At 38.9% G+C, this 144,179-nt stretch overlaps 5 protein-coding genes and 2 long non-coding RNA genes across 12 annotated transcripts in view; 3 read left to right on the top strand and 4 right to left on the bottom strand.

Annotated features, from left to right (window-relative positions):
- The window catches only part of LOC140928740 (TBC1 domain family member 9-like), a 23,617-nt gene extending 13,734 nt beyond the window's left edge, over positions 1-9,883 (top strand). The window contains exons 17-26 of the mRNA XM_073378522.1: positions 294-388; positions 1,226-1,372; positions 2,584-2,695; positions 3,403-3,463; positions 4,072-4,242; positions 5,197-5,313; positions 5,932-6,033; positions 6,779-6,949; positions 7,359-7,718; positions 8,630-9,883. Coding sequence (XP_073234623.1) covers positions 294-388; positions 1,226-1,372; positions 2,584-2,695; positions 3,403-3,463; positions 4,072-4,242; positions 5,197-5,313; positions 5,932-6,033; positions 6,779-6,949; positions 7,359-7,718; positions 8,630-9,565 — 2,272 coding nt within the window. The 3' untranslated portion in view covers positions 9,566-9,883. The remainder of the gene's footprint in view (positions 1-293; positions 389-1,225; positions 1,373-2,583; positions 2,696-3,402; positions 3,464-4,071; positions 4,243-5,196; positions 5,314-5,931; positions 6,034-6,778; positions 6,950-7,358; positions 7,719-8,629) is intronic.
- An 8,600-nt stretch (positions 9,884-18,483) lies between these two features.
- LOC140928739 (uncharacterized) lies at positions 18,484-22,497 on the bottom strand. The gene is made up of 4 exons (XM_073378521.1): positions 21,831-22,497; positions 20,251-20,462; positions 19,798-19,922; positions 18,484-18,793 (listed from the first exon to the last, which is right to left on the bottom strand). The coding sequence occupies exons 1-4, from the start codon at positions 22,474-22,476 to the stop codon at positions 18,589-18,591; spliced, it is 1,188 nt and encodes a 395-aa protein (XP_073234622.1). The 5' UTR covers positions 22,477-22,497; the 3' UTR covers positions 18,484-18,588.
- A 217-nt stretch (positions 22,498-22,714) lies between these two features.
- LOC140927070 (zinc finger CCHC domain-containing protein 7-like) lies at positions 22,715-34,330 on the top strand. Of its 2 annotated transcripts, XM_073376733.1 has the most exons (16): positions 22,716-22,868; positions 23,061-23,153; positions 23,257-23,351; positions 24,484-24,669; positions 24,905-24,963; positions 25,194-25,239; positions 26,468-26,499; positions 27,014-27,136; positions 27,750-27,851; positions 28,807-28,878; positions 29,556-29,591; positions 30,119-30,214; positions 30,378-30,639; positions 31,809-31,927; positions 32,460-32,546; positions 33,397-34,330. In XM_073376733.1, the coding sequence occupies exons 2-16, from the start codon at positions 23,074-23,076 to the stop codon at positions 33,673-33,675; spliced, it is 1,674 nt and encodes a 557-aa protein (XP_073232834.1). In that variant the 5' UTR covers positions 22,716-22,868; positions 23,061-23,073; the 3' UTR covers positions 33,676-34,330. The 2 variants fall into 2 exon arrangements, with proteins under 2 accessions (XP_073232835.1, XP_073232834.1); XM_073376734.1 differs by lacking the exon at positions 27,014-27,136 and having other exon boundaries at positions 22,715-22,868.
- An 845-nt stretch (positions 34,331-35,175) lies between these two features.
- Positions 35,176-57,825, bottom strand: LOC140928738 (TPR repeat-containing protein DDB_G0287407-like). Of its 2 annotated transcripts, XM_073378519.1 has the most exons (25): positions 57,670-57,825; positions 57,004-57,391; positions 55,148-55,216; positions 53,295-53,401; positions 52,750-52,883; positions 52,367-52,500; positions 51,944-52,072; positions 50,376-50,468; positions 49,328-49,384; positions 48,837-48,979; positions 47,284-47,383; positions 46,249-46,353; positions 45,281-45,454; positions 44,394-44,581; positions 43,896-44,107; positions 42,669-42,933; positions 41,645-41,750; positions 41,153-41,281; positions 40,918-41,033; positions 40,612-40,744; positions 39,868-39,984; positions 38,850-38,984; positions 37,837-37,926; positions 37,145-37,303; positions 35,176-36,585 (listed from the first exon to the last, which is right to left on the bottom strand). In XM_073378519.1, exons 2-25 carry the CDS (start codon positions 57,385-57,387, stop codon positions 36,475-36,477), a joined length of 3,390 nt encoding a protein of 1,129 aa, XP_073234620.1. In that variant the 5' UTR covers positions 57,388-57,391; positions 57,670-57,825; the 3' UTR covers positions 35,176-36,474. The 2 variants fall into 2 exon arrangements, with proteins under 2 accessions (XP_073234620.1, XP_073234621.1); XM_073378520.1 differs by lacking the exon at positions 57,004-57,391.
- Positions 57,826-62,086: 4,261 nt separating this feature from the next.
- LOC140928737 (glyoxylate reductase/hydroxypyruvate reductase-like) lies at positions 62,087-73,462 on the bottom strand. Of its 2 annotated transcripts, XM_073378518.1 has the most exons (14): positions 73,440-73,462; positions 73,186-73,299; positions 71,887-72,017; positions 70,973-71,045; positions 70,374-70,419; positions 69,360-69,430; positions 68,992-69,080; positions 68,192-68,272; positions 67,432-67,464; positions 66,889-66,960; positions 66,111-66,174; positions 65,737-65,794; positions 64,383-64,455; positions 62,087-63,423 (listed from the first exon to the last, which is right to left on the bottom strand). In XM_073378518.1, the coding sequence occupies exons 2-14, from the start codon at positions 73,266-73,268 to the stop codon at positions 63,302-63,304; spliced, it is 996 nt and encodes a 331-aa protein (XP_073234619.1). In that variant the 5' UTR covers positions 73,269-73,299; positions 73,440-73,462; the 3' UTR covers positions 62,087-63,301. The 2 variants fall into 2 exon arrangements, with proteins under 2 accessions (XP_073234619.1, XP_073234618.1); XM_073378517.1 differs by lacking the exon at positions 73,440-73,462 and having other exon boundaries at positions 73,186-73,428.
- Positions 73,463-76,751: 3,289 nt separating this feature from the next.
- On the top strand, positions 76,752-131,203 carry LOC140928736 (uncharacterized). 3 transcript variants are annotated; one of them, XR_012164663.1, is made up of 6 exons: positions 76,752-76,853; positions 96,330-96,390; positions 102,149-102,210; positions 112,696-112,806; positions 116,563-116,648; positions 131,059-131,203. It is a non-coding gene; the product is annotated as an uncharacterized lncRNA (long non-coding RNA). The 3 variants fall into 3 exon arrangements; XR_012164665.1 differs by lacking the exon at positions 76,752-76,853 and adding an exon at positions 81,588-81,691; XR_012164664.1 differs by lacking the exon at positions 76,752-76,853 and adding an exon at positions 86,630-86,815.
- Positions 106,495-108,663, bottom strand: LOC140927069 (uncharacterized). Its single transcript, XR_012164518.1, has 2 exons — positions 107,863-108,663; positions 106,495-107,826 (listed from the first exon to the last, which is right to left on the bottom strand). It is a non-coding gene; the product is annotated as an uncharacterized lncRNA (long non-coding RNA).
- Positions 131,204-144,179: the final 12,976 nt, after the last annotated feature.

The following is a 144,179-nucleotide window of genomic DNA, read 5'->3' as shown; positions in this document are numbered from 1 at the left end:
TTAGGAGAAAATTGCTGTTGGTCACTATTGGGACTTAAAATAGAATCAATCGCACTTCTACGTGCGACCACGTCTGCTACTTGAACTGCCTATCCAACCTACATGTACCAAATTTAGTTTCCCAGTCCGAGCAGGAAAGTTGGTAGCTCCTGATAGGACCATCTAGTCGTGACGTGTTGGTTGGTCGCTTTTGGGATGCTGGGCTTTAGTAGTATCACTTCTATTAAACCTTCCAAAAAATGCTGTGAATATAATGTTGCTCTCCACTCTTGAAGTTTTGTTTGTCTTTTCAGATCGCTTCCTGAACACCCTGCTTTCCAATCTGAAGTGGGAATTGCTGCCTTGAGAAGAGTTTTAACAGCTTACGCTTGGAGAAACCCCAGCATAGGTTGGTACATCATTGAAAGAACACGACTTATTATGTAACACAGGACTCAATCCTGCAGGACTAACTAGTTATTAGGAAGTTTAAGCAACCACAGCGGTAACAGCGGCGAGAACGACTCTTGAATATGTGCGATTCCCACTTTAATTAGATGATTACAACTCGCTTAATTTGTCAAATGTTAGCGAATGATTGTACCGGAATTGAATTCTTAGAGACCGTAACCTCCCCCGCAGACATTCTTAGGGGTGCGTCACGCGTTCCTCCTCCCACGAAGGAACGCGTGACGCACGCCTAAGAATGTCTGCGGGGAAGGCTATATGGACCGCGCCTAAGGCAAGAAAGACAAAAAGCAAGTGGCGGTCATGCATTTACCTTCTCCATACTAACGTCGTTTTGTGAAGTTTCACATCGCAATCGTTTAGTGACGGCAACAGAAGGAAGAGTGTGAAAAGTGTAATGCAATGCAGAGTTGTTGTTTTGCTTATTCAACCATTGCTTTTTTACCGCTCGTGTTACATAATTGTTGATTTATTTTGGTATAATGATGTTGTAACAACATAGAATGCTCCAAGACAGGCCAACAACTGAATATTTGAATAAAATTATCGTATATTTACACTTTGTAAACGATCCCAGATTGACCAGCTTGTTTAGGGTGAGGGGTGTTGTTTAGTTGCGGCAAGTTTTTTTTTTGTTTATGGTTATTACTGGACCATTTCCCTTGATTTTCCTTGCAATTAATTTCATTGGTTTTGCTCACAGTGGAAGAATTACCTTCAGTTACCAAAAAGTTTTTTTTTTTCAATTTGAAATAAAAGATCCCTTCTCATCTTTTAGGGTATTGTCAAGCTATGAACATTGTGGCGTCAGTGCTGCTATTGTACTGCACAGAAGAGGAAGCCTTCTGGTTGTTAGTAGCTGTTTGTGAACGTCTCTTACCAGACTACTATAACACTAGAGTAGTAGGAGCTCTTGTAGATCAAGGTGAGGCGGGCGATACTACAGTGAGCAGGCTTTGATGTGTTCTCGTTTCAGTGGCGAAAGTAATTTTGTAACTGCCTCGGTTTTCTGATTGACTGAAAATTCTCGCGCCACTTTCTCAAATAGTCTGAAGTAAAAACAGTTCATAAAGTTACAGTTGAACCTTCACGAAGCGGTCACCCTCGGAGTATCGGCATGTGGCCGCTTGATGAAGGTTAGCCTCTCAATAGAGGCTCATTATAAATTAGCATAATCTTTAGCAGAAACATACGCATTACTGATCCCCAAGATACACAATCGGTCGTCACCTTCTATCTCGGAATGTATTTTCCTTTATCATTTTCTTGGAATAAAGGAAAACTAACTTTGTCAAGCGCTTGATGGCCGCTTAATAGAGGTGACAATGGCCGTCGCTACTTGATGGAGGTGGCCGTCTAATTTAGGTTTAATTTCCCATTCTTTTCTACAGTTACTTTGGGACTTCGATTACTAGCCGCCTAATAGTGGCCACTTAATGGAGTTCTAACTGTATTACCTCCTCGCGTGCTTTTTGCCGCGCTGATTGCCTCTTTGTGAAAATCTCGGGCCACTTTCTCAACCAATCAGACGTGAAAACAGTCACAACCTATAGCATGCTATTTCCCGCGTTTGCACTTGCTGGGTGTCTCTACCTTCAGTTCTGATTGATTCTTTGTGTCAGCAGTCATCGGACAATGGCCGACTAAAATTAGCCCATGTCCGACGAAATCTTAACTGTAATCAGACGTAATGTCCAGACAAATACTATCGTTTTGTGCGGTGAATGAAGTCTACGTTGAGCACATGTTAATTTTCGAATCAACGAGATAATATTATTGCAGAAAATATATCGCAATAATCAGTCTATCTGCGAATCCCACATCTGCTGTGCACAATGTTCTTTGAAGACATGTAATTCGTCCTTGGTTGAGTCCAACCTTGTTCTTTGTTTTTTGTCCTTCCAAAATGATCACTTAGCCGAACATACGTCCTTTCAATAAAGACAAATAATTCAGTTTCCATTCTATGTACACTGTAAACTATAAAGGAGAGCTTAAACGGTATTTTGATGGTCTAGTATTTACATGTATATGTGTTATAGTAGACTTGGGACAAGGGAGAATTTTCCCCAGAAGAAGTACCATTCGCCTATTTTCATGATGCGATCTTTGATGAATTTCCTTTTCTATATCCAGGTGTATTTGAAGACCTCACTAGGGATCACTTGCCGGAGTTGTACGATCATCTGATGGAACTTGGAATTCTAAACATGATATCACTCTCCTGGTTTCTGACTCTTTTTCTCAGGTACTGTCACAAAAATTTTGTAGGGAACAACAACTACCACGAGAACAACTCGCATGATAGCTGCCAGTTTCCATGGATCTTAAAGTACGAGGAACGATTCGCTGCGAAAACGAGAGGCGAGACCGCGTGAGAAAAGAGAAGAGGAAGAGAGGAACCGCCTTTGCTGCGCCTTATTTCTTTTTGAATTTGTCGCTCGTATTTTTCCGCGAATGAAGTTTCCTTTACCGAGCTCGAACGAAACCGCCAGCTTCGCAGGCTACCTGCATGACCAAAGCACCTTTAAGTCTTGCTACTGCGCTCCCCTCCCCTCCCCCTTATATTGTACACCGCGACCTGGTGGGGGTGAGAATGTGTACACAGAGCTGCTTGTCGGAGGTCCCTATAAGTTCTTAGGTTCGGAAGCTGCTTTGTATGCGCGATGTTTGCGTTGTAATGAATTTCATAGTCACGAAAGCAGCAACTTTGGAGAAAAGCCTGCTTTTTCTTCCTTTTCCTTTTGATTTTATGAAAAGCAGCTCCGGATTCAAAACGTTGTTCAAAAAACAAGACACGTTTCTAACCAGCTTTGATAGTGAGATTTAGGATGATTACAACAGATACCACCAACAGTTTACGTGATGATAATGCCTGCAATTTATTTCAACCCTTGTGATGTCTTTGTAGACATCCTGATGATAACTGTCGTCTTTGATTGTTGTTCATTGTAGCGTCATGCCATTCTCAAGTGCTGTTAGCATCATGGACTGCTTCTTCTATGATGGTGCAAAGGTAACTAACGAGATAATTTCCTCCAATTTCACTTGCTCGGACGGTGGCAAACAAAACATTCATGTACGAGGGATAATTATGTTGTATTTAATTTTTTACTCTCAGTTAATTTTGAACTGCAACATATACGCATAAGTTCCCTGTTTGGTACTTGTCCATTTCGTTGCAGAACGTTTTCTAACTCTGGTCGTCACAGGTATTTGTCCATTTTGCTAGTAGTAAAAAGATAGGAACGTTTGTATTTCACCTCTAAGGCCTGGTTTACACTAGCTTGTCAGCAAGCTCTGCAATTATGGTGAGTGAAGCGAACCGTGAGAGATCGGGTGAGCGTTGTAAGGGTGGAGGAAATCTTTTGCCTTTCTTTCCCCGCCCCTCGAACTCGCGGCCTTGCGTGCAGCTCTTGCGTGACGTCTCGCTACTCCGCAAATGAAAAGCTTGCTCGCAGGCTAGGTTAACACATATGACTCAAGCATCAGCAGGTGCAACATAAGCGAGCCGAACAACTTGTCAATAACGAGACGCGTATGTTGTTCTTGCTTATGATTTCGTCCATATGTGAATAAGGCCAAAGATGCAGAATTGAATCCTAAATCGACAGCATTTTCCAGGTTCTGTTTCAGATTGCATTGGCCACACTTGATGCCAACAGAAACAAACTTTTAGCAGTTCAAGATGATGGTGAAGCAATGACCGTATTAGGAAACTACCTGGAGCACGTGACAAACAGAGACGCCAACGTGCCGCCCTCCAATCAAGGAGCCTCCAACAGAAATACTGGGGTAAGGATCACTGTTTGTCCAAACTTTTTTGTGTGTGCGTAGGTTTTGTTTTGACACGGTCCTATAATAGTTTAAAATATATCGACACTCATAAAAAAAAATATATCACATTTATCAGTCTCAAGACACGCAAAGAACCATAAATGTCGAAAATATTTGCTATTATGAAGGTAGCTTTCGTTTCCTGCTATGGCTTTCACTGGCGATTTGCAGTTTTTAAGAAGGTGTAGTCTGGGGCCATGCTCCTTGGTCATGGTGGGGAAAAAGGAAAAACAGTCCGCTAGGTATAGGAAGCTTACTCCCGCTCTTCCCATCTCTTCGCGATATTTAGCCCCCTTCCCCCAAACGGAGAGCCCGTTCAAAGGCTAAAATAACTGCAGAAGTCGGCGTGGCAACAGAAAGCACTTTGGAGAGATTGCCGGTCTTAAGCCCCGTGCAAACGGGCGCAACATTGTTGGATGTTACATGTTGCGTCCGTTTGCACTCCCTGTTGCATGTTGTTGGATGTTGTTGCGTGTTGTTGCGCAAAGTTTGAAACCGGTCATTTCTTTTGTTCCGTGATGACAGCAACAATGGCGCAACAATGTTGGAAGTTGTTGCGTCCGTTTGCACGCAGCCTTAAAAAGCTTGCATTCAGTTCGTTTGCAACCTTCTTCTGTTTGTATCTCCGTGTGTGCAGCCTGTTAACAGACGTTTTTCTTTTTTTCCGACGATCCCCGCGGTTTATATTTTCATACACGCGCTCGACTATCTCTAAAGAGAAAACAGAGGGTCTGTATATAGGTTACCGTAAGTGTGGATAGTAGAGTTTGCCACAACACTGAGGAGACGTCATGTACGTGAAACAAATAGTCCTTAATCCTACCTTAGCCTTCCTTTGTCAATGACGAATGTTCCTCGTGCTTTTTTCTCCGAGAATTCAGTAACATTTGCATCATTTTTTGTCGTCTCTAGCATCACACTACTGTGGATGTAGCCAACCTTATCTTAGAATCGTATCAGAAATTTGGCTTTATCGCGGCCGACACCATTGACTCCATGAGAAATGCACAAAGACTGAAAGTTGTACAGGTAAGCACATTTTTACCTCCCACGCGGACGTTCCTAGGGCTTTGTCACGCGTTCCTGCCCCACGAACGTGCGTTACAATGAGCGAAAGTAAGCGCACGCAATAACAAGCCCACGTTCGGTATACTAAAATTCTAACATGACTCCGAGGCTTTCTGGTCATTTTTTTATTTCTGGTTTACTTTTTTTGCGCTCGTCTCTCCTTGGCATTGCGAGACGATGGAGTCGTGAAAAATTTGTAATTTTGACCCTAAAGCCTCGGAGTCACGTGAGAATTTTCGTATATCGAATGTGGGCTATTGGAATGACGCCATTGCATTGTTACTATTTAGAATTAAGCTATGATGACATCGCTGGACATACTTGGTGAGTGAAATCATCCTGGTAAACATAAAACCAGCTTGAGATCCGAAATAGAGTCAGGGTACCCAAGGAAAATATGTCGACTCGACAGCCCCTGACTGACCAGACGCACGGTAACATGGAATCTACTTGTTAATCGGTCACAACGCTAAAATCTAATAATGGAGTTCTAACGTTTTTTTTTTAATTTAAAAGGAGAGAATACTCTAAGCATTTCGTACAAGGTATTGTAGTATATGTTCATTAAATTTTTCCTAGGGATTAGAGGACAGTATGAGGAGAAATGCCGCAAGGTCGATCGGTGTGGAAGCATGTCTTTTCCAGCAGAAAGAACTGGAACAGTTATACGCTGTTTTTAAGGTAATTAACTCACCTCATTGCTGTCATAGCGGTGAATTATTTAATCTTAAGAAATTATGTCGCTCCGAGCACTGGGGAATAATGCATGGTTACTAAGAACCGAGAAGAAAACTGCATGAGGTGAGTTAACTTTCGCAAAGGCTTCTGGGATCATTTTCTGGGGACGCGCCAGTCAGCTGTTGGCCAGTTTTTTCCCTGTCCCCAGTAACAGTCCCGAAAGTCTTGCAACCTGTTAGAGGACGAAATAAAATGTCAGGGATAACAGAGAGGAGAAGTGTGACGTCACGTTACCATGGTAGCAAAATTTTTTAGTTACAACAACAGGGGGCTTAAGCAACGACGACGGCGACGGCAACGAGAACTGGAAAAAAGCAATAAAGTCAGATAACAACACCTTTGCACGTGCACCACGCTTTTTTTGTATATTTCTTAGCCTTCGTTGCACGACTACAACGTGAAACTTCCTAATTTCATGCGCCCGCTTTATAAAGTAGGTTAACACAACACAATTTTTTTTTTCTTTTTCTTAACTTAAAAACGGTCCTTTCGGATTTAACCCCAGAAAATGTACCCAACAGTTGACAAATTAAGTGAAACTGAACTAGATCGATGAAGTCTGAAAAAGTGCGGATTTCCTTTTAAAGTGACGTTTTCCGGTTTGTTGTCGTCGAGAAATTTTGCTACCATGGCAACGTGACGTATCGACTTCTCTCTATTTATCACGCATTTCCTTTCTGTTTTTAAGGCAGGACATCTTCTGACTCGAAACCATGGCGAGGCCAAGGACACTCCTCCCCAGTTTCCTCTCATACAGAACCAGTGTATTGACTTGGAAAGATTTAAACCTTTATTTGAATGTCTCACTAACTGGGGGACTGGTGGAATCGGACCTATACTGGCCAAAAGAGCTTTCAAGGTCGGTAAAAACTGATATATTTCTTATGGGACGTTATCTACCCTGTAAAGAGTAGTTCTGCACAGACCATTCTAAGATGAAAGGAAATCTCGTTTTCAAAACAATATTTCTCGACATATATATATAATGCTTTCCTATAAAATCCCCGGACTGAAGGTTACTCTTGTTTACCAAGTCATTATCGACATCATAAGCACGTACATCCCGCCGTGGTAACATTTATAAACTCTCCGCTAGACAGATAGACCTTCACGGCGAAACCTTCGCGTGGCTGGGATAACCACGTAAAATGACGATCCCGTTATCCAGGAGGCGACATAAAAATATTGTCCTAATTTAATACTTTAAGGCTAAATACATTGACAATCAAATACAGTGCTTTTTCTATTTTCAACATTGGGAATGACAGGTTATAGACGAAGATGAGGATGGCTTGATAACTTTCCGAGAGTTTGCCCAGGGTCTCGGCATCATCTGCAATGGCGAAACACATGATCGTCTGCTATTCATGTACCGCATGCATGTCCCACCGGCCATCTGTGACGATACTACGGACAATAGTGATGCTGAGTCAATCGACAGCTGTGTAGAACTCAAAGAAAGCGGAAGTTCAGAAGACCTGTCACGTGACCAGCCTCCTCAATCTCAATGTGTTGCCGAAGAAAGACCAATTAGTGTTTTAGCGACGAGGGCAAGCGAAGAAAGGAACAGGCACAACAGTGAAAGTAATGAAGACAAGAAAGTCACGGAAATTCCTCCCATGAGTCAGGTATAAAGTTCAATCTAGCTGCTAGTAATGCGGGCCATTTTGCCTTGCCATAATTAAAGTGACTGAGCAGTATCGGGAAAAAAAAAACAAAAGAAAATCAAGTTGGATTTATTGAGTGTCGCTATGATTCCGCAACAAGCAGATGGGAATAAAAATTTGTAGAGACCTTAAGATCGAGGTTTCTTGCTAGTTCCTGCAAACCGCGAACGTCAAGAAGTCACGTAACTACGGCCTTGCTGTCAGGTTTTCAGTTTGAGGTTCACGTTTGTACGGCTAGACCACCAAGGTTTTTGCTCCCGAAAACATCACAATCCCACGTTTGAGATGACGTACTGCCTTTTTAAAAACTCTTGTTCATCGAAACGTAATTTTGAAGACGATTTCTCAGCTAAAATAGAATTCAACAAATGAATGAAAACAAACATGGTAGCCGCGAGCTACCATCCGCGAATCTTAAGTCCCAAATATGGGCAGACGCCTAACGTGAAACCGCTTACCACAAACCGTGGTTTGCCGTTTGTAAGATTTGTTAGTAAGATTGCAAAACCTCGATCTTCAGGTATCTAATGTCGTCGGTTACCGGTCGGTATGTACTCGTAAGTCTCGGGCCGTTCTCTCTTCACGCTTCATCGCCCTCGTATCCATAACGTCACCGAATTACTACGTTGACACTGTCCCCAGAAGCTTAGGCATCGCCATGCGTGAGTGGACCGTAACGCCAAGGTATTGATTTTCTGATTTTACTTGATTAATTAATTATCTATTGATTTCAAAGAATTGCTTAGTAGATAATGAGGTTAAGACAGTGAAAACCCCCTCCCTCATCGGTATTTGTAAGTGCTCATTCAGCTTAGTTATAAAGGAGACGTTTTCTTAACTGACTATTAAACTCAATTTCCCTTGTCTTTTAGGAGAACTTTATCATGTTGTGGAAGACGTTGTATTCGCTGTTTCGTGAACTTCCTAACGAGCAGGAAATGTACCAGTCGATTGCTTCCGTGGGAAACATGCTGCTAAAACTGGGAGAATTTGGAGGAGAGTTGGAAACCAGCGGAGAAAAAACCGCTGATCAGAAAACAGAAAGTGTAGCTATGGATCGGTTTATGGACCCACTACATGTAGCCGAACTCGAATCTTCTACATCCAATTCGGTTAACCTAGTGGTTGAACCTAATGAAGTGACAGTCACCTCTGAACTGGGCTGTCCGCAATTAGTAAAGGAGGCATTAATGGACGCTGCAAGGAGTAGTGAATCCTCTCTCAGTAGTCCTGTAAGAAGCTCAAATGGAGAAGATTTTGTTCTCGTGGGGAGTGATGACGGGTTTAGTACACCTGAACAGGTCCCCTCTAATGAGGAAAGCACACTGGATACATTAGGTGAAGTCTATAATAAACTGACACTTGGGAATACTGTTTCTTCTCCTGGTAGCGTTTCTAAAGCCACTGACGCTGCTGATATTAGATCTACTCATTCAACAGACTTAAATTCTTCTTCACTCGTTGAAAAACGGGGACATCAAAGCAAAGGAAATTTGACCACCCAATCACACAACAAACGTTCATCAGGTACTTTTGGCATGGAGCAATCGGTTGAAGGACCTTCATCCGGGACATTAGGCGTTGACCAATCAATTGACGAACCCTTGGAATCAAGTGAAAGACCTGCCTCAGGCATGTTGGATCTTGATTGGTCCATTTGCTTTGAGCAGTTTTTGGCTTCTATGTTGACTGAGCCGTACCTTGTTCACTATTTTGAAGAAACTGTCGATGTCGTTCAGCGACTTAAGAAAATGAAAACAGAAGGATGGGAAGCTTTCGAAATGCGTCCAAGACAAGTTTACATTTAGCGGAGTAGATAAACTGTGTGCTACAAAGGGAAGAGGGTTGAACCTCGGGTCGTAGCCTTTTCTCTTTCGTGAAGAATTGCGTCCAAGGCAAGTTTACATTTAGCGGAGTAGATATACTGTATGAACGGATGGAAAGGATGAAAGGATGGGGGTTGAAACTCGGGGCGTAGTTTTCCCCCCCTACGTGTAAAACTTTCTTAAGTACCCCTCATCCCGTGTTGGGCTCAGTAAAAGATACATCAACATTCTTTGGTATAATTGGTATTACCAACAGCACAACCATTACATCAAAAAACGGGAAATACTTTGTATCATTAACAGATATTTATGAGGAATAGGGAAAACAGGGGGAGCCGAAATGTGTCGTGAATGGGGGAAATATCTGCTGTAGTAATTCCTTGTCTAACAATTTACAAGAAACTTATCTTCTTCGTACATGGATGAAACGGACATGCAACTGGTTTGATGTCTGACCCGAAAACCTTAATCGAGGCAAATTAGTCAGTCTTGAGTAAGAATAGGGTAGGATTATCAAGGTTCATTCTTTACCTTTGGAAAAGAATATCTTTAAGTTTGAACTCAAAGAACTCGCTACGAACGATGAATAGCTTTAGTCTGTTCCCCACAATCTCTATTCGGCGAATGCGCGCTTGGCGGTGTCACGTGATGGAATCTTTGCTTGTAACGGGACCTTTGAATTTAGTTTTATTATTTGAAAAAGAATAGAGTAAAATTTATTGTTATATGTGTACACCTAATTGCAATAACATTGTCATAGAAAAATCCTCAAAAAATGTAAAAGGGGAAATAGGAATTTTAATCATGCCTATCTGTAAACCACTGTAGGGTGAATCATACGCGTACAGCCGTTGCACTTATAGTTTGTTTTTACGCCTGAAAGAAAAAACCGCCCGTGCTGCAAATGAACGCAGCCCGTAGTGGGTTATTGGTAAGCCTTATTATCCCTAGCCTGAAATTCATCCGATTGCTTCGAGTCGTTTTCTCCTCTCAAAAAGTAATAACGACTCGAAGTAATCGGATGAAATTCAGGTTACTGAGGGAGTAATAACGACTCGAAGTAATCGGATGAAATTCAGGCTATATTATCCCCATTTAGCTTTTTTCTTTTTTTCCCATTTCCTTTTAGCATGTTTCTAACACAACGTTATTGCCATTAAGTGTATAAAAATATTTAGAGCTCTTTAAATTGATGACCACCAAAATAATGTTGAGGTAAATTGTACGAACTAGTTAGTAATAACCAATTGGGCTTCAACATTTACAAGTGATAAATCAGACTTAATTATTTTTCCAGAAGGATTGAACTGAGAACTAAATTATTTATCTGTACGTTAATAAAATAAAATTTTGGGGGAGGAAATTCAGTTTGCATTTCTCTCCACAGGAAAACAAAAATAGGACCTGAATGGGTGACAGTGATTGACATCTGTACGAAGTCTTCGTAAAAGTTCAAAAAACAAATAATGATGATGATGATGACCACTAAGGCACTGATTTTAGAAACGTCAGTCACTGTCATCAACAATCTTAGACCGCGTCCACACTGGTGCGTTATCGTTTGAAAACTCATACATTTCGCTGCATCTTCCGTCCACACTAATCCGCTGAGCGTTTTCATCGAAAACGGATCGATTTGAAAACGCTCTTGAGATTGGATCAAAACGAAAACGCATTACATATCGTATTAGAATGGACGCTCAAAAAACGCATCAAAATGAAAACAAGGACCGAAAAATCGCAAGCGCGTTTGTTTGTAGCGTGCACAACGTGCAGTTCTATCGTTTTCAAACGTTAAGTCTGGACAGTCGAAAACGCATCAAAACGGTAGGGTGGACGCGAATCGATCGATGCGATAAAGGGAAACGGATACTTTTGAAAACGCGATGGACAGGACCTTATTCAGGGCTAAACCAACAATACTCCAACTTTTTCACCTGCGCGGTCGGCGGTTTTGTTGTGTATGCAGGGTAGTGTTTTAATTCATTTGTGGTTCGGAAAGGGAGAGATTCAGCCGCGTGAAAGCTGAACTGTGGTCAAACGAAGAAACGATGGGAGAGGGGGTGAGGGTTTTTTTTCTCTATCTCTCTCTCTTCCTCCCCCCGCCCCCACCCCACCTTTTTTCTCGTTTAAATTTTGTGCGCGGGTATCTCTCAAATACACACAGAAAAACCGCCAGCTACGCAGACTATTTACTTTTCTAATTGTTCTTACGACTATCGGAAGTACGATCTTCTGTAGAAGAAAACAATTAACAGAAAATTTTTATGGTGTTCTTTATTATTTTTGTTCTTCTACAATTAATAACTTTTATTACATGAACGTTTGAAGAAAATGAAGAATAAAATTATTCAATAATATGGAAATATTTTAAGCAAATTAAGACCGAACGAGGATTAAACAACTGAGCGATTTCTTAGTAGGGTTTCGTTATACAGTTCCTCAACAGTTAAAACAAAAAAAACTTCAAATGACGGATTAATAAGCCTGTTTTTAAGGAAACATTTTCCTCTGAAGATTTGTCAATAATAGCTCATGAAACTGTTTTGTTGACAATGGATATCTTAACGAACCAAGTAAAAGCTCTCTGCATCTTGTGATTAATGCACGAAAAATATAGCGTCGATCAACGTCTGGAAACAAAAAGAGTTTTAGTTAATACTGGTTCGTACATTGTATATAATGTTAATTCACCACTTTAGAAACGAGGAGGGAACTGGAGTCGAAACGCGTCCCGAAATTGTTTCTGGGATTGTTACCGGCGACGAGTCAGTCAGTCAGCTATAGGCCAATTTTTTCCCTTCTTTAGTAACGGTCTCAGAAGTCTTTCATACATACATGAACAATTACATACACTGTTTACAGGTAGCCACTGCGACCTCTGATCCCAGTATTAAGATTTCTCCTTACAGATAACCCACCCACCCCCGGAAGGGTTGACCACACAACTGGGGTCTACGTCCCCTACTATTTCGAACAGTGGCGTGGGTCAGTCTTTTACGTCTCCTACTCTTGTACGTCCCCTACAAGAATAGACAAGTGAAAGTGTTGTGAGACGGGAACTATGATTTTTCGTCCTATCCGAGAAGACTAGAAAGTCTTACCGTTTGCAGATGTCAATACAAAAGCAGCACTTTCTGCTCAGTTATTTCAAGACTATGTGTTGGTCTGGCCGAGGGTGGAACCCGCGACCTCCCGCTCAGCAGACCGGCGCTCTCCCAACCGAGCTAACCAGGTGGCAGTTGACTTTTGCGGAAGTTAACTCGGCCTTGTTTCTGTCTCGTTTTTAACGTGGTGAATGTAGATTTTGACAAGTTGATTAGAGCCAAATTTTCTCAAAAACATTTAAGCAGCTCCGTTTCCGGGGTCAATTCTCTCCCCGTTTCTCCCGCTCCAGTTGGGAAAAGGGGTGAGGAGGGAACCTGAGAACTAGTTGCATTGACCATTAGACATTCCAGTAGCCCTTTCACACTAACCTCGTACCCAGGCGCTTCTTGGAATTTTCGACGGTAGTCGCGGCGCAAGGATCATGGGAAAACTTCAAAAACGCAAAGGCACAAGAGTTGCGCTAAAGTCCGGTCTGCGTAAAAAGCAGCTTTCACACTGTCCGCAAATGGTAAAACAAACTCCATTTTGGTTTGTACTGTATCCTACAAAGTGCTCCCCTTCTGCTATACAGTTCTAAAGTTGCACCTCTTTCTCAACAACAGTCAACTCTTCACAATAGTTACCTTGGGAACAGATGTAAGTGGCCGTCGTAGGGTCGTAATGGGTAGTAAGGCAACCTCGTTCTCAGGCCGGTTCTCTTTCTAGAGGCATGAGAACGAAGCCTGGGAACGAGTTGTAACGGTGACCTATTTTTCAGGCGAAAGATATAACCTTTTTGAAAAATTCTCCATATAGTTTATTGATGGTACTATCAAAATGTATCAATGAAACAGAAACTAGTTTCTACGAACTTTTCTGGCCGTTTCTTTTGCGGAGACCTGGCCGTTACAAAACGGAGGGTTCGACTCTACCTAAAAGTAAGTCGAAACCAAAGACGACACTGATCAACTGCATGGCCCAACATTGGCCCATCGGAGATCAGAGCCGCTGCTACTATACTATGGTGTAATATAGATATAAAAGAGCTCAGGCTATTTTATGTATAATACTCGATTTAAGCTCATTACAACCCACACGAACTCAAATAAACATGCTAAACGTCCTCCTACCTGAAACACTTGTAAACAGCAAACAAAGTTAACGCTGCCACCCCACATCCAATAGCGATCTTAGAATAGTCCAAGACAAAGCGAGAGGTTGCTTTTCTGTCCATATAAACAGGCACAGTCTCAGCTTGCAGCCGTCCCAGGAAACAACGCGGAATTGGTAACTTCTGAACGTATCTTCGTCCTTGACAAATTCTGTCTAATGTTTGCCATTCCTCTTCTGAGATATCGTATGCGTCCTTCTCAATTTCTTGTCCTTGTGTCAATGAGGCACTCGATTCAGTCGTAAACCCTCCTGCCATACCATAATAAGCTTTGATAGTCTTCTTCGAGCCTTCGTCCACATCATTGGGATAAAGAAATCTTTCTTCTTTAAACTCCTTGTCCATACTGTCTTCTTGAAAATTTAATGACCTCGATGCAGCTGCCTCTATCTTTTGAGCAACTGACCCTTCATTGCCGATAAATTCTTCTCTTACCAAGCAAGACTCAGCTGACATTGATCTCATTACTTCCCTCATGTCCTTGGGACCTTCCTTTGACTCAGAAGCATTCACAACTGAAGAGTTTCTTTCATCCCCTCTCCTATCCTTCAAAGAGTCTCCAGTAACCGACACTTTTTCGTCTTCTACATTTTCGCTGTATTCGGGAGCGTCCGAGCCTTCCACCTTTGTCAAGCCATCTTTTTCAAGATCTTGGTGATCCTGTGCTGAAGAATTTTGATCTTTTCCGTTGTTCACCCTTGAGAAAATGACTGTCAAAGCTCTTCTAATAACGTTTGCAGGCTCGTAGTTGCTGTCACTGTCGTCGTCATTTCCGTTCGATTTAGTTTCATCCCGATATTTCATACCTTCTTCTGCGATAAACGCGACACAATTTTCATGAACATTTTCTTGATATCTCTCTTCTCTGTGGACTTCATCTCCAAAACACGTGGCGATCACAGTCCTTTCCGTACTCTGCAAACGGTTTCGTGCATCATATGGACCAACAGCTGAAAATAAAGATGTTCATTCACTAGGATCCCAAAAACTACAAGGCAGCGTTCACACTTAGTGCCCGAGCACGGTGCCGAAGTACGGTTCTCACTGAGCATTAATGTGAACACACCCTTTTTTCGATCAAGTACCCACGCTAGAATTTGGGCACGGTGCCGGTGACCGAGTACAAGGTCTTGACTTTAATTCAGTCTAGAAAATTTATTTCGAGAAGGCTATATTAAAGATGCATGGATTGCGTAAGTTGAAACATATGTTCGGTAAGATCATCTTTTTTCCCTCTCGCGCAAGGAGTGGACATCCCAATTTCCATGACCTTCTGTTTTAACTTTACTTACTTAATAAACTAGTTATAATGTAAATTCAGTATAAAATGATTGCTAACATCTGCGGAGCTGCGCCAAAGTTAAGTCTTGTATAATTCCCGAATTTCGCGCTGAGACCGGAAAAACTACATTATTTAATAAATGAGCTCGAGCAAGCACAGAAAAATCGTTGTCTTCATTGCTTACCTTGGCCTCTCAAGATGAACTGTTGTAGGGCTTGCAATTCTTCTGTTCCTCCTTCCAGAATCTGTTCAACTGTGTAAACAGTTGCGCGGCGGTTAATCGGAAACAATCTTAGCATCCGTAAATCAACACGCACTGAAACAGAATTAGAGACGTTAATACGTAACAATAGTTTAATGTAACGATACTGAGTTATATGTCCGTGGCTCACTGTCCTATGTGGTTTAGAGGGCGCTGGTTAGCCTGCTAGCACGTGCAAAGTTGTTGTTTTTCTTTTGTATCAAACCTAATTCTTTTTTGACGTTCTCATTGCCGTCGCCGTCGTCGGATCTTAAGGTCCCTAATTTACTCAGCTGCAATTCTTTCCTTCTAAAGGTGATAGGTCTTGAGATCGATAGCAATTTGCAACTTTACGTTCAAATGAACCGACTTGAAAATTGAAAACAACTTACATTGGTCATGGAGAATGAACCAAATCAGCATTTCAAGCGTGCCAGTATTCACAGTAGTCAATCGAACAAACGTTGATTCAGCCTTTATGGTGGGGGTGACAGAATATCCATCTCTAACTTTCAATTCTATAAGAAATTAAAAAGTACAAGAAACCACTTATGGAACGAAAACGTGAAGACCGAAGACAAAAAATTACACCCAAATATGTCTACAGTAGTTTGTAAGGACTTCAATTATACTATTGAAATAAAACAAGTGATAACATAAAGCGTCAGAAAGTTATTCATTTCATTGCTACTTACCATGAAAATTCCTGCCAGTATAGATGTGGGCTCCATATCTTCCACTACTTATGTAAATAAGTTTTCTTCTCCAATTCAGAAATGCAATCATCGTGTACAACAGGCACAACGTAACACACACGAGGGTTGCTGTAATGTAATAAACTTGGACATCTCCACTTAAGTGGAAAAATCCTGAAAAATGAAATAAAATCTTTTCTTAGAAGAAAGTGTTAAGAAAAAAATAATGCGAGAATACAGACTGATTCTTGGTGGGTGCGTGCGCAAGGTAACATGCGCATCCATTTTCGGCAACTGGATGTGCGTTTATAAGCTTTTTGGCTACTTGTGCTACTTTTGCGCGCGCTTTGCTATTTTGTGCTACTTTTGAACGGATATAAGCGTTTTTGCTCTTGTGTTACTTCTGCACGCACACAGGCTTTTTTTCGCTATTTGTGCTACTTTTGCGCACATAAAACCGTTTTGCTCTTCGTGCTACTTTTGCGCGCACATAAGCGTTTTTACAGTTGAGCTACTTTGCGCACATATAAGTGTTTTTGCTATTGTGCTACTTCTGCGCGCATCTAAGCGTTTTTGATATTTTGTGTTTAATATTTCTTTCTGCTCAACGAAGTCACGTCGCTGCAAAAAGTAAAATGTATGAAAGTTCAATTTGTTTGATTTTGATAGTAAGGTAAGAGGTCTGCAACCTCGTTCCCAGAAAAAGGTATCTAAGTGAATGCACCGCGCAGTCTTTACACAGGCAGCATTAAAAAGTAATCAATTGAAGCGTACCTTTAAAACAGTTGTAATAAATTCTGATCCCAAGTAAACAATTTCTCTCGCATAACAGCGGAAAGAGAACCACGAAAACAAAATAAGAAATCGCCGTTTTCATCTTGTCAAGTCATCATTGGAATTAACAAAATTCGCTTTGCTCATATTCTGATCCTGATTTCTGATCTGATTATCTACATCATAAAGATCACTGTTTGCGCGCGCTTTTCTCTAATTGGATAGATTGTATCTCTCTGTTGACCAATCAGAGTGTAGCAAGAGAGACTACCGCGCGCGTGCCCTTGGGTTGGTCACCAAAGTAATACTACTGAATGGTATGAGATGAAATACGTGTTTTCTATTACCCTAATTTGTATTATTCCCTTACGAAATGCGCGCTTAACATACGGGCACCACGAAGCAAACTTGCCCTCGTTATAACCCAGCCGATCGATCGAAAGTAATAGGAGTTTCTTTGCCCGCATAAGATTACCCGCCTTGTGCCGGTAGAAAATAAAAATGAAAATATCCTTTACAAGGCAGGAGATAGACAGGTGAAAGGATCACATTTCGTAACACTTGCTTGAGGGGATTTGTTTTGACAAGAAAAGATTTCATCTCCTGGAAAATATTGTAAACTAAGGAAACCAAGAAGAAAGCTCAATCATCATCCAGCCATCACGATCCTTACTTTCGATCAGTAAGGTTTACATATTCCAGAGTTAGCGTCAAAGACTTTCATCACCGGGAAGTGCGCGCATTATCTCGCTTTTGGCTAAACATAATGAATAACCGCTCTTCCACGGGCGCGCAGAGAAAGTGACATGCTCACAATACGCTAGGCTTGGTTTGCGAAAAATCTCTTAGAATGTTAAACAGCTTTCTTTAGAGCCCGCCGATTCAAAACTGAGAATAGCTCTTTCCAAAGCCAAGACACAACTGAGGTTTCGACTTTCCTTGAACAAGGCATTTATGCAAGGTTATTAAAGTTGGTAAAGTGAAATTGTTTTTTTTTGCTGTTTAACGTTTGTTTTGGCAAGTCTGTAAGGTGGATTGGTAAGCGCAATTTTGCTGCTACTCTGCAGACTCCTGTCGCCACTTTAGAGACAAGAAAAAACTGGATGCGTTAAGTTTCGCAGAGACTTCTGGGACTGTTTCTGGAGACGCGGGAAAAAATGGCCAATAGCTGATCGGCGCTTCCCCAGCAACGATCCCGGAAACAATTGCATGAGGCATTTCGGCTCCAGTTCTCTTCTCGCTTCTAAAGTGGTGAAAGGGCATAACATGTTCCACTGAGGTATCAGGGGCGGATCCAGGATTTTTTTAGGAGGGGGTGCACTCGTCTCTTGCTCTACTTCAACACCAATAAACCGCATAGTTTTTTGTTTTTTTTGCAGAATACCAGGTGTATTAGAAAACCGCAGGTCATCTCAGGGGGGGTGCGCGCCCCCTGCACCCTCCCCCTAGATCCGCCCCTGGGTATGACTGCAGCTATGCGAAACATTCATATGTCACTTTCTGAATCAGAAGAATTTTCTTTGTTGAATGCTTTATCACGCTTTTTTTAACTTAAAATATTTCCTTTAGCAAAACTATAAGAAGAAAAAAACACGACATCACTCACTACAAATATCTTTTATTTTAACCTTTTGATTTACTTTTTTAAAGAAGATTCGTTTTACCCTTGCACTACGAGGTATCTCGCTCTGTCCTTGACTATGTTAATGACATGCAAAAACCAAAACAAAATTTTTCCATTGTATCTTTTGGTTTTTAATTCTTCTGCTCTTTGTCTCTCTCTTTTAATTTCAGTCTCAAATCTGACACAGTTTTCTTTTTAAATTCTGTCATCCGTTGCTGTTCTTCTTTCGCTTTCTTTTTACTGATTTCGTTTTCAATGGCAAAAATCCACTTGCTCTGTTCTTTGGTGACATATCTGTGTTTTAGCAAAGACAAAAACACTCCACCACTTGTGCGCCTGTAAAGTGAAAACCCAAAACAGTCAAAACACTTAATATTTTACAGTAACTACTACTATATGCTTGTATGAATGACTTTGAACTCAAAATGGTGGGTATATGGAGTAGACTTCTTTTATTATTTTGCTTGTAAATGGTCTTAATAAGCTTATGATTACGCAGCTCATCTTAACTTTTCCTTAGTGGCCTGTGCCATGTAAACCTCCACCATTGGCATCTCATTATGTAAATCTTTTCTACCAATATGACAATTTAAAGTGTGACTTAGAGCTTACTTTAACCCTATGAAAGATAATCTGTCAGTTTTCTGTTAATGATTTGTAGTTTGTTACATCTGGTTATCAATGAATATGTTTGGTCATGTTAATAAATAAATAAAATAAAAGGTCTTTATTGTTTTTTTAAGCAAAAATACATGCTAAAAACCAAGAACACTTACAAGTACGTTAAAAACAGCAGAAAGAATAACAAGGCTTAAAAAATTCCATGTAGAAGTATTGAATTTAACATTCAAGATCCACATTAAATTAAATAGCTACTCTATATTTGAAAAATAGCCTATTAAAAAAACTATTTTTAAAATGCTGGGTATTAACCCTAGGGAGTTGACTGCTAGAAACTCAGAGGTGCACTGAACTTTCTTTTGTTTTGGGGACGGAAGGGTACAGAGGGTGGCCAGGCATACTGGAGATCTTCTTGAACAGTGAGCGATCTACCTCTTTTAATATGTTGTATATGTCAATTTGGTACAAAATATATTTGCATTTAAAGCAGCGCTAGGCCTGCCTTCAGCTCACATATAACATATTCAATTTACTGCATTGTAAAACATTTGTCATATTAACCTTACCAGAGTACACTTAATGTAAAAAGGAAAAACAAACAAACAAACAAATAAAACAAAATAGTTTTTTGTTTTGTATGTTTGTTTTTCCTTTTTTACATTAAGTGTGCTCTGTAAAATGAAAATAACAATTAATAAATTACAAAACAAAACCCTTACCTCCTATCTCCATCCTTTGTCCATATACCTCCATGTCTCTCCACCTCCTGTGTGTCCCTGAAGAGCTTTATTGCCTTTTCACAGCCAATACATGTCACAACTCGTTGGATAAGCATCACCTTACTCTAAAGGGTAAAAATAATGGTATTCAGTGATTGCCTTGGATCAGTTTACCATGGTGATAAAGTATTCTTCTTATTTCTTTAAGGATTTTTCTATGACAATGTTATTACAATTAGGTGTAAATAAATAAAATAGCAGCACCATCAACAAATAAATGGAGGAGAGATGACATAAACTGACAGCACACTAAATGTAAACAAGGTCAGTAATAGTTACAACATCATAAATTATATTGTTATCATATCATTACGAGTTGAAGTACTGGCCACTTGGCCACACTGATGCCCTAAAATGATAAAATATTTTAATAAATTATTTGAGAATTCTTACTTCATTTAACTTGTAAGCTATTTCCCTGGCAACAACTTCTTCAGCATCATCTGATGTGACCCTCAGAGTCTGGAGCACCTTTTGATTTCCTGATTCAACATTCTGATGGTTGGATCTGCTATTTTTTGGCTGCTGTCCATCTTTATGGTGTCTCCGTATTTCCCTTTTACGTTTTCTCCTCCCAGCCCTAGTTTTCTTGACTACCTCTTTATCTGCAAGAAAACGTAATAAAAGACACACAGATACTTGCACCCTCCACAAGGAAACAAAAAATAGAAACAAAAATATTATGAAGACTATTGAAGAAAATTATGGAAACAATAAATTATCGATTTTTGCCACAGTTTCCAAATAATCTCTTGCAATATTTTTTAACTGCTACTAACAAAATGATCAAGATAATAATGATAATAGTACTTGAAATGATGCATGTTCTAATAATCAGAAAACAAAATACATGTATAATATTTTTATTGCAATATACATGTAATACATAAATTTAGCCAAAGCTAAAAGCGAAGCTCACATTTATGCATTTTAAATTTCCTGTAGACAATGGACTTTAAACTAGTGACAAAACCACAAATCCATACTTAACTTTATGGGAAAACCATATGACTGAAAAACATAAAAAGGGGAAAAAAGCGCCAAGCGTAAACTGTTTTCACAAATGTGGTCTTTAATCAGACTCAAACTTCCACCAGGTTACGAGGTCTGTGTTTTTGAGGACTGCGATTTTGAGGTCTACTGTCTGCAGTCTGCATTTTCAAGGTCTGTGTTTTCTAGACATCCATGATCTGAAGGCAATTCTGCTATTCTCTTAAAGATATGTGCAGAGGAGACAAAAAGGTACTAGACTGCGAGCAGTCTCTTATTTTTCTTTGCAAAGTTACTGCACGTGAAACCTAAGCATGTGAGTGGCAAAGCCGCGAGCCACAAGGTACAAGGGCATAAGCCTGAGAAGAAAAAATAAGAGACTGTTGACTCTTTTGTTTTGTCTGGGGACAACGAAGCTGTCAAGGTAATTTAATAAATTAATAAATTAAATCCAAGTAACTTGAAACGATTTATAAATAGAACATAAACTGAAAAAATTACACTTTCTTTAAATCCGGTCAGATTACCTTGAATTCATTCCCTTGAGGAAATTTTCAGCAGTTTCCTTCCCTAAGATATCCTTAAAAATTTTATTACTGAGATTACTGCTTGGTTCGCTATTGTTTGTACTTGGATGTGATGCATGACTATTTTTACTGCTTACAATCTCACCACAGACCAGTCAATTATCTGTCAACAGCTGTGCAATTGACCAATCGGTTACTCCGTTTCTGGGCTGACGTAGGGTTTGTTTACTACATAAGAGTCAGCAGTCTGTCTTTTCTCATCTCGTCTCAATCCCTTATTGTAATAATAACGTCGTGGTTTTCAACCGCGCTGGATCAAATAAGAACTAGACGGATTTTAAGAGAAAAGGCGGATTGCAAGCAGTCTAAAAAGGTACCAGTCCTCTTCGCAACACAGGTTGTAAAGAAGCTCATGTATGTAGCAGACACATTTTTTCTGCCATTTTAAAAATTTACCTGACGTCTTGATATTATCTCCCTCACCAGTTCCCTGATGACTTTGTTCTTCCAACCTTGCTCGCTTTTTTCTTTTCCATGACTGGTCATCCATAGAGCTATCAGACTCCATAGAAAGAACTGCACTGTCTGCTTCATAATCCCGCTTAAGTGTTTCATCCACACTATCCTTCACTAAATTTTCCTTTTTGTCAAAATTTCTGAAAACAGAATTTGGTGACAGAAAAGTGCAATCATCTGTTTTTGCTAAGCCTTTATGTTCAGATAACGTTGTCGTCATCTCGGACCCCGTTAAAGAATTTTGGTCTTTGTCAGCTTTCTCATCGAGGTCCATTTTCTCTTCGCCTTCACCATCGCTTGAGCTTAATACTTCGCCTTCTTCGTTATCGACTAAAGTCCTTGCACTGTCGATTATTTCGTTGTCAAAACTCTGGCTTGGCCCGTTCTCATCTCCAAGAGTGCATGAATTTTGCCTGACATTTTCTTCTCTTTTTTCAACTACAATTACTTTTTCTGTGTTCTGTTCACAACCGTTCTCTTTTACATTACTTAATTCTTCATCAAACTCGTTGAAAGTAACATCCAAGTCCAATTCGGCCTCAAAACGTTCCAGGCTGTCCGCCATGATCTTGACATCTAGCACCATTACTTCATGTATCGCAAAATATAGTGTATCCGCAAATAACCAAACACCGCGGGCTCATCAAAATTCTAAACGCGTCATTACTCCATGTAATTCTCACAAGAATAAATTTCCTTCTCTTTGGACGTGAAAACGTTAACGATTTTTTTATCATTATTATAAATGTCATCTCTTATATTGTGAAGCAGGAAGGAACCTAGATTAAGTACACTTTCTTACTATTTTCTACCAAAAAGAACAAGAAAAATTGAGAGACAACAATTCGCTTCATCTTATATGACCAGGTTGCTGGAACTTTACGCCTTTCACTTTTTCGCTTCGTTCTGTGTTTGTGCAAGTCGTTTCCGTCTTGGGATTATTTGACTTGAAGATTGTACTTCCGTTCCTTTTTTAAGGTAAATTAACATGAGGTGTTTTATTCAATAAAAGTTTATTGTTTTTTCATGTAGAAAAATAGCAGAATGAATTTTTTTGTATGAATGCCGGAAGTAGCTTCCATGTGGGTTAGCTCTCTTTTTTATTGTGAAAGGTTTGAACCCAGGAGTCATTTCAAAAGTTGGTTGAGTTTCAACTTTGATTTTCGGCAGGTTGATCTTAGTTATGAGCAGTGATGAAGACTTTGACGATGCAGCGTACAGGGAATACGAAGATCAACTTTATCATGATGAATCTTCATCTGTGTAAGTGTTAATTAAATAAATCCTTTACTTTAAGGGTGTATGCTCTACATAAAGCCTGTATATATGTACCTGTATCAATGCTGCTTTTGTTTAACCTATATAGAACTGATGATGATGTAGACAGCGAAGTAGAAGAAGCTCTTTACAGCCAAGTGCACTATGCCTCGTCTTTATTAGTATCAGAAAATTCAACACCAGGTATCAATGCCTTGCATTAAATGTTACCTTCAAGAATGACATCATCTTATAATTATAATAATAATAATAGTAATAACCAAAGGTTAGGGAGTGTGGGCGAGGTCAATTAAAGGTCAAAACACTCTGGTTTTTTGTCAGTTTCAAGTAATAGAAGTTAAAAAATGCACTATGTTCGTCCCATATTGATTCTTAGCTCCCCTGGTTTCCCACAATTATCTTCCCAGACTTTGCCGATGTTACTAGAAGTATGAACTATTCTTTTGATTAAAATAGCAGTGGTACAGGGTCTAGAGGCTAATGCGTAGTCATGACCACAACCAAATAAATTCCTGCCAATGTATACCCACCAAACATTTGGTGAAATATGGTCATCTTGACAGTGACTGATGAGTCAAAAACTTGTATATGTAATAGCATGATCAGTAGGGATATTTAGCATAAATACCACGAGTGATATTTCAAAATTGATGTACGTAATTTCACGAGCTGTTAGGTGAGTGAAATTTGAGACAATTTTGAAATATCACAAGTGGTATTTACGCCAAATATTCAGCCTTGTTCCAGAACTTTTGTGTAACTGCTCTTGCGTACTTGAATACGCAAAAATACAGACTGTTTTGCAGTCTCATCCACTAGACTGAAGCTAAATTAAAGCTATTTCGTAAAATTCTCTTAATATTATGTTGCCAAACCCACCTTCTTATTTGGCTTACTGTGTGCTTTACTGTTAGAAAAGTTAGAAAATTTGCCTAAATGGCCTCATGGAATTTTATAAAACTAGGATCCTTCCAATTTTGTAAGCCTTGATAGTCAATGAGGAATTTAAAGAGAGCTGTCTTGTAATCATTGTAAAAAAATTGGATCCTTATACGTTTTGATCACTATACGTTTCGTGGAAACTGCCCACCTACCCCTCCCCTAAGCCAACATTAACACTTACTATCACATAGGGCAAAATGTTGACTTAGGGGAGGGGTAGGTGGCCAGTTTCCCAGACACCTATAATGATCTAAAAATTAATAATACCAATGCATTGTCAACTGAATACTCAGTAATATTAATATTCCGGATAATGAACCTGTAAAATATGTAAATGTAGCAAATTGTACTTAAATCTTGTTCAACATTTTAGGTGGTGAAAGAAAAGCTCAGAGAGAAAACAGTGATGGTTTGCATACCAAAAGGCAGCAGAGATTTCATATGAACTCCTCTGTTATTGTAATTTCCAGTGATGACAATGAAAATGATAAGGTCAAAGGCCATGACAGTGATGGTGATTCTGTGGAAGAACTTTGTTCTACATCCATCAAATATCCAGGTATTGATTTAAGATTATGCTACTTTATTTGTATGAAATCTAAAGAAATGATGTACTAGACTGTTTTTAAAATACGCTGATATGAAATTCTCTGCCTGCGGAAATTCCCAGATCAAATGTCATTAAGGAAACATCTCTTAAAAATGGCCCTGATAGTTATTTCTCTTGAATGTAATATAGTAAAATATTATATAATATGTATGTAATTTTAATCTTTTGTTTTCTGCCTATTCAGAGGTGATTGAAATTTTTTCGGATGAAAGCACGTCAACTCCAGTTGGGAAAAACCGTGAGGTACATGTTCATGTAATTTAATAAATTAAAATGGTTGGCAGTCTCTGTAGAAATATCAGTATTTAAATTACTGGGTCTGTGAGCCTGTTAATAATCATTAGTAATATTATTGGAAAAATAATAATATTAAAATGTTATTATTTCTGAACTGTCTTATTTACACTTATTAAGAGAATAACATGTTTACCCACAGTGCATACTGTACACTAATAGTGACTGATTTTTTTTAGATGCAACTAAAGGAAAATGGGGAAGAGTCAGGGAAATTAATGACTGGTAGTATTATCCTTCCATTTGAGTTTTTTCTTTAATATCATAACCTTTGGTGCCTTACATTTTACTTGTAATTTCTCCAAATAAGCTGGAAGAAGGTTTAACTAGTAGCATTCTTAGCACTTAAAACTCCCTAACCTGCCATGAGGGACCATATTGACTTAGTGGAAGGGTTACAGTCAACTCCTGTATGCCCTAATATACACATACAAAATCTCCAGACTTATCTTTAGACATTTCCATAAAGAATAAGTTTAGAGAATTTGATAAAAGATCAAAGCATCTTCCCTTTGGTGATCATTTTATTTATTCTCATTATTGTTTCTCTATTGTCTTTCCTCTATTATGGGAGAAAATTGATGTTGGTCACCTGTAGGACTTGAATAGCTTTTAGGGACACCCCTGGAACTACAAGTTAGAGTCCTTAATAATAGTGGAAGTTTATTTCATTTACAATGCACATTTGTACTTTACATGTATTATGTTTTCTTGGGATTCAACTGCTGTCACTTTTTTTGGGGAGTCTGTGTTAGTGAGCTGTGTGCAAGGCGAAATTTGGCTTTATGAGTGATTAGGCACTGAGTGGCTTACTCCTGTTCCACTATCAAATTCTTTCTTTCATTAATTTTACAAGCATACAGTTAAACCTTTGGTACAGTATGGCTCATTACAGTCAGGGGCTGGACAGTCTGCTAGCCCCCAGGAGCCATGCAACTCATGCAAACCATTATGGGAAAAAATAAGTTTTATGAAATTGCAGATACATGAAACAATTTTTCCTGCTTAGTTCCCTATGGGTATGTGAGATTTTGCTGCAGGAATATTTGCAGAATTACACATCTTGGTTGACTTTCATTAATTACAGTTAAATGCTCATTTCAGTGCTTTTTGATTTTTTTGTAATATATTTTTTTGTATGGCTGGCATGGATCGCTGGCTCACACTGTGTCCTAACTTATTACAGTTCAATGCATTTTAATATGGGCGAGTTACATGTAACGTTCAAGTCTCACTGTTTATGTCATTGGATCGGATTTGTTGTTGTCTTTTTGGCTTTTTCTGAGTGGTTTTTCCCCAGACACAGTCAACCTCGTTCCCAGGTGGAGAGAACCCTGGGAATGAGGTTGAGACACAGTTTACTCTGGTTTTTCCCTATCAATCCTACAGTATACTCAGCAAACAGTTGGCAAATCATATAAAACAGGCTTTCATTTTCCTTCTACTTTTATAGAAAACTGGGATTTGGATGAAAGAGACCTTGAGGTATGATTCTTGAGTTAACCTAAGTACATATAAACAGGAAACTACATGTAATGTGTCCAGTTGCAAAGGTTTCATGTTGTTTTATTAATATACTTGTGGTAATTATAACAATTTCAATTTATTGAAGATTAGAGAGTTCAAGAAATGCCTTTTGAACCACGATAAATTGCTGGCATGTTCATATTTTTTTCCAGAAATTCTTACTTAATTTTTACTTCTAGTGGTTCATCAATATTGAAGTTTTATTGTAGATGATGTTTTATTAAAACTTAATGGATAAATAGTTATTTAGGTTTCTGGGAAACTACCCACCTACCCCTCCCCTAAGATAACATTTTGCTCCAAGTGAGAAGTAAGTGATAATGTTGGCTTAGGAGAGGGGTAGGTGGGCAGTTTCCCTGAAACCTAAATTGATCCAACTTAATATTGTTTTGATCTGAAGCCTACGAGTATGTGTACTGAATAGGGATTATATTAATTTTATTATTGTAAACAATAATACTTGCTTCTTAAGGACTCCACTAAAAGAAAACGCCCAAGGTACTACACTCCTGACAAAGGAAACCCATATACACATTTAAGATGTTACAACTGCAATGAGAAAGGTCATCTTGTGCAATTCTGCCCTCAGCCGAAGGTAACTTTATACTAGCTGCTGCAGTGCAAAAAAATACTCAACAGTCAAACTAACTTTTTGGCTTGAATATATTTGATATTTTTATATTTTAGGTCCTAAAACTGTCAGCTATACCTTAAATATTTAAATAGAGCTTTCCCTTTCCTGTATTTTACTGTAAGTATCTGAGGGAGTAAATTTTCATGAGGGGAGAGATGCTTTTTTACAATAACTAAGCAGTTCCACCTGCGCTGATTGGTCAAGAGCAACCTTGTTTCCAGGCTTCTCTCCCACAGGTAGGAGAGAGAACCTGGGAACGAGGTAGAGCAAGAACTATGGTAGACAACAAAATGGAAATGACGTGATTGTGGCACAATTTGTTTTTCCTTTTCTTGCGTGTGCAATTTTCCGAGAAACTTTATAATGTTATAATGTTATCAAGGTTATTGACTCATTTTTTGTATTGTTATGAATACAGCACAGCTCGTAAAAACACTCAGCGATACTACACACCAAAACATCTCTTAATAGATATATTGATGCAGGTCTCAAAGTGTGCATTATTCTTCATTTCACTCTCAGCTGCCTCTAATAACAATGTTGATAATTATTTGATTTTTTTTTAAATTTTTAGAAAATCAGCGTATGTTTCTTGTGTGGAGATTCTGGCCATATAAAGAGGAACTGCCCGAATGAATTGTGTTTTAATTGCAAAGAGCCTGGTCACATATCCAAGGTACTGTATGTTCATTTAGGTTTTTTTTCTTTTTGTAAATCTTAAGCATATCACTTGGTTAATGCTAGAACACTGAGTTTTGTTGTCCCAGGATTAAATAATTGACACATTACATCATCATAAATTACTATGACTTAATATGATGTTATTTATTCTAAATATAAGGACAAAGTTGACACCTTTGCATGAACCAAAGCTGACAACAGCACGTGTGGCGTGGCCGAATGTTTAGAGCACTGGAATTGCAGCACTGTCGTTGTTTGTGTTGTTTTTTAAATTGTTTTTATTGATTTGGAGACAAGTTTTACAATCTTTTTAACAGGGATAATTTCTGTCGTCGTTGTTGCCTAAGCTTCCTGTGCCTCGCTTCACCTGTTTGTTTTTCTTGCTCTTTCCGCCTAGTATTCTTAGGGGGTCACTTAACAATTAGATTAAATGGTCCCTGTATTCATTCCTAATTCGTTATTAAATAAAACTTTCTAAAAATTATAAAGGTCTGGAACGTTTCTGGTTGAGAGAACTTCGACTGTATGGAGAAACCCTGTTTGAAGTAAATGATACTTATACCATCAATGCAGTCTACCATGGTTACCTTTGACTTCCAATTCTCAAATTGTACCAGTCAAATCGAACCTTACTTTTAATTTCAAAAATTAGCCGGTAAATCTTGACGTTTTGGAAAGCGGTTAAAAATCTACATTCTTCTTAAAAGACCTGTTGTGTTGAAAACTTATAACTGGAATAATTCAGACAATTAAAAGAACGACTGAAGTCAGCATGTAAAAGTTGTGTACATTGAATCGAATTCGTGAAAATTCAGTTAAATGGCCACCAAAATGCCTTGCGATTGTGAAGCGAACAATAGAAACCCAGATTTGCCTAACGTTTCTTTGAAGTCAACCTTCAACTTAGTGCTATCTGGAATACCTGTTAACTCGAGCTTTATATTTCACAGCAATGTAAAGAGCCCAGAGTTCGGCGATTTGATCGTTGTAAAAGATGTCACATACTAGGTCATTTTGAAAGAGTAAGTGTAGTTCATATTTGATTTATTTATGATGTTCCGAAATTTCCACCGTACTTTTTGTCCTTACCCCCTTTAAGCCTCAATAGTGACCCACATCCAATTTCTGCCAACAATAACACTGCCCGATCAAACTGACAGGTCATGAGAATTAATGAAATGATCACCCAAGATAAAATGTTGTGATGTTAGAACAAATTCTCTCAAGCAGTACCATAAGGGATTTATGAAGAACAGTGTAGAGAAGATGCATTTTGATGCTGCAGAAATTTCGTTCATGTAGTGCCCAAGTAGAGAAGGCTCGAGAAAGAATTGAAAATAGCCTGCGTATAGCTGGCGGGATTCGTCACGTGAGGCTTTCGTCGCCAAAACCTCACTCGCGAGAGGACGGATTTCCACCAGCTACGCAGGCCAAATTAAAAATCTGCTCTCTTTACTGGGGAATAACTACCATTCAGCAGAATTATCGCAACAATCAGCGCGTGGTAACGCCGAACGAAATGATCGGCGTTTATTGCCGTTTTTAGCCACTGAACGACCCGCCGCCGTTTTCGTCTGGTTTGTCCCTAGTACTAGGATCTTCTTTGTGAGGGCAGTTTACATGGTGCTAGGATCTTCCTCACTCTTTGTAAAGAGTCCCTTAATCGCACGATTTTGTTGAAATATGTTTCTGCTTGTAGGATTGTCCAGATCGCTGGAGACAGTACCATCTCACGGTAAGCAATACTTCCTTTTCTGACTGGAGACATGATAATTCGCCTTCAGAATTTAGCGAGGTGGAATAATCACGGTGAAGTTTCAAAGAACGCAAAATCTTGTACCACAGGCTGGCAGATACGCTTGCCTAGTCCCTAGGCCTCATTATTCCACGCTGCCTATGGGTTTCAGGTCACGTGGTCCCCACGTCACCGAAATGCATTGACCGAAAAGGCCTGGGAAGACGCCGTAAAACAGACGAAGGGATAAGTCTGCGGCCGTTAGCGCCCGTTACAGATCATATTTCGCTACCGTCGAGGTCTTGGTATCTTACATTGCAAACTCCCAACTGCCGAGCCGAGCTAGCGTTGCTTTTTAAAAACTGACTCGTAGCCCCTAATTAACTTTTAATTGTGTCTGGTAGATGTAACATTGGGCAAAAAACGTTATCGTGAAACTAAATTTATCAAAGCGACTTTGACAATCAGTCTGTATGAATTAGATGTTGTATTTCTACTGATGATTAACATGCTGAATTTTTTTGTAGACTCAAGTTGGTCCCATTATTCGCCCTGACAGACCTCTATCGCCTATTCTACCAGTGTACTGTTATAACTGCGGTCGGCAAGGTCATTATGGATATGTGAGTATACTGGAACAAGCTATGCGGTTTTTCTTCCGAACCATCATTCACCATCTTCCGAACTATCATTGTGCAGTTAGCACATAACGACATTCCACCCCTGGCAGTATGCAGGATGTTCCTCACGTGAACTTAGTTAACTTACTTCCTTTCTATCCCTCAGCAATGTTCAGAAGAAAATTCACTGAGAAAAGGACAGCTGCCTTTACCGTTTGTTGTGTGCTACGATGGTTGCCCTGTGTCCACATCTCACAGAGAAGACAGCTACACCCAACGTGAAAAAAGGCCAAGAAATTTTCTTGAGTTTGATTCGGAACGGTCCTTTAATTATTCCAGAGAAGATCATGGCACGGCGGAGTGTATTTATGAACCTCCATCGGGAAAATATCTAAAGCTGAATGATGATGGCGATTATGTAAGGAGAGGTGAGCCTTATTTAAGTAAAACTGACCCCCGTCCGCTTAGTTCAGTTGTAAGAGTTTTGGTCTGATGAACGGAAGGTAGTTGCAACCCTACAGACCATCAAGAAGCTTAAGATCTGCCTCTAAGAGGCTCCTGACAATACCCTCAGCAAAGTTGAAAAGAAATATGGCTGTAGATCATTCTCATTCGCAGCACCTACAATTTGAAACTCGTATGAACCCATACGTAATCATGATGACATTTCAAAATTTAAAACTTCAATAAAGACTTTCTTATTCAAAGAACATTTTAATTAAAGTTCTGTCAGAATAATGTATATAGTGTAAATATTGCGATAAGAATTTTAATTTTTAAATAAGAATTTTTAACCTGTATTTGTGCAAAATTTTCGGTTTGAAATATTCAGTTGTAAAGCGCCATGAGCCCACGGATATGGCGCTATAGAAATCCTTATTATTATTATTATTATTATTATTATTATTATTATTATTATTAGTCTCCGGGTTCAGACCCCGGTTAAAGCACAAGCAAGGGTCTTTAAAAAACTAGCGAGAGCATGCGTGCTTTGATTTAAGAAAGAAATATGGGGCGCGTGAAAAGTGACGGGAGAGAGAAGAACACACGCGCGAAGAGAGAAGTATTTATACAAGTCTGCCGTCCGGAAGCTGGACATTTGTGCTGGCAAGTGATAATTTTTGATAGGGGGCACGATATTTGGAGGTTTCTCGGATAAGTGCTACTTCTCTTCCTTCGTGTGCCCTCCTCCCTCGCACTCAGCGCCGCCCTTCTTATTTGCGCCCCAATTTCCTCGTGCGCCTACAATGTAGCTTACGTACGTACAATCTGCCGAGCTGATAGACAGCGAGTAGGTCAGGGATGTTCCTAGAGCGGGGAGAGGGAAAATAAAAAATAGGAACAAAACCTAACTTGAACCCTAGCCCTATCAGTAACTTCGTTTCTGATTCTCCGCTTTGTTCTTATTTTTTCATTTTTCTGTTCCCAGTGCCTGTTCCCCACTTTCAGCCGCTCCCCGTTCCCCATTCCCCGTTCCTCGTTCCAAATGTTAGCAACGTGCAGTAGGTCAGCCAATCAGAAAGCGGGATTTGCAAAAGAAAGTTAGTAGAATTTCACTAAATTATACGATGCAAATTGCCCTTTTTAATTTCTTTAGATGATGAGAGATATCACAGCCGTGAATCTAACGCTATGCACACAGATCTTAAATTACTAAAGAGGAAAAATAGAAACAAAAGAAGGCGTAAAAAGAAAGAAGCAAAAGGAAGTAATGAGGTATTTGTCTTTGTCTTGTTTTTAAAACCCCTTCTCCTTTTCATTGTGATATCTAACATTTTAGTCAGTCATAACAATTTTCTCTAGTGGAGTAAGAAAGAACTGAAATTTTGCTCAGTTATACTGGTTAGCGGCAAACGATCTATCACAACGGCGTGTCAGGTTTTCAGACATTCTATGCCCTAAGTTGTGACTTACTGTAAATAGCAAACCGATAGCTGATTTCAGTTGAACCGTCCCAAAATGGTCACTTTGGGCACAGAGGAAAGTGCCCGCTGTTGAGAAGTTCAAACTAGAGTCATACACTTGCCTAGTCCCTAGGCCTCATTGTACCCCGCGGACTTTGCGTTTCGGGTCACGTGGTCCGCTCGTCTCGGATACGTCACCGAAAGGCATTGACCGAGAAGGCCTGGGAAGACGCTCTACAGAGACTAGGCAAGGCCGTTTGGGAGATAGCTAGATTGCTACGCGCTTCGGGAAAGGTAGCCGTTCATAAAGATTCGACTGTAATTAAATGTATGTTTTTTTACAGCGTACGGTCGAGTTAATAGATCGTAGTTTTTCGGATGATGGTTTAATTGAGGAGCCAAATTATACCAAAAAAGAGAAATTTACAAAGGTAAGTGAGATAGAAGCCAAATTTTAATGATACAACTCGGGCTGTTCCGTCTTGCTCTCGCACTTGTCTTTTATTATCAGTGATAAAAAAAACCCCTTACGTAGTCATGAGTGAGCACGAGCACGGCTCCGTGCAAGTTAGTGGCCTTGAAAATCCAGTGTCCTTTACTGACAAGCAGCATGTGCCAAGCTAATAGCTGAGTAGTCGCTCTAGTCGTCTCCATTATTTGTAGGCGGTCGTTGATCGGTAGCATGAGACTAGAACAGCATCTCGGCGAGGAGGAGAAAAAAAAATTGACTGGGCTGATACAGAGAATGATGCACCCTTGGCTGACAGACGCTACTTGTGAGATTAACCCACGATTAACCCAGCCTACGTAGCTGGCGGGATTGTCTCGAAGTGAGATGTACTTTGTAGCCTTAACGTCTTTTTAAAGCTATGCTTGACAGTTATTATGCCGCCGAGGACAATTCATAGCAGGCTTCTCTAGAAAAATTCGACGCGAGAGAGTGGCGCGTGCGAGGATCGAAGTCAAGGTGGAGAAAGCTTAGCCTGCGAAAACATCCGTTTCTCCTCGCTCTTCGCGCGAAACGTTCCCATCGGCGAAGAGCGAGGAGAAACGGATGTTTCCGCAGGCTAAAGAAAGCTTTATCTGCTCTGTTTGAAGTTGAACAAGACAACTCACGCGTGTGGTTTTCCCTGTCACGCGTCATTTTCTTCCTCGCCCCTATTTTAGTCAAGCGGCTACTATGCACGTGCTACATGCATTATGGTTACCGCCCTCTGTTGTTAACATTGGTTGTATTGCTTTTTAATAATCTCTTTAACCATTTGTTTTATATTTGCGCAGAGAAAGCGGTGGCATCTTGAGGAAACGTCTCAAGAGAGAACATACAGTAATATGCCCAACGCGCCTAAAAAATCTAAACACGACAAAAGAAGATATACAAACGCTCATCACAAGAACAACTTCCGTTCATTTGAAGACAGAGACTTCGACACCAGAAAGACTTCATACCACCCTAGAAAAGGTGGCAAGGATGTTATTTCAAACAGAGGATTTCGTTTCAATGATCAATTTCATAGAAAGAAATCAAGCCCACACTTTATAAAGCCATACACATTTTAAATTACGGCAAGAATTGTCAGATTTCTTAGGGCCTGTTTATTGGAGGCGAGCGAGCCCGGATAGCCTGGCAGGCCCGTTTTACCATGCTGGCTCGGCTCACGCCTTGTTTCCTTATAGAGCGGTTTTCACTTGAGTGTCGAAAAGTAATTGGTCTTGCACTTTCTACACGATGCGATTGGCTTAAAAAATTCGCGCCACCTTTTTATCCAATCAGAAGTAAAACCAAAGCCAATTGTGACGCGCTCGCATGCATTTTCCCGCGCTTTGCGTCAGCCACATGTAATTACTTCGAGTTTTGATTGGTTCAATGTATTGTCTGTGTCCTATGTGATTGGCCAGAGTAATTACTTTGGTTTTGGTTTTACGACACTCAAACGAAAACCACTCTAACATTGTCGTTGTGTTTATATGAGAAAGTGGGCTTGCCAAGATTTCGCTCCGAGCAACCAAGATCTCTGCAAGCAGGCCAGCCCGCCTTCTCATATAAACACAACCACAATTTTATGAGAAACTGACAATGCGTGAGTCGAGCGGGCCTGCCCGGCTACTCGGTTTGGCTCAACTCGTATAAGAAGGCCCTTGATATATCCGCAGTACCAGCTTCAGTGTGTTGATGCCCGAGTAAACAATCCTTAGTAAATTGATTATTCTTTTATGAAGTGTAATTGCCATTCTATCCTTACGAATCCTTCAATAAAATGCACATCTCCATTATGTTTAGTTCTCATACCCACCTGGTTTGAAACAGGAAAGTAAAATAACCAGAGGCCTTCCTATGAGAGTTCGGGTAACTGTTCGGGCCCCAAGCGAAAACGTTACCGGTGATCAGGTCGAATGGAGGCGACCTCTTACATTCTCTTACTAGAAGTCGGTCCCAAAAAAATAATAAATTTCCGAAGCACAGGCTGATTGAACGTGTCAGTACATTATAATAAAGCAATCTCCTCTTCCCAATTGCTAATGACTGGAAAATGGGGGTAATAGCGGAGCTATCGCGCGCGCAGCGGAGTACCATGGTTAACACAATTTGGTTGTCTTTGCATCCAAGAAATTTTGGTTCTGAGAAAATTGTCCGTACGCGTTCGTCCGTCCGTTGTTTAAGTAAACTATAGATATTAACCTGACGACAGCTTCGCTTTTAGCCCTGGCTGAATCTATATATTGGCTACAGGGTAATCCATAACGCCTCATTGAACCTCTGCGGAGGAGAGATTCCGGATAGCTGTTTTAAGGTATTTGGATTCGCAGAGGTTTTTTTTTTTATTTTTATTATTGGGTTCAAAAGCTCCGGACACGCGGCCAAATCGGGACATTTTAATTTCGCATTCACCCATCTTCGTGTAAAGGCAAAACGAATCCTGTATCCAAAATGTTCCGGATTGTTCGTCACAAATCCGGAAAAATCCTCTAGCGTAAATACAAGTGAAATTGTTGGTCTTCACCTCCATGTAATGAAGGGCGATACTGCTATCAGTACTGAGTATTACCACTTCGACAGCACATGGTGAAATAATTGTTTTATTCACCTTCCTGGAATACTTATGTGCTAAGGACGTGAGGAAATAATACCTAATCCCCCATACACCTTCTTTAAAGGTTATGCATTAAGTAGTCTAAGACAAGACTTAGTAGTTCAACAGAACAAATAAACATGAGAGAAGCAAGGCCGTCCTAAAATGACTGCTATTCGAGTTATCATAACCGATTTTCCAAAGTGAATGGAAAGCCTTATCAAAATCCACAAATAACTGCGCGCCTTAGCGAGATTTCCAACTTTATAGAGCGTTCAAGAAAAGGTAGACTTGCTACAAGTCGACCGCACGAATTTCTTAGCGGAGGAGCGAGCTTTTTAGGCCGCGAGGCGGCCAAGCGAGCGATGAAGTCAGGGAAAGTTAACTGATGATGTATTAGCCTGCATAGCAGGTGTCGATGGGAGGGAAGGGGAGGAAAAGAAGAGGATTTCCCTTTTCCTGTATTTCCCTCCCCCCCACCCCTTTTTGCGCCTGTCACCTAGGCTAATGATGTCCATCGTGCTGGAATGTTCATTTAAAAGAAAGTTTTACTATAAACAAAGAGAGGTAAAACGAGCTCAGTAGAGAGTCTAAACATTTTGAAAACGCACGAGAAACAACGGTCGATGAAAATAAGAATTCTCATCAAATGTGATAGAAATGTTACAATGCTGCAGTAGCGCACCGCTTCACAAACAGGATATAGTGTTAATTTTTCCACTCAAAGGAGAATAAAACTTATAAAACTAGAACTGAAGCCGTTTACAGTGAAACTGAGATTTCTGCATTGACCCAAAATATTTTGTTTGTGTTATTTGCGTGTCGGAACATTTGGGAGGCTGGGAAAGTTTTGGTTTCCATCATAGTAATGATTGCTTTATAGTTGCCTTAGAAACTATCAACCAATGACAAATGACCCTCGCGGACAGTTCGAACCCAGCCCGCCAGAACATCTGAGTGGCAAATCGTATTGGATACGTCTTTGAAAGAAGCTAGACGTTGCACTCTTATTATTTCTGGATTTCAGAAGCTTTCAAAAGGGAATGAACGTTTGATCTTACAAACCTATTTTGTACAATCCACTTGGATACACTTCATGATTCGTAAGTGAGCTATTAACCTATGACCGCTAAGGGCTTTAAAACTGCGTGGCCCAAAAAAAGACACGTATGTAACGTAAAACATTTTTTTCTTAAATGTTGTAGTTAACGATGATCTCTATCCCAACAAGTGCGTGCATTAGAGTAAAATGGTTGTACGCTCGCATCACTCGCCGCGGGTTGAAGGCTCAAGCCGTACCAGCGGCCTGTCGTTCTCTCTGTTCGCGGATGCGCACGTACATAGGTTCATTCAAAGTGTCGCGGGCACGTCCTGTTTTGGGATGCGAAGGGCCAAGTACCTGAAGAAAGAAAGACAATAAGGTCCCGGTCACTGATTAAGCACAGAGCAGTTAGAACGGTAGAAGTGGGTATACTCTAACACGACTTGGCCTGAACACTGAGATATAACGACTGGCTTCCACTGTGAAAAGAACCGTATGACTTTTTAATGTCTCCAGTCTAATCTTTCATTTCGTTTTCTTCTTCCTTCTCTTTTATTCATTTTTAGTTTAGTTTTGTTTGTGTTGGTTGTTACCTTCTTGACTATTCGCAACTGAATTGTATCAGCATAACTTTAAACAAGAGAAATAGCATGGCCCTTGTCAGAGACCGTCTTTTGTTTGTTTGGTTGTTTTTCCCCAACATTTAAACTGGAAAGAACAACTTCATAAATTATAACATGTTCAAGAAAGAATACACTTCTCATCACTCCTTAACTCTGGGGCCGTTTCGCGAGACGTCCCACCGGCGAGAAGCAATGAAGGCGGTTGTATTAGCAAGCTAGAATACACCACATCAATCATGTTTACCTTTCCTATCTCTTGAAGCTATTTTAAAGTCTAGGCAAACAGCACCCACCTCTTGACAAGTCTCGTGCCACTTCACGAAGTAATCATAAGCTTTCTGGTAATCCCTGTTGTCTTCATAAAGGATTCCAATATTGAGGTATAGCCTTAACATCAACATGTGCTTCTCACCGTAAGTTTTTAAACACAGCTCAAATGATCTGTTTAACATCTGCGCAAACCAAGGTAAGAACAATGAATAAACAACAGCTGTAGTTCAACTATGAGCTTGGCAATGAATATATAACGTCCATAACAGGATATAAAATGCAAATGAAACTACGTGTCCAGCATCCCGACACTTCGGCCCCGTCCAAAAAAATCGGGACATTTTTGAAACCAAGTATTTTGTTCCCTGGCTTCGTCTGCACAGGGCCCTAAACTACTTTACAGAGCACTTTGAAAGATGTGGTTTCGGTGGGCGAATTCACGAATCCGCGTCTTCCGGTTTCGGGGAGCTGATTTACATATCCGCACCTTTTTGAAACCACTCTCCAAACAAGTGATTTAAGCGCCGTCCAAACGAATACGGAGAAAAAGAAATTCGGTTTCAAAAATCTGCGCATTTGTGTGGAAGGGGTTAAATTGACTGTTTTTAAGTGTCTCCCTTTCTCAGGAGAATCATTTATATTTTAGCATTTTGATAAGTCAAACTCACACTTTGGAATGGTTTTCCAAAAAACAGATCACTAAAAAAGCACATACCTCTTCTTTTTCTTTGAAGTACTTTCTCGCACGTGGGTTTATAAACGATTTGGTCATAATCGCTTCTGCCATATGTCCCATGTCACCGTGCTAGACGACAAACAAAATCATTTTTTATTAAGTCTGCAAACTCAGAGAATCAGAAAACATAAAGGAACAATTGAACCTGGGAATACCGTTCTGACAAACGAATCTGGGACTCAAACCCAAGACCGTCGGGTTGCGAGTTCGAGAGTCACAAGGCCGAGCTAGAAAAATCCGGATTATTTTAGATTCTTATAAAGTTTGGAAATTTTAAGATGAATTTAGCAACTTTTAGAGCCAAACAAATGTGTACAATGCGTAAAAAAGCATTTAGAGATCGGAATTTGGATAAACAATGTTATTGTTGGAGCTGTTAAATTAAGGTATTAAGCTATATTAGAAACCCCTTATGAGTTTCTGGCTATATACAGTATAAATGAGTGATCAGAGGTATTAAGCCTCATGGCTTCATGAACAGTGGTTTTACTATTCAATTATCTTTCCCACAATGTTTTTGGCCGTACGTTACCGAAAAAAAGACGCTAGTCACTCTGGACATACGTTATCCACAATAATTGTTAAGGAGACAGCCTGTTTTAACTTACAATGTTCTTCAAACTTTGATATTTTGGTCAAAAGATTGGGGTTTTTCGATAAAATTTTGAGATTTTGAGAATTTTTTTGGAGATAATCCGGATAGATTTTTGGCCGCAAGGCGACTTTTCCAGAGTCGGTCACGATGCTAGCCTCCCGCAGTACTTAGACGATCGTTTGGTCGTCACGCAATTCTCTCCAAAGAGAGTCAAAACAACATCTTTGTTACCAGGTTACCAGGGGTCAATTAAATAAAACTTTTACATGTGTAATTGATAAGTGACGTTGTTGTTTTCAGACTCCAAAACAATGGCTACACCTGTAAATTACACTTGTTAAAGTTTTATTAAATTGACCCTAGGCTGCAAAGGCTGTGACGTTTCTGCAAAATTTACCCTCATAAAGATGTCGATTGCTTCATCTATGTACTTAAAACAGTCTCTCCGTGTTTGTTCAGCGCCTTCCTGCTCTAAATCCGCCACAATGCTGAGATGATGTGCGATGAGTATGTCAATCATTGCTGTTTTATGCTGCAAGAAATAGTTCAAAAAAAAGGCAACGTTCAAATGGAATAAAACCGTTTTGCGATAATATTATTGTCAACTAAACTGACAATTTTAGCCCGAGAAACCAGCCGTCATTTTGTAACACAATCACTGGTTTCCCCGCGAAATGGCACCTGAGGAACGAGCGCAGAAATTCCATACTAGAGAGATGAAGATTCACGTTTACACCAAAAGTGGCGTGAAACTACTTATTTTTTAGTACAAGTAATTAACAGTTAACAACAATTAAGGGAAAACTTGGTCACGTGGTACAAATTCACCCTTGCCGTTTGACGCTAACGTGAATCTTAATCTCTCTACTGATGACGTGTTACTACCTCGATCTCGGTAGTGCTTCTGATGGCTTTGCCCCAAGGGAAATTTGATTCAACCAATCAGAAGCACAAACCAGATCTGGGTGGTGAGACGTCATCAGTATGGAATTTCTGCACTCTTTTCTCTGACGTCATTTCGCGGGGAGTTTGGCAGAAACTTTTTTCACACAAAATTATTGTCACGGTTGTCACACAAGATTTGCCGTCTTCTTTCCTGTACAAGAGCCTGCTACGGTACTGCTTTTAACCCTTTCCTAAACTTTGAGTCTGTGGACAAATATCTGTGGGGTGACAATTCAAATGAAGCTTCTTTGACAGTACTTTCACATGGTGCTACTTGTTTTTCAGCATTTTACAAACTGAAATTTTGAATTTTAGCTTCTTTTAACAGTGAAAGGGTTGATATTAACGATATGGTTTGTAATGAAGGTGGTTCTAACTTTCGAGACGGGGATGAAATGCTTAAGTAAGAGATCAGTCTTCACAAGTAGTTCTAACATTATTTTGTAAGTCTGAATCATTTTTCAACGTACCTCGTGTTCTTCTCCACTTAGCTGTTTACGATAACTCAGCGACTTTTTACAAAATTCCACGATTTCCCTGTCTTGCTCCAGCTGATCCATTGTAACGAAATTGTAATTCTTTACAACCTACAGTCAACAGGCTCGCATCAGTATCCATGCGCTACGCTACGCGAGTCAGAGAAAACATTACGAAGGCTAGTGCTTTAAGACCTTAAGGAAACTATAGTTATATTTCTTGCACCAAACGGTCGGACCTAATTTTTTTTAGCTATTACGAAAGGAGAATTAAGTCTTAAAGTTGTATCTTTGGCCTGGAATAAGGCCGTGCATCCATAGCTTCTTTGAAGCGGACGAAAAACGGCTCGGTATAGTCTATACTTAGTGGGCGAAAACATGTGTAATTTTAGCACCTTATGTAACAGACAATTATATTCTGGTCGGTATATTTCAGCTCAGTTTGTTGTCCGTTTTATAACATGTCTTAAATCATTTTCCATAACTACTGTGATCTTAGGTATCTGCTTTTGAAAAAAAATTTCCCGGTCTGAATACCGGAAAAGCAATTCTCATCCAAAACCCCGTGTACCGGGACACTGTTGATCGTCACACATTGGCCTTGTCACCGCTTAGTCCCCGCAGGGCCCGGAATGAGGGGAAGGGAAGGGGAGCTTGAGATTTACACTGACTGGTGCAGAAACCTTTTTCCCTAGAGAGGAAAAAGAGGAAAAATAAGCTTAAGGTTAGTGCCATTACCTCGCTCTTAGTTTTGGACATAAGTTGATAAATGTCGGCTAGTTTATCGGTTCTAGCGCCCAGACTTTCCTCTTCTAATTTGAGAAGGTCGTTCAACATCTCATGCGCATCATTGTACTGTCCAGCCTGAATTCTGAAAAGACACAGGGACACCAGACATTTATACTTGGGGATTTAGCGCCAAAATAACAAATGACATCCATCATTTCGATTGTTAGCCATGCCAAAAAACAAAGGAAAACAAAATTTCGATTAAGGGTAACCAAGACAAATACAAGTGTCAATATTTTTATAAACAAAACTTACAGAAACATGACTACCATCTCAGTTCTCTTGGCAACTTCCTCAAGTGGTGCTTCTGAGTCGCGCAATACTTGTAACGCCTCCTTATAAAGAGCAGAAGCGGTAGCATATCCACCAGCCTGTCACACAACACAAATAAATTCGTCACGTAATGCACGACCTGGAAACATCCACTGTTAAAACGCAAAAGAAAGGTGAAGGATAAAATGTGAAAGTTTTGAGGTAATCCCTCGTTTACCTTTTGCCATGATCTGAGTAGATCAATACTGAAGTCTTCGGAAAATAACCGTTCAAATACTTCCCATTCCAGCAAGCATCGTGTTAATCTGTTGTTATCCAACAGCTGTTCAAGATGATATGGCAGTTCCTAATAAGAGCGAAACGTGCGAACACAGAAAATCAACCTCAAAATTGCAAGGGTTCGGTTGAGTCAAGCACAGGTACCCCAAGCTCACAAGTGACCATCGTTGTAGCGTAACAGAACTAAGGGTTTGTTTGGGCATATAAGCGATCGTTATTTTTGAGTCAAAATAGCAGTACAGATACTCAGTTTTATTTTGTTGAGATCGCTAAGTCTCAACAAACGATTCAGAAGCAAGCAATGAGCAAAGGATATCTTCCACACAATTTAAAAGGTCCTGAAAATTGCTTTTTGTTGGTTTGTTTCTTTGTTTGTATACGTCGAACAAGTGAATCTATTCGGAAACAAGTGCCAGATCTTACTACCTACCTCCGACTTTCGATCGTAATCTTCGCTTCCTTCAAAGAACTCAGCATGTTGTCCATGCCAGAATGTATACTGATGTTTCACGTAACCTTCAGACCCCGTGAAATACCTTTGGAAAGTAAGAATGACGCATTTGACCTAAGGGTCGACTGCAACAACGAGAGTAAGAATAGACTGCGTTTGAGGCATGATTTAAGCCAAATATAGGCTGTGGTAGACAGACTAATCGTACAGTACTTGTGTAGCCCGTATTTACTGGCAACAAAAGCTACCAACTTCAGCTCACGCCGGGCAAGCCTCAAAGGAAACTACATCGACATATTTATAAATTTAAGCACAAGACGATACTCTTGTTCTTATACTTATATCGCTTGTGTAATTAGATGAGGGAGGAACTTTAAACAACAATTGCGAGTGACCTTATGATTCATTAACTGTTCAGCCTCATGAAATGTAATCCTGATCTTGATTGTTCTCGGATTCATGAACACCACTAAAGTTTTAAAGACACCAACTGAGTATTGCTCGGCTTAACAATCAGAAGCGCTTCGGACACGCAATTCGCCACTTCATAGACGCGAGAAGTAAACTGGAGCCGAAAGGCGTCCCGCAATTGTTTCTGGGATTGTTACTAGGTATGATTCGGTTAGCTATTGGCCAATCATTTCCTTGTCCTTTGAAACAATCCCAGAAGTCTTTGCAAAAGTTAACTCTCGTTGCGAAAGTAGCCGATAAAGGCGACTGTCCCAGGTTCTTTTCCAGCCCTTGACCGCCATCTAGATGAGATAATTTTTCCCCTGTTATTCCGGGTTCAAATTCTAGGCCGTGATTGTAAATTGCCTCCTCCTGGCTGCCTCCTGTTATGTTCTATTTGAAAACTTTGTTTCTAATTACCTAATTGGAGTGCCTGTCAACTGGCTGGAAAAGCTAAGTTTTTAAAAATAAAATTTCACTTTTTATAGTATCCTGGATGGCTTCTATATGGTATCAGGAAAACTCAGGGATGAGTAAAAACTAGAAAACTTACTTTCTTCTAACAGCTTTACTGATAGATCTGTGGTAGAAGTCAAGGCGACCTTCGCCCAAGTCTCCACACGGTCGCAGGAGTGGCTTCAGTGCGCGATAAACCAAGGCCCATTTGGCTGCTGGGACAAATTTTTTTTCTTTTCTTTTCTTTTTAGTTCCGCCTACAGTCTTCTTCCGTTCTTCTTCGTCGTCATCGCCGTCTTTCTGTACATACGTTTCATCCACTTGTTTTGAAAGCTTGTCTGCTACTGTCAACTTGTCTGGAGCTGGAATAATAAAAATGGCATAATGATCAAAAGCCTACAAAAAAGACATTTCTATACCCTAACCGTACTTTGCATCTACAAAGAGTGACCGGATCACGAGACACCATGAAATGAGTGACGTTCGACAGGCCGTTACGTGGCCATGTTTTGGCGCTAAAAGTAAGATATTGGTTACATATTTCGAGTGAGAATGAAGCTCTACCATAGTTAAAATGAATCATCTTACTCTTCGAGTCAAAATAACGCTGAAAAATTTGTCCGTATACACTGTATCTATACCGAACAAACTTGTAGTTATTCGAAAGCTAATTTACAGAGCTTTACATTTGAGGGCGAGGACGACTGCGAGTACAGGATTTTACTTAAAAGATTTTTCGCGTATTGCCGAGAAAATGTTCAACCCGGAAAGCTTCATTGTACTATTTTTCACCTAAAAAAGTAGTGCGGTTATTTTTATTGGAGAGGGTTTAAAAAATGATTAAACTTCTAAAATTTGATATTTTGCTCCCGCCACGACATTCTCGCTAAAACTCGTACTAGAATGACGTGTGACGGTGGTTCACGCGTGAGCAATACTCAGTATTGAGAAAATCTCGTAGTTGTATTCGTCCTCGTCTCAGAATCTAAAGTTCTCTAATACTTATTTACAATAAAATATGTGGAAACTAGAATCCTGGGCTTTGGAATCCTTGAATTCCGAATTCAGCTCAAAAAATCCAGAATCCCAATAACCATTGGAATCCGGAATCCGAGGTCCACTGACACGGAATACAGCATCTGGAATCCGGAATCCAAGCGTCGAATCCAGAATCCAAGACTGTCTTGGATTATTTTACACGGGGCGAATTTACCACCACATTAGGTCATGTTTTTCTGTTGCGTTAGCACTTTTAGGGAGAAAAGGAGTTAAAAGTCTGAAAATCAACTACAAACGAAAACTTCTGGAGAAGTCGCAAGGTTACCTGCTTCTGTAGTCTCAGCCTTTGTTACTGTTATCTGATCAGATTCACCCTCAACGTAGGGGGGAGGGGTAAGCATGGATTCTTCAGCCAGCATTTGAAGAAGTTCTGTTTCTAACAAACCATGACGTGACGTCTCCAGTAAACATACAGTCGCTACTACAATCTGTCCACCATTCTCCTCTTCAAACCGGGTCAGCACTTGTTCTTCCAAACTAAAACATTAACAAAAAACTTTGGAATTTGCTCCTATTCTTTGACTACTGCGCTTTCTGATATATTCGGTGAGGAAGCTTTCTATTGGGATCACTCGCGCGAGGAGAGAGGAAACCGAGAATACTTTCAAAAAATTTTTTCTTTAGACGAAGTCCAGGTTTTAGCAGTGTGTGAATCGAAACACACTGCTAAATCTACCAATCATACAGCTTCCATTTTTAAGTCTAGTAGTACAGAAGTACCTACTGATTTCACAGCAAAAATCAAGAAAGAAACCCGAATTACCTAATTAGATCGTCAGAAAGGCTTGCAATCTTCTCGTCCATTTTATTGAACACTCCGTAAACTCGAAGCTCCTCACAAGCCAGTGTTAGCCAAAGAGGGTTTGCAGATCCTTCCTTCTCTAATAACATAGACATCTGTCTCTCATCCAGCCGCTTGTTGTATTGCCGCAGAATGTTCTCGACAATAAGCTGAGAAAAGGGAAAAAAGAAACGCTAATTATTACGAATGACCTCCAATGACGAGGTTTTTCATTGTAAGAACTTCTTCGTGTGTACATACATAGTTCTACAGTGTTAAAGTACGATAAATCTCTTTGGCGCGCCCTATTAAGGGCCAGCATTTCCCAATTCGATGCAAAGGAGACCTCAAAGGAAGATTTCACTGCTCCACACACGATCCTCTTTTACCAACACTTCATTCATTTTATTTTTCTGTTCCTGAATTCGAAACACATAACACAGCCAAATTTGATTCCTTATTTTGGTCACCTTACTGTCACAAATAGAGTCCCGCTCCCTTTGGCAGTACTGTCATGGTGTGCAATCCAGTTTTCAGTATTCTACAAAATGAAGCTACAATCAAGGACACTCAACTTGGGTCACGCTGCTCTAGTACCTGCCTTTCTCCCTTCCAATGTTGTTTTGTAATGGTTTTTCGGTGGAATTGTCCAAGTTCGAGCACAACATGCATTGAAAGAAGGAGGGAAAAGGACTTCGAGCATAGTTTGTCGACGTTATTCCTTCAATTGACCCAAGTTCTAATGTCACGAATTGTAGGAAAGTTGTTGACTTTGCCTTCTTTTGGGAATATAAGAATCATTGAACGAACAGTCACTACTACAAAGAACTCTAACTTAGGAACGGTGAAGACCTGTATTTATTCATTACCTTTCTAGAATGATAATCCAGTTGACCACAGGTGATTTCATGGGGTCCAGATTTATAAGATCTGAGAAGTCGGTGACATTCAGTGTCGTTTATCATGGACAGCACAACCTTGACATTAGGAGAGAGATTCTCAGGAAGCCAACGGGTTAAATACTGGATTTTGTCATCGTCCATCTAAAAATGCAAATAATTGTGTTGGAAACAACAATGTTAAGAATCTTTAAGCAACTAGCAGGATCGTAAGAGCAAATAAGGAGCGCTTGTTTTAACTCGTCACGCCTATGATTTCCTAGCTATGATTTCCTCAACCATGCAATGCAACTTAAAAGATTCTACACCCTTTGACTACCTGATTGAATAATGGAGTCTTGTGAGACGGTTCTAAGATGTTCTACCCTTCTTTCCCGTCATTTTTTTAGCAGTCTTGGCATCTCTTTTTGATACAGAAAATACGTTTTATTTCAATCTTTTGTGTTTTTGGTGAGGGCCGCGCCCAGATAGGAACCCATATCCGCTACACCTCGCCGGATTGGTTGACTCAGTACGGGTGTGCAGCTTAATCTTGTAGTTTTAATTGGATTGTTTAATACCATAGAGGTACTAGAAAAAGGTTATTTTACGCGCTGGTATGTTAAGCCTCAAAGGAAACGATTGCGCTTTTCGTTCCATCTACTCTCTCCGACAGACCAAAAAAAAAAGGGAATACTCGCGGGTAAAAAAAACATCATTTACAAAATATATCTGTAATTTTGTACCCAAGAAACTCCAAGGAGCCCCTAAGAATTTGTTTAACAAGTCTTTGCGAAATATTCCCAGGGTATTAATAGAGAGGAAATTAGAGTTCCAGTCTAAATCCTTTCAGAGTAAGAGAAGAACCACAACAACAAATCCTACACACACAGACATCTTGACAGACGAATATCCCCAGGTAAAGCGATGCTACTCAATGTAACTTGTGTGAACTGTACCTGATTAATAGCATCCACAAACACTACACATGGCTTAGTGTTCTTATTGGACAGAAGACTGTTGGTAAGTTGAACAAGGGAGTCCAGGTCACTGACAACATCACGCTAAAAATCAATAATAAACTCATTTTAGTTTCAAATGTTAAAATCTATTCAGAGTTCATACTGTAGAGATTTCTCACACAAACCATTACCGCGTTCCTTAATACCAAGGTCAAAGTTTGAGCTTGTAATGGTGCTTACGTGAACGGCTTTTGAATAAGACAAGCTGTGGAACTTTTCTAGAGGCAACATTGCCTTTGATACTGGAATTTTTATTCGGGACCGGGGATTTCCCTTGGTTATTTGAAGTATGAGCCCGGAAACCAGTCGTTTCGATAAGAATTCAAACACTGAAATTGCTAAAACATTTCGCTCACTTCAATAATAGTTTCCCCGTAAACAAGAAAAACATTTTGGGTACATATTCTTCGTTCTTTAAGAAGTACAAATGTACATGGAGCTGAAAAAACTTGTATCGAAACGACCCGAAAACGTGAGCCCTGAATACAGCTGTACTTTGCTTAGACTTAAAGACTACACCAGGAAATTCAAACCCCGGGGTAGTTTTGTGATTTTGCGCACCTGTACTTCAAAATAAAAGAAAGCTCTACTAAAGGTTCACTTGTTTTTTGACATGATTCACGTCTAGTAATGCCCGAACCACTCTAGTTAGACTGTTGACACTGGCAGTCCTCTACTTTCCCGTAAGATCGGGCCGGGCCATCTTAGCTTCAATTGTACATGTACCTCGGGGGTTAACTGTCCCCCACCTCCTAAGTAGGCGAGAATCGGAGAATTTGAAACCAACATGGCAGCCCGTAAGGGTAGGTACTCAATCCCGACGATGTTACGGGAAAATAGGGGGCTCAAAAAAGAGCTTGCACAAGGGCTTTGGGGGACTGTTCTCATTTTACTCTAGCCAGCCCTTACGTTAACTTCAACCATGTCATTTTATTAGATGCAGGTGGTTGAATGGTGTATAATTCTGCTTACCTTGGATACATTAATTTCTCTGGACAGTCGTTGCAAAAAGAACGCTAAATCAGTAGAACCAGGAGTGGCACCAACAAAATGAAAAAACACCTTACAATTCCTGCCAAGAACAAAGTACCATTCACGGTGTTAAATTTCATTCAAAACAATCTTACAAGGAATATTGCCGCTACAAATTTTACTTCTTTTTGGTACAAGTTTAAAATGACCTCTTGGACATAAATTAGTCAGAGTCAACAAAATAGCATCTCAAACTATTCAGTAACGTACTGCCGTAAATACAAGGTCAGGAACTGTCATTAGGGACCTTACGATACTACGACGACGACGGCATCGGAAACGTCAAAAAGCCATAGGTTCAATGAGCAAAATGACAACTCTCGCCTTGCGGACACCTCGCTATTACGGACAGCGGCTGAATCCCTGGCGAAAATTACAGACACTTGACTGAAACAAACTCTCGCTACTACGGACTTACGGACACCTCTCTCGGTCCCGGCAGCACAATTTTTTATTGTTCAAACTCTCATTATAACGGACATCAATCCGCATCTTTCGACATTTTGGCAGAATTATCTCAACTTTTAATTTATTTCTTCCTCGATCTTCTTCTCTTCGTCTCTGTCACTTTGATTCCCATTTACCATGATCCTTGTATGAAACTGCCGTACTTGCAAAAAAGTCATGATGAACTTAATGTACATTAATTGGATTTTCAAGTACGGTACTTAATGGTTTTTCTGTACTACAAATTTTTCAGTGACTGTTTTGGTGAATGAAAGGGAGATGCAAGTTCTGTTCTCTTACGGCGGATTTGTCTTGTTTGTAATTAAAGTTCTAGCGTTCTTTATATGCGAAAACTGCACTGCAATTGGTTCTGGAGACAATGTACAATATAAATAAAGGTAATTCCTCTAATATCAAGAAATATTTTCTAGCACCCCGTTATTACGGACTCTCGCTACTACCGACACTAATCCGCGGTCCCAGGGGCGTCCGCAATAACGGGAGTTGACTGTACATCACGCTTTTTGGTAAATTTGTTTGCCGTTCCTGTACAACTACATTGTGAAATGGCCAAACTGTAAGTTTACTTGAGAACGGGAACGGCAAGGCGACAAATTCTACCACGTCTGTCTAAACTCAGGCGTGGTCTCCTCTCTTCAGCTCCAACATAAATTCCCTTCTTTTCAGTAACTGGGCGACTTGGAATAATCGTGAAAACGTTTGAAAGGATACAAAGTCTTCTTTTCAACAACGTTTTCATGGACGTCGCCGTTTTCGGATCGTAAGGTCCCTATTATAGTGTTTTTCTTGCCTTAAAAGTATTAGGCTGTGAGTAAAGTCTTAATTCTTCTTTTCCAATTCTCTGGAGTAGCAAGCGTAATACAGTACATACATACAAAGGGCGAGCAGCGAAACCACAAGCCGAAAGAAACAATCTTCTTTTTTCCATCTCGCCCCAACCCTTCGTTACTGACGTTGTTACACTGCTACTGTAGTCAAATTCTTTGTAAAACAAGGAAAGGGAAGACTTCCCCAAAATTCCTTACTTTTTCCCCATAAGCTCTCCTCTTTGAGCATTGTCCAAAGCATCATTTGCACTCTTTGCCATTATAGCTGATTTTCCTGAGCCTGCATTACCAATGAGCAGCAGTGGGGCATTGGACTGGTCATTCATTATGTAGTTACGTATCTGAAAACAGAAGGTTTCCTTTGCTTAAATGTTCTTCTGATAGAGCTCAGTATATTTTCAAACTGCGTAAAACATGCAATGACAAATTAAACATTTGAACTATTAGAGATGCGGAAGGGATGGCATGAAAAATTTTTACGATCATTGAAATTCCCCTACAAAAATTCATATTTCAGAAAAAAACATGATGGGAAGAATAAATTTCCAAGAATCTGAACACATACTGAAACGCACCAAATAGCCAAATTCTACCTTAATACCACACACCTTTTCCAGACAGAATTAAGAAATTTATGCATATAAACAACATACTTTTAATCTGGTAACATTAAATGGCAATCAACTTACTTCTGCAAGTATTTTATCTCTGCCAAGAACCACTTGTCCACGAGTATCTAAAAATGACTGAAAAAACAACAGAAAAACGACGAAATTTTAGCGAAACACAAGCATGCGACCGGCAAAGCCGCGAGCCGCGATAAACGAGGCTGATAATCGTCTGGTCCCAATCCCTTATTGTAACATAACGTCGTGATTTGCAATCGCGCTGGCTGAGATAAGAACTAGACGGATTTTAAGAGAAAAGGCGCACTGCAAGCAGTCTAATAATCACTCCACCTCATTGCCTGAAAAAGGCTAATCAGTATAAGCTGTCGATACATAGCCTGCGTAGCAAGCGTTTCCGTTTGGTTTCGGAGCAAAGAAAGACCGAGGAACGGGATTCTCGGTTTTGGCCGCGCGAGTCTTTGACTCTCGTTCCTCGTTCTTTGCTCCTAAACCGCACGGAAACGCTTGCTGCACAGGCTAGTCTATACATTGTGTCTGCACTTAATAATTTAACGGAAATAATGCAACAAAACATGTTTCCAGTAAAGCCAATGGTGGTAAAGCTGAACATTACCAGGTTATTACAGGTATCCTAAGGGCAGGGCTGTGCTCCAGCAGTGCCTGGTGGCTCATAGCGCCTAATTTTTGCTCTTTTTATAAAATGCATATACAGGGAACCCAGGATTTCACAGTTTCCAAGCACTGCACCCCCTTCAATTCTTCTTAGAGCACAGCCATTACGTGGGAGGCTGGGTAAAGCTCTGGCTTGACCAGGGGCCAATTTCTCCAAAGACCTGAAAACTTTTTGGGCCTGAAGACAGATTTTAATATCACAACCTGTTGAATAGTAGCACAGTTCCTAGCCCACAACACCTGTTAATTTTGCTTTGTTAACTAATAGTTTCATTGTATTACTTTCAAAATTATATTGAAACTTTGATCTTGAATGCAAACACAACAAGCAAAAAAACATCTTTTGGGTTCCAAAAAGTTTGAGGGACTTTCAAGAAACAGGCCCCAATAAGGTGTTTAAAAACTGGTAAGATCATGCTGAAGGTGCAGTTCAAACCTCATGTGCTGTTTTTTGTGCCTCCAGGGGATCCTCAGGTGTTGGGTCAAGAGGATACTGGTGCTCAATGCGATCACGGAAAAATTCAAACACCTATCAAACACAAACAATATCATAAATACTTCCTAACTCATGTCTGAATGAATGTTCCGTAGCCGGGTGCAAAGAAAGTTAATTAGTTTTACAACTTGCCATTCAGGCCAACTCAGCTAGCATATACTAGACCAGGAGTCATTTTAACTAGCCCGAAATATTTTTTAGATGAGCAGTATTGAATACAAATCTTCCATAATTTGAATTTCAGTTAAGAACAGAATTCTCAAGCCTGATAGCAAAATCCACTAGCCTTAGACTACTGGACACCACTTTATTTGCACGCTAGTACCCTGACTCCAATTCTCACTTTTAAATAAATCAATTTACTATATAACCATATATCTTCACACAAGAAAAGATCTTCATTGCTACGCCTGCATAATAAATCGTGCCTTTCACAGAAAAAAGAAAATTAAAGTGAAATGGTTTGGCATTTCATTGGTGTTTATAGGACATTACATGGCCGCTTGGAGATACAAAATTTCTCTTCTCATGTTGAAATATTTTTCAACACGAGAGGAGAAATTTCGTATATCCAAGTGGCCATGTAGCATCCTCTATTTCTTCTACTTGTTTACGCAGGGTTCATTTGAGGGGGTTACTTATTTTAAACTTTTTACCTGCACATACAGTGTAACACAGTAATAAGCAATCTTTCTCTTTATTCTTTGATATGTTGAAAACGACAGCACCATTAAAAAAATATGCCACAAAATGTAGTTTTATTTAAAGGTCATGTATGTCTACTTTTATTTGAAATGTAACTCAACAACAACAAAAAAGCAACAACAATAACATGGTCAAAACTTCATAAGCACTAGATTGTTGTTGGGAGGGTGTGGTGCTTATTGACTTCAAAAGTAAAATAAAGCAACATCTATTTTTGGGTGGGGTTTGTTGAAGGGTCATACTCTTTCAAGAATCTAGGATGCAAGCTTATTATTAAATCTTCTACAGAATAGCAGTAATTTAGCCTTTTTCGGTATTTTTTGCCTTACCTCTTGTATTCCGTCAAAGAAATACTGTATGAAATGAGCATGCATATTTCATGCATATTACTTGGTGTTTTGCAAAAGAAAACTTTGCACGTTTATGTCTGAGACATTTCCAAGTTTTCAAAGGGTAATTATCACATGACAATTACTGGTACTTGAGACAAAGTTTCACCATGGTAATCAGCAGAAGTCTTTACCACTTCATGGCCGCAAATAAGCACTTTAAGCTTTGAATTAAAATCTGGACATGTACAACAAATTCGTACGTGCTAAGGCTGAGCTTGGCCATTTTTTAAATAAGAGGACTGCTTACCACTGACCAGCAGTCATTTGAACCCAGAACAGACTATGAGATAAGTCTACTTACTTTGTACTTCACTCACTCAGATAATCGAATCTCTCTTTTGCCCACTGTTTATTTTTTATGTTTACATTTTTTTAAGCTTCAATTTTTATTTTTATGTAATTCCTACTCACTGTTTTGTAAAAAGTAGTGTCTGAGCCACTTATTCCTTTAAGTCTGACTTCCCTCTCATCTCCTAATGCTGCACTTTTCTGAACACTGGATGGCTCACAGTCAACTTTGTAGTGAACAAGGTTTTCTCCCTGTAGAATTTTTAAAAGTTAAAATGAAGTTAGACCAAGCTAGGGAGAAAATGGAATAATAATGTGTTAATACTCTGCATGATGCCTTGCTCTTCTTGGAAACTCTATTGCTATTGTTATCATCATCATTATTACTTCCTTGTTTTGCAATAAGTTCTTCCTACAGAGTACCAGGAAGCTACCAGTTTCCCTGGGAGCTGCATTGGTAAGAAGGAAGGAGGGGTCATTTTCTACTAATATAACCTCCTATTTAATAACCTAAAGAATTAATTATACCACTAGACAGATACATACAGGAAAATGCTCTTTCAGTGCTTCTTTGAGCTTTTTCATCTTTTCTGTACATAAATCATTGCCGTCTACAAATGCATCTTTGATCTCCTCTGGCAAGGTCTCAGTGAACTCTGAATCTCTGATTAAAAAAAGTGCTGAAAAAAACATTGTACAGGTATAGGCATCAATACATAGAAACTAAACAATATTACCTGAGATAGAATCGTTACTTAAAGATCTCATGCTAAAGCAATGTATGTAGTTAAATGTTTACTTAACAAAACATGCCAGTTGAGACTGGTATTTAGTTTATCCACTTATAATAAACTAAAGAAAGGCCAGTAAATATCACAAAAATATCCGTAGCATTCAATTGTCTTGAACATCACAATAATATTGCCTACCATTAGGATTGCATTGTCTGAAGGCTCCATGAACAATTTCCATCTCAGTGAGTGATAAGCCATAAACCCAGCCATATTGTACAGCTAAATTGTACGTCAAGTCACCAAATGTTGGTATCCACCCTGCACGGGCACTATATATAAACAAAGACATGCAGGTCAGAGGGATTTAATATAAATTATCAGTAAATTGAAATCCATGCAAGTACACTTAAAAATCAATTTTTAAAATTTGTATCTATTTCCAGGGTTGTCACTAAGATTTTAAGTTGCCGGGTAAATACAACAAGTAGGCAGGGAATCAAACGGCTAGGGATTTCTTTTTGTTCTATTTTTCTTCTATTTTCCAATAAAAGTAGCCAGGGGCCACTCTCTTAGTAGCCGGGAAAAAAACCCGGCCCCCGGCTCTTAATGACAACTCTGATTTCAGTCAAAAAAGAACAATGAAAGTACACTTGATTTCAAACTGACCAACATAATAATTATTGATTTAGAACAAAATGGAGGAGAGGTAATTTGCTATTGCTTCTAAATAATGTACTTACCAGTTAAGATTAAGAAAATACGGAACCACATTATCTTCATAACAGCGATCCAATTCACCAAGACAAATCTTGATTGTTTCTTCAGTTGTAGAATCCTTGGGAACTCCCTAAAGAGAGAAAAGATATCATAAGCACTTTAACAAGTAGAGGGAGCTTGGCCCTGGGAGAAGTGAGTTCTCAGTAAGTTATGTATGGGGATGTCCCTACCTGAGGACAAACCATTTACCTGAAATAATCAGGGCTTCTGATAGGTCGCTGAAAAAAAGTCAAATTTCGCGGAATTTTTAGGGACAAAATCACGGAAAAATCGACCAATTTCGTGGGAATTTTCAGGGCAAACTTGGCCAGAAAGCAATCGGTAAAAATATGGCGGATTTCGTGGTTATTTTCGGGCAAATTTCGCTAGAAATCGATCGAGTTTGCACTGATCAGACCAGAGTTTTTAATGTTTTTCTACCAGAGGTCATCATTTGCTCTTTCAACAACAATACGCTCCAGAAATGAACGAGTGCAGGCAAAGCCGTTAACATCATGGCTAGTGTCCAGTTTTTCGCAACATAATCTATGCCTGGTAGTTTTGGAACGTTGTTTGCATGTTTCAGTGACGAAGTTTTGACATAAATTTGCAAGTTTACGGCAAGTAAATGCCCCCAGTAGCTTAGACAAGTTTCAGAATTGCTGTACAGACATATATTTGATAAGATTTCTACCGAATTTCGCGGTATTTTGCATGTTTTTGTGAATTTTGCGGGATTTCGTGGGTTTGCCTGAATTTCGCGGCTCAGCAACCGCATGAAATACCAGAAGCCCTGAATAATCCACTCTTCTTCACACTTTAAGTAACACATATTACATATTACATGGATGCTGCTTCTTATGTCTTTGTTACAGACGAACCTCCACTAGGGCCACCTCTCTGTCACTTTATTTTGTCCCAGCGGACAGTCCATACATTGACTCTTATTTATAACCCTCTCTACAATGGCAATGGCCACTAACGCGTTTCCCTAACTGCCTCAACCATGGCCAGTTTTTTTCCAGCAACTGATGAAAAAGTTAAGAATGGTCATGAAATTTGATCCATATGGTATGTTAGCCATGGCAAACATATTTTGATTTTGTTTATTTATAATGCCAGTAGGCATAAATTGTCTACGATATTTCTAGCAAATGTGGCAAACCTTGTTCGTTTTGTCTTAGAATATTTCGTAAAACCCTCATGAACTCTATCCTCAATTGTTATTCTAATTAATTACCTGCCTTAATTAGTATATGAAGAAATACTAAATATAACAAAAATATATTCTTAATTCTGTTTGTAATATTATTGCATTTTATTCCAGGGGTCATCCACTAGATTAGCCTTAAAGTTTGCTATTTGGATGATCCCAACTCACTCTCTGCATTGTTGTTAAAATTTTTCTTTTATTCCTCCATTGTACTGTGTTAAGTTGCCTATGTAAATTACTAATTATGTCATGTAAAACTGAGCTAAGTTTAATAAATCATCTTGTCTTGTCTTGTCTTATGCACATTTCAAACATTTTTATTCAAAACATAATTCAAGCTTTTTGTGCATTTTATCTCTACATATTATTCATGATTGGATGGGACACTGCACAGTAATCATGAAATTAGCACAAAAAAGATGTTGTGCTCCCTAAAAAAAAATTCTCATTTTACACCCCTACCTCCCCATGATGGCCACCTCTCCACAACTGCCACTTTTTTCTTTCCCTATAAGGTTGCCGTTGTGGAGATAGAGGTTTGACTGTATAGTTTTAGAGAACTTTTAAGTCATACAAAAATTCTGAAAGACAATAACATTAATTATTTTATTAATCTTCACTTACCCATCTTAAGTCACATTCCACGAGGTGAAGTTTTCTCTGCTCACACCAAAGCCGTAAATCAGGAAATACCTGCATGAACATGACATCATCATCAACATCATCATTACCTCGTTAGTTGATAAAGAAGGTTATCTATACAAGGAGGTAGCTTAAGGCTGATTTGGACGCGTATAGATGCAAATATGCTCAATTTTTTTTTTCACAATACCATGTCTACATGTTCTACTCTTTATGAACAAACTTTTCATGCAATGCAGGGGCGGATCCAGGATATTTTTTAGGAGGGGGTGCACTCGTCTCTTGCTCTACTTCAACACCAATAAACCACATAATTTTTTTTTTTTGCAGAATACCAGTTGTATTAGAAAAACGCAGGTCATCTCAGGGGGCGGGGGGATGCGCACCCCCTGGACCCTCCCCCTAGATCTGCCCCTGCTATATTGTACAAAGTGTTCTTTTTTTCTGGTGATCAATATCTTATGCCTGGCCACCATTTGATGATTTTGATTCACCACAAGGCAACTTTGAAAGATATTGAGCTTAGAGCACTTTGCTTTGCCTGACCCATATTTAACAAATTATTCCATGAGTGCACATTGGATACGAGATGGTAGATGTCCAACAAGTGCAAGTGGAATATTGCTTTATTAAAAACGACCACAAAATATTGAGAATTCTTCCCGACTTTGTTTGTAAAAACAACCAATTTTCAGCTTGTTTTTAATTTTGAGCAGACGGATACAGTTAGCATATTCGAAAGGCATGGTATAATGGCTCATATACTATGATGGCTTGGCCAATCAGAGCTCTAGAATTACATTATCCAATGACTCAGTTTTCAATAATACCTGATATCTGAAGGAACTCACCCATCCTTCCCTGAAGAGAGGTTAAATATCTAATTTCCAAGTGGTAATAAAAGGATTATATTTTCTGTGGAAACCCATGCACATGCGCTTAAGTCTTTTTTTTTTAGCTTATTACATGTATGACTTTCAATAGCCTGCGAACTACAGTTAAAAAGCCAACTAACATTTGTGCTCTTTGCTACCACACTGTATCAGTCATCTTAGCAGACCTCTCAGAAGACAGAAGTTTACTTCAGCGTGTTATAAAAGTTTCACCCAAAAAGAAATAAACGAGTGGAACAAGAGCTGAAAAAGGCATATGCTCTCGCAGGCTAGGTCCTGTATTTCAAGGTTTGTTATTTTTTACTGTAATAATGATTGACAGCAGCAAGAATGTAATAATATTATTATTGTGCAGTTGACTTTTTAACTTAAATGTTTGCATGTTTTTTAAGGTACAGTAAAATGAGAGGGTAAAATAATGTCTTAGACCTGAGTACAGTATTTGCTACCCAAATGTATCAGTTTTACCATGTATCTTACGAACAAAGAAACATGATTGAGGCTTGATCTGAGACAGCATATTAAGGCTCTAAAATATTTCTGAAGGCATAAATAAAAAATAATAATAATATAATCTGCAAGTTAATGCGATAATATATGGGTTTAAATACTTCTCCAATGCATTCAAAGATAGGTTTATTTTTTGGTGACTAAATCGCTTTTAACACAAGCTCTTGAAGTGCTGACTGATAAACGTGACCTCTTACAAAACTGTAACCTTAAACCATGTTCCGATTTCGGTTTGATTTCGGTTTCAGTGTCTGCAATTTGAATGTATAAATGATTAGAAGTAATTGCATTGTGCGCTTCTATAAGAGCAACAATCTTCCTCGCTGATAAACAAATAACAAGGAAAAACTAAATAAGTAAGCTTACACGTTCAATCTACTCATTCGATCGTGCCATTTTCAGTTTTACTACACCACTAAAGGGGATTGCACTGACCTCTTTGACAAGGACTTCTCTCTCTGCGTGAAAGTCTCGGAAAGTTGAAGACACAAATAGCCTAATCGTTTTCCAACCTCGTCGATTCTTCACCGAATCGAGCTTCCATTCTCTGTTTCTGTCACAGGTCTTTTTAACAACTGCCCACATGTCTTCTGGATCGGAGGGTCGTAATGCTGCAACTTCTTCGTAAGATAGCGAAAAAAACTCACTGCTGTCGATATGCTCGTGCTGGGGTTCGCTTTTCGGTTGAGTTTGAGTCTGTTCGATTCTTTGAGGTTCCGGAGGCTTGACTTGCTCCTCGTCAGCCTTCAAAGGTTTTGGTGCGGCTTGTGGTTTGTGTGCAGTGCTTACAACAGGAGGTCTCGAAGTTCCACAACCCATAGAACTGCAAATCAGAACGTTCGGTCCGTGATAAGTTGCTTCTTTGTGATAAAAGTTTCAACAAAATACCTCCAAGCCGGCCATGTTTGCGGGTCGATCGGAGATCACATTCACGCAACATCAAGCTTACAACCTACTTATCATAAATTTTCATGAAAACAGGGCTATTGATTCGAGGAAAGAGATTTTGTTTGTACCTCCTAATGACTCGTTGCTTGTAGCAACGAGCTGTTGATGAATTATGAAGGAATGAATGCAAGCAAATAACAAAAGCATAATTACCTCTTCTCCTACCGCCATCAGGTTCCCTTTTCGCTATCGCTAGTTTGAGTTTCTCTCGACCCAGTCTTCGCTAGTTTAATAAAAAAACTTCCTATGTTGCGGCGCCTTTTTTAAAAAAACAAACCTGAATATTGAACTTGTCGAATCTGCGTTAAAAATGCCGATGTAGGAGCTTAATTATATTCGATTTTGTATCATAAACAAAAGTTCCTCCTCTCTCCTCTGCATGCGCAGAAGAGCTCTGGGTCGAGATTGGAATTTTAGTAATTCAAAAGCGTGACAGTTGCGCACTTCCGGTGTCAAGGCCGAAAACAAACAAGGGCCAAGAAGCAAACCGCCGCACACCCGTTAAAACTGAAATATAATAATCTGCGAGAAGAAACGGGAACCTATCATAAAAGACCTTACACAAATTAGGGAATATATGTATTAGTGTGTAGTATCGGGGCGGGATATTTTTACTAGTCACGCCGTATTTTGGCGAACCAGTAGAACGAATCCAAATACAAGAGACGAGTAAAAATATCCCACGATACTACACACTAAACCGTCTGATAAGAGATTTATTATTCAACTCGAAATATTTTAAAATAGAACTCAGTAAATACGTAAAACGAGAATGCGTGACTGATTAACGTGACTCCTTTGCAAGTCCAGTTTTCGCGCGCTTTATGCAACGTTGCTGGTTGGTCTAAAATGAAAAGTTGTCAAACTAGTTTACTCAGCAAATCAAATTTTGTCGTCTTTCAAACATTTGCTAGGAAAACAGAGATGGAATGACAAATAATTGTGAGGCTACTGGTGGTGGTCTTCCGGTTCTTATGTAAAACCGACTGTAAGAAGGTAAACAGAGCAAAGCAAATTGCGATGGAAAGAGGAAAAACCTCCCACGAATTGAAGGGGACTAAAGAGCTACTCCTTAATTAACAACGGACTTGAAAATCTCATCTTCTCCGGGATTAGTACTAACTTTAAGTCTTATAAGAGAACGTCCATTTTAAAAGGACCTAGAAGACCTAGAAGTGAAAACTGAGAAGCTTCTCGGCAGGGCTGTATTTAATCAACGTTGTTTGTGTCACGGATTGTCACCCAGGTCTGTTTTGATCTTCTCCGTTGTACTTTGAACTTATTATGTTTGTGTGTTCTGACCATTTTTAATAAATGCCGACATTCCATTGTTGAGGCAACTTTATTCTAAAACACGGTTTTATTCAACCTTACAATTTCGGGAAACGATGAATTTTCTGCGTCGTGCGATGTTTGTAGAAAACCAGTCAAACCGGTCTTGTAAAGTACAAATACCGTGTGATATTTGCACTCATTTTTGGGTGTTATTTGTACTCTACTGAGTGAAGTTGAATAATGATAAACAATCATTGGACGAAGTTTTTGTGATATCCGGAAAAGTCAAGGTCGAGGTAAGTGTTATCAGCCTAGCCGAAGGCCGAGGCTGATAACACTTACCGAGACCTTGACTGTTTCTGATATCACAAAAACCTCATCCAATAATTGTTTATTATTGTTCACTTAACAAGTCATGAGGGAATAAGAGTGGTTTTGCTCCCAGGGATAAAAATCAGGCCAGCTGGCCAATCGGCTCCCAGACCTCTGTAAAAATCTCTATAAAAGAAAAGAAGGAAAGAAAGGCCAGGGTCTTTGCCTTGAAAACGGTTGGACTTTTACCTGCTGGCAGAGGCTTTTTTCTCGGCCCCTCTCGCCAGCCAAATACCAAAGGCGCCTCCGTTCACCCTCATTGGCACTGAATGAAAGGTCGAGCATTGGCGAGTAAACTATGAGAAAGATGGCATGTAGTCAGACCCAGATCGTCCAACGTTAAACTTGACATTTCCGGTGCAAATTCCCCACTCTCCTGGGCTGGCACAAACCATGGTCAAGGTCGGGTTTGCCCGGGGAGGAGCCGGTGGATCATTTGAAGTTTCGAATTGATCAGCGCATTCATTCATTTTGGTGCGAATATAGAACATCTTTTAACCCCCCACTTGCACAAACCACTCAGGAAAACCTGGAAATGGCATTTTTGACTTTTCAATGACGTTTAGTTTTCCTTGGAGTGAAACTTCATTTTCGCGGGGAAAAGCTCTAAAATGTATCTAAAAAAAACAGTAAGTGAAAACACCGCTACATGGGCTTATCATGGATCAGTTTAGTTGCTGGCTCCGAGCTAGAGGGATCCTGTCTTTTTGAAGGTAATAATGACTGACTTACATTCCATTTTCTTGGTAGAGTGGGAGCGTCCTCTTACGGCAGCAAAGTAGAGAAAATATTGAAGGGGCTGAGTTAGGAGTCTCCATAGCTCATGCAGCTGTAATACTGAATGCTGGCTTTATCGTTGCCTCCTAACAAATGCATTAACTGCAGTAAGAAGAAGCTAGGGCACTGATATACGATTATGCGTAGGCAGGAAAGGCTTTATCCCCTCTTGCTGTAGGTACACCCGTTTGGGAAAGTTTGTAACATCATTTGAAAATCCACTTTTGGATAAGGCCACCTTCTTTTGAAGTAATTTATTTAATAAGTGATTGTTTTTAGTGTCTATATAGTAAAGACAAATAACTAGCATCCCTTTGTAGTTCACATTGAATTCACTAAGACAATGGCCTATTTATTTAGGAGTATTTCTTAAAACAGGAAAAGGAGTGATCCCCTTCATTAAAACTTTAGCAGAGAAAAATTTGGCTCTGATTTGAACAAAACTAATTTATGTAGCATGCAGCCGTGATCGTTCTGTTTGAATATAAAACGTTCCCATGATATCGGTGCAAATCCCTAAACGCGGACAACAGAACTGTTTTTCGGAGTTTTCCGTGTTGTGTTTTGAATTATATTATAAAATATTGCACCAAATCCTTTTTTTTTTTTTAATTTTGCATTAAGTGCTCCTGTCAGCGAGATACTTAAACGCTCTTCGCAGTATACATCGGAATTTATTTTGGTCAATTTTAACTGGAAAATACAGAAAAAATTTACCATACCTTGGGATTGCAGCATTTTTCATCCAGAACTGAAAGCTTACGAGCACCAAAGACTAGAATAAATTGCGTCAATAAGAAGTCATTGTCCTAAGGCAGCAGGAAGCAAACGTTTTAATTCATTGGTGTATAACCACCAATCGCGCTTTCACGCAACCTCGAATCGTGGATTGAATTCCTAAACTTCTGGGATATTTTCAACGGCTATTATCATCTTAAGTAGTTCGATATCATTAGCGATCAGGAAAGTTTTAATAAGGATCAAGAATAAAAAAGATTGTCATTTTAAGCGAAAAATAAGCGCTAGTTAAGCAGAAAAGGAAACGATAAGAAAATCTGTTGCTAAGAAACAGCTCGCACACTTTGACTGGACTGATGTTATGTAGTTACTGAAGGACTGCCTGCAGTCTGCCTGTTTGTGACGTAAGAGGGCAGCGATTCTTTGATAAAGGTGGACGGAAAACAATGTGCATGTCATCTAAAGTTAATAAAGTTTTGTTTCCTTTGAAAAAAGCAGGTGTATTGGGTCCAATAATACATCTTTTTCTATGGATTTTTCCAATGTGTGAGCACAGTTTTTGACGCAATAAATAGCCTTTCACCCACGCTTTTCTGCGTGGCTCAATAAGGAAATAGCCGGCACATAACTAGTGATGAAAATATGTTTCTATGGATGAATCTGCCCTGTCAGACAATTTTTTAGTACTTAGACAACGTGCAATGTAGGAAAAGTTAGACAGGAAATAATACTCTGTAAAATAGCAGACTTCGAGCGACCACCAAAGATAAAAATGATCGGGAAAGAAAAATGGTCGCGGGAAAACTAATAAGGCTGCAACTAAAGCACTTAATTAAGGCGGGAATCTTTCGGCGGCTCAGTAGAGAGTAGTCTCCCTCGCAGCCGTTTTTTGGATGTCAAGCAACGCTCCCCCCAAAAGAACTTTGGGGAGCGTTGCGTGACATCCAAAAAACGGCTGCGAGCGAGACTAAGGGCGCTTTCCATTTGTCAGAACTAACCGGCCTGACCATTCCAGTCATAACGAGAATTTCACTTTCAAACAAAACTATCCAGCCTGATTAGTCAAATCCTTAATAGTATGCACGAAGGAGATGGTGTTTCAACAAAAACTCTCGGAAAAAAGCACATTTTTCATTGTCAAAATGACTGGTCCGGCTATGGTCCGGCCGGCCAGTTCTGACTTTTGGAAAGCGCCCTAAGTAGAGAGCCGATTCGCTGCTTCATCTTCCTTTATTGACCAAAAACATTTACTAACCCCCTGCACCTGCAAACCCCCGGCGCTCAAGGGGCGGGGGGTAAGGGGGCGCAGCTCTCTTATCCCTGATGAAAATAAGGGACCATTATAGTCTAGGAGTTATAAGAGACGCTATATAAACCACTTCGTTATATAACAGAACATAACTGACACCAATATTAACCGAGTTTATTTACTTCAGTTTTCGGTAAAATACGTGTACAAAATATAGGCGGATTTCATATCAGTTCTTCCAGTATTTACCTAAACCACGTCAGTTATTGCATTTCAATCGGAGTCAATTGGAGAAGTAGGCCAGTAGTAAACAAAACTCAAGCTTCGTTTTTTTTTTGTTTTGTTTTTCAGCTTGGGTACCAAACAGAAAAACCCGACCAATGTAGCAAAAGCTCGCAAACAACCCAAAACCTCAACTTGATGTTATTTCTTTGCACTGAGCTTCATTACATTGTCTTAAAACACAGGTTATTCAGAACACCTAAACTCTAAAAGATCTCGGTGTGGGAGTACCCTTTAAAAATGACAGCCTGAGCCGAGTTGCCTGTCGGCCGGACAATTCACTGAAGATTCCTTCAATCACCTTCTACTCATCTGATTTTTTGAGAGACCTCTCAAGATCAAATTGTCCAATAATTTAAGATTTACAGTTTTTATCCCCATAAAAGAAAAAATGAGTAACCCCCGTTATTTTTATGTAACTCCTTCCCCCTGTTCTGGGATTTAATAACCTAGGAATGAGACCGGTGGAACACTCCCGATAATGGCCCATACGGGGAGGCTCCACCCGAAAGGGGTACCTTTTTCAGGCTTCAGGTATATGAAAAGGTGGGGATTTTACTCGTTGATGTATATGAAAGGGTAGGGAAATCTCTCATTTCGGTCCGTAAAAAGGCCAAAAAGGGCTGACAGATGCATTGTATTTAATGGCTATGAAAAGGTCGAGTAAACGTTCTGGTTTTGTGATTTATTCGTATTTTAAAGACTGCATTTACGGCAGTTGAAAGGGATGCAAAGTTCTAAACTTGGTATGTGAAAGGGGTACTGTTTGTCAAGAGTGTAGATGATATACTACAGGGGTACCTTTTCTGTCAAAAAATGGTATATAAAAGGGTAAAGGGTTGGACTTTGGAACGAGGCATCCTATTAAAGAACTTTGTTGAGTACCCCCTGGAGGAATGAGATCCGTAAGACAATCCCCCTTTTGTTATACTAAGCTCTAACTAAAAGTCACCCTTAATTTTTGTTACTTTACGACCCCCTGACTGAAAAAAAAAAAAAAACACGCAGGAGGACGTTTGTTCTATGGAGTAGAACATTCCTCTATCTTCCAATCTTCGATAAACCTATACTTTACAAGGCCAACGGCTAAAGTCAAAGCTTGGCTTGAGCTGGGAGGTTCTCTCCTGCCAATCCCGCGAGGAGATTTTTCGCGGCAAGAACAGCCATAGCCTCCCTTGTGGATTCCTCTGCACTGCCAATGTGGGGAAGCACAACTGAAAGATCAAACACGGAAAGAATGGTGACACTGTAGGGCTCTAAGGGATTGATGTTTCGTACATAGCTGCGATAATAATTTAGCAATTACTATATGAGGTTGAGTATGATCTCAGCAACTCTGAGGCTGAGTATGATCTCACCAATTCTGCAGATCGCGGAGGGTGTTATCCGCCTTGGCCCCTTCTCGACCTGCGGCAAACTTCTTTAGATGATTGCTAATTTTTTTGCCGGGGTAGCAGTAGTCTCCCTCTCAGCCATTTTTTGGATGTCACGTTGGGGGGCCTTGCGTGACATCCAAAAAACGGCTGCGAGGGAGACTTGGGTAGTAGCTGCTGTCGCCTTAATAGCGAACTGTCCGCATGACGAGAGTTGACTGTAATAGAGACCTAATGTTTCCCAGGGGCACCCAACGACAATTTTCGGAAAAATATCTGTTCGGAAGACGATTTAAGGTCTAGAATTTTCGGAACATTTGTTGTAAAATTTCTTGCTTGCCTGCTTCTCCTAGGATTTTCGAACATCTAAAATATGGTATAATTGCCTATTTTTAACGGATTTTTACCCTAAAAATGTAACCTAGAATTTTCGGGAGCCTTTTTTCTGGCTGAAATTTTCGAAAAGGTAAGTTTCGATCCCTATTATTTGCGGATCACTAGACTTTCAGCTAGGAAATCCGAACAGATGAAAAATTTTTAGGGGATAAAAATATGCCTATATCTACCGTTTAAATACCAAAATACGTTTAACAATGCTATGTTTTAGTGGTTTTGAACTATATTCTCGTTGGGTGCCCCTGGTTTCCATCTTCATGAGATCGGGACTACTGATCCTAGGGCTTATTCCAGGAATTGGATGTCAAAAGCCCAATGGATCCCCTTCTTTAAATAAAGGGGGCAAATTTTGAAGACAGAGAGGCAGAAATAATCTGAAATGAACGGGAATAAAGAGTTCTTACCACAGTTCTTAAGGGTGAGCAGTGGATGATCCAAAGGAAGAGGTTCAGGAACTGTAACATCCAAACCAGCACCCTGGAAAAAGAAGCCACGTCACCAGCAAGTTACCAGGGTCCAAACAGACAAAATTGTTTATTACTAATTGACGACAAACTCACAGAGCCTCTATACAGTCGGTCATCAGACTATGTTCGACTAAAATTTTTTCAATTAAAATTTGACGAAATCAAATGATACACTCTTTCCACGTACGAATGTTGTTTATCCGGCCCAGCCTGAATATTCTTATTTTTCTGCCGTTTTTAGGCTGAAAATATTCTTACGGCTCTTGGCGGTTTTGTTCATTTCTTTTGTGCTATATTTACCGTACAAATCATGTACCGTTCATCAAACTGTCATTAGCATTGAACATTTGATTATAGCAGGCGCAGAAGGCTTTCAATTTTTTTTCTACGTTTGCCGTTTAGAAAAAGGAATAATTCACATACGGTTAAGTTAAAAACGTACAATTGTACCGCCCCATGTATTGTAATTACACAACACACAAAGTTGTATCTTTTCAATATCAATCAATCTCAGTTTATTCTTCAAATATTCTTAAAATTTCACAAATTTCAGCCTCGATATTCTCAAAAAAAGAAAAGAGTGTATTAAGGATAAGCAACCAGGGTGGTGACGGCAAAGGAGACGTCAATTTATAAAGAGCATTCTCGTTCTTCTAAAATTTAGGGCTGTTATTTCAACCGGCTCAACGGTTGAATTATAAGCGAGTTTTCTGGAGTTGGATTAAAAGGGAGCGAATCAAAGTTTAAAAAGAGAAAGAAAAATGTGTCGTCGAGTGTTAAAATGCTCTATGATACGTCACAAGGCAATGTTTCCCGTCGTAGTTTTGCAGGGAAGATGAGCCTGTTGCCTTTGCCTTCCAGGTTGCTTTAAACTCCCTATTCAATGCCTCGGCGCACGTCAAGTTGGCTACATTTTTTTGCAACTCAGGCCTTGTTCAAACGGATCTAGCATGTTGTGACAATTTCATCTAACTTTGTTCGATGCCTTATCGGAATGGTGTTGGCCCGACTTGATCCAACAATGTTCGATCCATAACACCACCTTGTTGGGTGGTGCTGAATGTTGTTGGATAACGGTTGGAATGTCCAACATCATCCTACTTTAATTTTCTGCGGATATTCGTGCTTTACCCTCTCATAAAAAAAAATGAACAGTTTTTCAAATTCTAATTCTATCTAGAAAATGTCTCTCTCCAAATAACGTTAGTTAGTTAGCTTTTTATGCGATCGAGCATCATAAAAGTGCCCGTCATGCCAGTTATTTATTACATGTAGTTACAAAAAAACGTACCCATATCTGGCCCGTCTTCAGTGCTTCATACAAATCATCCTGGTTCACCACTCCTCCTCTAAAAAAAAACAATAAGAGCCCTAAAAATTTACTTATTTACTCGAGACCAACAAATGATACTATGGTATTCGTCCTCGGAATGACCGTTATCTCAAATGCCAAGACGCCATGAATTATTTTAGTCTGCAAGCAAGCTCTATATTTGGGTGATGTCGTAGAAAGTCACGCGCGAGCTACACGCAAAAGGAGATGATCTCCACTCGAAATAGAGAGCTTACTCGCGGAGAAAACTACCTTTAATCAACCTTTATCTTTAACAATTATCTACTGAATTAACAACGAAAAAAATAAAACCTCTCGTGCTCTGATTTTACCTGCTAGTGTTCACGAAAACCGCATTGTTTTTCATCTTTGAGAAAGCATCTTTGTTAAACATACCTGTGTGCAGGAAAAAAGAGATGCATAAACGGTTACGTGTCCCAGATGAGATAACAAACTCATCATAATTGCTTTAGAAAAACCGGTGAGTTAACGATTTTTTTCCAAATGGAAAAGTACCGAGTCCTCTATCTGGAGTGTCGCTCTTGTATTGGGACATTTCATTTTTTAATCCGCACCCCCAGCCCGCAAGAAATGCATGTTACTGAGAAGCCATTTTCTGACTACCCCCGTATGGAAGAAAAAAGTTCCGAAAAGATATTTTGCCCCAATTTACCATTTTTAGATAGACCATAAGGCAAGTTGTTTACCCGCCAATATTTTGCACAACCATTGTTTCCAATTTCTCCTGGCTATTATGGTCGTCTCAAGAGAAATTGAACACAATGGTGTTACAAAATTTTAAGGGGTAAACAAGGTGCATTATGGTCTATGTGAAGGTGCATTATTGTCTATGTGAAAATGATGAATTCAGATTTCCACACCCCCATAAGGAAATGAATTAGGGATTGCGACAGCCACCATAAAAAAATCCAATTCCATCGATTTCCTATATTTGAGCCAAACTTCAAAACATTGATAATGTCCATTGACACTTTTCTAAACGCGCCTCTCATAAGGGGGTGGGGGCCTGCAGTGACGATAACACCTATCCCTTGACATTCACAGCTGGACTTGTGGGTTTCAATGGTGTTGTTGAGATTTCAACTTTACCTGCTGTTTCTTGTGTAAGAGCAGTGTGGGCAGTCACAAAGTCAGACTCCTTAAACAACGTCTCCATATCCACTGAAATATTTAGAAAAGAATACTCTCATAAGCTCAGTTAGCCGACAAAATAACACATATTTTAAAATTTATTATCAGCATTAATGACATTGAAATTTTCTAGGGATTTAGTTGTTTAACACCCAGTTCTTCTCATGACATTAACCCATGGTATCAGACAGGAGAACTATTAGGGTATGTTTCAGGTAAGATTCTTTGGTTGAAAATGTTAAACTAAAAGTTACCAAGAACAATGAAGGTACTTAGGGTGATGTTCAATGGAAACCATCGATTAAAGCTTACATTATGATGTCAGTTGTCACTACGGTCAATCAAAACTTACTCTGCCAAATCAGAATCGGATTCTAATGCCGATATTTTTCTGGCGATACAATAACTGCCTTCTAATAATAATATCCTAAGAGGATGATGCAAAACAAATCATCTGTACATGCAGTATGACAATATATTGACAAACAATAAATATCTCACCATGTTCGGCTTTGGGTGTGACCATCTTTTCAACTAATTAAGACAAAATAAAATTTAAAACGTCATTAGACTTTCAGTCAGTGGAAACTTGAGCTTCAGTCATTGAATTGTTACAGCTTGGTGCATGTCACTCCACCATACCATATTTGCATTCCATGTTTTGGTGTTGGCCACATGCCAACAGATCTTTTCCAAGGTGCACTTCAGGCAAAACACTCAAATTAAAAAATGCACATATGTTTGAATTCTCTTAATTTCTTAATTCAACTGACTTAATACACATTTGTACCTAGCCCCCTGCTCAATTAAAACATGGCTTATTGAGTGATGGCAAAAGTGTCACTCCAAGACAATCTGGGATTCTGTATGCCGTGCTAAGGATTCTGGTACTGGATTCTTACAGGTACTGGATTCCAGAGTTGGAACTTGGATTATCCAAACGATTTTGCATTCCTTGAGCTGAATGCCAGATTCCAAAGCCCAAGATCCCCCATTCCAGAAGCAAAAATTTCCAGGATGGTGAAATCTGGATCACCTTACAATGAAAACTGGCTTTGGCCAAACTAGAAAGGGTAACATGACCAGCTTCTTACCTTCTTCAAGGAACTATAAAACAAACCTTAAATACCCCAAGGGATGGGTAAGGAGGTACTCGTAAATTAAATGAAACCAAAAAATATATCCACAGGGGAGGGAAGGGTATTTTACTTAAAATCAGAGACTATTGACACTGCTGCCTTATAAATGGAGTTTGACTCACCATTTTCTGGCTTCTTTTCGACATCAGCATACAAAAATCTTGCAACACCAAATGGAGCAAGTCTTTGCGCCACTGCAACACCTGAAGGATATGATGAATTACAGCAACTAATAAGCAAATAAATAACAAATAAATAAATAAAATAATGATTTTGATGGTAGCAAATAAACATAAAGAGTCTGTGGCTCTTTGTATCTACCATTTCCCTGGTGTAATTGGATTTTGGAATTGTTGGTTTTCAAGAAAGGGGAAAATGAGAGTGGGTAAAGAAAAGAAACCTCTCGAAGAAAGGAAGAAAGGAAGAGAACCAACAACAGAATCAACTCAAACATCACATTGTCTCCGTGATTCAAAATATGAAGCCACATTAGGTGGGAGTGAGTGCTTCCACCACTACAGCACTCTTGTTCCCTACAGCATACATGTCAGTAAATACCCAGTATCTAACAAAGTGATTAACATCAAGTAAAGACAGGTATATAATTTACAAACACACAATAGCCTGCTCTCCAGTGGGCTTGATTAGCTTAATGGATAGAGCATCGTATTCGATCATCGCAAACATCAGGGTAATGATACTGGGTCAAGCCTAATCTTTTTTCAGGTTCTTTTTGAACCACTTAGGTTGTTTATTCAACTGCTAGGATCATTTCCACTTTCATGACCACTTCTCCCTTGGTTTCTCTTAGAATTAATACGATGCATTTTGACAAGAAAGTCAAGAAGACAATTAGAAATGACTTAGGGCTTTTACAGGCTCTCTTGAATTAAACAGGAAGTATGTTAACAAAAATACCAACCAATTCTTCCAAATCCAACGATTCCAACAGTGCTACCCATCAATGTTGGCCCACACATCCACAGTGGCTTCCAAGTGCCCCACCCACCACTGAAAACACACAAGCAGAAAATAAAAACACTGGGTTAAAAAAGAAAAAAAAAACATCTTATAATGCAAAATGCAGTGATGTAGCTTAAGCCTTCAGCAGCTTGCAAAAGCAGAAGCCTTTTTCTCACTTTTGGTCTTCACTTGCTGAGGAATGGCACAGAACCTACAGTACATTACCGCTAATAGCACAACAGCTTTGTAAGGATCCATAATGAATTTGTCAACATACTAGTGTCGCAGACAAGGAAAGAGGATTTTGTAAAGGATTTAACAACTTACTTTTTCACTTCTGCGGCTGCTTCAATCAATCGCCGCTGAGTAGCCAAAAGTAAGGCCACTGTCAGGGTGGCCTACAAAAAAAATACACATTGTTAATATTATAACTATTGTGCAAATAGTATAACAAAAAAAATTGATAAATTTTATAATCTGTACTGTAAGGAAAAATTCAAAAGAAATTAAAATAAGGAAGGTTTTTCTAACTTCTAATCCAAACTGTAAAGGCAACTAGAAACAGTTTTTTTTCTATCTTACATGTACGTGCAGGCACTTTTGAGGAAACAGTGGAGCACTAGAATTCAAGCAGGTTGTCTTGTGGTGCAGGAGACACATGAGACAAGAAAGGGGTCAGGGATACATGAATGGTTCACTACTACAGCTAAGCTACAAGAACAGCAGTGGTATGACAGAATGGGGGCAATTGTGTTTTCTGGCATCTGCATCCACATCCATCTGATTAAGTGGTGGTTATGTTATGGGTAAACATCTGTTCTCAGGTTAAATCAGTATTCAATCTAGGTTAAATGTGTTACCACAATTCTACCTACGATTGCCAACAAAATTGTTGAGACATTGTCCTGAAATGGGGTAACTTCAGAGAACATTTCTGCACCCCTCCCCTCTGACCTCCATTCTAATAACTTGTAAGTTGGGGCATTTGTTGTTTTCAACAGGTAGCAGCCACGAACAGTGGCACAACACTGCATGGAGGCGATGGGGAAGGAAAAGCCTTATTTTTCCTTTTTTAACTTGGCAAAACATTTGAAAGACCCTCCGTCAGGGCAAAGTGTCTCAACTAATTTTGTCACCAGTTTTAGGTTAATCTACAGCTGCAAGTTAAAGTTGTAAGTAGACTCCACTGCATAATCAAATTATTCTACGTAGTAGTACGTTAATTTTACAGAGAGCATTAATTTAATTAAGGTTAAATTTTAATTTTTGTGTGTTTGGAGACAGTTAATTCTATGTTTGGGTTACTAATGTCTTTAAAACAAGACATTTAAATTGACTTACAGTTGCATCTGTTAGCACTCCTGGAGTATGACCCACAGGAATCCCTCTACACAATCAAACATCAAAATAATTATGCAAATGAATTTTACTCAGAGAACATTGATGGCAGTGTATGTCTATAAATTAAAAGAGAAATTCATTTTGACCATTACATTTATCTATGATGGTTGTTAATTGACTGTAATTGCCTAATGAAAGTACTAAATACAGTCGGGGGGACTGAGAAACAACTACAGTAAAAGCTAGTGGTCAGGCCACTCTTTGATCAGGGTCAGCCAGGGGAGGTAGTGGTATACCAGTTTATCCGAAAACAATTTGCCAAAATACCCAAAAATACCCAAAATTCATCCAAATATACCCAAAATTATACCCAGGTATACTTTATACCTGAAATTCAAAGAAAGTGATGTACCGAATACCTGTATTTAAGCTGCAATATACCGTATACCCGATTTAAAAAGACCCTGTATACCGTATACCCAAAAACCCTGGCCGACCCTGTTTGATAATTCTAGAAATCTAGTTAGCAATCCATATCATTGAACCATGACCTCTCTGTTTGGTTGCAACAATAATATTATTTGTGGTGATGTTCTTACCTTTTAGCAGCTTCTGGCAAACTGACATGATCAAACCCTACTGACATTGTGCTCACGATCTTGAGCTGTGGACCTGCGTAATGTGTAAATATGAAATTTGTGTAATATAGATTTATTCAAACTCAGATCAAAGTTAAATGATGTATAGAGTGCCCCTTGTTTCTCTTCAAAGTAAAGAAAAAAGATTGAGAGACGATGTGGTGAACAAAGATCACAGCTCTACAGTTCTCAAAGTAGGAGATGAAATTAGTCACAAACATAACAAGAATCCCTTTATCATTCATTTGATGGTGCTAATAAACTGATAAAGAGTATCTGATGTAAGCTACACTTCGCATTTGAGGGGTGTAGAATGGTACCTTGAAAAACGTGGGTCTCAGAAAACTGATTTTGGCCCAATCTCAAAATTTTTGAAGCATTTTTGATGGGTCTCAAAAGTCTCGTTTTCAGGTGATTTTTGCACCTTGGAGTCCCAAATTTGAATTTGAAAAATGCTGGGTCTCAGAGTCTCATATTTGTTTTTCTTTCTTTCCGTTTGGTGTCCAGGAGTTGAATTTTTAGAGTTCATGAGTACAGCTTATCAAACTGAGCTAGTATTATAGATTAATACAATAAGACATAACAAAGCAAATAATATAAAAAAAATAACACTGAACCATCATTTTTTGGAACTCAATTGATGTGCAAAACGTTCTCGCTCCTTAAAAAGATGGCAAAGAATGTGTCACAAGCCCATTAATGATGTTTTCACCAAGGCTCTTCCACGAAAAAAAGGCTCATCCATTAGCTGGCATGAACCTTTTTGATAAGAGTGCTTCCCCAATTTACAAGAAACTTTGTCCAACGATTTCTACATGATAGTTTTAGACAACAGATGAAGTTGTGAACAGCCATGGTGTGTATTGAACACTAACCAGCAGCATCAAGTAACTCAGCATCAATCTTCTCTGTAAGGAGGCAGTAAAGTCCATCCACCCCAGACACTCGGTTCAGAAGTTCACCTCTGGGAATAGGATCATCTGAGTCCCAGTGATCCAAATCACAGCTTTCAGTAATGAATGAATAGTTTAAATATTAACTTGGAGAATAGGATGCAATGAAGAGTACTGGAAAGTTTTAAGTGTTGAAATAATTTAATAAATACTTGCCCTTACATAAGTGAAGATCAACTGATCTTTGTCCTTCAAATACAGTCAAACCTCCAATAACAGGTGCCACAATGGCCACCTCTCTACAATGGCCAGTTGTTTCAGCGCGACTGAAGAATGTCATGAAATTTGATCCATATGGTGTGTTGATGATTAATCGCAGCAACTGTATTTTGATTGTGTTCCATTTATACTGCTTCAGCAAAAAGTGTCTATGATGCTCATAGCGAATGTTGCCATGAACTTAACACAATAAACATGTTGTACTCCCTAAAAAATTTGTCATATTACACCCCTACCTCCCCATAACGGCCACCTCTCCACAACTGCCACTTTCTTCTGTCTGTGAGGTGGCCATTGTGGAGAGGTTCAACTGTAAATTTAAATTTAAGGCTCTAACCAGGCACCGATCCATACCGGTTCCACAGTTTTATGGAAATTGGTCAAATTTTTTGTAATAAATATATTTTTAGGGAAAAACTTTAAATTTTCCAAGTTGAAATCTGGAAAATGGTTTGGACAGTCAGTAAATGTCCTGTCTGAATGACTCAGAAACCCAAGAAAGAGGACTTTGGGGAGTTCAAATCATGTTTGCGTGATGAACAGCATCTCACACAAAGGGAAAGAAAAGTGTGAGTTCTGGGGTTAGCCTGCTACCTTCCCCTACCGCTCTAGTAACTCTCAGTCTCCATGTAAACAGATACATCCTTAATTAGTTTACCTCTCTTCAATGAAAAAACAAACAAACATATAACTAAACAAAGGCTTCTCGCGTACTCGTGCAATTCCAGTGAGCTATAAAAGACTATAAAGGACACCATCCGTCGAGTCTGTGTTTTAGTAAAAGGGGATTCTAATTTCACCATCTCTTTTCTCCTTCAATTGCAATAAGGGCTTACCATTAATTAATTTAATTCATAAAGGAATAGATAAATGACTCCCAAATGACTACGTGCCGTTTTCCTCGAACCGCATCGCAAATAGTGTAAGTTTAACATATTCAAAAAGTCTGCCTTAAGGAGCCACCGAAAAAGCACAATGATACCTCATGCAAAAACTGTTTACCTTTTAGAATCCTTGAGAATTTCTATGGCAGCTTGTGGTACTCTTCGTGTGACGAGAATCTTGTGTCTTCGTTCGCTTGCCATGTTCCGCGCGAGAGTAGAGTTTACAACACGTCTGCTGACAAAACCACGGCACAGCCGAGCAAAAGGAGCGTAAGACATAGCAAATCAACCACAGAGAAATAAAACGACTGTAAAAAAACTTCTGGTGGCAGACGGGACGCGATCAAACGTGAAACAAGTCAGTATACCCACCCGAAAAGATGATCTGATATCTGAAGAAACAGCCAGGCTTTTCTTCTTAGCCGGGTAACCTGGACACTAGGTTCTTTGGGGCGTACCTCCAGGCGTGCAAAGGGGTGTCGCCTTTGGACCTCACTTGAGCGTGCATGTATCTCAAAAAATTTTTTGCCCGATCTCGAAAGTGAGGTCTCGAAGTCTCGTTTTCGGTTGATTTTGCGCCTTGAAGTCTCGCAAATTCTCGAATTTACCGTTCTTTACCCCCACCAATGTTGCCCATAAAATGTCAAATAAGCCATTTTCGAGTTGCCCCAGGCGAGGCCGAGTACAAAGCTTTTTAGCCTCATTTTGAAGGTAAGACATTTTAGAACTCGGAAATGGCGGCAAAAGACTAATTTTAGCATTTTTTATCAAAAGAGGTACGTAAAGCTGCGTGTAGAATGGCGGACTGGACAGTCCTCACTAACTTCCTATTAAACATACAAGAGTATGGGGGGAGTAATTTTGAATGGCAATTATGGCAAATGAGATTCAATCAAAACAGCAAGTAGCAAACAATTTTCGCCTAGCCTGAAAATCGATTGCAGCCGCACTCTCATCTAGGCTTTGTTAGATTGTGCTCGCAAAAGTAGCATGATATGCTACTAGCCGTGCTCGTATATTTTTAACGTTATGCAGGAGCCCATCATTATGCCAATTTATATTCTAGTTTTTGTAAACTATGCTCAATTTAGCAAAAAATGCAGAAATTATGCTTCTCTTTTTCACTGTAATGTAAATTTGGCAAAAACACCTAAATAACTATGCAATAGACAAGTAAATGGCAAACACATTTAGCGGGCTAAAGTTACATTTAGAAACTCTACCAGTTCTCTATAAATTCCTGGGCTATTATCCCTGTATGCTTCTGCTGTCACAGACGACGCCATCAATCGCAATCTTGGGTACATGTAACCAAGCAAGTTATGCGCATGCATTTAGTCCTGTGGAAAGAGTCCTTGGTCACTTTCAAAACGTGGTTACATGATCAAGAAATGATAATATTTTGTGCTGAGAAACTAGTCAAAAGTGCAAATTATGTTAGCAATGTTTTTTTCGGCAAAGAGATGAATATTATATGCTACTAATGACAAATTATGCCAAAAATTACCCTGGCACAATCTATCACAGCCTACTTTCATCCCCAGCCCTTGCAACCTCTTCCATAAGGCTTTCCCCTTTAAAAATGGGAACCCATTTCGTCAAATGTCACCTGCGACTGGAAGCCATGTGAGACGGCTGTATTTTCAGGGTCAGTTTCGCCATGTCTGGCAGAATTTTTTTTACTGTTACACAAAATAGAGCCTAAAGTCCGGGTTACCACATTTTCGGCACTTTCTCCTCAGTAAACGTTTATGACTTGGGAGGGGTGGGGGGGGGGGGGTAAGGGTGAGGCGTATAAATGTCTAGATAAAATTGCCAACAGGCTTAGAAGCGTTTCCAATCCCTTCCTTCTCTTTATCTGAATCAACAAACGCCAGAGGAAAGGAAGGGTCGGCGTGGAATAACGAGGCAACTAAAGAGCAGAAGCGCTCCCCGATTTTCGTCCAGACTTTTCTTGAAGTACCTCGTTCCAAAGAGCGCTTGGAGCGAGTCCACGAGCCAGTCCATACATTCTCTCTTACGTCGTCTCGCTGAATGTTATTTAAGGGCGAGACTGAACATGATAGAGCCTATCTCAGGTTACCTGGTACTATGATCTTCCTCCCTTCCTGTAAGACTCAATTGATTTCATGCCAAAAACGTGGTCAATCGTATTCCAGAAAGGTAGTCCGCAAAATTAAAAGAAGCTATAATCGGATCTTCCATAATCACGAGTTTTTAACAGAAAGACCACATAATCCTAGCAGGGAATTAATGCCTGTAAAAAAGGGGATCCCATACAAGGTATCTTCTCGAAAAACCAAAATGGCATTCCGCAACAGATTTTCCAAGTGAATCATAACAAGCCAAGAGATAATAAGATTATTCTCCGTTTAACGTGCCAATTTTGGAAGCCCATCACCGTGACAGACATGCGTGCCTGTATTAGATAATAGAGGATGTTAGCATCGACAACGAGTACGAGTTCTAGAACGAGATCAGCGATTTTGCGTACTGCGTATCCGTTCTGCGCATCTCCACGTTTTCAAGTCGTCCTGTCAAGTTGCACTACGACGAGTCCTCACCAAAAACTCGAAGTGGGTAGAACGACTGCGAAGAGCTGGTTTTCAAAGGTAAATTCCGATCGTTTAATGCAGTTTCTTTTCGTTTCTAGCCTCTCTTTATCATCTTGAACATTCCTTATATTATGTTTTATGTAAAATACTGCTTTTGAAGTCGAAGAAAAGCAACCGAACGCGATATTTCCTACACAGTTCTATAAACTCGAACTCGGTGTTATCGCTAACATAGAAAGCTGAGAAAACGACTTCGAGTACGAGTACGGCTTGAAGTCGTTCTCGTACTCGTACTCGTTGTTGATGCTAACATCCTCTAATGTATCAAATACAACGTATATAACTATAATGGTTAGATTCCATATCATTCGATTCAGTCGTAGCCGGATTATATCTGTGTTCTTTTAAGTTACTCAATTTAGCCAGTCGCTTGAATTTGCCGCTCCTTGAAAACATAAGTTTAAGATTTATTTCTTCAAGAGACTGAAAACGTCAACGTTTCACACCCTGTTCACTTTTTTGCGCCGTCCCCAGTATCTGAACGCCTTGAACAGGCTCCTTTTATATACTTCTACGAGTAAAATCCCTACCCTTTCAAATACCTGAATCCTAAAAATGTAAAACAAAAGAAGTAACGCTGATTTCAGGCTGATTTTACAGTCGGGAAAATATATATATATATATATAGACCAGTAGGTGAACTACTCAAATCCTGAGTGCATTGGTGTTTAATACAAGCCTGTTTCGTAGGCCACCGAAAAGGTGACCCACTCTTCAGTTAAACTCCATTATTACACTGAAGCGTATATATATTTGGGAAGGTTCAGCCTTCCTTCTTTAGGGTCTTACGTATGATGAAAAGGATAAGCTATGACGTTAAAATTTGAAAATTTTAACGTCTTAGGTTAACCTCTTCATTATATGTAAGACCCTGAAGAAGGAAGGCTGTGCCCTCCGAAATATATATACACGCGGGGGGGAGGGCCTTACAATGCGCCAAAAGCGGGGGAGCTTATGAGAGCCTTATGACGACCTATGTGACGAGCCATCAATCAGCAAGCGATAAAGTGACGTGACCATTAAGCCCAGAGCCTATCGGATTTCAAAGTGACAGAGAAGTAGGATTGTAAACTCATCACCCATTCATGGAAAAAACACTGAAAAGAAAACTGGCCAAAACGTTTGACGAGTTCAGCTGATAGAATACTGTGACTTGGCCCTGAGAGTACAGGTAAATAGTGTTGATAAGTCGATCCAGCGAGGAATTCCCCTCCGGGAGAGACCAGACCAAATATGTTTTGTTATGAGCTTTTGTTTCAATCATGTTCGACTCATCTCATCTCCGAGCCCCAGTGAACTGTCTATATAATTGGGCTGTGAAGAAATTTGTAAACTTTTTCCAAATACACTAGCTTAACTAGAAACAACAAAGAAGATGCTTAGAATCCCTACACGGACTTAATTGATCGATTAAGTATTATAGTCATCATTATCAATTGGGTTGATAATGATTCGTTTGTTTTTGCCCCGGGATTAGCGGTCCTTCCGAGGAAGTTGTATGTTTGTGGATACAAAAATTTCTTGTAATTTAACCTCGTCTACTCTCGCCTTGATGCGGTATATCAACTCAGTTGTGTTTAATACGACGATGAAAGGCTTTGTCCTCGGTACAAATAAATTACATCCTAACAGACAGACAGCATGTGGATTACTTACATCTGCAAACAACGCCTGGAGAATCAACAATTGGATGATCATACATACCCTCTTTCGCTGTATGCCACTTATTATTTTTTCCTGTGAAATGTGACAAATATTTTCAGTCATTGTTTGGATGAAGGGCCCGGGGGGAACTCTTTTAATATACCAGGCGTACCTCATAATCACTTATTTTCGCGCGACAAGTTTGTAGGGGGCACAAACTTGCTCCCCCCCCCCCCTCCCACACCATACCATACAAAAGTCTGTAAAAAAGTTGAAAAAACCGTGAAAAGATTTGGAATAGAAATATTTCGCGGGACTTAAATTTCGCAATTTTGACGAATCATCGTTTTTAAAGGTAATTTAAATTTCGCGAATTAAGTACACTGGTGCTGAAATGTTCAACAATGTCAGCAACATAACTCAACATCTTTTATAAGAACACCGATATAAGCAATCGAGCGGGCACTATTTAACTCGATGGCGCTGCCAATTTGCTCTTAGATAAGGACTGCCTCAATGTTTTCAATGTTGTCACGCAATACATAACCGCAATTTTTGAACGTAACAAAGGTATTATATTGACCAAATTTGATGCCCGCTGTTTTATTCCAGCGAAACACGCTCGCTGGACTACGAAAAGGGCGGCAAAGTGGGGGAACTTATCTTGCATCAGGCCGATTTTTATGGCGTACATTTGCGGACAAAAATAATTGAAAATAAAAGACAATTTGAAGTTCAAGAATTAGACTATCCATGTCGAAATCTCGTCATATGAATTTGAAATCGCAATGAACGCAGTCCAAATAGCATCATTTGAACTTGAAGTTACTTTTGAACAAGTTGAAACTGTAAAGGGGAAACTCGACATCGCGGATGTTGAAGTTCAAATCACAATTCCAACTAAAATGCAAATTACATGATTTGAACTTCAATTCACCTTCTCCACTCTAATAAGCCACTTAATCGTCAACACTGCAACCATAATCTTCCACAAAATTCCAAATGAAACTTTTAATTTGAACTTAAAGTCACGTCACATATATATACACACATCACGGAAAAATAAAATAAAATATTAACTTACTTAACAAGTATCCTATTATCATTTGATCTGAGGAAATCAGAGGTCGACAAACGAGAAAAATTAAAGGGCAAGAAGTTGGTGTCACAACTATCTATTTTTAATATCTCTGCTTCTTGTTTCAAATGATATTAACCATCACGCGTCACGCGTCACGCGTTGTGAAAATAGTAAATCACGCATCACGCTGCTAGGCCAGATCACGCCTCACGCGGCTAATTTGGGCCCGGTCACGCATCACGCTGATAATTTGGGTCCCATCTCGGATCACCGGAAACCCCTTTGCCACCCTGTACGAACAGTTTTTGATGCATTTCATCAAAGCCAAGGAAATGAGGGCAAGAGAATCCGTAAAGTATTCCTCTCAATGTGGACTCCGTGGTTTTCACGTCTACAAAGAAGTGTGGAGCCCCATTGTTGATGAGGTTTTGAGGTGCTGCCACGCTATAGCCGCGATAAAGCGACTCCCTGGACGGCTCGCCGACTGTACCATTGGTCATTTGCCAAGGGATATTTCTTGAATAATTCGCTTTTTTCTCTTAAGGGGAGGGGAGGTATTGTGGGCGTCGAAATTGTGGATAAAACCACCCAAGATCGCCACTTGTGCAAGGGGCGGTGGGGAGGAGGGCGGGAGGGGCGGGGATTACAGTGAAATTGATTGCGGAGATCGACGCTTCTGAAAAGAATGAAGCCATCATGAAGAGGCTCAAGCAGCTACTGACCACAGAGAACTGAAGGGAGCCAGATGCCGATGGCAAATTTGAAGACTGTACTGACTAAGTGTTAAAGGAACTAATTCAGCAAGATGAGTCAGATGATGAGGAATAAGGACATGCGTTGAACTGAAATTTTAGCCCTGCTGCTCGTATGTAAACTCCTAGCAGACGGAAAACTTAAATAAAGGTTTTATATAGATCACTAAATTTCGTCTCTTTAATTTTCGCGGTACCTTTTTTTCACGGAACTTTAATTTCGCGAAATTTTTTAAATCGTGAAAATGAAGTCTCGCGAAAATAAGTGCTAATAAGGTAGTTAATCGATATACCGATAATCGATCACAATCGTTCGTAATCGATATTAATAAGAATCGATAAAGAAAATAATTGTGACGTCTGTTAATATCGATTTCCGATCGAAATCGATAAAAGAGATCATTCGGTAGAAGTTCAACTTAAGATGGCAGCGATCTGGAGGACTTCAAGGCCCGTGTACTTACATGTACCGCTTTGAGTTTGATTTCCAATGTGAGCGAGATTGCAACAAAAGAAATACAAGATGCAGCTGATGACGCTGCGGGACTGAATGGAAACCCATCCCCATGATATGAATGATGTGTGAAAGGTAGACCACACCGACAGGAAAACGTCCCCTACTCTTTTCGATCAGCAGCGTGGGTTCTTCCATTCGATTTGACCAGTGAAAGAAGGATAAACGACACAAGGCCAACGGCTTAACGTTAACACCGAATGACACGATCATCTGAACTGAGACGAGATCTTGAAGCATAATCTGTAGCGATCTGTAGTTTCTGTAGTGCGGATAATCAGTCTGTTCACTCTAAGAAAATCCAAACGCACCTTCAAAGTTCTTGAGCTTATATTAGGCATGACAGCTGTTCTGAAATGCTAGTAGGAGAAAACGCATTATTTATGACTTATGAACACGAATTTATTGTGCTTAGGAAGTCAGTGTACGTGCATAGAATTTGAAAGGGTAATTCAATTTCAGCCTCAATTTCAAAATCCAGCTTAAGAGTGAAATCGACCTATAAGTCAGCAGATGAATTGCATGAAGATTAAAATCACCTGTTCTAGAATAAATGCATGCAGATTGTATGAAGCAAATAAATAAGTTATAAGGAATAGATGTCCAGCTCGGTTACCATGGTTGGATTGAAGACGGGCCAACGTTGTAAAGATCATTACATTTTTTTAATTTGTCCATCGTGCAATACATTTTATGTTTTTTAATTCTTGTTAAAAAGGACATTTTTATGAGACGATAAATTGTATTTTTAAACACCCTTAAAAGCAACGTTAGAGAGCGATTTGGTGCATGTGAAAGTCACACAAGGCGGCCTCAAGATCCCTATACGTTCAAAGCCGACCCAGACACCTAAAGTATATGCAGATATATTTGTAACAACTTTAGAATAAACTGCAGGAGATTTTGGTTTAATTTGTTTAGTTTTGCACCTTGAGTCACAATTCCTGTCGCAATTTTTAAATAAGCTGCAGGAGATTCTGGTTTAATTTGTTCTCTGCACTTTGTGCCACAAATGTTGAAGCAATCCCAAGCTTAGCTACGGGGGCTTTGATATAATAAGATTGCCAACGCGTTGCATTTTATTTGTCCTATGCCTGGCTTAAAACAAATCATATTTAGGCTTGGAACATATTTTTTAAATTCATTTTTATAACGGTCTCCAGATAAAGCTTTGTCCTCGATTTGTAGGTAAGGTGCGAAGTCTTAAGTTTTGCTAAACCACAAAAACTTGACGAGTGTGTATTTTGTTTGGTCCGCTAGATAAATATCAATGTTATAGCCTTGTTCCTCTCAAATATTTTGATTAAGGAGCAGAACCCCGGCTTGAGCTTTCCGAGTTCCTAAGGTTTCCCAAATTAAATAGTGCGGTTTACCTGCCAACTCAATACAGAAATATTGCGATCTCTATAAACTAACGGCTAAATAATAGGTAGAAGATCCACTATTATATTTGCAGACTGTATAAGGATAAATATTCTCTTTAAATTCCATTCAGATGTAATTTACAAAAACAAATATCTCAGATGCATTAATTCGCTTCTGTAGACATTATGCAAAGAGAACGCCCATTTCCAGTTCTAAACATTAATTTTTAAAAGTGCTTATGGGTTTAATAAAATGCGGACGCTGTAAAAAGTGAAACACAATTGTCAACTGCAAAATCGTTAGGGACTACTGCGGCCAAGAAAACGTAAAAGCGAGCCATTTTTGTGACCATCAATGATGAAGTTAAAATCAGTGCTGAAATCCTGAATGAATTGAGAGACATTAGGCGTGTGAAATAAATTTTTATCAACTTTGTCGATAGACTAATTAGAGTAATGCAAAAACCACCCGCGACTCATTAGCCGCAAGCCCTGCGGCATGTGCTTTCAATTTATCACCAATAAATAACGAACGGACAGCTTTTTAGGAAATCGCTCTTACGCGGAATTGGATTTGGAGGTTATAAATCGTCTGGTCCCAGTAATATGCCGGAGTGTTAACCATTTGATCGAGCACGCGATTAAAACTATACTGTAAGTAATGTTTCTGAGTTTAAAATTCCACGTGCATAATTTTGTTTTCACACGTTAACGTTTCTCTGTCTCTAAATGCCTTTTCTTGACGCATGAAGATCACACTGCGATTGCGATTCGGTTTTAATTTTCAAGAGCTTCGGTAAAAAGGACAGAGACTTTGTTTAAGTCCTTAAAATAAAAGTTTTCGAGAAAGCGGAGTATTTCGATTGGCTTACAGCCTATCGAGGCAAAAACAAGTCGCTTTGAAAGGCTCAGGCGGTAACCTGTAGACCGAGAGAGGAAATATGAGACAAAAATGGCTACTGAAAATCTGGGCAGGTTGTCATGCTCTACTCCCCTCGCTGAAAACGTTGCGTTGTTATTTGCTCTCTGAAGTTCTCATGCACCCGCTAGGCTGGCCAGATGAGAAGTAAAGATTATGGTAAGTAGTAGCAATCGCTCTCAAGACTTTTTTGCCTTTGGCTGCAGCTTAACGTAAGGGGCTTTAATTCACAAGCCTATTCAAGCTGGCTGTCTCGACCACACATTGAGTCGGTAAATAACCAGCCTAGCCGGCGCTTTTCGATAAATCGAAATTTGTGTCAGCCGACGCTTTAGTTACCTGAAGTGTTTGAAGCTTTTGGCAGCTGCCCTGATACTACCGATTTCCTGTTTCCAATTTACAGAAGTTGTAATTTGCCCTATAAATTTTTCGCGTTTCAGTGGTAGGCGTTTATGAGGATTACTTTTATTCATTTTTCTCATTTTAACAAAATACGAGCTAGTTCAGTACGTTTGAACTATACTTTTTTTCTTTATAAGTCTTCAGTCGATTGCGCGTACTAGTTTACCACGACGGGCTGCGACGTTTGTTCCGCTAGAACTCGCCATTTTGGCCAATCAAAACGTAGTTTCTATTAATATAATACGGACAATTTAGTCAGATGAGGAGGCCATGATTGGTCCGTTACATTTTCGAACACAAAGGATTCGCTTGCAATTATTCAAAGAGGAAGATATAGCAAGTGTGTTATAGATCTAAAGGTATATAAAGGGTGATATAAATACTTTTTCTTTGATAAAGTTGTGCGCGAATGGAACAATTTGCCTCGCTAAATTGTAAAGGCTGGAAATTTAAGACGTTTTAAAGCTACTCTTTAATCATATTTGTGTATTTCATAATTTCATTCTTTTTTCTAAGTGAATTTTTATTCCTCTTAGGCCCGGTTTAGACGCCGATGGCTTTCATAATTTGAATTAAGTACATTAAAAGTTCGGCATCTTAATCAATTATTATTTCAATTTGGCGCGGCTCAGCCGTTCTTCATGCCTAGGCCTGCCAGAAATTTCGACTGTGGAACGACTTTGGAATATCTTTGATTCAGACGCCGAACTTTTCATGTACTGAACCTAATGCATTAATTATTATAACGTATTTTGTATTAAGTAGTTTCACCGAAGTGAGTAGTTTTCTCCTTTTGAATTTAGTTCGGCTCGAATTAAGATCGGCGTCTGAATCAATTCGGCCGTTCTATTCGAATTAAGTTCGGTTCATAAAAAAATCAACGTCTAAACCGGGCCTTAGACACTGTTTTGGTTTTTCAATTTTTGTTTTTTAGGAAGTTTGTTCATATAGGGTCCACCTCTTTAACTTCCTTTTCAGGGTGTTATTTTTGTATTTTTGGTAATCCGAGAAATTTTGGTAATCACGTAACCGTTCGCCCGACGGTCCGTCCGCACCACAGGCATACCAATGTAAAATAGTCAATTAACAGGTATGACATCACAGGCAACTTGAGGTGTTTTTGGTGGAAAATTGCATGGCCACCCGGACTTTTAGACAAAGTCGAGTCTTTTTCGATGGTATTTTTGATGTCTACACTCACGTGGATAACAGAGAAAGAGCTAGAGCGAGTGATTAAAAACAAAGGAGACGAATTTCATAGCGGCGGTGAAAAATGAGAAATGTTAGCGGCCAACAAGGTGAAAATGAGCGGTAGTGAAAAGAATTAAGAATACAAGCAATAAAATGTTTGATGAACACATACGACAATTCCTCCATAAAAAATACTGGTAACTGGGAAGTTTCATGTTTTAGTCGTGCATAACGGCATTGTAGTCGTGCAAAACAACGGCAAAGAAATGTACAAAAAGGTGTGCTCCACGTGCAAGTTTTCTATTTATTTTGTTGCTGTTCTCATTGTCGTCGCCGTTTAGCATTACACTATTTTTGTTCAATCTTGGTGTAAGAACCTGTATACTCACGGGTGATGTAAAACAAAGAAAACAAAGAAGTAAACACAATAAAACCTAGAAAAACAAAAGATGCAGAACAAAGAAAAAGTTCACAGGTTCTTACACTGAGGTAAACCCACGATTTCACTTTTTTTGTTTATAACTGTCTAGTTAACGAGAGCTTCGCTTTTAGCCCTGGCTAAATCTATTTACAATTATTAATTCACCAAAGTGGAGGTGGTAGTGGTAAATTACCGAGCCGCGAAGCGGTGAGCTAAATCTCCACCACTAGCCACCCACACTGAGGTGAATAATATAATTGTTTTGGTATATACTAAAACAGTGAGATAATTGAGCACAAAAATAATGATTTTTAACTCATTTACGGTTGCCAACGATACCATTTTGGCGCGCAATGACCGAAAGGCCGGAGCTGTCGCTTTTTCTTGCCGACAAACAAAACTTTTGAAGGTATTTGTTTCGCTCTTGCAGGGAAATTTCTTTAAAAGGAGTTGTGAATTCTTTTTGTATTTAAAATCATTCTGTAAAAAAGATTATTAAATTTAGTTTTAAGCTTGTTTATGAACAAGTCAACTAAATAAAGTAACGCAAGACTTGAGCTTAATTTGCATTTGTAAAAAAAAACCCAACTTTTTCACCGGTTTCGTCGATAAATTCAAGTCAAAAAGAAAAAGCTTTACCTGTTAAATCTTCCAAACCGAACTTCGTTACCGGGAACAACTTGTTTCATTATTTGTGAAATTTCTTTGTTTGTTACGGCAGCAAACCGGGAAGCCATTTTGCTCGCAACTACGAGAGTCTGGCGTCGCTCGCTCGGAGGAATTGGAGGTGAATCAGTGAATAGTTAACAATTATTCTTTGAAATCGAGGTGAATAGTTAGTATATACACACTCAGTGATCTTGGTGATTTAAGCAATCTGATTGGTTTGCTATCTCGGACTAATCAACAATATTTTTAGAGAATGATCTTTTAAAAGTCGACAAAATCCTAGGGTTGACTTTTTTTAAGGCAATAAAAGGCTTCGAAGAATTCAAAACGGCGTTTTTCCATTTACATGTAGCTGAGTTTTGTCCTCGATGGATTGTTTACAACTCCCTTTTATTCGCGTAGAAGAGACCGTTTCGTGAACTCAGCGTTTCCTAACAATAAAAATATGTCCCCAAAATCGATGGGAAGTATATTTTGAAAGCAAATGTTTGCAGAAATTGTACGTTTCAAGTAAATAGGGTAAAAAATGCTACAGGAAGACGACGTCCTACCACGAGCCGCCATTTTTGTCAGCACTTCATGCGAAGAACGACACAACAAACCTTTTTAACTATAAACTTGGAGAGACAACAGAAAACAACAAAGCTCTGCTTTTCTTCTCAGGTAGGGAAACAATTCAAACTTTTAACGGTTTCATTTAAGCTTCATTTAAGTGAATTACCATCTTCTGCAAAGATCTATTGTAAACTTTCGCGTGATTTGATCCGTCAACCGAATCGTACTTTTTAATGGTTTCCTCTCTGATTTTGTTGACGGATCACTTCGTGTGTATATACTAAAACAATGATTCTTTTCAATCTCGGTGAATAGTGGCTTTAGGAATATTTACCTCGCCGCTCCACGGCTCACTAAATATTCAGCCACTATTCGTTATCGTAACCCAGCATTGTAAATGTCTTTGAGTAATGCTGAAATTGACCGTAAATATGCTAATGACGACTAAGTCAATTAAGATAAACAGAATGACACTTGCAAGAGAATAAGCGTTTGGTTATTCTTCAAGATTTTGGTCGACAAGTTTGTTTCAAACGTTAGAAGACGTATCTCTTTAAAAGGTAATCTTCTTAACAGCATGAATTATTTTTGTAAGGCAAAATCAGTGTTTGCTTGTGAATAAGATCGAAGCATAAAAGGGTACCTTCATACGAGATGAATAGGGTAATGTTCCTAACGTTATTGTTTTTGTTTTAAAATGTCGCTCTGTCGGTTGTCGGTCAAGGCGTATTCCTTTGTTCCGAGCAGAGGGAAATCTTTGCAGTACCTCCACAGCTATGTCAGTCGCTCTACCAGAAATTATAGCACAGGATAAGTGTTAATTCAGTTGAATTTTTGGAAGCGATGAAGATTCATGCATTGTTTGTTTGTTTGTTTGTTTTTTTCATGTTCGCTGGAGAGAACCACGATCACTAAAGTAAACCCAAATTTCTTTGATGTGCAGTTCTCTTGCCATTTTAGTCTAAGTGATATTATCAGATAGCTAATTGGATGATGAAATTTCCTAAATTTCCTGCAGTCTGATAGGGTTATTAAGTCCACTTAGGCGGATAATTTGAGAAGTCGACTTTTATAACGAACTGAGATTAAGAATCTCATTCTACTAAGTTGGATGTTTTTAAATAGGACGGTAAGTAAGTATAATTTTTATAGCCCACGGCTAATAAAAAATTATTAGCAATTAAAACAATTTCTGAAATCATTTTTAGTCTTGAAGTCCTTCTTCCGGCGCATTCTACGAAAACATTATTTTTTTTTAAAGAGAAGAACCTCAATAAATTGTTCTTACCCTTGAAAAAATAATTGCTGATCTTGCAGGTATTACTGATCTCGTACAAGTCACATTTGATAACTCATGTAAATACAAGTTTTTACTACTAATATGTAAATTATTTTGTTGCAAAAAAGCTGGGAACAGGCAATTAATATACTGACTTCGTCTCGACGTAGAAATTTCATTTGCCAAACCACGCCTTCCATGTTTGAAACTTGAGCTAAAGATCTTGTCATTTATCCATCAGAGGAAACTTGGATACTTTGATAGCGACAGTGCAAATCTTAGTCCTAAACGAGCGGATTTCCCTAAACCTACTCGTGAGGCGAAAGGACCGGTTAAGGTCAGGTACCATCTGTTTACAGTTTTTGTGTTAATGTCAATTTCCTTACAGTGTAGTAAGTCATTATTTAAAGCCCCAAAAACCAGAACACAAAACAAACCATTTTCCAACGTTTCCTCTCTGTAATAATGAAAAACCGTCGCCGTCAATAGACCTATCGTGATATTTTCCGCTACCTTTTTCTTACATTTTAAATTGATTCCTGTAAAGAGGTTAAAACACTGTTTGGCGAAGGACAGATATATTCTATGAATATTATTGATATAAAGTGGAGGTGATTGTCAGTTGTAGCATCTCCGAAGCAATAAAAACCGCTAGCTCAAACCTAGCTTCAAATTCTGTTAGCTGTCAAGTCAACCAAACCGTAAAATACAATATTTTTTGTGGAGCTGAAACGAAATTGATTGTTTCCATTTCATGTTAACTTTCTTCTTCGTGTAAGTATTATTTTGACCGACTAAATCGGTTTATTCTAAAAGATACAGAATCGCAGACAAATTTATTGCGATTAAAAAAGTCAGTTTTTCTGAAAGGGATAAGTCTGGTCATTTCCACTTGTTAATCGATTGAAAAAAAGAACGAAACGCAGCTTTCATAATTTTGAGGTATAATTTATTCTTCTTTGGAGAGGGAATTACAATCTAGATAAAATCTACCGAAAGTGTCACTATTTAAAGATTCAGATGAGTATTTTATTTCACAAAAATCCTCAGCCCATTTGCGATTTTAACGAAAAGATACTGGTTTTGAGCCGTTGCCACCAAGAACATAATTTTCACCTTATGAACACTATTCTTTAATGGTCTCCTCTGAAATATAAAGCCTTGCAACGACATCGCTTTATTTCATGTCCTTTAACCAATATTTTCATAATGATTCAGTCAAATTAAAATTTCTTTCATGTCGAAGAAAGGATTTCTTTTAAGTCTAGAGGGTCTCATATGCCAGGCTATGGATACTTCGTTTTACGCCTAGGCTAGAAGTCTATTCTGAATCTTCAGATACGGGAACATTTAAATGGCAAACAGCGATAAACGACACAACGAACACGGATACATATCGTAATTCGCTTCGAGATCCCCGTTTGTTTGCATAAGCTGTTGACAGCCGCGGAATATTGCTGTTATTTTCCGCCAAACAAAAACCGAGGGAAATATTATCTTGCCTTCAGCTGCTCCGTGACTCTTTTGAATGGATCGAATTTTTTTTTTGCTTTTGGCGTACCATTGAAAAATACAATGATTTGAAAGGCTTTTTAAGGCTGATTTAATTTGCTCACTGTTATAGCCTTACAAGACTCTTTAGGGGTCACTTTTTAGGCAAATGTTTATGGTTAAGCCGATCCATCTACATAAAACATTACCCACTGGGGACAGTTAGGTATAAGAACCGAAGGTTTGTTGACCCGTTTAAGAGTGTGGGTAAAAAATGAACTCGATCAGTCTCGATTTTGTAATTAAGTCTATTCGGGACGTATTCAATAGCCTTATTTTCAATTTGTCGTGAAATGGCCGGGAGCGACACCAATGGCCTAATTAAAATGAAGAATTTTTAGGATTATCATGTTAAAGCGGTTCAGACGGTACAAAGTTTCTGCACAACATAACTGTATTTGTTTAAGACAAAAAATGAAGAGTAAAAGTATTTGGCAACTAAATTTTAGCGGAAAAGTTGGTCGCTAAGACATGTTCTGTTACTGTAGTAAAGCTCTGGGAAATCGTGTAGTTCGTAAGTTAATACATTAATCTGATATTAATCGCCTTCAGTTTGTCCTTTTAAATGTTTAGTTTTTTTAATCCTCCTTGTAAGTGAAACGAAATTACTCAAAAAGCGTTAAGATTTGCTTGTTTTTTATCAGAGGCAATGTACTTCCTTTTGGTAACTGAACAGTCAGGGTTTATCGACGCAAAGTTTGTTCATTTAAAATCTAATTTCAGGGCTTGATAACTACAGCGGCAAAAGCTAAAAAATGAAGCCTTATTTTTCTTCCATTGAAGCAACTTTTTACTTGCGTGGTTTAATGATCATTTATAAACAGAATTCGAATTGCGGTTGCATGAAATGTAACTAAGTTCTTTCTTTACATTAAAAAATTGAAAAAATCTGTTTTAGCCCCAAAGTGCCAATTCAGCCCGGCGGGCCTAAGTCTGATTCAGCCTCTCTTGGAACCATTTGAGTACAATTTAAGTCAAAACAGCCCCATCAAATGCATATTTCAGCCATTGCTGGGCCTCATTCTAGCCCTTGGGTCCAAATCAGCGCTCGGTAATTTTTAAATTACAGTCGAAATTATCTTTGCCCTGATTAAGGAAGCCAAATTAGACCCAACAAATGGTACAGTAGTTTTAATCACCGAAACGTCTTTTTAGGGCTAAAAAAGATCTTTTTTATTTACAGTGTAGTATAAAACATATTAACATCTGCTGGAATGAAAACATCGTTGTTAATGTAGACATATTAAATTCTGCAAGCAGAATACTGCAATGCTGATATCGTACTACGTGAAATTAAGTCTGCAAGACATCAACACGAAACCGAAATAACCCAAACCAGAGCGGGATTGTAGCCATAGACAGCTGTTTCGCCCTCTTTGGGGCTCGTCAGTATGGCGTAACAACCAGAGATCTCTGGTTGCTGATCAGGTCTTTATAGATCCTCCGTTCTTCGGCATATTCGTTTGCGGTCCTTTGCAGTCCCTTGTGGTTAATATTTGTATCGTTGTTAATGTCTGGAATGAAACTCCACTTTCACTTAAATGAAAAAAAACAAATTCTTTTAACTATTCTGATTAACTAAGTTTATTGCGGGGAAATTTGTAACCTGTTTCCGAGAAACTTTGGATTTCATGTTTTTAGCTCATGGATGACGTAGTCATGCCATGGGCTTTTGGAGGCACTCGAATGGCACTCGATCACTCACTCTCTCACTCACTCACTCAGAAAATTTGTCAGATGATGAAATCTTAGGAAAATCCAGGGGCGGATCCAGGATTTTTTTTAGGAGGGGGTGCACCCGTCTCTTGCTCTACTTCAACACCAATAAACCACATAGTTTTTTTTTTTTGGCAGAATACCAGTTGTATTAGAAAAGCGCAGGTCATCTCAGGGGGGGGGGGGGGGGTGCGCACCCCCTGCACCCTCCCCCTAGATCCGCCCCTGAAATCGATCACTCCAAAAGAAATCCACGAACATATACCAAACCTTAAGACAAAGAAAGCAAACAGCATGGATTCTATTCTAAATGAAATGATCAAATATGATCGATATTTTTTGCTTCCCTCATTAGAAAAAATCTTTAATGATATACTTAACAGCGGTAAATTCCCGACTGAATGGAATATTGGCGCGATAAAACCCATTTACAGAAAGAAAGGTGATAGACGGACCCCAGAAAATTACAGAGGAATCACTTTGACGAGTTGTTGGGCAAATTGTTTACATCAATATTATTTTACAATCCAGGTTGAATAAGTATATCGAAATCCATAACATTCTCAACCCAGAACAATTTGGATTCAGACCAAACGCTAAAACTAAAAAAAACTAAGGAGGAAAGTTAATATGTTACAAGGCCCAAGCAGTTTAAAACAAATGAATTTCAAAATGGAATGTTTCTCAAGCCTTCTAGTTACTATAAATACAGAGGTGATAATCTTCAACATTCGGTTGTCAACGATAACGAAATTTAATCACGAAATTCAAGAGCAGTGGCACTTTGCACCCATGCTCGTTTACGATTCAATTCATCCATAAGCTCGCTCCTAGGAGCCTTTGATTTGAAAAGTTATCATGAGCAGTGTGATTAATATTATGTATCAATAAACAAGGGTCTCGATAACAGGTTAGGTTAGTTGTCCATGACGGCTGTAAGTAACCTCTAAAAGCGACACTCCTTTTGACAAACTGTGTTCTCGAAGTTCGCTACGAGCTTGTAAATTTAATTTCCTTCCTTGGATCAAGTTGATATGATGTTTTTAAGGATCTAAACTTTTTATAAGAAACTGGGATTTTTGTTTCCTGTGACCGGGTGCTTCGGAGGCGCCCCCTCTATAACTCTAAAACTGCTTGTGATACGGCGACCAAAATTATAGTACACGTCAACATCTAGGTATAACTTGATTGATACATTACATAATTTGACGCCATTAAGACGTCATATTGTTGATTTTTTGGCAGAAACCATATTTCAGTAGCCATCAAGCGAAAAATACTGAAAAAGAAAGGTTTCATTGATGTCATGATGACGTGGTCATTTAATTTATTATTTTAAAAAGAAGGAACTAGAACCATGAATCTGCCATTTTGAATTAATCAAATGTATTCATTCCGCATAAATCGAGGTCATCCTGATAGAACTTTAATCTGTGTTTAACAGGATGCTTAGAAAGGAAACAGAAATCTGGTTATGAAGTTTCTAGACAAATGAACACTTCAATTTAAAGTTGAACCCTGCAGCTGCCATTTGGTCATTTTAAATTAGCCCTAAAAAGCACGAATTACATTAACAGTTATTATGGATTGATATAATGATGTTTAAGTTTAAAGCTGTTATACCACTACATGTGAAATTTCTGCAATTTGATTGGCTTAGTGCGGTGGTATTTCAGCTTAATTTGAAATACCTACATGTGAAAATTACAAAACCTTTGCGGGTAGTAGTATAAACAAATAATGGCATGATTTGTAAGTGATATTTGGCATAAATACCGCTCGTGATACTTCAAAATTGTCTCAAATTTCACTCGCCTAACGGCTCGGGAAATTACGTATAACAATTTCATTCATTCATTTTCTTCATGAGGAGATTTGGAATTACTTCCCCTTAATTGTAAAGGGATTCATTTGCTGTAATTTATAAACCAACTACACCAAATAAACAGTGCGGACTCAAGATGCAACGAACTTGCAAATCTTTTCATCTTTATTTTAAAAATAATTAAAATCTTTATTACAAAACCTCAATTAAAATCCTATTTACAATCAACCTGCTGTTACAAAAAATCTAATCAATTCATCAAAACACTATTCATTTACAAATTCTAAAAAATAGAAGTAACTTAACCTTACATAAAAGAAGAGGAAATAGATATAATTAATAATAAAAGTTCAAAATTCTATAAAATAAAGAATTCCATTATGCAGAGATATTAAGATCATACAATCGAATTATACTAATGACGGCTAAACCAGTGCCCAGAAAAAGCCCTAAGTATAAAAGCATATAGACACGTATTTCAGATATCCGCACTAGCGACATTTATCTTACAGTCTAATGATTGCTCTATCTTGCTACGAAACGGCGTTCGCGAACCTCTGACGCATGCATGTACCGATCTTAAGAGTTCAAACGAGATCTGTGTCTTGAGCCAAGTGATTACAACATGATAAGGTTCGGTGTCTTTCTGAGCTATCTTGTCTGCGAGATGCTTTAAGAACCGCTGACACTCGTTTCCCATTCCGCCATTGGTTCCAAACACTAAAGGCGTAAACGAACCCATTTCTACATCTAACACCCGCTGTTGGTACTTGCGCTTCTTCTCTTCTTCTTGCTCTTTGAACACCTCCGATGTTGGCTTGCTCTGGTAACACTTGGAGTTGACGTGCGTAACTCTAACATAAAAAATGCCGTAACTCCTCTTGCCCAGAAACCTCCCGCTTTGATGTCCAATCTTGCCTCAGAACTTGTAGCAGCGCTCCTCAAATGAAATCGCTCGTTGTCCAGGGGTTGAGGGCGTGGTTCGATTTCGACATTATTGCAGATCTTGTCGATGAATGTCGTTAACAAGTTCCGTACACCGTCATGACTCTGCGCTACAAACCCCCCCTTTTTACAAGAGAGGGCGTGACTAACGGTGAATTTATCCCCACATATGCAATGACTTGGTAAATCGACTAAGGGCAAGTCATAACGCAAGCGTAGCGAGTCTCTGAACTCTTGCTTGTTGAGGGCTAAACTTTTGTCTGCGAGAGGCATCGCATTCAGCCAAGAACTTGCGCCCTTGTCCCTCGATTGATTAACAAGACGCAGCAGGCCTGGGGAGAGGCTTGAATCAATGCTATCCATTTTCTCTTTCGCACTTGCTCTCTTAAGTGATTGTTGATGCCTCTTTAGCTCCTCCGTAGATCTTTCTCCTGGCATCATGATGGAACTCTGTAAAGTAATAGAATCTACGTGCGCGGTGGTTATTATTTCATCTTTATTTTGTTTGAAACTTCGCGATTTGATTAAGCACCACTGTTCGTCAAACTCTTTGCCAACTTCATGAATTTCAAACAAACTTGGAAAATTGTTTGTCAAAAGCTTTTTTATACACACTATAGGACGAGTGCTTATGCCATGAAACACATTTCTGCTGAGCGGCTGCCAAATGTACGACGGGCGAGGTTTTGATCAGCGGTGAGATCTGAATGTGAAATTTGATTGGCTGAAAATTGCGAGAGGCGTCAAGCTTTTGCACACTGCATTTTGGTAGTCAAGTGATGCAATATTGCACCGGATTGTTCATGGCAAAGCTATGGTGGCCCACAACTGTCACGGCAAAACCAAAAACCTCACGGCAAAACCAAAAACGTCACGGCAAAACCAAAAACCTCACGGCAAAACCACAAAAACCTCACGGCAAAAACAAAATACCTCACGGCAAAACCAAAAACATCACGGCAAAACCAAATACTTCACAGCAAAAATAAAATAGCTTCGGTTTTGCCGTGGGTATTTGCTTTTGCCGTGAGGTATTTGGTTTTTGCTGTGAAGTATTTGGTTTTGCCGTGAGGTCTTTGGTTTTGCCGTGAGAGTTTTGGTTTTGTCGTGAGGTATTTTGTTTTTGCCGTGAGGTTTTCGGTTTTGCCGTGAGGTGTTTTGTTTTTGCCGTGAGGTTTTTGGTTTTGCTGTGACAGTTGTGGGCCACCGTACAAAGCAGATTGAAGCTCGTCATATGATCTTGAGGCCCTCTGAAACATTACTTGAAGAATATAATACAGGTACACCAAATAAATAATAAATTGAAATGATCTTAAGTAAGAAACAAAATTGAAATTTTCTGTTGTGTATAGATTTTTAAGGCTTAAATTATTTGTCTTAAAGCTGAGTTATTTTACAGTTGACATCTCTTGCAGTATAGTAAATGTTATTGGGATTGTTCTTACTTAAATTAAAGAGGTTGCATAAATTAATGAGAAGGGTCTGAGATACCTATATTTTAATATTAAGGTCAATTATGTGTAATTCCATTTGAATATATCATAAAGTCTCTGTCCGTTGTGCTGTCTGGCTTTACTGCCATTTGCAAATTAACTTAAAACTAATTAAGTTAATCAAATAGTTGATTAAAACATGAAACTGATCATGCTCTTTCATACAAATAAGGTATCTCTTGGTAAGAACTCGTGCTGATTTTCTGCGGTCTCCCTTCGTCTCTTAACTTTATATTAATTTCGTTACCTGAAGTGTTTCCTTTGGGCTGCGTATTTTTGACAGAAATAGCTTCATTTAAATTTCTTGGCACCAGTTTAAGTGTCGTTTTTGACAGCGCCGCCGTAAAGCTCGAGCTTTCATTATAAAAAATGAAAAGGTTAGTTATATTTCGCAGAAACCCAGCTTGATTCTTGAAACGCGCAGCCAGAGATTGTAAAGCTAAGAGAATACATGTAGATTGAAGTGGCTTTTGCTGGTGTTTTTATTGATCTTTGTGAGTTGATGGTTTGTTTGCGGGGAGGCTTTTCATAAAAAGAATAATGACAGGTAGAACAAGAGGCTTTCGCCTTTATTTCCTGGGTGTATTCAAAATACTTACTTTCAAAAAAGGGAATTAAATCAACCAAGACGCCATGCTCATCATGGATTTATGCTAAGCTTTTGCAGTTAACACTTGTAAGTTGGATTGTTGTTGGCTGGCAAAAGACATTTGCTAGGAATCGTCGCCTGTTTCTCGGAAGAATAATTTGTAAGTATGAAATTTATCCTGCTCAAGATAAGCTTGATAGCTAGCAACGAACCCGGTGAAAAATTGCGAATAAACACAAAGAAGTACATGTCTCTCCTTTAGCTCTACCTAATATAGCAAATTTTTGGAAGGCAGATTTATAATTAAGCGTTAAGCTAGTAGGTATTGAACGAGTTTCTCTAAGCCAATCAGTTAATAAGATATTCGTTGAGAATCAGATTAAACAAACAAACTTTTGCTGTCTTGCTAAGAACCTTCCTGTCGGGTCCCGCCAGAATAAGATCTTCCTCACCGTATTTTTAAATTCAGTGTGTTTCCATACAAAACAAGAAAGTGACTTGAATTTTGCTATTTATGATAATATGTACTAACTACACTGCAGCCGGCAAAGTTTGACCTTTGAAGGCAATCGTATTAAATGGGCAGAATCATCAAGATTTAATGCTACTTGAAAAGAACTATTGCGGACCGGAGACGTGGCACTGGAGACTCGATCCCTTATGATGAATGCTTTAAGTTTTTTACTAAAGCTTTTGACGGTGTTATTACGGAAAAGTCGGTCACAAACTTTTGATTATGGTTTGTTTTCACCTAAGTTCATTCTCTTGTTTATCAAAGGCCATTTTGGAATTCAACCTGAATAAGTTCATGCTTTTTAACCCGCGTAGTTATGGTGCCCCTATTTCAAACCGACTGCAGTGTTCACTTGAAAATTGTCAGGGCTTTTGTAGTGCAATCCGGTTACGATAGTGTACAGAATCTTAGCTCGAGAAAACTACATAACCATGCAAGATACTTTTATGATTTTTTAAATTCTAATGTGCCTCAGTTCTACGGTCTGACAGCCTGTCCAAGTATCCACAAATATCATTGGTTCATTTTAGCGCGTCTGGGCTACGTGGGCTAGTTACTAAGCCCTCTCGTGACAGAAGTGATTATATCGACGGATGTTAATGCGTTCGTGTTCCAATGTATAAACAGTACACATTGAATACTAATTCAAATCGACGCAAATTAGTTACCGCACTTTCAGTTTATAAATCAATAATTGTTGTCGATAGCAATTTCTTCTTTCTGTGATGATCTCTCAGAGGCGTCGATCACTTACAACAGTAGTAAATTGTGAGTTGTGAAACTGATCCGATCCTTCCAGTTTCAGTTTAGATTTCTAAGATGTCACGTCGTGAGACTATAGTTTCTCTTAACTGAGACAAATTTTAAATTAATTTTTTGTATTGTTCGTCTATAACCTTTATGAACGAAAAGACTGTTTTTCGAATAGATGCTGAAAGGTGTAACAAAGGGAATGAAATTTTAAAAAAAGTTGTTAATGCATATTTTTCCAGTTGTTTGATAATTTAATACCGTCACAATAAATAATTCTTTATCCTGTTAATGATAAATATCTAGAGACTAACGACCTGTGTTTAGAGTTTGCTTTATTTGACGTGAACGAGTATTCGTCTTACCGTTTGGTTAGCAATTTTACGAGGCATATTACTGACGCCTTGATAAGCATATTTGTCGTAGTGAACCAAACAAATTTACAGTTGAATTATTATTGTTTTCCGACGCAGGTTTCAAAATTTAAACTGAGCAACAGAAAGTGAAGGAAAGAAAGGCGCGAAACGTTTTAGGGTAAGTATTACCTTTTTTAGGTCATTAAATCAGGCCAGTATAGTTAGGAAACCGTAAAATCAAGATATGCAAATTTGTTTTATATTTTTGTAGTCGATTAGTGGTTTATTCTTTAACCAGATACTCTTTACAGTTTTGTTTCCATTGGCCTTTGCGAAAGGGAAAACGAGGACTCAGAAAATGCTGTCTGTAACAGCAAACAGCATTGTTCGCGATCGCAGAGAGAAAGCTTAGAGGATCGTTGAAAAAATTTCTGATTTATCGCTATCCATTTAGTTAAAAACCAAACTTTATCCTAGACATTTAATTTGGACTTCCAAGGAGGATTTTCCTCAAGAGCTAAATGACAGTTCAATTTTGGACTCCAGTTTTAAGTTCTGTAAATTTTCTTGTTGGCTCTTTCTTACATTAAGCTACAAGTTCATGTTTTGTCTGATAAGAAAATGTTCTTGTGAAAATCTGTTTTCACAATCTCAGATGAAAAACAAAAAATTGATTGAATGCATTACTAAATGAAAGATTAGAAAAAGAAACTAAATATATCAGCGTTAATGTTGCTCTGTGGTTAGTACCACAGTCCATCAGGGTCACCATTAATTCTCCTGATTCATATTTTCATGATTTCTTTACCAATGAGTGAAATAACAGAGAGCCTTAGATTCGAAGACGAGGAACGCTACGAGCCAGTACGAGATTTTCTCAAATATGTCGTGTAGCATGTTGTGAGCCAGCGTCATTTTGGCGGCAAAACGTGATAGCCGTTGTCATTCTACATCGAGTTTTAGCTCGAATGTCGAAGTGGCGGGAATAAGTTGTCAAATGTTAGAAGTTTTATCATTTTGCTTTCGGGAGAGGGTTTAACTTCCTCCAGTATCGTATACATAACCGTACTAACGATTTGCTGGATAGAGGTAAAATGAAGCTTTCCGGGGTGTCTTTTTTGCCGGAACACGCGCAAAAACCTTAAATTAAATCTCGCATTCGCAATCTTTCTTTTCCTCAAATCTAAAGCTCTCTAATGTAATGTCTCCGTCACTTAGCGGCAGAAAGTTTCTGTATTTCTTCCTTAACAAGATTATTAAGCCACAAGTTAAACGATGAAAACACCACCGGTGATAGAAAATCATAAGTACAGGAAGTTAGAATCAAAGTGATCGACAGGGTTAAAAATGGTTACTTCGTTGTAACTGATGCTTTGTCATATTCAGACAGCCTGCTTTGATTTCTTGTTTAACGAATCTATTTGAGCACATTTGGTTTAATTTACAAATGTCCTTCTTGACTTTGTTTTGTTTGAATGTCTTGATAAATTGGTATCTCTGACAGGTCACTTTTGATTAAATCTTGTTAATCTTTTTTGTTTGCTCGTTAGCTGGATGCGTGTTATTAATTTACTGTCATTTTGTTAGCTTTCGCCTGCACCAAAATATAAACGCATGAAAATTAAATTTAAAAGTTTAGAAATGAAATTTGGCTTTTGGTGTTCAGAGAAAGTTAATATACGCCCTTTCAAAGTATTTTCTGATGGACTTTACTGCTCTGTTTTTTTACTTCCCTTTGGCGTCACCGGCGTTAAAAGATATCTGAAACTTTGTTGTTTTTTTTTTCTTACATGGTAAGAAGCTTTATCGACAATTATTTGGAAGTTGACTTTCAGAAGCGATAAAATGTCAATCTGTAAATGCCATTTGCAAATTCAGGGTCACACCGCCATTTACTTTTTGACAAAAGAAGCTCTTTTCTTTTCTAGCTGTTCAAGGAATCTAGAGTTTTTTTCCATGAACTACATGAATGTCGACTTTGTTTTAGACACGCAGAAACTTTCCTATGAATTGAACTTGTATATAAAGGAGCGTTGTCAAAAAACACACACAAAAAGCAAACGTTCACATTAATGCTACAGCGTGAGACGTAGTCGAAGAACTGTTATAATAAGTATTTTTAGGATTTCCCTTACAAGGAAGTATCACCGCGTAAAACGGGGCTTTTAATTCTCTGGCAGCGGTCGAGGCGATAGCCAAAAGTACAAGTCTTAAATGTATAACCACAGAGTAACTCTCCTCCTTAAGGGGGAAGGTTGGTTAAAAAAATTGTTATTTCGATTATTACCGCCCTTTCTCTAAAATATCTAGCCAAGATTTCGTTTGATGAAAAAATTACTCAATTAGTTTGGAGTCCTTTGGTCAATAATTTTTTTGAGAATTTTTGGATATCTGTTTTTCGAATATTTTTAATTTATAAGAATTGGTGGGGGCAGGGGTGTTTAAAATTTTGAAAAAGCTTGCGTGACTTGTGTGACTTTGACGTCTTATACCGCAGGTTGAAAGTAGAACTTACGGGAATATCGCTGGTCAATTCTGTGTTTAGTCATTGCTTAAGACCTTTACCCATACACAAAATGCTCTTGTAGAGTTATGAAGAAAAAAATCGGACAAATTTTATCAGGGAACACTCATTATAATAATTTTGGGGGGCATTTTTGCAGGCAAAATATTAAAACTTGTCTATCCTTGTCTTCCGTAGTAACAGACGACAGGAAACAGATACAACGCCCTAGACATAATCTTAAACAACAAAAGTGAACCATTATGTTTGGAATTCAATCGATTAGAAGACAGTTTTTAGCTGTTTAAAAAATCTAGCAAAAGGGCGTGATATAGCGTACAGTTCCGAAAGTAACGACCCTCCTTACTTTCGGATTTAGCAAACTTCTGCTCTCCCTACTTTTGGAGGCTCGCTACTTTCGGATTGCTAAAACGTGCACTCAACATGGGCACTTCAAAACATAAAATTGCAAAAAAATGTGAAAGGAACACTTTCTGAAAAAAGGTACAGTCGACTCCCGATAACTCGAACCTTCAAGGGAAATCGAAAAAGGTTCGAGTTATCGGGAGCTCAAAAAAGATAGTCGGGAGTAAGCTGAAAAAAAATATTTTTTACTGCATAGTGAACATTTTAATCACATTTGATTACAGAAATGTCAAGTGAAAATTAAAAGATACTTTTAGATTATAAATCAGAACGTAACGTAACAAAACATTTCCTAAAAAGAGCATGCGTTTCACTGTTTTGAGAAGTAAAGCTGTTTCACGATAGATTTGTGACAAACAACATCAGCCTCCAATAGTATACTACAGTGGAACCCCGCCTTACGACCACCCCGTGATAAGACCACCTCGTTATTACGGCCATATTCTTTCAAACCAAACGTAAAAAACATTGACTCATTTTATTATTTTGAAGACCCCGTTAATGCGACCACCTCGTTATTACGACCAGGATTTTATGGCCCAACGGTGGTCGTATTAACGGGGTTCCACTGTATATACCTACAACACGTCAATGGGAAATTCAAAATTCAACGTTTGGGACGCCAGTAGACTGTCTTAGACCGACCTTTAGTTAATAAAAAAGGACTCAAAACATGGTTCGAGACATCGAGGGTAAAATTATGTAGAAATGATCTGAGGGGAAACAAGACCTACTTCGAGTCAGCGGGAGGTTCGAGTTATCTAGGGTTCGAGTTACCGAGGGTAAAGTTACAGTAAATGTATGACGGAAATCTAGGGAAAATCGATTTTGGTTCTAGTTAGCGCGAGGTTCGAGTTAGCGAGGGTTCGAGTCATCCGGAGTAAACTGTAATGTACATCCTGTACTTTAAGAGTTATGAATAGGAATGTCAAATCGGATCAGTGTGGCATTTGCTCTGAATATCTACCTTATCTGTTATTTTTTGCAAAAAGGGATATGAGTTTTGAGGTCTCTACTTTCGGAGGGTCGTTATTTTCGGGGGAGGGGATGGCTACTTCCGGGATTTGCTAACATTCGCTATTTTCCAGGGCCCGCGGAGCAGTTTTTAAACTTCGGGGCCCGGTGACCACCTACTTTGAGGTGGGGGGGAGGAGCAAATTTGGCTGTTCTCTCTTTGTTGCTGTTTAGAACTACCAGATTACTGAACCTTTCTTGAGTCATTGTTGAGCGGAGTCATGTTTATAAATTTCAAGCGGCTGAAAAGTACCTTTCCCCTGCTGAGCCTGATTGCACATGTTGGGTCCACCACTAGAAGTTTGAAGATCATGATATTACACTGTAGGTTCCTGTAACCCCTTCATTTTATCTAGTATGTCATTGAAATGGGTCAGAGACCACATTATCAACCAATATAATTCGTTTTAACCCGTAGTTCGTTCCTCGATATAAGCTTACGAACCTCGTTATAACGAACATATTTTGCCAGTCCCTTGGCCCTTCGTTATATCGAGGTTCCGCTGTGCTTAATTTTATTTATTTATTTTTCAAAAAGCCGTGCTTTCGATGCGTCACTACTTTCGGAACTTTACGGTAGCCCTGTTAAAAGCCCATTTACTAAGGATTCTACCAACTTAGTACAAAACGACGAACAAAGCGGGTTTTAATTAGTAGTTTGCCAGACGATGCAGGCTAATACCCTACGTGGTAATTATGTGGGCGTTTGTTTATTTCCTTTTCGTAAACGAGCCATGCCATGATTGGTAACCAAGCCTGGTCATGGTAGTTGTAATTCATGTCCTGTATTAAGTTACAGTGAGCAAAAAATACATTGTTAAAGTCTTAGAAATACCCTTATGTCCCTGGTATGTAACCTTTAATAACTTGTAATAACACTCCTTACGGGTATCGCTAGCCCGCATGTAGCATAAACACCACTTTAAAGACACCGACAGATCGTAAAAAATGGAAAGCTGACAAAACCTCTGCTACTTTCAAAATTTTTAATTTCCTTTGAGAGTTTGAGAAAGCGGGGGTTCTGCGGAATTTCATTCCAAAATTCATTAACTCACTTAAATCTAATCAGGGTCGGTTTCGAAGGAAGAAGTTTTTCTCACAAGTGCTGAGATCACCCGGTGAAATTCACGGTCGTGTCTGTTCCTCGTGTAGATTTTACCAGCATTTTGCAAAATCATATCTAGACTAATACTGGCATCTGCGTCTATGACAAAAGTTCGGCTAATTTCTAATTGCACATACGATTTTGGCAAAACAATCTTCAGTTTTTTGTCGACAGCAGTGTCGGAACTAAATTACGTTCAAAGTAAGCCGAGGAATAAATATTAAAAATACCATTTGATTTTGGCTTGTTTTATTTTCAACGGATGAAAATATCTAAGATAATGACACTAATTATTGGGTATCTTTCAATAAAACTCGACTATTCATGATGATTAACTTCAAAGAACTAAGAATTTTGGAGATTTCTGCTATCTTTTACGATTACTATGAATGTGACATTTTGCTTTGTTCAGTAAAAGAGATTGTAACAATTAAAAAAGAAAAGTTCAACCAAAAGTTCAAATAAACATTGAATGTAATTAAAATCTGCGTTTGAAGCAGTCGACAAAATACGTAAAATTCTCAGTCACTAAACACACCGTAAACGTCCGCAAATTGGTAGATGAGCGGGTCTTTTGTTGAGAAGACCGGGAAAGATTATCGTGAAGCACGATATTTCTTTTGAAATCAACTATAACATCCTCTACAAAAAAATTATAAGTGGTCTTATTATTAAACATATTTTTCGGTTAGTGTTTACATTAAAATTATCGCGTACGTAGTGCGCTGGCAAAGTTAAGCTGCCAAATTATGAAAACTAATTTCCATATTACCAGACTTATTTCGAAATGAGTATAATTTCCTGTTTTATCATCATCACCCATATACACATTCGTTGCCTCCAAGAAAAGTATTGCCTTTTAAGAAGTTAACGTTTCCTTTTTTGCAGGCAGTTTAAAGACGAATGATCTTGAAAGAGAATCAGTACAGGACTTATTCGTGTCACCCGAGGTAAGTCTCCAGCGACGTATGTTTACTTAAACTTTAAAGTAGAACGCGTACTTCGCCAAATTGCCAAAGGTTTATGGACATTTTGTATCGTTCACTTTTTTCAATTCCACGTCTCTTTCTTAAATGTTTTTATCATTATTTACGTGTACGAAATTCCGTTAATATTTGCGTGATATTCGTATCTGCACCTTCCAAGTTGAAACTATCAATATTTCGGCCAATAAAAAAATTGCGGTATTGTTTTAATTCAGAGCTTTTGCCTAATGGTGTGTGCTTACTTTATGCTCCAATTCTAAATGTAACGAGGTAAATATAAATGGTGTAATAGTCGGCAAAAAAATGTTGCAAGTAATCAGCCGATATCAAACAATCGAAATTTCACCGGCCTCACTTTACAATGTTGCATCGCCAAAATATCATTATTTAAATGCCGCGTTTTCTAGAATCATGAGCGAAACTACATGTAATAAGGAAGTGTGAAAACTATCATCAGATTACAGGACTAGAAGCAGATCGCCGTCACATCGCGTGACAGGCGATCGAAACACTAATATTGCCTTATTGGAAATATTACCGTTTTAATTTTGTATCCTGGGCTGATTTTATTTACATTAACCTTTTTCTTTCACATAATGTGTGACTTGAGATTTCCGTGGGATCTGAATTTCGCGAATCACCTATCTTTCACGTTAGGCGGAAGACTGAAATTTTAGCGAAAAAATTTTTCGGGATGTCGGTAAGATGTGTTCCTGGAAATATTTCAGGCAAGGCAGTTTTGGATATAGCTGTAAGGGTTGAACGTTTATTATTATGTTTTTAACGATAAAAATGAATATACGTGTACTATGCGGACGGGTCGTACAAAGGCACCTATCTTGTCAACTTGTTGTATTTCTGTGACCCGACTAGTTCGGGTCACCCCTAATCCCGCACAGGGAATTTAACAACATAGACTTAAGGAACTTACTTTATATGGAACCACTATTTTGGCAGAAGAAACGTTCCAGTTATGGAGTGAACAACAAAATAGCCATTAAATATGCGTGCAGGATGTCTTCAATCATCTGCGTGAAATAACAAATCTGAAATGTTTATTTTGATGCTCACAGATTCAAGTCATACACTTTGTTAATTACAGTAAAGTTCTCAAAGTCACGTTCCCCCGAAAGTAACGTCAAAAACTAATGCAATTCTATAAAGATAGAAAATATCGGTACCTTAGATAGCAGCAAGTCCTAGAACTGATCCTTTTGCGGTAATTTTTCTTTGTCATAGCTCTGAAGTCAAAACAAGGAACTCAAAGAATAGTCCTACTGCTTTTTTTATACCGACAGATGGAAAATTTTAAATGGTTTGGGCCCTATTTGATTCTTAAATGCGTATTTCAAACCATTTGTAGCATTGTTTCGGTCGCTGAATGGATCTTGAATGGAAAAAAAGAAAGTTTGCATGCAAATTCCATTCTTGGGTTTAACAGCCGATCGATTTACGTTGCTGAAATATGCTTTTGATCCATCGGCAAGGAAAAAACGAATTCACCGTGGGATTTCCTCGGTGTAACATTAATTCAAAGGTATATTTCAGGGAGCAGTAAGCTAAAGGTTTTGACGGTCAAAAGCCGAACTGAAACGCACTTCCGATAAACATATCCCGCGACCTAAGCAAACTCGTCGTCGGCTACGAAGTGCGACGCACAGACAGATGTTATTTTATCTCGGTTTTCTCTCTTAATTGATGACACTGGTCCAAATTGTTTCAATTTTTTTTTCTTTAAAGTACTTCTGCCGTCAAAATTTATCGCCAAAACTATAATCTACATACGGTCGTAAAAACAGTCAAAACAACCGACAAAGATTGTCGCTTGACGACGTCATTGCGGACATCAACCAAGATTAAATATACTAAGCCAGCTTTCGTTTCTACCTGGCTTCTCGACCCAGGCACGACAAAATGATATTAACCTCGGCCTTGCGAGGAAAAACCAAAGTTATAATTGTTTCTGTGTTTTCTCCCTTACTTCGAAAACGCACAAGGATAACGTAGTGTCGGGCACTGAGATACAATTAGTCCGCTTCCACCGCCATTAGAGGAAATTTAGGAGAAAATTGGAGACGATGTATCCAACAATTCAGATTTTATCAGGAGGCCATCAAAAGTGCAGTGTTCTACTTACTGTTGCCAGGAAAGGGGCCTTAGAGAGTTTTAACCTTGTTTAGTCAGAATTGTCAGTGAGGAGGCAAAGAGCGTAGAAGTGGGCATTAAGAAGTTAGAACACACCAGGCCCAGTTGTTCGAAAGCCGATTAGCGCTTAACCTGGGGTTAAATTTATCCCTGGTTTCTTTTTCTTGTGCTCAAAAGCATTTTCTTGCGTAATTTTCTCTGTTATTTTTATAGCTTCCAATCACCAACATGTAGACAAAAAGAATTAAAACTGAAATGCTTTTTAAGCTTTTAAATCTGAATTCAAATCTCGCACTGACCCTGGGTTATCTTAACCCAGCTTTGAACAACTCGGCCCTGAAGAAAAAATGAATTAACTTGTGTCCATCACAACTTCAAGTGAATACAGATTTGATGATTCAGAGTTCGACGAATTATTCAGTTACTGAGGCCCTGGGAAACAAGCCACTTAAACTTACAAAGACAGATTGGTACAAAGTTTAGTTATAAACAAACTTCGGCTCAATTTGAACCTAGACACAGGTTTGCAAACAGTGCAATGTTTTGCAACACCACTTGCAATGCAGACAGCTGTGCAAACTGAGATGTGATAGGATGAAAAAATATAACTATCGACTTGTGTCATATACTGGCCAAACGATACCAGCAATTGGCAAAGCCAAAACTACGAGCAAAATTAAGAGAAAATTCCATCCTGTTGAATTTCAAATCATTAAGCATCCAGTCAAACCAGCAACTGGGTTTCAAACCTACGAAAAGTTGAATCTGGTTAAAATAGTTGCTGCTTTTGACACCCAGTGGGATGCGAACCTCGAGCTCCTCAAGAAAATGTGAATGATGTTTCTGCAAGCAGGAAGATGTTTTGAAGGGATTGATTGTAAAGAGTATCAAGTCTGAAGGTTTACCCGTCTTTAACACCAGTATTATACCCAACTGGTAAAGTATCCTTCTTTCCAGTTCTGGAACATCCAGCTTGACGAAGAATGTACTAAGGTGCTAACGTTTAATACGCCATTTGGCAGATATTTAGTTCGCGAGGATGCCTTTAGGCATCAATTGTTAACCACCGAGATTTTTCAGAAAAGAAGTTCAGAAGCTTTTAAAGACCTAAAGGCAGTCAAAACAATTACCAGATGGCATTCTTATATGGGGGTAACTGATGAGGCGGAACTCACCCTCGCTTAGAGTAAGTCAGCTAGATAGGTCTAGAAAAGTCGGACTAAAGCTGAAGCGGAACAAGATGAATATTGACCACCGTCAAGTTGCATACATTCACTGTAAATACAATGGCCACTTACTAACAAGGAAAGGATTGAAACTAGGTCCTAGCAAGATACTTGGAATAGACTAAACTCGCCGTTTCTATCAGACAAGCCTGGCCTGTTAAGATTAGCGGACCTAAGTCAACTGGTAACGGGGCTACAGCAGAAGGAGGTGGAATGGCATCGAACACAGCTCTCCAGTAATATAATGTTAAAAGACCACCACAGTGTCTGTAGATGTATCATTTTATAGCCTTGGGACGACCAGTGTGTTTCGCATCAAGATCACTTACTTCTGCGGAAAGGGGCTACGTGCAGAGTTAAAAGTAACTGTTGGTGATCGTCTAGTATCAATGCACTAAATTTAGCCAGCATGTTTACGCAAGAACCTAACAGTTCAGACCAATGTCAACTCTTTGGAAGCCCTATACTTAGCTAACTTTAACACCAAGCAAGTATGTATACATCTCACAGCTTGCGTTTGGGCGTCCTGCCTTTTTGGTTCGTTGGGCGTGTTGCTGTTGGCGCCAGTCCAATTCCCAACATTGTAGGCCAGAAAATGTTGGGAGTTGTTGGATAGTGCAAACGAATTCAACAACTCCCAACAATGTTGGGACGAGCAGTGCGTTTTGCCACAATATTTATAAATTAAAAGAATTCGAATGACAGTATTGTGACACACGTGAATGAGTTTGACTAATAGTCGCGGGTCGCGGGTCGCGGGTCCAAAGTCGCGGTCGCGGGTCCAATGTCGCGGTAGCGGGTCCAATGTCGCGGCAGGGGAAAATGATTTGGGGTTCGAGGTAACAGCTGAGTGAAAACGACTGATATGAACACAATATAAAGGGAAAAAATCTTTTTTATGCACGATACTCTACGGTAGCCAATTTACAGGTTACGGATGTTAGAGTCAACAAAATAATGTCTCAAGAAAAGACCTAAAAGAAAAAGCTGGCCGACTTTTGTGTTCAGCGCAAGTTTTTTTTTTTTTTTTCTTTCTATCGGGCCCAGTCATGTGTAAATTCAGCTTTGAATATACTTATGCATAACAGTATCTGATAAAAAAGTTACCATAAGTTACCATTGCTTTCTTCTTGTCGATGAATTGCTCACAAATGCTTAGGGGTTCAATTACTGAAAAATATGCGATACACTTAATAGACTACAGATTATATTACGTTACAACAACTTAAAGCCTTTTTTTTAAAAAAAGCGAACTCGGGCTCAAAAAGTTACGAGTCTGTCGGTAGAAGAAACGAGAACTCTTATATTCAACAAATGTTTTCGGCAAAACTGAAAGAAAATGTATTAAAATAGGCGCATGAAACTTCATTCAAGCGGTATTCAAGGCATTAATTTAATATGGCCTGGAAACAAGTAATAATCCACAGAAAGGAGTCTGTTCCTCGAAGCAAGATTTTCGCTTAATGCTTTTATTTTTACAACTGAGACGGCAACCTAGAGTGTTCAATATAACTTCTTGCTCTCTTCACCTAAATGGCAACCAGGACAACCTGACAATAGGAAGCCATTCAATGTGCGTCTCAGTCAAATCTTGAAAACATGCGTCGTAAATAACTAAGTGAGTAAGTAGGTAAGGAAATAATAACGCCCGATATCATGAAGCTGAAAAAGAAAGTAAACCGGACACTGAAAACGGTAAGTTATCAACTCCACCAGAGCTAAGAAAAGACAATAAATTAGGTAAGTAATTCCAGATTCCAGGTACTGGATTCAAGTCTTTGTCAGTAATAGAACCAAGAGACTATGATCTATTCTCTCTTGGTAGAACTTGGATTCCGGATTTCAGTCGTTAGTGGGAACAAACTCCTTTCAAGAGACCCAGAGAGGATAAAGCTCGAGCTTTACCCCCCCTTGCTGTGGATTATTACTTGTTTTTTATTAAATTCATGCCTCGAATACCCGCTTGAATGTACTTTACTGGCACTTCAAGCCCAACGTCTCTCCTCCTCTTTCCAGTTACTTGTGCAAAGAGTTTATTTTGGGAGTTTGCGACTGTTACGCGGGTAATCTTTTAGAGGACGGGTAGCTTGCAAACTAAACTGAACGCAGGGTTGTCGGAACAGCAACAAGAAGATTCATTCCAAAAATGAACGTAGTTTCCACTGAGTAAAACTCCACAACAGCACGTAACTCGTTAAACTTACACGGCCTCCGACAACTTTAAAACTTGATAAACTTACACGGCCTCCGCCAACTTGAATAAACACTGCCTTCGTCACACTTGACTAAACACGACCAACGTCAAACTCTCTTCGCTTGTGAAAACTAGTTAAAACCTTACTCGGGCTCGCCTACCTTATATACGTTTACAATAAGATTCTAGAACTTTCCAAATAGTCTAATTATAGAAAGATTACAAAATATACCGCTTTTAGAAACGCTTACACAAGATCCTAAAATAAACAAATTATGAACTCTCGCGAAACTTCTAGAAAGTCACACTAGTCACGCAATACAATTTTTCGTAACAGCGACCAGAAGTTTTTCAACAAGCGTTTTCTTTATTTTTGCCGAAAACATTTGTTAAAATTGAAACAGTTCTCGTTTCTTCTACCGACAGACTCGTAGCTTTTCGAGCCCGAGTTAGCCTTTTTTAAAAAAGGTTTTAAGTTGTTGTAACGTTTATAATTTATAGTCTATGAAGTGTATCGCACATTTTTCAGTGAATGCACCCCTAAGAATTTGTGAGCAATTCATAGACAAGAAGAAAACAATAGTAACTCATGGTAACATTTTTTATCAGATACTGTCATGCATAAGTACATTCAAAGCTGAATTTATACATAACTGGGCCCGATAGAAAGAAAACAAAATGAACTTGCGGCGAACACAAAAGTCGGCCAGCTTTTTCTTTTAGGTCTTTTCTTGAGACATTACTTTGTTAACTGTAACATCCGTAACCTGTAAATTGGCTACCGTAGAGTATCAAGCATAAAAACGATTTTTTTCCCCTTTATATTTTTTTCATATCACTCGTTTTCACTCAGTTACCTCGAACTCCAAATAATTTTCCCCTGCCGCGACATTGGACCCGCGACCGCGACTTTGGACCCGCGACCGCGACATTGGACCCGCGACCCCGACTTTGGACCAGCGACCCGCGACTATCAGTCAAACTCCACGTGAATGATCTTCAAGGAGACCACGTGTAATGCGCGGGCGTGGCACCGAGAACTTTTGAAGAGCTTTGCAAAAGGATCCAAACATTGTTGCGCTACGCTGATTGGCGATCAAGGATCAAAGAAATGTTGGGAGTTGTTGGCCAAACTTTGCGCAACAACACGCAGCAACATACAACAGGGTGAGCAAACGGACGCCAACAAACGATAGCCAACCATGTTGGGAGTTGGCTATCAATGTTCCTTCCGTTTGCACGGTGCTTCAAGTGTTCCACTGTGGATGGAACGATTCATTTCTACAGCAATACAGTCAAAACTGCATGGGAAATGGCACAGTGACCGTTATATACAGGGTGACCGCTATATTCAGGTCAACTTTGCAGAAAATATAAGGCAACTGAAAATTTTGGGAAGTTGTCCGGTGACCGTGATATACAGGGTACAACAACAACAACAACAACCACTTTATTCTTAGTACAAAAATGCAAAAGTTGGATAGTTTGACCGCTATATACAGGGCCGTTATATACAGGTTGGACTGAAATTCAACAAATGTCGGATGTCGGTGGAGATAAAGTTTCTCTCGGGCGGATAATTTGTTTCGCCTGCATATAGAAGAAGGGCACAAACTAAGAAGATGTGTTAATTAAATGGTGAAAATCTCTTGTCTGCGGCTGGAACTGGAATGCTTTTTCTTTTATTCACAAGGCTTGGCATGGAATGCTTTCGTCACTACCAGTTCGCGGTATTTGGCCTTACGTATGATCAAGCGTTGTCTCCGGACATTCAAACACCAAAGCCTGTTTGTCTGCTCGAGGGCGACATGCATTGTGTATAAACGTAATACTTTGCGCACCATCTCCTCGACAATGGTTACGAATAAGAACAACGTAGTGGCTGTCTTCGTTCTTTGCATTCCTCTAGAAGACCTGTTCACACTACAAACAGGACCTCCGTCCGTGAACAATCGACAACACTGAGTGTAACTATTCCAGCCTTGGGTCAAAGTTTGATGTAGTCGGGTTGACTGAAAGATAGCGTTTTCTACAGATGACGTGGCCGTTGCTCGTGAATTAGCAACTCTTGGTGGAAAGGAGATAAAGCTTGTCGCTTATGATTACGAGAGTTTAGTGGCAAGGAGAGCGTCGACTATGTTCTCAATTCCTGGTTTACGTGTTTAGTAGGGCTTTTGAATGACCTACAAGTGTCAACTTCTTTCCTTCTTCTCAGTTTTATACATTAAAAATGTTACGTCAAGGTTGCAGACCTCTATAGACTGAAAACGTAACAGCGTCATAATTGTTTTTAGATTTACTCTGAAAGCAAGTATTTTTGACAAATTTATAACAGATTGACCTCGTTAGACCTCTATTTTCCTTTCAGGCAGAGTGCTTGAACCTCTATAATGTACTAAATTATAAGTAGCTATAAGAAATTTTATGGAATCTTTTGGTACAGCAGGTGATGAAAAATGTACAATTTTATTAGAGCGTGGTAACCACCATAGTGCATGAAATTCAAGTATGTAACCTGTAACGTATCGTGTAAAGGTGGAATTTTGCAAATGGTGTAATAAGTTTGTGAAGTAAATAAATAATAGTATTAAAAATGGAAAAGGAAGAAGAAGAATGATTGAGCAGTTTTTTACCTCCTTGATCTACATAATTGCATGTTCATATCCTATTCAACCACACATAAATATTGCTGATATTTCATATTAATTAGTGAATCCGGTGACATTCAATGTGACAACTCAGTAGCTAGCAAAACCCCTAAATTGGCCTACCTTTTTAAATCATTTGTATTTATACACGAGAAATTATACTAACCTTTTTCGCAGCGTCGAGGCTACTTAAAACTTTACTACGCTCCAGTTTTTGAAAAAAAAAAGCACGAAAAAGGAAAACGCTCGGCTGTTGGCAAAAACTGACATTAATGAATTTGCATTTTTTTTTCAAAAAGATTTCAATAAACTAATGTACAATAAACCTAAATACAAAGAAAGGAAGTACTTTTGCGTGTACTTTTAACTAAATTAATGTGTGGTTTGATGTTATTGGTGAGAAAATACAGCCTACTCAGACGCGCCAGTGGAAATCGTCGAAACAGGTTGTTAGGGCATTGCCTCAGGGAGTGTAGTAGCGGAGTGAAATTTTTAACTAAGAACGAGATGACGGATGTCTTTACATTTTAAAACAAGGAACAAGGAAGTGAAAAGCTTTCTCACACTGTTTTGTTCGGAAGGAAGTACCTTAAAAGCAAGACTAAAAAACTGCGTCACATTTGCTTTACTCTTCAAAAATACTACAGACTGAGATAAAAAAAACAAATACTCCAAATTCACAAAGCTTTTATGAAATCCATGAATGCAAAGAAATGTTCAAAAACGGCGATAAAAAAAACCGGACATAATTGCAAATCCCAGTTCAATTTTCAAATGTCCTACTTTATTTAAATTCGCTACGGTGACTCAACACGGTGGCAGGGGATGGCACAGGACTAACGTCCCAATTGCTATCAACGCCTTCATTACCCACCCAGCTCATGAAAGATTGTACCACACCAACCGGGTCTACGCCCCCTACTTTTTACGAACAGCAGGGTGGGATCTTTTACGTCCCACAAGAATCAGAACAGTGAAAGAGCTGTGAGACTGGGCCTTTGGTTTTTCGTCCTTATCCGAGAAGACTAGAATGTCTAACCATTTGTAGATGTTATAAAAAAGGCAGCACATTCTCCTCAGTTATTTCAAGACCCTGAGGGTTGGTCCGGCCGGGTTTGAACTCCGCGACCTCCCGCTCGGCAGACCGGCGCTTATCCAACTGAGCTAACCGGGCGGCGGCTTACGAACCTTCTTGTTGCTTTCCAAACCTGCTCAAATTACCATATTCTTTTTGAAAAGACGTCAACGGATTAGAACGAACAGCAAAAACTGAAACGTTTCACCTGACCTCAAAGATACCTAACAATATAAACCGGAAAAAAAGAAATCCTCCATGTTATTAAGTTCTTACTTCAGTCGGCGCGCCGTTTTTTAACCTTGTTTTACGTCAGTAGCGAGTTTTGGCAGGTTTTCACACCGATTGAACCCGCGCCAGCTATTTTCTCAGAAACTATTTTTCTGTATTTGTTCGTTTGACTTCTTAAAGTAGTGTTTTGTTGACGATTGTTATTGTTGGTAATCATTATTCACAAGTGAGTTCAAATCAACACTACTTAGTACCCTGTTTCTTTACTTCAACGAAAAAAATAAAGAAATTTTGGGGTTAACGAAGAGCGTTTTGTGATTTGTAAAAATTCGAATTGGTAATTGCTGGATTATTGTTTATGCTACTTGTCAGAACCTCTTATGAATAGCGTATAGCAGGTTGATGTAAAATATTTTGTTTCCATTTTCTAAGCACACTAATTAACACCTGCTGGTTTTTGGGAATTGTTACACCGTCATAAAGATGAAGCAAATTTAGAAGTGTAGTTAAAAATATTTTTGTAATACCAGCTATGATCAAGCCCTAAGAAGAAGCCTTTTTGTCTCACGATCACTATTTTGCTAAATCGTTTGAGAGTAATTTTAGTTCAGCGTTTTGCCCCGTCAAATCAAACTCCCGTGACTACTATCTTAAGCATGATACTTTAGTTGAATGTTTAATTTCGGAAACAAGTGGTCGATTATTCAAACAACTGAACCTGTTTCAGTACTAAATAATCCATGAAAAAAACAAAAAAAAAACGGAAAATTAAATCTTCGCCAAGTTTATCCAACTTTCAACACTTCTAAGGTTCATTCGTCTATCTTTGAACTAGTAATTTAGGAATTCAAAAACACCCCCTCAAATGTTTATTATTTACGTTATCGGACCTTCTAACATGTACTTGACAAATTTTGCACCTGCTTTCAGATAAACGAGAAGTTCAATGGAGAAAGACACCTCGGAGTAAGCCGTCTTAAGCAAGCTTGAACAAAAGTGGAAAGTGAATCGTCGTTTTAAACTGTCTGGTGTGTGTTCCAGGTAAGATTGAAGGTTATAACGACAATCCGTAACAACTGACATATTTACCATCCTTTTATTTCCTCAACAGCGATCAAATATCTTTTACAATAATGGCGGCTGTTTATGCAGTTGCCCTGATGTGTCACTGCAAACAGTTGTTGTAACTCAGGCGTTTAGGGGCAACAACGACGACGACGGCGGCAGTGAAAACGTCGCTAAAAAAAAAAATTTGAGTCCTCTCAAAACTTTATCGCGTCTATTTGGTCCCTGTAGAAGATAGGCTGCTGTAGTTGAATTCTTAATGACTTTTATCCAATTTCAAAAAGAGCTTGGAAAATTCGTCGTCGTATGTTCACGTCCTCCATCAGATTAAACGTCGCATTAGGAGGTTTCACGTATTAGTCGTGCAGTGGACGTCAAAGAAATGTATTTAAAAAGCGTGCACGTGCAGAGCTGTTGTTTTGCTCATAAAACCATTTTTTTAAAAAATTTATGACGTTGTCGTCGTCGTTGTGGTTGCTTAACCTCCTTTCTCACAGTAAACGACGAACACAGGGGGCTCCAACACGAAAAAAGCGTGAGATCTGCTTTAATATCCAGGAAGAAGATCCTAAAGACTAAGAACTTCCCCACCTCTATATTGTTTTGTCTTAATTGATTCTTTTCCTCTAGTCTCGTGCGAAGTAGGAAAAAAATAATTTTTATTCGGAAAAACATAGTGGGAAGAATGAGATGAAAAAATCCCGCCTCTGATTGGTGTCTACTTTTTCTGGCGTTAATTTTCGTTACTTTATTTCCTTAGAATCTATCGATCCATTATTTCGTAGAATGAATTTTGAAGGATCACAAGTTCGTTGATAACAGAGCAATAGCAGAGTGTTACACTCATGCGCAGAACCGTCGACAAAAGCGCAAATCTGCATTTCTACCTCGCTATTATTGGCACTGTATTGCTCAACATGATAGATAAGGGAGTTACAGAAGGTTATTGCGTCTCTTTACCGTCTCTTTAGCCTGATTTGGCGAGGCTACCACTGGTTCCCCGCCAAATGACGTCTGAGAAACGAGCGCAGAAATTCCATACTCGAATCAAATTTCGCACGCGGCACGACCAATCAGAAGCACTACCCAGATCTGGGTAGTACGCGTCATCAGAATGGAATTTCTGCGCTCGTTTCTCAGACGTCATTTTGGGGGGAAACCACTGGTAGCGTCGCCAAATGTCGGCTGTTTTCTCAGGCTACCGTCTCTTTAATGTTATTAGGCTAGCCAAATCTCGCATTTCTTTAAGAGTATTCACTAGTAACTCTCACTTATTCAGTACTATTTGCCATGTTTACAAACGAACCAAACTTTAATGCCGATTCACGCCATCGTCCAATCAAAAGTCGGACAACTGAAGGCAAGGGGCGCTTTGACTTAAATTCCCCGAATATTCTGTAATACATCAAAAGCTCTTAAAAATCCCGACTGTAACCTTGTTTATTTCTTTCTTTTTTTCACAACATAAACCAAAATATAAATAAATTTGTGAATAAAAAAAAGCAGAGTCCAGTTTATTGTGCACTGGCTTTTTATAGTCAGTTCACTATTTTCATGGTCATGAAAGGTTAACAGCCCGTTTTAGCAAGACAAACAAAACATTCTGTCAAGTATGTTCAATGAAGTGAATAATGAACCGTATTTCAATATTTGGAGAACAATCACCAGTGCGGACGTATGCACGTGCGCAATCTACCTGTGCGGACGTATGCACGTGGGCACTTGAGAAATTGTCTAGTAAGGTTAAGAAAATTATCACACGGAAAAGCTTTATTGTAGACCAGGAAAACGTGGCCATCTATACTAAAGCTTTGTTATTGTTGTTTGTTTAAAAGTAAAGCAATAATTTAAATAATGCAGCCATAAAGAACGAAAATGCATATATGACCAAGCTTAAGGAGGAGGATTCCTGTGCTAAGTGAGAACAGCAAAACTTTCGCTCTCTTTTCCCATTAACGACCTATGTTGAGTATTTGAGGAGAGCGGATCTATGAAGGTAAGGTCAATTTCCCAAGTGGCAAGCAAATCATTGATTCCAAGCAAAATTGTAAATAAAATTCAGATCTACACTAGAAACAAAGAAGAGGCACCATAAAAAGAACGACAAAACTGGAAGAACGTATTCAAAATTCAAGAGAAAAAAGTTGAATTTCACAAACTGTAGTTCATAGACTGATTGAAACTCGGAACTACGGAAGGAAGGCAGTTCGACCTAATCACAATCGTCTCTTTATTATTTTTAGCAACGCTCAGTTCGGAATTCAGTTTAAAAGAATAAAAGTTTAAGATGCATTCCCAGCCTTTTCAGGGGAGATAAATTTCAACGTTTTTCCGTGAGAGTAAAGGCCCCGAACCCCTTAGCTGTATTCGGTACTGTGGAAATGATTTGGCAGAACTGAAGGGTTTGGGTGGATTTTATAAAGTGTGCCCAAAAAATCCTGACTACGCCCTTGATGACTCTTAATGTTTGCCGTTATCGATACTAAGCAGTCTAAGTCGTCAAAGGCCTGGGCTTATTGTTCATAATATGTGGTTGAACTAGCAGCAATAATTTGCCCTGTAGCCGTTAATTGTCTATACCTTAATCTATACTCTCTTATTAGGCAGTTTAATTTCTTGGTGTTGCGGCCGAGTTCGATCATCAAATGACTTAATACAAAAGATAAAATAGAACTTGAACAATACCCTCCCCAAGAGACAATATCTACCAAACAAAACAATGGTTTCGGCAGCACCGAGAAACCCCGCCTTTTCATGAGCACCCAATTTTAAACCGAAACAAAATGCGACATACTGTAAAGTAACGATAAACTGCGGCCACACAGTCAAACTGTGAAACAGTGCACCGTAAAATTCCGAAAATAAGCCCCGGGGCTTATACTTTTCAATGGCCCTTTTTGAGGGGCTTATTTTTGGAGGGGCTTATATTCGGAGGGGCTTATCTACGGAGGGACATTTGCGTTTACAAATCGATTGGGCTAGCCTTATAGTTCGAAGTAAATTTACCGTTTTTGCTTTGTTTTATTTTGTATTTGAGGGCAATTTTCCAAGTACAAGCCCCCGGGGGGCCTTATATTTGGAGGGGCGATTTAACGGAGGGTTTTCTGCGTCACTGGTTTGGGGGGCTTATATTTGGAGGGGCTTATACTGGTAGGGGCTTATTTTTGGAATTTTACGGTATGTTATAATTGTGTTCAGTCGGCAATTGGGCTAAGTTGGATTGTATTAAGGAAACAGTTACGTTCCATATGATATCAGAGACCTTTGAGATCAAGGTTTAGCCATCTTACTGCAAATGGCAAACCGCGGTTTGCGGTTAGCGGTTTAACGTTAGCCGTCTGCCCATATTTGGGACTTAAGATTCGCGGATGGTAGCTCGAGGCTGCCATATTTGTTTTCATCCATTCTTTCACTTCCCTTTTAGCTGAGAAATCGTCTTCAAAATTACGTTTCTATGAAAAAGACTTCGATAATTAATAAGCGAAAGTGTTCTAGAACGTGGTCTTTCTATAAAAACGTTAACCTCAAACCGCAAACCTGACGGACGTTAGCGGTTTGTGGGAAGCCCAAAAACCTCGAAGGTCTCTGATGTCATTATGTAACTGCTACTTTTATTTCATTAATTACTGAGTGGTATCTTATCACGTGGATTGTAAATCGCCCGTACTTTACTGTTTGCATGTTATAAATGGGGATGCAAAGCTCTTATATTTCTTGTTTGTTTCTTTGCAGATAAGGTCTTATTTAAGAAAATGATTGATGTGAAGACTTAGCGCGCTGTTATAAGTGGCAAATTCCTCGCGCCCACATTTTCTAAGGTAAGGTAGTCTGGCGCCTACATATCACTTGGATTTATTTGTGACGAACGACTCAAGAAAAATCAGTAAAATGAGAATCAACCATAAAACAAAAACTATAAAAAAATAAGAAAATACATTTGTGGCTTTCATTTCTGAGGTTTGTAAAGGTGTCGATGGCATCTTTTGTCGCTTTTGCGTTTTATGGCCGTCAAATAAAAACTAATTTCCAATCCAAACTTGCTCACTCATCCATTCATTCATTTATCTGTGTATTTATATATATATTTACTTAGTCAGTTTGATAGTTAGTTAGTTATTTGGTCAGTTAGTTGTCAATTTACTTGTCAAGACCTCGAAAGACCCTGAAACAATACAGCTTTAGAGTTGAGGACCAGAAAGAGTACGAGTACGAGATTTAACTTAAAGTTTTTGCGCGTGTTCTAAAAAGAACAGACATGTACACCCTGGAAAGCTTCATTGTACTTTTGTTCATCAAAAAAGTTAGTACTAACGGTTAATTGCCCCCGCGGGGATTTCGCCCAGAAGGCGAAATCCCGAGGAGGCACCCTAGTAACTCGCGCGTATATTATATTAAGGAAAGTATGTACAGTTGAAACGTACAGTCAGTATGCCAGAAAAAATCTCGATTTGCTTGAACAGGGGCCGCGAGGAATCGGTAGGTAATGATGACGTTTCTATTGTTTGCGCCTGCAAGTACGAAAAGGTTAGGATGACGTAAAGACAGAAAATCCCGAAGGGATTCCTCAGGTAGATTTTGTGAAAGTTTATTATGCAGTCATACTTCGATACTCTTTTGCGTTACTTGTTATCAGTGACATTCTGTGGAGCAGTTGTTTTGAAAGTTATGGACCAAAAGACACTCGTTAAGCGCACTTGAAGTTATAAGGTGGTATAACTGTGTATATATAAACACTTGGAGAGTTTGCCAGACACGAGTTCACAAATCTTTCATTGGAAACCTTGCCAGACACTCTTTCTCTCTCTTTGACCGGAATAAGACTCAGCCCCAAACAAGCAGTAAGAGTGGATCAACGGCTAGCTTATCACCAGCAGAACGACGGACGATTACAGAAATTCGCCGACATTCAAATTCTGTGCTGACTTATTCCCTGCTCACAGATGTCCTTCCGCTATAAAGTTTTAAATAAGACTAGAATGCGCGAGCGTGAATTGATCAAAGGTCCTTTAATTTCAAAGGCTTACTTTCTGGCAAATAAAATGAACTGAATCAGAATGTCTCTTTTTCCAAATCTAAACTCTGACAGACACTCGGACTCGGTCATCTCATTCAGGTTGAATAATCTTCGTACGGAAAGCAGGTGTTTTTCCCCTCGAAAAGGTCAGACAACACAAAAAATTCGTCGTCGTCAATGAAATTAGGCGTACGGCTTAAAAATAAGATCTTGCTTTGTTTTAAAAGACGCCATTGCGAAAAACTTTGTTACGACCGAACATCACAGTTTTACAGTTGTGTTTACATTCAGTGTCCTCGTCGTCGACCTACCGACCGACTGCATCTTAAGTTTCCTTTTTCCCGCCGAAACCGACGTTCTCGTTCCAGTCTTTTCCCAATCAACAGACGTCGTCGTCGTGAACTTCGTCGTGGTTGGCGCTATAGAAATAAAGTATTTATTATTATTATTATTATTATTATTATTATTATTATTATTGACGTCTGATTCAGACGGCGCACCGTGCGTCGAGTCTAAGTTAAGTTCGACAGACTCTGTCGAACTTTTGCCGCACTTAAACTTCCGTACCAAATTGATTCAGACGCCGCTCTTTTGCCGTACTTAATTCATCAGTTACGTTCGGCACCTGAGTGGAGCGGCGTCTGAACTGGGCCTTAGAATCAAGAGCTCTCTATTATATGCATAAGAAGTAGTTGTCGCGCAGAGTCAAGGTGAAAATGCGTTTGAAAATGAACGAAAGAGTAGTCGCTTAACCCGTTTGTAAATGTATCTAAAAAGTACTTCCTTTTTGCATAAATGATGAATAAAAAAAAGACTAAAGGAGCTTTTCAGTAAATTTATCTTAAACATCAAGGAGGGAAAGAAAAAAATATGTTCTCTAAATCCTCCAGTAGAAGATTAAATGAATAAGCTATCTTAAAGCTCAATTGAAACATTGTCAAAAATATGCTAATTTTGGCCCAAAATGGTTTTGTATTGTAAGTACTGTTTTAAAGATTACTTTCTCATCGATCTTTTTTTTTCTCTGAGCGCGTGAAAAAAGGTAAATTGGAGTGAAGGAGTCTAAACTATTAAACACTAGAAACATTTATGGACTCAAAAACCAGTTTATCAACAATCTGCTTCTCATCGTTTTGAAATGAAGATTGTTTGCAGTCCATCTGATCATCCCCAAGGTGTGTGACAAGTTCACTGATAATCGAATGCCAATCTCCTGCGGCGGTCTTTTGGTGCTTACGAAACAAGAACAAAAATAACGTGCTCGCTTTCGCGTATTGGCCATTGAATTCTTCTTAGACATCAACTTTAAAAATACATCCTAGTTATTTATTTTTTTTTTACAAAATGAGGGGTTTTGTTTTGTTCAAAATTTAGAGAAACCGTTGATAAAACATTTCTTATTTGCAATTCTACATTAAATCCGGCCAGTCCACGATGCTTTCTAAGATGCTGTTTGGTCATGATTTGTTCAATAAAGAGTCTAATATACCTTTGCTTGTATTCGGAAAACGTAAACAAACACTGGCTCGTGTAGCACTTAACGAATCCATTTGATAAGTCCGGTACACGCGCCTTTTTTTCATGCTAAATGACATTCAAGTTGAAATTGCAGCTTGAATCTTATCTCCGCCCGTTCTAGGCGTAAGGGTTTTCTTCGATTTAGTAATAGACAATTAAATCAAGATTCAAGCACGCATAGGTACAAAAATAATATGCAGTGTAAACACAAATGACGCAGGAACCAAATGATATATGGAAATTCTTTTTGGTGATCTCTGGTTGTCCGGGAAATTCTGTTCAGTTAGTCGACGCTAAGCTGGATTCGTGCCTCAAAAAAACCAGTTGTTTGTTCTTTCAGCGTTAAAGAGGTATTTGTTTTAGACATTCTACTGTGCTTCCTCCACAATATAAAAGTTGGATGGTCAGGGGTGTAGAGAGGTGCATCATTTAGCAATTGGAGATAAATGCAAAGGTAAACATTAAATTTTGCTGCCACGCTAAGTCTTGGTTTCAAGTAAACAGATGTGAAATGGGTATCAAATGTTTTGTACAGTTCAAAGATATAAGTGAAGACTTGGTCAAGAAAAGTCAAAGGCCTTGATCCCAGACATTTCCTTAAGTTTTGTTAAAGCCCAATTTTTTTACGACGGGAAAAATAAATAATGCGCGCCGGAAAAAAGAATGAGTAGGTTACGAAAAAAAGGAAGCCGTAGAATGCTGTGGAAATGACTTCCTTGCTTTTTTGCCTGTTATTGAACTATAACAGCCGTTCATATTGATTCAATTTTTATTACTAAATAAAAATACTTTAGCGAGATGAAAGATAATAGGAAATGGCAATATGTCTGTCTTCTCAATTGAGCTAACCTTGAAACTGGGACGTGTTTGTAGCTTCTCTATCCCCGGGATTATGGCCTAAGGTCTAACTATTATGGAGGAAATAGACCTTGTCACGGTTTTCTACGCCATCTTGACGAGTAGGCGAAGGCGTGAGAAATTACAGTGTTTGTACGAAAATCTAATGTCGAATAATTTCCGTAGAACGGCTGTTCTGAAAAAAATATGAATTACAAACTAATAAAGCTTCACTCCTAAGGATTCTACTGAAAAAAATTGATGGCGTTACATTCACTAGAAGACCTAGAACCACCTTTTAGAATTTTTTATACATTTGTCTGTAAGAAATTCCCGGGAAAAATTACAGACAAATACATGGAAAATCTAAAGTAAGCCTCTGGAGAAATTTAAGCACAGGTACGCCCCCAAAATGTTTAAGTACAATCCTTCGCTATGTAGCTTTAGTTTACAATTGATATTTTTTTCAGAAAAGCCGTTTTACGGAAGTTATTCGACGTTATATTCTCATATAAACACTGTATTTTCTCACATGTTTGCCTACTCGTCAAGATGGCGTCGAAAAACGTGACAAGGTCTATTTACAGAAAACTAACTAGTGGTGGAGCTGTACGTTAGCTTTGTAAAAATTAACCAAGCATATATTTATATCATTTGTTTCCAACTTTCCCTTTTAAGGATTGTTAATTGACAAAATCGTTTTACTCTTCATTACTTTGTATTCGTAGTATTTTTTTTTTCTTAGATTTCATAACTTCCCTCTGTAGAATTCTGTGTATTGTCAGGTTTGATGAACAGCTGCAACTTTTACGACTTTTCTGGGTTTTCCTGGTTAAATCTACCAGCACATCTGGCAACAACAAACTGTTGTATTCATAGTTCAATTTTCATATTGCAGTAGTAGTCAGCTTAACGCCTCATTCGCGCCTAGCTTGGCAAAGCAATATTGTTGGATTTAAAATGACTACAGCAATCGCATCTTAATTACGCACGCAAACGGGCTATATACACGGAGATTCGAATTTCAAAGCTATGAGCAAGGACATCTTTCATCCATGCTCAAGCTTTTCCTTCCTTGACTCAATTTAACTGTCGGATAACAAGCAAGAATGACTTTGGACCTCTGCAGATTCTCTGCTGGAAGATTTTTTCTATAACATACACTGCAATAATATTGTGGATGAATCGATCCCCAATTTGCATTATGTGATTGACATTATGTTTTGAAATAATAATCCGTTTAGTTTCGTCAAGTGCTGAACTTCATCCTTGGGCTTTTTGCGTCCATGAACCATGAAGAAAATTACTTCTATTCTTTGTGGAATGGAAAACACAAGAAAATAAGTTAAGTTTGTCAGAAAAATTGAAAGATTACTGTAGTTCTTCGCCCTTGCATTGCTACCTCGAAACCTCCGATCCAAGGACAATTGTTTTACTCGAAAGCTTTTCTCAGTCGACAAAAGTCATGCAAAAACTGGTTTAGTATGACAATGCATTATAGATTATTTTCATTAAGCACTTGAAAGCTTAATTCATTTTATCATTCCCTTTTTTGTATAAAATGACTTTGTTCAGCTTAGATCATCTTGACTAGTATACGATGACCCTGTTTTATAATATTGATTTTGTTGTCGTTCTTGTCGTGTTAAATTTGTTTTAACGCAGTTATATTCGGCCCGTTCGCGGCGTCCTATCTTTAAAGATAAGAAACTAAATTTGCAAGTATGTTCGTGACTGAGGCGTCAGTTGATTACGTCAAATAGGTACCCCCCCCCCCCCCGAACCCCAATGATTAGGCAATCAGTTGATTTTGCGGGTTTAACAAATTGGCAATATAAGGGTGGCCATGGTGTCGCTCCATAGAGCTATAAGCTTCATGTACACAAAGCCTACATTTTTTTTTTCTCTTCAAGCATTTTCGTTTTCCGTTCAAATAACTGACAAAAAGTTGTATAAATGGCTTTTTAGAGCGAAATTCTCGTTTTATTATGACTTAACCGTAGTTCGTGTCGTAAAAAATGAAATATGGTTGAATGCAATTAATTCTTGTCAAGCAAAAACTCAAATTTAAACAGAGCTCATTTAAATGTATGGAGTAATTGTTCCAAAAATTAAAATAATACTTTATGACGTTATGGAAAAGGTATACTTTAATTGGAGAACGTTTATCCAAAGAAGAACACATAGTACAATTCGTGATTTAGATCACAAAATGGAAGGAATAGAACAAATTAGATTGAGAGCAAAACGTAGTTTACCTTTGCATCGATAAAAAAATTCAGTTAAAAAGTTAAAAGATGGTCGTCTCTCACTATGGTAATTCTAAGGTAGGGAGTAAATGGCCCAGCGTTATACGAGATGTCCTATATATATATGGTGATTATATGTGACTTGCTGATGAGGGAATGACGCCGACTTGCTTTTTGAAGGAAAAGATACTGAGTTTGAAAGAGTAACAGTTATTTAATGGAGTAAGATCCTTCTTACACTGGCTCGGGTTTTAATAAATTGTATTTATCCCTTCATTTCTCAGTAAGACCGAGTTATGTTATGTTATGTTGTTTTCGTTGTAAAGTTAAGAAACTGGATAAATAATGCTTGTGATGATTCGCAATTTCTCCAAACCGTGATCTCAATGTCACAGTGCACGCAGTGCTTTTAACCATCCTGCGAATAACGACAGTGTTAGTATAGTAAGATAAAAAAAATATTTCTAAGAATGCTTTTATCCATTTTTGATTTTTTTCTTGTCAGTTTTTTTGTCGGAAGAAAGGAAATAATTAAAAACGTGTGTGAAAGGAATAGCAAAAGACATTTAGGCTAGAGGGCTTTTTTGTGCTTGGCAACCGTTTAACAATTTCGTATCGAATCTTGATTAGTTTTTCAATATATAATTAAATTTAGAATTAAGGTTTAAATTCCGCTCTTATGTGACACTATATTACTACTCAGCTGAAGCTATATATGATGGTCTGTTAAAGCTGAAGTTCAGAGAAAAAAAAAATTTATTCTGTTTATCATGCGGAAGTTGTACGTTGTGCCCAATTAGAATGATATATTCAGAAATTTTGCTATTTCCATCACCAACAATTATCTTTCTAGCATTGGCTGCTTTATCGTTGTTGACCGTTCATTAGTCCATCTCCAGTTTTTCTGAAAAAGAAAAGAAAAACACAACAGGAATCTGAGATGGAGGAACCAAGATGGTGGTTCCAAGATGGCGGTTATATACTTCTTCGTTCGCCAATTAACTGCATTCTGTTTTTAGACCCTCTGAGAAAATCCAAACAAAATTGCGACTTTCTGGAGAGTCAGACGTTTCTTCGTGATACTGAACATTTTTTAGCTTGTTAACTCACCTAACTGATTTATAAGTTGCACTGTAAGTATTGTTTAATTACTTAGTCTGAAATAGATTTGAATATTGTGTGTTTAATTTCGCACTGCCTTTATATCTTGTAATGACCGAAAAATAGGTTTTTACATGACTGATTTTTATTTGCCGAATTTAATCCTCTATAAAGTGTTACATATTCTAATAAGCTGAGAATTTTTTCGCGATTTGAGTAATTTTTGCCGAATTCAGTTTTTCCTTTTATGGGATTAAATGAAATTCTAATATGGCAGATCCAAAAGGGCGTCTATTTGAAATTATATGACGGCATTACATACACATTGCGTGAAATAAACCGGTTACCTAAGCCTAGACATTTTCTGGCGTGCTAAAAGGCTTTAAAGAAAAATAATTCTCTTAAAAACTGATCTTGAAATTACGGAGGCACCCCACTGTGTTCCCAGAGGATCTGCTGTGAACAGGTAATTTCCACTCAAATAGACGAGGTTTTCAGTGAAGTTTACTGAGCTATTTTAACTTAAGTCGGAAAGAAAAAACTGTAAAATGTTTCCAGCCTCATTTTATCGTCTTGAAAATGTCAAAATTGCTGGTCTTTTTTCTCAATTTTTGTAATTTATGTTATTTGTTTCATAGAAATCAAGCGCTTTCTCTGTCAATCGCTATATACTAGCAACCAAGCAAAAAAGCCTTACGACCAAGTTAATCTTTGTAACTCAGTACAAGGAGGTCTGTTCGTATGTTTTCTGATCAACATTGAAAAAACAAGACTGAAAATAAAGTTCTGTGAGCAATTTGTGGCTTTGTCACCTACTTCCATTTTTTGCCAAAAATAATGAAAAGTAGTATGCCGAGGGTCGGCCATTCATCACCACGGGTTGTAACACTGGGGTAATTATATACCGTAGCTAATCGAAAAATGTTTCCTCTAACGTAACGACTTTTTCACTGGGGAGGAGATATAACGAAAAAAGAACTCTTAACGATCATCTTGACTTTTGTAGACCCTTTATTAACTGGAAAAAAGGGAAATTTAACAGAAATTGAAAGGTATGTTTTTTTATTTTGGATGAGTGTTTCATTACTACGTAGCAAATCTGCTCTTTAAACGGCGAAAAAATGATCCCTTCATGAACGACGTCGCCTGCGATAAGCCTGTTCTTCCGTAAACCATTTCAAATCAATTTTTTTTTATTTAACGTCTTACATGGAATGAAGACCGAAGTATTTTCGTCAGTTTCGGGGAATTTTGTTTACACAGTGTCGCTGCGTATACCAATGATTGAATTATATTTTCGACTTACGGGAGGCGTTAAGCATGTACCAACCGCAAAACACCGGAGTCAGCTTTGAATATGCATTTAATTATGTAGAACCATTTTCAGTAGATTCAGCTACTCGCTCGACATTTTGAGGGTTTAAACTGTCATTTTATTAGCTTGGATCGGATACACTTGCATTCTGTATCCCTTCCTTGACTGGATAGACTAATATTAGTTGAATTTTGTTCTCACTGTATACGAAGAGGTTTATCAAACTGCGTGATCGCAAGTTTCCAGGTATCGAGTAGTTAATGTTTATTGTGTTTGCACACCTAAAAACGGTATATAATAGAAATATTTTTATTATCTTTTCTTTTCCATTTTCGAGTGGTAGTTTTGATATTGTAATAATCACTTAAGTTTCACTTATGTGTACATCATGGCCGGGAACATATTTTATAAATTCACAGCTACTTAGTTTCTCGTAACTACCGCGGAGAAGTTCGAATGTAACTCAGTTTCAAGGTGATTTAAGGTTTCTTACTTTCCTTCTGAGAACTATCTATCAAGTGTTTTATAATACTTCATTTTTATTTTTTAAAAGATCACTTCATAAAACAAAAGAACGTGTACAGCTCATTTCCATGCTTTACTGTTTAAGCTCAGTAGAATGCAAAGAAAATACCAAACTGTAAATGAGACAATTCCAACTCGCCTTACACGTATATTATTTCTGGTTTCTAATAGAAGGATAGTAATTGTAATGGATAACCAATCATGCAATCACTGAATGAGAGTACGAGAATTTTAGTTAAAGCATTAACCTTTTTGTAACAGAGTTTTTGTACAGGATTGAACAAAGGATTTCAGCTAAAAAGAGAAAGGTCGGTTTTCGACTGATTCGTGTTGGGCATATTCTAAATTGCGTCAAGAAAGTGAAAATTCAGGTGCGAATTGGTTTCGTCAGGTACGAGACCTAGACTTCTTCCCTCTGTTAACAAAGTTACCATTCTGTATATTATGAATATTGGATATCTGCGTTATTTTTTGCAAATATATTTTATCTGTTTTATACAGAAAAATGACCATTCCAAATCTAAAAAAAAAAACAGCTTCAAATACCCGAATTATTTCTCTCAGTTGGCTATTTGAAATTTTTGTTTCTAAACTCATTTATAATTCTCCGTTTACGTTGAAATAGAGAAAGTGACATATTTTCAACGTCATACTGACATCATTGATCATATCATCAACATGTAAATCTCTAGCAGCGGCAATAAAAATGAAAATTTGAACGGAAATTGAATCGCTTAAGGAAGTCGCCCAACTTGGATTAGAATCATCGATCAGCTTAATGGGCAAATCGGTGATGAATTCGGCAAAACTGCTAAATCTTTGTCACGAATTATCTAGTAAGCAACATTAATTTTTTTCCGTCGTTCTCATGAGTCTTTAATTTCGGAAATCCTCTGTAGTCTTCGTGTGACCATCGGAAATCCTCTGACTGATCAAGCGCTATAAAGGTCATTTTAATGGTAAGTTTCATTGCAGACTTAAATGAACGTCTACAAGCTGTCATGTGCTCGGTTAGATCTGGTCCGGCACTGCCTGAGGGTAGACGTCGTAAATAGGGCTTTCAAGGCTACATTGACAGACCGTTCTCAACCCTTGACTCTTGCTAAAAACTCTCGAGGATGGTGTTACATGTCTCAGACTTTTCTTTAACAAAAAACAAGGTATGTCAAACTCTCTTCGAGGAACGTCTACCTTCTGGCAATGAGCGTCAGCTGACAAAGGTCTTTAAGGCAAGACCCTGCTTTGTCACTCCGTTCTGCCGCAGAGAAAACATTCATGTTCTAACTAAATAGAAAATCAACAGACTATGTAAGAAGGATAGGACCAGGAGGGAAACGGCATTGGCTGCGCTGAAACACAAATAATAAAATTATAACGATGGAAACAATTGTGCTAGAGAAAAGTTAAGAGCTAGGCCAGATACCAGCGACGTTAGTTGTAAGTCTTTAGGGAAACCGAGGTGGTTATTTGGAATGCCAAACATATACACAATTGACATTTTTTGCCTTAGTATCAGTGACTGAATTGTTGGCAACCTTCACGAAACGCATCCGTGATCATTAACTGATCATAACTCTGATTAATTGGCTTTCGCACAGGCTGAGGAAACCGGCGCTAAAAGTCACAGGCTGTCAACTATTCAACAGTCACCCTCCGGCGGTCAAACCGTTATATGGAGTAAAATTTGAAGTCGATTTCGCTCGGATCTCTTGTGAAACCGAAAGAAATTAAAGTGTACGACAATTTGATGCAATCTGAAAAGATGTCAGAGAATTTTTAAATGAAGAAAGACTCGAATTCAAACCTTTTTCGACTTTTTTGTTGTGGCAGAAAGATGTAAGTTGTTTGGTTGTTTGCCGTGACTCATCCGGCTAAGCGTGCTGTTTTTAAAAGTTTCAAGTCCGACTACCTGTGTTCCGTGGTTCTTTTGGTAAAAATTTGCATCGGTGAGAAAAATAAAGAAGTAAAAGATTATTAAAAACGCCCGGCAGTAAGGAATTCTGGAAAACTAGCGTGGGCGTTTAGGAAGTTACTTAGACCATCAGCCGCAGAAAAAATTCAAACATGAGCAAACATTTGTTCGAAAAACAAGAGAACAGTTCAATATTTGAGCGGACAGGGCGTTTGTTTCTGAATCCAAGGTAGAAGTCACAAGTATTTGATATCTTCCATAGGTATATTGGAGCATGAAAAGCAGTTGAATGTTATGGCAATGAAAATTCCTTTTTTAATGCCGGGTTGCATCAAACTTTGATATCCCAGCAACTGGGTACGTAGAATTTTTAAGCTTTTTATTCTAGCAGGCATAATTCTTTTACCAAGAAACATGCAAGTATGAGCTGATATCCTTTCTCAAAAAACATGTATAGACTTTTTAATATATATAGTTAATGGTTAACAACTTGGCGATAATTTCAAGGCTTGCCGTATTGGTAAGAAGGTCGGATTTAGTTTTACCTATATTAGTTAGTGACAAATGTTCATTTAAGAAGGTTTCGATGGGATTAACCTCCCGTAAAATAGCAGGCAAACATTTTAGTCGTTGGACAGAATTTAATGGAAATTTTTAATCGCTAGTCTCAGAAGAAGCTAATATTGTGCGGCTTTTTACGGCATGACATGTCTCTTGGTAACCGTTGAATCCAATTTCAGCCATTTTTCCTCTATCGATCCCGGAAAGATTCTTAGTCTAAACCAATGGATGTTTTTTAAAACAACTGATTTTTCTTCTTCTTCTTCTTCTTCTTCTGTTAACCGAAACGGCAAGAAATTACCCGTTGAAAGGTCAAAATATTAACCGTTTACCGTGAATACTTCCACCCCTGTGAGTCCTTCATTTAACCCCTGTTGTCACTCAGTTAGTATTGAGGCAACAAATACCAGGTGCGCGATATTATTATGATTTGTTGGTAGAACTTATGATTCGATTTCATGTGAAATTTGAAATAATTGGGCTCGAGTAAATTTCTTCAAAGACTAACAGAGTTGCATGATCGAACCTTTAGTGAAGAAAAAAGCGGGTGTGTTTATTTCGAGTATTCCATTTACGAGAGAAAAACTGCTCAGCATTATAACTATAAAGCCCTAAAAACAATGCAAGGAAACTTATCAAGATCCAAATGAAAGAGAAATAAAATGAAATATCGTTCTATTTCCTTTTAGAACTAAAATGATGTTTTTTTTTCAGAAATGAAATACCTCTTTCTTCATAAAAATTATTTTACTAGCAAATAAGAATCTGAAAATGATTGTTCACGAATATTACATTATTTATATTAAAATTATTTATTTCTTCTCCTAAATAGGGCAATAAGAACTTCCTAACAATAATATTTTTATGGTGCGGATAAAACTGAACTAAAAACTGATTACTTGGCTCATTATCTCTAACTATTTCATTTTCTATGAAATCAACTATGCATTTTACCATTTCGTGCAGACATCGCGCTTCAATTTAAAAGAAGCTGTTTTGATTTCAGGGCTACTCATTATCTTTCGTCGATTTCTTACCATACTGCTTCCTGTAAAACTGTAGTGAATTTGGAATGATTAGAGACCATTGTGATTAATTCATTTCTCATACTAAACTTTGCAAAGTTTACTACTGATTTCGCGGTTGGGTCCTTCAATATGTTTTGGGTGTTGTGCTTTCTAACACCCGTTATGTTTGACCAAAAACACTTGCTCCTTAAAAATGATATATGCATAAAACGCAGCGCTAAAACTGGAATATGGCAACATAGCTATAAACTGATTTTTCAGTGTAAACTTAGTTCAGACGTTCTAGAATTTAATAGCGAGACAAAATTAAGTTATCTTCTTGTAAGATCTACCTTAGTTACACATGTGAAACGTGTATGTCATGATAAAACGACCAACCATGCGTTTTCCAAACGACATTATTTTGAGATAAGCAGATGGCATCCCTGCAGGAAAGGAAGGCGCGAATGCAATTTATTCCTCCCTCGACGCTGATTATCTGACAAAATCCCCGCCTTCATGGCTGGCACTATAAATTAATTTGAAAATTATAATTATCGACTCAGGATGTATACGTGCATAAGCAAATTTACTTTGTGTTGGTGGTTAACGATGTTTAGATGGGCGACAAAATTTCTATTCATTTTGCTTCCAGTCTACAGGATATCAACCATGCAATTTTAGTTGCCTTAACAATGCTCTATTAAAAATAATTGTGCTGCTTGAAGTTTATTAATTTGATGTTTTTGGCCATCAGCGTTTTAATTATGACATATAGCTTCTGAATATAAAATATCAACCCATTAGGTAGCAATTGAAACAATAATTTTAATATGTCTCGTCCTTTAGACTCGCTAAGAGTCGACAAGCATACTAACTATTTCCGGCAATCTGTCCACGATCTGTTTTCTTTCTTCTGGTAAACTGAAATTTCTTGCTTTAAGAAGCGAAATTTTTCGAAAGGTAAGAATACTTTCGGTGGCGGATCCACGGGAGGGGCCCTTATTTTAAGACCAAACTGAGCCCGTCTGGATGACCGTCCCCCTCCCCCCCCCCCCCTTATCTGAAGGTCTGGCTCCGCCACTAATTTTTAAAATTCTTTTTTTAAAAGCAAAGACTTCGTTTAGTTAGAAAGTATTTCATGTTTTGATCCTTAAGTAAAATGAATAAGGATTAAAGCGCGAATAAGTGAGTGAACACCAGGTGGAAGAAAGACGGATGGATGAGCCGTAAGGTGTTTCGGAGATTCGCCCTTTTTATGTGAAAAATATATAAAAGTTACGAACTACCTTACATATTAGTAGGCTAAGGATACTATCAATGGATAAAATCACGACGATATAACCATTGTGACAAATGCTTAAGAGTCGGTTGAAATTTGTGCTTTGGCGAAACTGTCAAAAGTACTCACTGAAAATGCAATGCAATTAGCTTAAAGCTGTTTACTCATAGCTCTTGCTCATAGTGCAAGCAAACCTTGACTTATGGCGTACCGTAACTTAGTTTACCTGATTTTTTGTTTGTTTTTAGTTTTAATGTCGTACTAACAGAAGACTGTTAGACCATAAAAGCGGCGGACCATTGGGGTGCGGGTAACCACCGGCGAAATCAGGGGTATCCAGGGGTGTTCTCCCCCGGAACATTTTGAAAGAAAGACCCTCGGAAATGCGATTTCTAGCGTTTTGAGGTGCATTTGCGACAAATTTTATAGCATTTTGCTCATGGTGTTAATGAGAAAAGGCATGATAATGATAAAAATCTTTAATAAAGTAGCCAACGTCACAAAGTTATTTGCAGGTCGATCATCGCTTAAGGCTAACTGATTATACAAAAACAAATTGATACACACAACATATAATTCGTAATATAAACTTAATGTTTTACAGCCGAAGAGCTGGATAAATTGCTAACACGAACTTATTTTCTTAGGGGGAAGCAGTGAAACTAGAGTTTTTGGTGACTTCGTTTACAAGCCAATTAAAAAATTGGGGTCCTTGGAGAAAAAAAATAATTATTTCTTAAAGTTTGTTCCATGATAGGGTAGACAGTACGACCTGGGAATTTTACTATTTTAAGAGTGAGAGTTGATGATAGTTGAGGTCAAGCTACTTTAATTTTCATACAAAAGAAATACGTTCTTTGGAAAATTATAACAGAACTTTTGCCTGTTTTCTCTTTCCTTTTCTCAGATCGACATTATTACGGGTCATACCTAAGATGAGCAGTATAGCAGTTATTTCCTTTCTTGGTATTGTCTTGGTGTTTGGATCACTGAAGTGTAACGCTAACAAGACAGATCTTTATATTCTCCAGATGGCTGCATCACCTTTTTCTAACGACGTGATCCCCTGTAAAGGGATGACACTTGCTTACGATGTTGCTAAGAACTCTTCTTCTTTCAAATCCTTCTTTGAAAAGTATGAAATTCAGATGAATTGCACTTTCACTTTGGTAAGTTCGCAACTCGCTTTATGGGGGCGAGTTTCAAGTTTCCCGTTTGACAAAGGCCGACGCCATTTTTGCGACATATTAGTCAGAGAGATTGAGCATCGCGTTTACGGAAAACGTGAGATTCGAGGTGAGAAATTTTCAAAGTGTGAAATGAGCAGATAAAAAGGGCTTTAAACAATTTTCATGGATAGAATTGACGTGAATCTGCCGATTTTCGTGTAGTTGTAATGAACAGTAATCCACAAGTAAAGGCGAAACTTGGTCGCGTCGTACAACCTCACGTTTTCCGTTTGCCGTATCTCTCTAGAGAGTTTTAGATTCGAGTTTACCGCGAACCTCTAACCACGGTTTGCGGTTACTCGTTTGCGGTTCGACGTTCAAACACAATTCGATTTAGATTGGCGGTGGATTAGATTACGGCCACCATTTTGAATCAGCATCCATGAATGGCACTTGTTGATCAAATAGGATTTATCAAATTCAGCATTTTGCCCGAATTTGTGCCTCTGTTAATGGATAAAGACTTGCTCCACAAGATGTTTGTATCATTACCTGGGATAAAACAAGAATTATACGCTAAAAGCTTTCTTGTAAATGACATACGTGAAAACCTTCCTCCCCACGTTGAAAACGCCGTCGTAAACCTCAAACGTGACGCGAAAGACTTGTCACGTGACCTCCAGTGGTTACAGGTTCGCGGTAAACTCGGATCTAAAACTCGCTTCTATGAGTCGCGTTTACGGCAAACGGCAAACGTGACTTTATATGACCTGACCACGTTCTTGCCTCTACTTGTCCTGTTTACTGTTCTTTTTAACTACACGATATCGGTAGATTCACGCCAGTTCAGGGCTATCCGTCAGAAATGTTTTGAGCTGTTTTTATTTGCTCATTTCCTAATTTGAAAGATTTCAACTTGAATCTCACGTTTGCCGTTTGCCTTAAACGTGACTCTAGCAATATTTGCTTCTTCGAACAATTATTTAGAGGAAAAATCGTTGCGGATGCCCCTTTAGAGTACCAATGCACACTATAAAATGGACTGCCGACGAAAGAAATGGCTCTCGCCTTTGATGATATCCGCCTCCTGGTTAGCCTGCGTCACAAACGTAATCTAGACCCGCTGAGACCTAACCAGAAGTTTAGTTCCGACAGTGGTGCAGGCTACCGAAATGACATCCTTGCCTGCACCTGTAGCAACAGAAGACAGGAGGCAGTTTCACCACCTCGTATTCTGAAGTAACAAAGCTGGGCCACTAATTTTGCAATTCAATTGAAGCGAAGACACGTTAGCTAGAGAGTTAAAAATATGGGCAAATAGCTTGACATATAGTCCCTGTAAGGGACTGTGCAATAATTACCTGGAGAGGAGGAGGGCGGGGTTGGGAAATGGGTGAAATATGCCCCCAAACTAAGTCATAGCCCCCCCTCTCATTAAGCAAAAATAAAATTCAACCCCCCCCTCACACAATGATAATATTAAGGCTACCCCCCCTTAAAAAATGTCTCCTTCCATTGATTCCCTCATACCCAGTTTACTTGTTGAATTTCTTCCTCCGGTACAAACATCCGGCTTCAAATGACTTTTTGACATATGTCGAAGAGTTATTTGAAAAGTCATCAGAATCACTGGACTCTGAGCTTGTGTCGCCTTCGCATGAATTGGGAGATTCCTCATCTTCTACAGATGAGGCACTTAGGTTCCCGCGTGCGTGTGTTAGAACTCAGAAATTCTTGTCTGATTGAGCTTTTTTGTTTGAAGCTCAATTTAATTATACTGTGTTTTATTTACCATACTTTAAATTTGTATCGCTATTAAAATTTCAACAGTTGGGTTTTCCATTTTGCTAAATTATGATGCCATGAGTGCTAACATTGGTATCTTTCTTTTTCATTGAATAACATAATAGTGCCGCTTTTGCAACTTTTAATTTAAGTTTCCTGTTTTATTAAATCCTAGTGCAAATAAAGTAGCACTGTTTTAACATATATAACAGAGGCATTCCTTTCCTACTGTAGTCACAGATAGGAAAACAACAGTTCATAGATCAGAACACCTTAGAGTTGATAAATTGGTCACTTTTATTCCAATGTTAGTATTTATATTTGACCTCTAATAACTCTTCCACTTCTTTTCCAGTTTGCAAAAAGGAATGAAAAAGTAATACCCCCCCCTGTATGTATTAAATTTTACATCCAACCCCCCTCTCTCTTGTTGTCATTTTCTCCTATGCGCCCCCCTCTAATTTTCTAACCCCCCCCCCTCCACCCCCTCCAGGTAATTATTGCACAGTCTCTAAGACCTTGAGTGTTGGCCCGGCTGGGAGTCGACCCCTGGCCTACCTCTATAAGCTTGGTACCTAACCAATATTTTGCTCAGTAGTTATAAGTTGATTTTTTTTATTGGCAGGTTGATTCATGGTATTGAAGTATTTTTTTACTATTTGCAACAGGGAGATCCCGGCTTCGCTGTTCTGGCAATGGCTGGAGCTTTTAAAGTTCGAGAAACCTATCCGCTGATAGTCCTAGGGCCTCACACTTCCAAGGAAGCTAGTGCAGTTTTACAGGTGGTGAATGTTTACAGAAAGCTTATGGTAAGTAACAGTCACAATAAAGAAATTCGTAGTATAATATACAAACAGTAGTTACATGGACACAGTTTGATAACGCCTAGACAGTGCCCTATTTTTCTGTAAGATCGTCGAGATCGAGCGCTTGACTTTGCGTTTCTTGGATGAGTGTCAAATCTACTAAAGGGGCAGGGGACGGTTTTTTTCTCGCCTCCCTTGCCCCACCACTGTAAACCCCGACGCCTCTTCGGTACATGCGAAATCAAGATGGCCGCCCGTACCGGAAATCGCTCGATCCTGACGATGTTACAAAAAAAAATAAGACTATGAACTGAAATCGTCTTGAGAGCCGTATGTTGACAAAAAGAATATTTCCAGAGACCCATTTTTATTTCCCGACCTAAACGAAAGCTGGTTGAGAATAACGATGATAATCATCATCATGCTCATCAAAGGGCCAATATAGTTACAGGCAGCCCAGGCTTACTGTGTGCCAATAATTGTTCGCGGAGCCCACATTCCTGTAGAAATTGGAGACCTATCGATGAGGGAAAATTTGTGATGAAGTCAGCGTACAACCGTCTGAAAGTTCCCTCGTCCGTCCTACAGACTTTGGGGGTAGGGCAGGAGAGACTCTGCAAGGGAAGGGACGGGGGAATCCAATACATGCAGCTACTGGACGTTCCACCTGCTTTGGTGCTATTTTGCCAAAACTGACTTATTTGATGAAGGACTGGGACTCCTTGAACACACAGCTAGAAAATCTACTTACCTTCAATATCCCGTAAAGCCAAAATCTCCAAGTGCGCCAAACTCAACGAAAACGTTTGAGAATTGCTTAGTAGAATGGAGCGCGTGACCAAACGTTTAAGAGACTAGTATCGGATGAAGCGCGTTAACTGCGCCAAAATATCGTTACCTACTCGTCAAAATGGCGTCGAAAACCGTGACAAGGTCAATTGCCAGTCAAGAATTTTGTAGTGTGCTGCCGTTTCTTTTTTTACAAATTTGTGCCCTGAATACTGCTTGAATGAAGTTTATGCGTCTGTTGCTGACCCTTGCCGAAAAAACTATCCAAATATGAAAGAGTTATCGTTTCTTCGACCGACAGGCTCGGGGATAGTAACATTTCGAGATTATAAACTCTCTTCTCGAGGAAATAAAGCATTATCGCTTGTTTCACGATTCAAAACAATCTTCTCACTAAGGGTGGATTTTCACTGTATGTCTCGTAACACGTTCGTACGCACGTATATTTTACGCGCGTAAATAGAATAGAAGGAATGTATGAAGTAGCACGTACGTGTAAACGTAAAAGTTGAGCGAGTTTCAACAACTTTACGGTTTACGCACGATCTTTCATACCTTGCCTCTAATTTGTTAACGCACGTCGTTTTTACGTGCCTAAACACGTTAAATTTACGCGAAAGTGGAAATCCACCCTAAGAGGTCTAAGGCTTACTTTCCAGTGTCGCGTAATTTTTACTTTCGCAAATAAAATAGAGGCAATGCATGAAAAGTCGCTCGTAAACGCAGAACTTGAACCTCGCTCAATTTCTCTTTTAAGCTCGGTACTTTTTATCTTGCCTCTATTTTATTTAGGTGATTAAAATTTACGTGCGTCAACGTGCGTAGCCGAAAACGCGTCAGTGGAAATCAAACTTAAGAAAGTCAAACAGGTGATGAGGTCGACTGGTTACACGTCACGTTGTATAAAAGTTCGAGACCGTAACCTGCCCCTTCTGTTGCAACAATATTAACTTCGCCTTTGGCGAATAATTGTTAAAACGCCTATTTCATTGCCAAAATGCCTGGTCTGGCCATGGTCCGGCCGGCCAGTTCTGACTTGTGGAAAGCGCCACTAAAAACCTGTAAATGTAAAACATATTTTGATCAATACTTCTATGGCCTGTTTCAAAACTCTTTTAATATTCCGGTTATAAGCCTTCTCGGGTACAAGCCTTGAGAAATCCCCTTGCGAAGTTGTATAAACTCTGAGGGCTTATAAGCGGCAATTTACGATTTTCTATGAAATGTTGGTAAATGTAGCTGTTGAAAACCAACCACTCACAACAAAACATAGTGCTTGATTAGACCACGCTTATGACGCAGTCGAACGCATCTCCTGGGCCCGGTTCCTGAAAGGCCGATTAGCGTTAACCCAGGATTAAAATTTTGTTCCGTTTTTGTATTTTACATTCCTATGCATTGCTTAGGGTAACAGTTTGCGTTATCATTACTGTATCTCGTATTAAAGGCTCAACAGTATTTTGTAACCTCGAGTTGCACGTTCTTAGACGACAAAACCGTGCTTGAAATTTGGCTTAATCCTGGGTTGAACTTAACCTTCTTTTGAGGAACCGGGCCCTGATGAAGACTAGCAACACACCTGCCACCTCACACGTATTATGTCTGTGTCGGATAACTGACCACCTACCCGTCCCGTAAGTCGCAATTTGTCCTAAGTGAGAAGCAAGTGTTAATGTTGACTTAGGGGAGGGGTAGGTGGTCACCTTTGTGTCACACGCCTGCGGAACGATCACACGCATAACGCACAACCTCCCAAAACGACCAAATAGGTTATAAGTAGGTTGAGTATGATCGTTCGGGTGAACGTAGACCTGAACAGGACTGTTGTTGTTGACAGTGACTGACGTTTCGACAACCTGTGCGGTAGTCATCCGTTCAGATTCAAAATTGAATTGTATCACGTCAGTTGATGGTATCTTATCTGGTTATTGACCTGATTGGTCAATTAAGTCGCGATATTATCAGCGTATGTCAGTTGAGCGGTGATGTTATTGGTTATAAAGACTCGTAATGTCATTGTCGCGTTTTGATCCGTCTATTGTCGCAGTTACTGAAGCAGTTGTTTATTGTTCGTCAAATTGTCTGTTGTCCAGTCATTCTGTCCTAGTTAGTTTTGCTTGAGTCCGTCAATAAGTCGTTTGTTTTTGTACGGTGCTGGTAACTGTTGATTAGGATTCAGTGGCGTTTGTTGTAAGTCAGCAAACCACTTTTCTAAAGTGATTCGTTGATAGTAGTACGTAGAATACGTAATATATGTCGCAGTCTCAGTCGATTTGATGTTTCTTCTGTAAATGGTGTTCAGCAATATGATTGTTGACGTCACCTTTTCTTGTCGCTCGCTTGTGATCAGTGGTCACGAGCTAAGGTTTCTGCACGTTTCACCAATGAAATTGGCCTGGCAATCGCAGCATTTGATCTTGTATACTGCTCCCTCTCTGCCCTCTGGTTTGTCTTTGTCCTTAAAATTAGTTAGTAGCCGTCGTAAAGTGGTTATCGGTTTGTGCACAACGCGTATGTTGTAGGGTTGTTCTATACGTGCGATAGTTTCAAAGGTGCCTCAGATCTACTGCATTGTCGCTGCCGTAACAGGGCCAATACTCAGACCAACGTTAACTCTGGCATCGTGAGACAAACGATATAATTAACCAATAACAATAACCTTTTTTATTGGCAACATATGATGGCTTTTGAATTAACATATAGTTGTTTCTCCTTGAAACAGATAACATTTCTCGAAACAACAGTTAAACTGGACGAGCTAGTGACTGGTACTTTTGCCTTCACATTTTTACCAACGGCGTTTTCATTTAATCCGCCCAAGATCAAATTTATGAACTATTTCAAGTGGAAGAGAGCTGCTGTTGTGTATGATTTCTTGACAGATGAAGGAGCTAACGTTAAGGTTAGTATTCTGTCAATTTATGGCACAGGGCAAAATGATAACAATTCACTTTCTCATATCAGGAATTGAAAAGATAAAAGCCGTGCAAAATGATCCCCATACATGAACCTGACTTAAATATACTTATTTTCGTATGTAGAAATAGTGATAACTAAACGACCAGTAATTGGAAACTTTTGCTCCATGCGTTGGTACAAATGGACGTTTGCCTTTTTCCCACTAAAGCTCACTAAAGAAGTCAGTCTAAGTCTGTATTTATGTTATGACTGGCGCTGCAAGTGGGCGAAGTGAAGCGAGTGCTGTGTTCTAATTGGCCAATTGCTGACCAAATCTGTTCAGTCAGCAAGGCTGGAAATTGGACTCGTTCTCTGAGTGTTTTGATGGACCTCGATTTTGCTCCTAGCATTTTATTTACTTCCTAGTAAGTTTTAGCTTTTTTGGTGTTCCGGTTATTAACTACGTGTATAAGGCCTCCTTTCTTATCTGGGGATACTTTGATTAAGTATATTTAAAATTGCATTTGCTGCATCGCAAGTTCCAAGGCCGTTGGGGGTGTGAACAAAGTAAAGTTATGTTGATAGTTGCCTTAGCTCCTACGAGTCTCCTATGGCTTATATAGTGGTATAGCATCTGGACTGGTAAGCAGAAGGTCATTGCTTAATTCAACTCCTTCAGAGAAGGGAAGTGATGACGTCACAAAAAGTAAATTTGTGAAATTATGGGATAGGTTGGTATATCCAGAGAGAACAAAATGAAGAATGCCCTCTTGCTAAAAAGCAGCCTTTTTTTACTCCCCACCAATTCGTCTTTCAAAAAGGGTGGGGAGTAAGTATCCCTTACTTTGCGCATGCACAATTTGTTTGATAGTACCATGTGCTTGGTCGGACATGCTTCTGATGCTTGTTGCATTTTACTGTTCAAATTCGCCTACTTAATAAGCTCTTTCAATTGGCAGTGTTTTCGCATTAAGGCTCTATGTCAGGTACCATACAGAAAACACACGAAAGGTAATGGGCAAAATTCTGGTGGCAGGGCAGCGCTTAAATCTAGGGGTAAGGGCACCAGGGAAAAAGCCCTCCTGGAGGGAGACAAGATCGAGTGGTACCGGGGGTAGCCACCCTGGACAGGAGTCCTTTTCAGTCTCCGGGGGTGAGGCCCATATCCCCCAGTCACTAGGAATTAAGGGGAACCAGGAGGGGTGGCCCACCTAGCTGGAGTACAGATGAGGTGGGACCGGGGATCCACACTCTGGAGTGGATATTTTTCCGGACCTGTCTCCAAGGGCTAGGGGGGGGGTAAAGTGTGGGGTAAAGTGTGGGGTAAAGTGCAGCCACGGGTTGCACTTCCCTGCCACGGATTGCGGAACATGGAGAGATAGGGGACACAATCCCCCCACAGTAGAAGGCGAATAAAGTCGGGCTCCTGTAAGCAGAGGGAGCCGTAACCTCTGCTCCTATGAGACTTCGCAAGTGATCCGACAAAAGTTAAAGATGACACTAGCTGTCTTGATGTTAGTTATGGACTAGTATTCGCTAAGAGTCTAGGTACTTCTAAAATGGTTCATTTAGGGGGTCTTTATATAGCGTTAATAACAGTCCGAGCTCCAGCGGCCTAGAACTTTAATAAGCCAGGGTGGAAGGCCACCTTTGGCTGCTGTTGTGGCGGCTCCAATACGGAAACTGTGGGAGTAGAAATTGTTGGCAGGGAGACCACAGTGTTGAAGAATTGTCCTAAGCTCTGTTGTGAGATTGTTCCGTGTAAGCCAGTGTCTGGGTTGGACGAAGACGAACAGAGGGTGGCTTGATGGTGGCTGGGCTTGAAGGAGATAGTCTTTCATGGCCATCACCGAACAGATAGGTGACAATGGTGATTGTGCGGCCCTGTCTGAAGGGGTCAGTTTGGGATTGTTTGATGTAGACTAGCACGTGGCTGGGTGAGTGGGAGTTGGGTACCAGTGTGATGTCATTGGAAGAAGCCTTTTTACTCCCCACCAACTTGCCTTTAAAAAGGTGGGGAGTAAGTATCCCTTACTTTACGCATGCGCAATTCGTTTGATAGTACCACGTGCCTGGTCGGACATGCCTCGGATGCTTGTTGCATTTTACTGTTCAAATTCGCCCACTAAATACGTGAAATCCTAGTACATTACAAACTCCATATAAATCCTTCTAAAACTAGACCTCGATTGCAAGAGTTACGATCCAGGCCAATTTTACAAGGATTTGTATGGAGTCATCAGAGCAAAACGGTACTTATATCTCAAGACAAAGGGGACATTTCGCATGTTTTTCTTTCAGAATACGTCAACCAATCCGATTAATTTCTCAAATTTATATTTTTTCGTTCTCTTCGCTATTGGAAGTACTCCAATGTTTTTTTCCTTGCCGCCTGTGTCGCTGACTGCATAAATAAACATCTTTTCTCAAAATTCTACGAGTCCCCTTTGTTTTCGGCCTTAAAAGGGTACCAATTTTCTACTGTATTCCCCTTTAAAAGGAATTCGGTTTACGAACTTTTGCTGTACGCACCTTTTACACACCTCCCCCGTAAATTGAGATGGGGGTCCCCCCTTATTCTGTTCACACTTTTTCACCCTTCTTGCTAGTCCTAATGACTTTTAATTGTTTTATGTTTTAAGGTTGTGGAAGATCTTGCCGCGACAGCTTCTTCGAACCTCACTTCATCTCGCGTTAACCTGACGTTTGAACCAATTAACCCACAGCAAAACTTAGTCGAGGGAGGAGTGTTTGAATCTATTAAGAACAGTCTGCAAAAGCTAAGGGTAATTGATCTTGTTTTCTGCTCCTATAACAACAACAACAACAACAACAACAATAATAATAATAATAATAATAATAATAATAATAATTGAATAATAATAATAATAATAATAATAATAATAATTGAATGAACAAAACAACCAAACAGATAGTGTAGTAGATGATGTGTTTGTAGAAGAAGCCAACAATTGTTATGAGGAATCAAATGAAGATGAGGCAGAACCATCACAAACTCCATCTGAGTTCGAAGACCTGGTTAAAGAAATTAAGAGGGCAAGAGCTGAATGGGAAAACTTCAGGATGGCAGAGAGACCCCCTCTACCCAAGATATCAGTGAACAGAGAAGCTGAGCTGTTGATTAAACAAGCAAACCAAGCAATTCAATTGGTAACAGCAAAAAAGACACCCAACCTCAATAACATCAATTTGTTACAATATGTCACTGCGTATGTGATATTTGAAAAGATGGGTAAAACGCCAAAACTCCCAAAGACAAAGAGCAATAAACGGCAACAACCAAAATGGAGGACAAGAATAGAGAATCAGATTAAAAGCATGAGAGCTGATCTGTCGGTACTATCGGACATGGCACAGAAAGGTGAAAGCCAAAAGATCTCCAAGAAAAAACAAAGAATTAAAAAGAAATATAAAATAACAACAAATCAAGAACTGCAAACAGTAACAGAATCCCTTAAAATGAAAATTCAAGCAAAAGCCCAAAGAATCAGGAGATATGTAACAACTCAGTCAAAACCAGATGTTTGCAAACGATTGGAAAAAGTTCTTCAGAAACCTTGATAAAGACTAGATATCAGTTGAAAAACCACCTAAGAAAGAAGCAACAGAAACATTTTGGCGTAACATCTTGGAGAACGATAGAGAGCACAACCATTCAGCAGAGTGGATAAAGTGGGAGGAGCCGAAATATGCTCATACAGAATGCCAACCATGGGAGGACATAAGCCAAGATGAGTTGCAGACTGTTTTAAAGAAAGCAAGCAACTGGAAGTCACCCGTCCCCGATGCAGTTCCTAACTTCTGGCTAAAGCAACTCACAGCACTACATCAACTCCTACTGAATGCATATAACCAAGCAATAGAACGCGCAGAAAATCTGCCTGATTGGTTCACTACAGCACAAACATATTTACTACCAAAGAACAAAGACACAGAGAACCCCAAAAACTATAGACCAATTGCCTTTTTATCAACATCCTACAAGGTGCTCACATCGATTTTAAAGGGACTGGTTCACGATAATACGCATGCGCGCCGTTTGTCTCTTCAGAATAAATTTGTCGGGTCAACAATAAATTCGAAATCGCCATTACCTGTACAATCATTGAAAATCCTTCGTTTTATTCGGACATCCGTCGCTTTGGCTGGTCTAGTTATACTTCGGTAGTGGTGATTAACGTGTGGTTGTGTCGTTTGACTGGTTACGTTTTAAGAAGACGCAAAAAATAATGTTTTGATCATGGAGGTTCAGAAGAGCATCGTGGCCGTCCAGCAACAGGACGTTCTCAAGAGTCTCTGGAGATAGAGAAGCTTAGATTGATCTGGTATGGTTCTAGGAGTAGTGTGTGGCATACAAAAAGAAAACACGACACTCGGAAAGTGGTTAAAGGCATAAGTTCGTTCAACTTTGATTTGATTTTTGACTCCGACCTGTAGTTATACCGCAACCGGCCGCGCGATCTTCACCGATCTGGTACACTTGAAATGCTCCTTGTATCTTTGCTTTACGATCGTAAATGTTTAAGAATTGATGTTTTTAAAATAAATTATTACCTGAATATTCTGTTTATAGTCTAGTTTCTGCATGTGTGCTACTCGATGACATTTCTTTTGCGGAACACTGACCCGATGCAACGCGAATGAATTTGGTCATTTGCTGGTAAGCAATTGAAATTTATGCTCAATTAAGGATAATCTTTATACTCATACGTTGTGTGTTTTTGTCACCGGTCAGACGCTATTTGTAGGTATTTCTGGGTTTATATAAGGCGAACTGAGAGAACAGTAATAAGATGTTTTTTTACAAATTTTGTTTGCCGGTCGGTGACTGTTTTGTCAGCGTGGGTACGACCTCGTAAAAATACACGTTGGTAAATGTTTGTTTCAAAGCAGGACAGGGCTGTAAATCTTATTCTTATCGGCTGCAACATATATCTGAGGAGTAGCAAAGAATAAACTTGAATTATGGGGATAAATAAAATCAAACCAAATGCTCGAAAATACTCTCGCGTTGCGAACAATTAATTTGAATTTTGTAAATTTACTTGCGTGCATCTAACTCGCTTCCCATTGGTTGAAAAACAATCAGCTACTGTCAGAACTCACACATGCGCATTATCCTGAACCAGTCCCTTTAACCGAAAGAAGCTACACCCATATCATAAAGAATGACATATTGTCGGAAGAACAGAGAGGTTGTGTCAGGGATTCATATGGATGTAAAGATCAGCTCCTAATAAATAAAATGATCATAGAAGACTGCAAAAAGAAGAAAAGAACTTGAGTATGACTTGGATAGACTACAGAAAAGCCTATGATAGTGTTCCTCACAGTTGGATACTGAAGACCTTACAGATGTACAGATTTAATGAAAAACTAATCAAGTTCATGAGAACCTCAATGAGGAACTGGAAAACTACGATGAAGCTATCTTACAATGATGGATGTATCACGACAGTTCAGATCAAGATCAAAAGAGGAATTTTTCAAGGAGATTCATTCTCACCTCTGCTATTTTGTCAAGCCCTTGTGCCTTTAACATCAGAGCTGGCTACATCTGGGTATGGTTACAAGATCTTAAACACAAGTGCTCCAATCTGCAATCTGTTTTATATGGATGATCTAAAATTGTATAGCAAGAACGGGCAATAACAAGTTGGAGAACTGAAAAGAGTGAAACAATTCAGTGATGATATTGGTATGGAATTTGGACTTGAGAAATGTGCCAAAGCCAGTTTCAAGAAAGGTAAACTGGCCTCAACTGGAAACGTAGTAATAGATGATGACACAGAAATGCAAGAGTTGGACCAGGAAGGAGTATACAAATACCTGGGTGCAGATGAAAGTGATGGTATCCAGCATAGCAAAATGAAAGAGAAGATAAGAAAAGAATATAATAGGAGAGTAAGATTAATCCTAAGAACTGAGCTCAATGGAAGAAACAAAATAGAAGCTATCAATAGTCTTGCAGTCCCAGTTGTGCAATATAGCTTTGGCATCATTGACTGGAAAATCTCAGAACTGAAGAAGATTGACACAAAAACACGCAAACTATTGAACATGCACAAGATGTTACATCCTAAAGCAGATGTGGGAAGGCTGTACATCCCAAGAAAAGATGGAGGTAGGGGCCTGATTGATGTAGAAACAGCATTCAAAACAGCAACAATAGGGCTTGATCACTATCTGAAGCACAAAGAAGGGCAATGTCCAAAGCAGGTGCTTGAACATGAAAGATCTAAAGCCAAAAATTCAATATCCAAAGAATGCTACTAAATTCAAAAGGGAAGTAACAATGCGAGAGATTGAGAACAGAGAAGATAAATCTGCCTCTGAAAATGCTAAAGCCCTGAAACACGTGTTTAAGTCCAAGATGAAGTCAATGAAAGAAGAAAAGTGGAAAAGCAAAGCATTGCATGGCCAGTATCCAAAGATCCTAGAGAAGCCTCATGTAGACACAGCCACCACCAACAAATGGTGACAACTTGAAAGGAGGGACTACTTGCAGCAGCTCAAGACCAGGCAATAAACACCAGAAACTACCAGAAAGTAATATATGG

The sequence above is a fragment of the Porites lutea genome, chromosome 2 (genome assembly GCF_958299795.1).
Source record: "Porites lutea chromosome 2, jaPorLute2.1, whole genome shotgun sequence".
NCBI lineage: Eukaryota > Metazoa > Cnidaria > Anthozoa > Scleractinia > Poritidae > Porites > Porites lutea.
The sequence above is the reverse complement of the archived record's forward strand: the minus strand, read 5'-3'. Positions and strand labels throughout refer to the sequence as shown.

Coding starts and splice junctions, on each gene's coding strand:
- LOC140928738 (XM_073378519.1), bottom strand. CDS start 57,387: ATGGGTTGTGGAACTTCGAGACCTCCTGTTGTAAGCACTGCACACAAA. Junction 47,384..48,836: donor GGAGAGCTTATGGGGAAAAA/GTAAGGAATTTT, acceptor TGTTCTTGGCAG/GAATTGTAAGGTGTTTTTTC. Junction 42,934..43,895: donor GGCTGAGACTACAGAAGCAG/GTAACCTTGCGA, acceptor TTATTATTCCAG/CTCCAGACAAGTTGACAGTA.
- LOC140928737 (XM_073378517.1), bottom strand. CDS start 73,346: ATGTCTTACGCTCCTTTTGCTCGGCTGTGCCGTGGTTTTGTCAGCAGA. Junction 66,961..67,431: donor CACACCCAAAGCCGAACATG/GTGAGATATTTA, acceptor TAAATATTTCAG/TGGATATGGAGACGTTGTTT. Junction 65,795..66,110: donor GTTTTCGTGAACACTAGCAG/GTAAAATCAGAG, acceptor GTTTTTTTTTAG/AGGAGGAGTGGTGAACCAGG.
- LOC140928739 (XM_073378521.1), bottom strand. CDS start 22,476: ATGGTGCTAGATGTCAAGATCATGGCGGACAGCCTGGAACGTTTTGAG. Junction 20,463..21,830: donor AGATAATATCAAGACGTCAG/GTAAATTTTTAA, acceptor GTTTTCTTGCAG/ATAAAGAGGTAGTCAAGAAA. Junction 18,794..19,797: donor ACAAAGGATGGAGATAGGAG/GTAAGGGTTTTG, acceptor TTCACTTTACAG/GCGCACAAGTGGTGGAGTGT.
- LOC140927070 (XM_073376733.1), top strand. CDS start 23,074: ATGAGCAGTGATGAAGACTTTGACGATGCAGCGTACAGGGAATACGAA. Junction 23,154..23,256: donor CATGATGAATCTTCATCTGT/GTAAGTGTTAAT, acceptor TAACCTATATAG/AACTGATGATGATGTAGACA. Junction 24,670..24,904: donor TACATCCATCAAATATCCAG/GTATTGATTTAA, acceptor CTGCCTATTCAG/AGGTGATTGAAATTTTTTCG.